Source organism: Necator americanus, chromosome II (assembly GCF_031761385.1).
Source record: "Necator americanus strain Aroian chromosome II, whole genome shotgun sequence".
In the NCBI taxonomy this organism is placed as follows: domain Eukaryota; kingdom Metazoa; phylum Nematoda; class Chromadorea; order Rhabditida; family Ancylostomatidae; genus Necator; species Necator americanus.
The window spans coordinates 6,391,930-6,519,250 of record NC_087372.1 but is presented as its reverse complement, the minus strand read 5'-3'; the positions used below and the strand labels follow the sequence as shown (position 1 = coordinate 6,519,250).

At 38.9% G+C, this 127,321-nt stretch overlaps 10 protein-coding genes across 18 annotated transcripts; 4 read left to right on the top strand and 6 right to left on the bottom strand.

The window, feature by feature from the left end:
• Nucleotides 1-286: 286 nt before the first annotated feature.
• On the top strand, nt 287-16,832 carry RB195_017008 (uncharacterized protein; the record flags this gene model as incomplete). Of its 4 annotated transcripts, XM_064183800.1 has the most annotated exons (16): nt 287-489; nt 5,183-5,337; nt 5,495-5,602; nt 5,706-5,821; nt 6,508-6,639; nt 6,706-6,812; nt 7,744-7,833; nt 9,739-9,847; nt 13,412-13,534; nt 15,157-15,237; nt 15,376-15,445; nt 15,562-15,610; nt 15,688-15,704; nt 15,756-15,805; nt 15,983-16,017; nt 16,433-16,832. In XM_064183800.1, the coding sequence occupies 16 exons, from the start codon at nt 287-289 to the stop codon at nt 16,830-16,832; spliced, it is 1,845 nt and encodes a 614-aa protein (XP_064039679.1). The 4 variants fall into 4 exon arrangements, with proteins under 4 accessions (XP_064039679.1, XP_064039681.1, XP_064039682.1 ...); XM_064183798.1 differs by lacking the exons at nt 287-489; nt 5,183-5,337; nt 5,495-5,602; ... (3 more) ...; nt 7,744-7,833; nt 15,562-15,610 and having other exon boundaries at nt 9,752-9,847; nt 15,639-15,704; XM_064183801.1 differs by lacking the exons at nt 9,739-9,847; nt 13,412-13,534; nt 15,157-15,237; ... (4 more) ...; nt 15,983-16,017; nt 16,433-16,832 and having other exon boundaries at nt 6,706-6,799; nt 7,744-7,913.
• Nucleotides 16,833-19,133: 2,301 nt separating this feature from the next.
• Nucleotides 19,134-27,076, top strand: RB195_017007 (uncharacterized protein; the record flags this gene model as incomplete). Of its 2 annotated transcripts, none has more annotated exons than XM_064183796.1 (7): nt 19,134-19,232; nt 23,392-23,520; nt 24,320-24,400; nt 24,546-24,930; nt 24,984-25,030; nt 25,170-25,204; nt 26,749-27,076. In XM_064183796.1, the coding sequence occupies 7 exons, from the start codon at nt 19,134-19,136 to the stop codon at nt 27,074-27,076; spliced, it is 1,104 nt and encodes a 367-aa protein (XP_064039677.1). The 2 variants fall into 2 exon arrangements, with proteins under 2 accessions (XP_064039677.1, XP_064039678.1); XM_064183797.1 differs by having other exon boundaries at nt 19,203-19,232.
• A 4,993-nt stretch (nt 27,077-32,069) lies between these two features.
• On the top strand, nt 32,070-37,942 carry RB195_017006 (uncharacterized protein; the record flags this gene model as incomplete). Of its 2 annotated transcripts, XM_064183795.1 has the most annotated exons (9): nt 32,070-32,198; nt 35,176-35,322; nt 35,725-35,802; nt 35,905-36,105; nt 36,162-36,231; nt 36,294-36,340; nt 37,134-37,159; nt 37,255-37,297; nt 37,373-37,942. In XM_064183795.1, the coding sequence occupies 9 exons, from the start codon at nt 32,070-32,072 to the stop codon at nt 37,940-37,942; spliced, it is 1,311 nt and encodes a 436-aa protein (XP_064039675.1). The 2 variants fall into 2 exon arrangements, with proteins under 2 accessions (XP_064039675.1, XP_064039676.1); XM_064183794.1 differs by having other exon boundaries at nt 37,255-37,942.
• A 4,780-nt stretch (nt 37,943-42,722) lies between these two features.
• RB195_017005 (uncharacterized protein) lies at nt 42,723-52,803 on the top strand (the record flags this gene model as incomplete). 2 transcript variants are annotated; one of them, XM_064183793.1, is made up of 9 exons in its annotated part: nt 42,723-42,830; nt 44,948-45,037; nt 48,377-48,454; nt 50,740-50,815; nt 50,886-51,727; nt 51,814-51,835; nt 51,893-51,939; nt 52,116-52,147; nt 52,308-52,803. In XM_064183793.1, 9 exons carry the CDS (start codon nt 42,723-42,725, stop codon nt 52,801-52,803), a joined length of 1,791 nt encoding a protein of 596 aa, XP_064039673.1. The 2 variants fall into 2 exon arrangements, with proteins under 2 accessions (XP_064039673.1, XP_064039674.1); XM_064183792.1 differs by having other exon boundaries at nt 50,740-51,835.
• Nucleotides 52,804-54,895: 2,092 nt separating this feature from the next.
• Nucleotides 54,896-85,445, bottom strand: RB195_017004 (uncharacterized protein; the record flags this gene model as incomplete). Its single annotated transcript, XM_064183791.1, has 15 exons — nt 54,896-55,014; nt 55,558-55,669; nt 55,775-55,869; nt 55,943-56,063; nt 56,144-56,266; nt 56,372-56,505; nt 56,660-56,773; nt 57,307-57,415; nt 57,577-57,674; nt 61,318-61,388; nt 61,453-61,552; nt 64,302-64,388; nt 66,953-67,023; nt 67,277-67,412; nt 85,385-85,445. The coding sequence occupies 15 exons, from the start codon at nt 85,443-85,445 to the stop codon at nt 54,896-54,898; spliced, it is 1,551 nt and encodes a 516-aa protein (XP_064039672.1).
• A 3,140-nt stretch (nt 85,446-88,585) lies between these two features.
• Nucleotides 88,586-94,637, bottom strand: RB195_017003 (uncharacterized protein; the record flags this gene model as incomplete). The annotated part of the gene is made up of 2 exons (XM_064183790.1): nt 88,586-88,749; nt 94,511-94,637. The coding sequence occupies 2 exons, from the start codon at nt 94,635-94,637 to the stop codon at nt 88,586-88,588; spliced, it is 291 nt and encodes a 96-aa protein (XP_064039671.1).
• A 242-nt stretch (nt 94,638-94,879) lies between these two features.
• On the bottom strand, nt 94,880-95,122 carry RB195_017002 (uncharacterized protein; the record flags this gene model as incomplete). Its single annotated transcript, XM_064183789.1, has 1 exon — nt 94,880-95,122. The coding sequence occupies one exon, from the start codon at nt 95,120-95,122 to the stop codon at nt 94,880-94,882; it is 243 nt and encodes an 80-aa protein (XP_064039670.1).
• Nucleotides 95,123-96,230: 1,108 nt separating this feature from the next.
• RB195_017001 (uncharacterized protein) lies at nt 96,231-104,603 on the bottom strand (the record flags this gene model as incomplete). The annotated part of the gene is made up of 23 exons (XM_064183788.1): nt 96,231-96,300; nt 97,236-97,510; nt 97,568-97,689; nt 97,911-98,028; nt 98,096-98,226; nt 98,920-99,052; nt 99,155-99,223; nt 99,278-99,371; nt 99,787-99,857; nt 99,926-99,997; nt 100,169-100,237; nt 100,297-100,362; nt 100,423-100,512; nt 101,269-101,350; nt 101,429-101,578; nt 102,057-102,136; nt 102,207-102,338; nt 102,407-102,513; nt 102,582-102,663; nt 102,712-102,909; nt 103,010-103,146; nt 103,200-103,362; nt 104,517-104,603. 23 exons carry the CDS (start codon nt 104,601-104,603, stop codon nt 96,231-96,233), a joined length of 2,598 nt encoding a protein of 865 aa, XP_064039669.1.
• Nucleotides 104,604-105,208: 605 nt separating this feature from the next.
• On the bottom strand, nt 105,209-116,816 carry RB195_017000 (uncharacterized protein; the record flags this gene model as incomplete). Of its 3 annotated transcripts, XM_064183787.1 has the most annotated exons (33): nt 105,209-105,493; nt 105,832-105,981; nt 106,344-106,429; nt 106,490-106,579; nt 106,660-106,740; nt 106,796-106,921; nt 107,059-107,125; nt 108,096-108,212; nt 108,276-108,402; nt 108,465-108,541; nt 108,623-108,625; nt 109,042-109,147; nt 109,261-109,381; nt 109,835-110,090; nt 110,206-110,305; nt 110,370-110,475; nt 110,791-110,920; nt 110,978-111,073; nt 111,141-111,296; nt 111,388-111,546; nt 111,920-112,043; nt 112,150-112,291; nt 112,354-112,407; nt 112,460-112,564; nt 112,927-113,092; nt 113,158-113,258; nt 113,312-113,482; nt 113,616-113,754; nt 114,223-114,378; nt 114,926-115,063; nt 115,592-115,729; nt 116,424-116,587; nt 116,738-116,816. In XM_064183787.1, 33 exons carry the CDS (start codon nt 116,814-116,816, stop codon nt 105,209-105,211), a joined length of 4,116 nt encoding a protein of 1,371 aa, XP_064039666.1. The 3 variants fall into 3 exon arrangements, with proteins under 3 accessions (XP_064039666.1, XP_064039668.1, XP_064039667.1); XM_064183785.1 differs by lacking the exons at nt 105,209-105,493; nt 105,832-105,981; nt 106,344-106,429; ... (6 more) ...; nt 108,465-108,541; nt 108,623-108,625 and having other exon boundaries at nt 109,030-109,147; XM_064183786.1 differs by lacking the exons at nt 108,623-108,625; nt 109,042-109,147; nt 109,261-109,381; ... (18 more) ...; nt 116,424-116,587; nt 116,738-116,816 and adding an exon at nt 108,727-108,756.
• Nucleotides 116,817-119,426: 2,610 nt separating this feature from the next.
• RB195_016999 (uncharacterized protein) lies at nt 119,427-119,791 on the bottom strand (the record flags this gene model as incomplete). Its single annotated transcript, XM_064183784.1, has 2 exons — nt 119,427-119,607; nt 119,715-119,791. 2 exons carry the CDS (start codon nt 119,789-119,791, stop codon nt 119,427-119,429), a joined length of 258 nt encoding a protein of 85 aa, XP_064039665.1.
• Nucleotides 119,792-127,321: the final 7,530 nt, after the last annotated feature.

Sequence of the window (127,321 nt, the reverse complement as noted above, 5' to 3'; positions counted from 1 at the left end):
CCGTCCAACTGTCACCCCACCCAAAAACCTTATGTGCCCCTATGTGCCTCATTCTCATAGTGTATCGGAAAAACTATATCATCTGGATCTTCACTAGGATTTTCACAAAATGTCCATGAAAAGATGAACGAATTTTACGGGAAATTCCTCAGAGAAATCTGTTGTTAATGCTTAGAAATGAGTTTCTATTATTACTGAGGGTGGACCTTCCTTGGAATTTTTTTTTCTATAAATTTCTAGATTTTTACTCTGTAATGCTGGAGATAACCTGTTGACCGTGTGTCCAATGATCGTTGATTTTATTCCAGAAATAGATCAAATCATGAACGATCAGAATTGTCAATACGATCAATTGTACGGAGGATACGCGAGCGCTGCTCAAGGATCACGGGTTCTATCGACAACAGGTACCACAGAAATCACCACGTTAACACCGTTCGCCGCTCCACAACCAACTACCGACTACGCTGTGGGTTACGATCTTTACAGGTATGTTTTTCTCTGAATAATTTTTGTATAAAATCATTTCTATGGAATATTCGGGAACATAGAAATCGTGTAATTCGACATTCCCGTTGTTTACGTTAATCCCGGCAAACTATCGACTTCGGCGAAGTTTGTCTGGAGGAAAAATTAAACATGACATAGCTAGAAATGCCCGCGTGTGCTCAATTTGAGGAGGCAGTGATTCTAGGAAAATACGCATCAAATTTTTCTCTTTTCTTTCTTCTTGCATAGCTAAAAAAGCATGCTTAACTGTTCGGAAAATTCTCGAAGAAATTTCTAATTCTCTCAAAAAAATTTTTAAAATTTAAATTTGAAAAAAAAATTAAAAATAAAAAAGGTAAAATAAAATAGAAGAATAAATAAGCGGATTGGTTTCTGAAAGTAACAGTGATTATTTCAAAAAAATTTAGCGCTCAAGTATTTTTTTTGGAAAAACTACAGCTAAACTATACAAATATGCGAACATAGGGAAGGAAAGGAAAATGTAGGATTGCTTAGGAAAGGACCAGAAGCAGTCAAGAGAAAATGATCGTGCTTTGCCAGTCAACAAAAATTTGGATGAGCCAGAACGTAGACAATATTAAGAAACATCTAAAACGACTAAGACTAAATTACAAAAGAAATTCTTTCAAAAAAAATCCACAAACTGGTTTCAGTGAGTCGACAAAAATGTACTCATGCGATGGTTATGACCTAGTAAAATTTGTTTTTAGGGTATATTTGTGAAAATTCTCCTCAGATGAATCACTGAGAACTAAATGGGTGCAAAGAGGCCTGACCAGATGAGTGATGAAATGTCAAGCGCAAGTGATTTCGCCGAATAAATGACGTAAAGTTGCCGGGAAAAAAGTGGCGGCGTATTTATTGATAGAAGATTCTGGAACGAAGTTTATGGTGGATAAGTTTACTGAGCAGAACCGTCATACGAATGAACAGGAGCGTGGAATAAGCACCTGATTGGGTCGCTAGAGCGCCAAGGGGCTTCTCAACTGCTGCTGCTGCTGCACCAGTTGCGCTACATGTGCCACCGCAGCTGACTTCGTCTAACGGCTGCGGCGGCACCACCACCGACCGAGAACGATCGGTCGGCGACAAATGACCGGCCAAATGTTAACCATAATATTTTTTCACCGCTAAAAATCGAGTCGAGCACAACAATTTCAATCCTCGGAAGCTGTGGATTTTCCTAAAATTTCCTCAGTTTTTTCTCGGTTTCACATGCGTGATCTGCTTCTCCAGCGTCAGAGGCGAAGAGGCAGACGTTACGTTAGTGGATGTTCTAAAGGTGAATTTAGCTAGATAGATTAATTTTGGATAAATTCTCCCCATCCGATAAATTCTTCCTCAACAGAGTGAATAAAATAAATTTCACTAGGAAACTAATCCCGCTGGAACGTTGCCATTTTCGTTCCATCGCTCAAAATGACTTCTTCCGATGGGCCTAAGCAGGATTAGGTTAGCCACTAATTTTTGCATTCGAGAAAGGAAGGATACGAAAAACTGTTTACTACATTGCGAGCATTGAAATTTTGCAATTTAGCAACCATAATATATTATTTTTAAAAAAAACTGTAGAAACTAGTGAAATTTTCATTTTTGAAAGTATTTTTGTTCGTATTTAACGAGAAACCGTTTCTTTGAGTATAACATTTACTAAGAATGTTATAAATTCTCAATATTTTCTCATTTTTATTTTTTATTATTTTATTATTATTACATTTAGACAGGAATCTCAACTAAAAGAACATGTAATGAATGGTACAATAGTCGTCAGCTCGAAATGTTTTGTAACATGAGGACGTGAAGCGTGAACGCGGTGGACGTGTGCACCGAGGTTCTTCCTACAGTATACGGCAAACCCCTCGGGACCACCTTTCCTTCTGCTTTTCTCCTGTTTCTCATTATTTTTCCGTGTAGTAGCGGTTGAATAGGATCACATAGTCCCTAAGAACTTCTCTTGCACAAGTTTCATCGTTTTTATTGCTCTTAGGATGCGTCTAAGATCTTTAACTGCACGGATTTGATTTCCATCCCAATTTTTACGCGTGATTTTTATTTTTTGAAATTAATTCCCAAGAAATCTCACTTCCACTAGTTCAAACGTTTCTTCTGATTCCGGGGCATCGATTCGAGAATTTGAGTTTCCATGGATGGATTTCTGAACTCAGTATGCTTTAGCAAAATACACGACTGAAAAAGAAGTCAATGATGGTTTTTTTCCTCGTTTTTATCCTCCCCAAATGCAAATACATTGGATCCAGGCTTAGATCTCATCTGACCAGCATCGAGAATAGCTGATGTTGATAATTCGAGTCTATAGATGTATCTGTGGGCTTTTCTTCTTGTTATCAGTGTTCTGAGGATTGTCGCAGACTAAAAATGTTTCCTGGTGGGAAACAGGAAGCGGTAGCGGTTCCCCGACTCTCAGTTGTCATCGATTGATTTTTCGAGTATTTATCACAAGTAATCCTACTATTCAACCGCTACCGATGAAGAAAAATGTAGAAACAGATTTCATTGTTGTTCTGTTTACACACATTTGCGGTACTGAACAACCACGCAAATCAACAGATTTCTTTCTGAATTAAGTTCTCGAAAAAATTAATGAAAAGAGCCACGGTGCACTTCTTTTTTCGTAATGCGATCGAAATTCGCAATATCTAACTACTCATGTAGCGTTCCGTTATGTTCCGACGTTCCAACGGAATTACAGTAGGCGCCTGAGCGGTAAGACCCGCGCTACATAGACTCTACCCTCACGCTCTAAGCCGCTTACTTGCCCCTCAGCAATTATACATCCACAATAATCCATATCTGTTGTTATTCTGAGAACGCCTTATTACAAAGAAAAGAAAATCCTTCAGTTTCTAAGAAAAAGTCCTCACTAACTTCAGGAAGTCAAGGTAAATAGAGTCGAATAATTTCTGATTCCAATTTAATCTTACTTTCAGCTAATAGAATTTTTGAGGTTTTTAATCTAAACGGAGGTCGTTTTCCACCTTTTCGTATCATCAAGGATTTTCCTAGCAGGGAAACATCGACGAGATATGTTTGGCTTCTCGTAGAAAGCTATTCAAAAAAAGCGTGTGTTGGTGTCTCAGGAGAAATATTACATTTGCTTGGATAAAAAGAAAACAGAATTCGATGTTATCGATTACGAAATTAAAACAAGAGCCAAGACTGCTAACACACTTAGTTAAGGCTAACGTTTCTTCGTCGTCGCCTCGGTCAGAGCCCGGAAAATCAGGTCACTGGTAACAAATCCTCTCAAATGCCTTATCCAGAACAAGCTACCGTGAGATACTACATCTAGAACTAAGAACCAAAGGAATCCAAATCGCTGTGCTTACCTAAGTAGCCACGTCGCCGTAGAACGTTAATAATCTTGGCTTTTGTTTCAAGTTGATAATCGACAAGTTGCAATCTTTATGCCAAAATCCAAGGAAGGTAGAATTTTTACGCTTCTGAATAATTCAAAATTCCTTGTAACCTCTCAAGCAGGCGTGTCGTGGTTATCTGAGCATAGAAAGCCCTGGAATATCGTATGGACGTCTTTTTAAATAAAATAATCGAATATTAGGAGACTGTAGTGCAGTCGCTAGAACGTTCCGCCGTGACTGCACGATCGATCGATCAATGGTTCGAGACCGCCTTGATGTCAGCAAAACTCTACATTACTCGATAAATTGTTGTCAGAGTTTGTTCCTAAATTTCGAATAATACTTGAAATTGGGCGCCTGGGGGGACCCAGTGAAGACTGTTCAACATCCTACATCATCATTTATCTTTACCTTAACTACGTAAGGGATTCTCGGATTCTTTAAAGGCATCACCTCACGAATCTGGAGTGGGACGGATTTCCGGTGAAGTATCCGTATACGGGATCGTAGATTATTGAGAGAAGGGTGATTCCGTCCATTTCTTCCTAATTGCCGTAGAAAACGGCCCGGAAGATACGGCTTCGATCGTTCCGTCGCATTATTTTCAACAAGGAGTTCGATTGGAGCGCGCCAGCCTTGTGCACGCGCGAATCTTCCGGAACGTTTTTTACGGCAATTAGGAAGAAATAGGCAAAATTACACTCCTCTCCATAATCTACTATCCCGTGTACAATTACTCCACCAGAAATCCGCACTACTTCAGATTCGTGGTATGCTGCCTTTAAATTCGACTGGCTCCTGACAACCAGATACCGTACTCTTCGGATAGATTTATGTATTTTCTTAGGTCGACCTCAGAAAACATCAATTAATTGCGCTTATCTTTCCGGAATTTAAAATATTTTGTGGACGAGCTGCACGGCTGTTTTCTGCTACCGAACGTATTACTGTAATGACATTGACAAGCGAGTTGATAGATGTGACTGCTCATGACCGAAGCAGCTGTTACCTAGTGAAAGCGACTCCGGCGATGAATATCCGTTAAGCTAGACGGTTCGATCGATCGATGCATCAGTGATCCTGTGAACTTGGCTCACACGTGGGCTTAATATCAGGAAAGAGGAAGAGGGGAAGTGGGAGTTTTTAGCAGCAAAAGAAAACTTCCCACTTCTACGAAATTCATATTTTTGTAAAGTTGAAGTAGATTATTTGCTTTACTCTTCTTTATATTTCTCTATTGTTGTTTGTTTTCCGTCTAAAACTCATTATTTAGCATTTTTTAGTGTTTAATTCAGATACAGTACGTATTATCCACCATATACCGGGCAAACAACAACATCGTCAACGTTCTATCCGGAGCTGACCACGTTTTCCGTGCCACGAACCGGCGATTTCACGAACAGCACCGAACAAAAAGATCCAACAACAGGAATTAAAATTGAGAAAGATGGTGAGGAGATCATCTGATGCATGCTTTTGTTAATTAATAAATTTTTATTTACTTATTAATTACGCTCAATGGCGTGCTAAGAAGATGTGACCAGAACGAATACAAACAGATACTGTAAATATATACTAAATCTAGGGACGCGTACGCATAATTCCAGGTACCGTGCCAATTTCGGATACACTTCTTCATGCCTCATCGACAATGTCCGGCGATGATGTCACAATGGAGACCACTGATCCAAATAATCCACCAAGGAGAAGCAAATGTACGGATATTTTAATAAAATTTTGCGGACAAAATTTATGAATTAATGGAATTTACGAAGCACATCCGACAGAAGTTCGTAGAACCGTACTAAATATTTTCAGTGGATCGCAGGAAAGCGGCTACGATGAGGGAACGACGACGATTACGTAAAGTGAATGAGGCATTTGAAATTGTTAAACAGAGGACATGTCCGAATCCGAATCAAAGGCTACCGAAGGTTAGTTGAGCTTTGAACGAGTGACGAAGATTACTGTAAGTTAGCGGTTTCTAGCAGATTCCTAGGAAAAACATTTCCACAAAATTACACAGACATAGCTCTCCGATTGGGTTTTTTTTTAGTCCCTTAGTTTAATTTCTTACAACTTTTTATCCACTCCCCACCTACGTAACCTACCGTGTTTTGTTCTTGATTCACTACTAGCTTAAAATTTATCGAACTTGAATTTTTCTAGTATAGAAGAGCTAATATTTATATTAAGGTTGTTTCCCATGGTTAATCCATGATAGATTATTTTTTTTCTATGCTTGAACACTAATCACTTTCCATAGAGGCAACAAAATGGTTAATTTCTCGTGTTTTTGTGGAACTTTTTTGAATTTGTAAGATTGAAGCACGAAAAAAAAATCGACGAATTGCTAGGGACGTTAGTGAATTACGTCTCTTTCTTCTGATACTTTAGCATATTGAGTGGATACCTCTGATGAAAATTAATTTTAATACATATCCGTAATTTCTACGCTGAAATCTTGTTACACCGATACGCTCACCCGTTTTTCTTCCGATAATTATAGGATTTGTGAGATTAAAAAAAAGCACAAATTAGAAACTTCATGTTTGGAAATGATGTCAAAAAGTTTGAAAATGAAACTGTAGAACTTCGTAGTTGAAAAATCTCTGTTTAGGTTGAAATTTTACGTTCCGCTATCGAATACATTACTAAATTAGAAACAATGTTACATGCAGAAGGAAAGATGACAAAAATTATGGCACAAAATCAGATGGCAATGCACGGTCACAGTGGTGGTGAATATCTGGTGAGGATTGTTTTCATAAATTCCACTTTATTTTCTATAAACGGGACTTAAAGTCGAATGCTTCAGCCATCTACGTCGGGACAATTTCCGGCAACATTTGATGGTTTTGAAGATGACGATGTATCTGATTCTGACGATGTCGACAGTCCACAGCCTACCGGTGAGGAAGCCAAGTTAGTATAGCAACTTGCTTACTATCTCTATGTATATTGAATTTACAACAAAAAAAAGAACTGATACCATCATTTTCCACGGTCCTTAACCTGTGAAACTGTAGAACTGTACAAATAAAGTGATGAAAGTTAGGAAAAATCATTTCTATATTTGAATACATCAAAAGGTTCCTTATGCAATAAAGGAAATTCTATGACCAACTTCTACTTTATTTATAATTTTTCGAGCATTATTGACATTATTTTTTACACATCTTTGTTCTGCGTTCTCGAATTATTCTTCCGTTTTTTGATGGTGAGAAGCGAACGAATAATTGAAGAAATCAGTATTAATCAGAATTCAATTTCATAAATAGCACTTTTTTAGTGGGCGGGACCACGCGCTTTTTCTATTGGTTGTTATTGAACCATTACAGTAATCATTGCATTTTCAAAGTATGCACCTACAAAGAGATGTTACATATCAAATAACCGCCATATTCAGGGCTAAAGGCATCACCCCACAAATCTGAGGTGGTGCAGATTTCAGGTGGAGTATTCGTATACGGGATGGGAGACTACGGAGAGGGAGGTGATTCCGTCCATTTCTTGCTAATTGCCGTAAAAAACGGCCCGGAAGACACGGCTTCATTCGTTTTGGCTCACCATTTTGTACAAGAGGTTCGATTGGAGCGCGCCAGTCTTATGCGGCGCCGCATCCTCCGGGCCGTTTTTTACGGCAATTAGCAAGAAATGGACGGAATCACCCCCCTCTCCGTAGTCTTCCATCCTGTATACGAATACTCCACCTGAAATCAGCAGCACCTCAGATTCGTGGGATGATGCCTTTAAGCATGAGCTTAGATAATATATGACGATAGATGATATATTTTAAAGAAATGATCATTTGCATTATTTCTTGTTTCATCCTCACAAAGTCACACTTCTGTAGCGGACGGTCGGAAGCGGACGTCGTTGGATCGTCTATCGCGCATAGTGGCAAACATTGCGGGCGAGGAAGGGGTCGTGGCCGTACCAACGGGTCAAACACAAGCCGAACAACACGCAAATGATCAGGTCGATAGTGGTGAAGCAGAAAAGAAGCTTGCTGTTCTGCTGTAGTATTTTCTTCGCAATATCATCCAAAGCATATGTTGTAACTACAGCTTTACGGTTTTTTAAATGTAACATGATAACGCTTACAGATGTGATTTGTCAGTGCCTTGCCCGTAATTTTTTTCACATATTTTCCTTCATCTTTTTTTCCCCTGAAAAATCTTTTTATTCATAGTCCATTTTTATGGAATTGTGATGCATGATATAACAATATGAAATGAGAATTTGTATTTTGTAATTCCTTTCATGAGTCAAAATTCATTGCTCAGCAAAAGCAATAAAACAGTATCTTCACTTAATATAATAAATCCTTAACTATCTAGCGATAGAATGTGTCGCCGCTGAATTGTAGAGACTTCCAGTCTACCATGATGAAATGCAGAAACTAAACGTCTTTCACCAATGCTGCAGATTTCTACCATATTTCGCAGCCAAAAAAACCTGTAGCAAATTAAAGCCGAATACATATGTAATTAATTAGTTAATGTGATTAAGTCGAATACATAATACATAGTCGTCGTAACTCATGTTCAACTAGGTTAACACGACGAGTGTGCCACGAAGGCGTGCAGTGTTGTTAGAAGGAGTCGAAGAACGCAGAAAACCTGCAATAACGATTGACAGGTATCTCGACGAGCAAAATGAACCTTAGGAAAGTACACGCTGCGTCCCCCTAATTGAATGCCTTCCACGCGCAAACCCACACATTTCACTATCTGTCAAATGTGTGGAGTCGTCGCCGTAAGCCTGGCGGCATTAGAAGTTACCCGTCTGAATCCATATAAATCCCAGTGAATCTCCAAATCCTCTCTTCTTGAAACCTCGGCATTTGGAAGTGTAGTTATGTTTGCATTTGTTCATTTATTGATGTTTGTATTGGTGAACATCCCGAACGACAGCATCAAGTGACAGTTAGTTCGCAATAGATTCTACGATAGGCAATGCGTGTCAGAATGTTGCGTGGTTTGTCCATTCGGTAAGGCCGGTGGTTGCACGAACATCGGAGTTATTTACCAAATAGAATGTCTCACGTGCAACGCCATTTATATTGGAGAAACTGGAAGGATGCTGAACGTGCGTATCAAGGAACATTTGGTTGGTAAAAGGCGAGGGAGTTCGATGACACTGCTAGGGCGCCACAAAAACGATAAGCATGATGGAAATGAGTTTGAAGTAAAATGTACAATATTAACGCACGAGAAAGAAATATCTGCTAGGAAGACATTGGAAGCGTACTGGATCTCCGTCAGGAATCCGTCCGTGAATAACAAAATTGAGTGCTTATCAATTGCCAATGACTTCTTGCCGTTCGTAACACTCTGTGAGCTACAAGATTGTCCCACATGCAGTTCCATAACGTTATCCATACATCAACAGTTAAGGACAGTGCACAGTGCGTAGATCTCATTCGCCTTGGTGACAATCTTTAAGAAGGCGGTGGTTGACCAACCCTGCTAGTCGGTGAACCTGGTCAGGTGTTTTCCTTTTGAAGGTCTTGCGTGGTGTACTTGGAACAATATCGAACCTTGGCGAGGAGAGAGGAGGACTTTGATGGGATATGCATGGTATCAAAGACCCCAAACCATTTTCAAGCCTTTGAAAAAGACGAGTTTTTCGAAACATCAGGCCAATAAAAAAGTTTCACCTAAACCTCGTCATAACAAGAAAACATAAATCCCAGTGATTTTTTTCATCGATGAATATTTCTATTTGTCTTTATGAATATTGTGATAACATTCGTCATATACGTATCCTTCAGCATGATACGGACTCCTCACATTTCGGTAAACATAAGAGTATAGGTCTACTCTTGTTTGTCTACTTGTCCCAGAAGGTTGTTGCTGATGCGACTACACATCTTCATATTGGCAGCTACCTATACTTGCGGCGTTTCATGGGTAGTAAAAGAAATGTGTCCAAAATTCCAACAACTGATAAGCGTGAGTGCTCTTGTGTTACCATCCATTATGTACCAACTAACGCCTTGAGTAACATCGTTGTGAGTTAATTTGCGGATTAAAATCCGCGTAATTTGCTAGTGTTTGTATGTAAGATGCGAGCAAGGGATTGTCGATTTCCACAATGAAATCTCAACATACGTAACTCTCCATGATCACAATCACTGATTAAAAAAATAGATGAGGGCATTCTAACTAGCATCGTTGTGTCAGGTCAAACTCAAAATTGGACGAAATTGCAGAAAAAATAGTATCAGGGCAAGGATTTTCTTTTTTTTTTTTTCTTATCAGTGTTTAATTGTCAACCAGCACATATTCCTTATCGTTGCGATTTGCTTCCATTTTTTATCTGAACAACAATGTTGAGCGGTGAGTACAGCAGAAATTTGCCGATATAAAGCGTTATTTTGGAGACTCACCTTACTCACTTTACTTCCCTTGAAAGACGTTGCTTGTCTCTGATTTTCTATGGTTAACGCGGAGTTCCGAGTGTTTTATCATGTGAGTAAGCAGCGTTATTCTAAGCATCGACAAAAAGTTCGCAGAGAATGACACTCTTTTTTTACAACGCGTCCAGATTATTGAAACAGGGTAAAAGTTGAAGGCAGATAAGGAATTAAAGAGGTGAGTTCGGAGGTGAATGTCCCTAGTCATCTTCACTACATTTTCGATGTTATAAGAGCTCTCCAAGCCGCTTCCGTGTTCTGGGACTGTCATATAATATTCGTGATCCGACTTAGACAGAAATAATGAGACTGCCGATTTTTTTCTGTTGGCCGAGCACTGACAGACCACCAATAGCTTGCTTCAGCAATCTTCTGATGCTCTGTCCATGTTACTTCTAATCCTTCTAGTGCTGCTTACTAATCGCTATTTTAACTCCGTCGTTCTTGTCAATGGCACAACAGGACCCACAACGCTGCTGCTAAGATTTTCATGTTCTCTTTTTCACGTTATGATTTCCATGTTCCTCCGGGCTTCTAACCTCCGGTCATTGATTCGAGAGGGGAGGGGGGAGAGGTGTTGAGCGACAACACACTTAAAGGCATCACTCCACGAATCTGAGGTGGTACGGATTTCAGGTGGAGTATTCGTATACGGGATGGGAGACAATGGAGAGGGGGGTGATTCCGTCAATTTCTTCCTAATTGCCGTAAAAAACGGCCCGGAAGATACGGCCTCAGGCGTTCTGGCGCACTATTTTCTACAAGGAGTTCGACTGGAGCACGCCAGCCTTGCGCGGCGCCGCATCTTCTGGGCCGTTTTTACGGCAATTAGGAAGAAATGGACGGAATCACCCTCTCTCCATAGTCTCCCATCCCGTATACGAATACTTCACCTAAAATCTTCACCACCTCATATTCGTGGGGTGATGCTTTTAAAAACAGCGTATCACGAACTTGATGTACTACAAGGGACCCCAAAGAAATCGTAGAGCCGGTTGTAGGTTACGAAATCTGGCATCGTTCCGCTCAACTTCACCTGATCGTTGTGAAAAACGACGTGGGAACGGCGTTTGTTCCTACGAGGTAAGTTAAGTAGGTCTGCTCGAATGCTAAACTGAACTCCCACTTGCCCCGAATGAAAAAATACATATGAGAGGGAAGGAAATTTTACACAAACGTACCGTGATATGAGAACAACAGATGCACAAAGTACACTGTGATGCTACGAACTAAGTGAGTCCAACATGACTTACATGACTCAAAGGCATCACCCCACGAATCTGATGTGGTGCAGATTTCAGGTGGAGTATTTGTACATGGGATATTAGATTATGGAGAGGGGTGTGATTCCGTCCATTTCTTTCTGATTGCCGTAAAAAACGACCCGGAAGATGCGGCGCGTGCACAAGGCTGGCGCGCTCCAATCGAACTCGTTGTAGGAAGTAGCGCGTCGGGAAGCTCGAAGCCGTATCTTCCAGGCCGTCTTCTACGGCAATTAGGAAGAAATGGACGGAATCACCATTTTCTCTATGATTTACGATCCCCTATACGAATACTTCACCTGAAATCCGTATCACCTCAGGTTCGTGGGGTGATGCCTTTAAAGGGAACATACCACGGATCATATGTGGTGAGGAAATCCGCGGGAAAAGCTAGAGATAGGATTGTATGTTGCGATCCGAGGATCTGGAGTGCCTCCGTTCATCCCTCCCTAACCATCGTAAAAAACAAAATTTTACGCTAAAAACAAAGTTTTTTTACGACGATTTCAGCTGCAACGCGCCACTCTTGTGCGCTCGGTGCACCTAAACTCGCGCCGTTACGGATTAATGAGGTTTCCTCACCAACCTGTTCAAGTAGAACCAATGAAGAGGACGCTGAGGGGATCAGAGCGTTTGCATAGAGCCCCGCTCTAACGTACCTCGTAGGAACTAAAGCGGTTCCCACGCAGATTTTTACGATGACTGGGGAGAGATCTAGGGACCACCTCAGATCCTCCAATCTACAAACTCGTTGGTCGCATCCAAAGGGTGTCGTCCTTGAACAAACCTTTGCCTAACCTAATCTACAGCAAGAGCTGAGACACAATCCGCCCATTCGTCATTGTTAAATATCCTGCGAAATTTGTCGTTTCATGACTGACTTCCCTATCAACACTAATTGATCCGAGATCCTCAAGTCGACAATGTCCGACAGTTTAGCGTAGCGAAAGAGAGTTGCTACCAAAGACTACACGCTCCCCCTCGGCATTGAACTCATTTGGTTGGGCTGGAGAGCACTGTTTTGCTGAGAGCGTATAATTACTTAAATGTCTGACTGCATTTAGTATAATCAGGGCCGCCACAGGCAGACAGCAGACGCGAGCGATCAATTATAATCGTACGCGTGGCCGCGAATCCAACATATTCACCCTAAACTTTAGAATTTGGGGTACATTCCAAAAAAGAACAAACATCACATAGGAGTGTTGTTTATCCAGCGTGCTGGTATAACGCTTACCGTAATTTTTGAATGGAGGGTGGCTCTTGGTTTAGTTCAAATTTCGGTTATAATTATAGCAATCCGAAGTCATTAGACGCATACTCAAAAAACCAATTCATTCTTAATGAGACGATTTGCAATTCTTATTCCGGATTTGAGTAAAAAGTGACTTCGAGAATTCTCTCTCACGCTGTTTTAAATTTTTCTTTTTTCCCTACTCCAAACATATATATCGTTCCGAAACTCTGCTCACACATACATACGAAAATCTCGATTTTGAAGAAGCCCGTAGCAGAGTTCTTGATTCTTATATGACCCATTGATTTCCTGTTTTTGCTGGATCCCATACATGTGACAGTCGGAACCGGGGCTCCTAACCTCTTCACTTCTAGACGGTTGGCTAAAGGATCGCCATCACTTGAGCTACACCCCACGAGCTAGAGCTCTTCAGCTGAGGAGGGATCGGCTCCTCCCTTTTGCACCTGATTTGGAGAATCGAAATGTCTTCGAACACAAGTCTAAAAATCGTATTCTTGAAAAAAAAAACAATCTCTGAGCTCGCGTCCTGACTGTTCGATTTTTTCACTCCTGTTTGGTCTTGTAACTATTCAATTCTTAGGATGTGAAGGTTCGAGGTTACTGCTTCAAGATACAACTTGTTTTTTCCGTGGAAGATATACCACTCTGTGGTTATGATATAAATGTTCATCAAGAGGAGTTCTTTGTTGCAAGGAATAAGCCCGTATGTTATTTTTCAACGATGTTTTGGAGAACATCATCGTACTGATAAGGATAAGGTTTTACCTCAGATTATGTATACTGTTCGCTACTATTTAAGCAGCCGTTTGCATGCACGTTTCCACTTTCTGAGTAAGACATGCTACCAACTTAAGGCGAACGGAGATGGAAACAGACACGCGGAGGAGTCATGAAGATGAAAAGCAAAGCGCCCAGTGGCCACGGCTATGAAACATTTACCTTTTGCGACATGCACACGAAGTCATTGCGCACCAATCCGACGCCGTGGGGCCCGTCGCAACCCATTTTGCACCTGGTGCCGATGCACCAGTCCGACGAGGGGTAGACCAGCAAAGGAGGGAGAAAGAAACACACACACACACACACACACACACACACACACACACACACACACACACACACACACACACACACACACACACACACACACACACACACACACACACACACACACACACACACACACACACACACACACACACACACACACACACACACACACACACACACACACACACACACACACACACACACACACACACACACACACACACACACACACACACACACACACACACACACACACACCACACACACACACACACACACACACACACACACACACACACACACACACACACACACACACACACACACACACACACACACACACACACACACACACACACACACACACACACACACACACACACACACACACACACACACACACACACACACACACACACACACACACACACACACACACACACACACACACACACACACACACACACACACACACACACACACACACACACACACACACACACACACACACACACACACACACACACACACACACACACACACACACACACACACACACACACACACACACACACACACACACACACACACACACACACACACACACACACACACACACACACACACACACACACACACACACACACACACACACACACACACACACACACACACACACACACACACACACACACACACACACACACACACACACACACACACACACACACACACACACACACACACACACACACACACACACACACACACACACACACACACACACACACACACACACACACACACACACACACACACACACACACACACACACACACACACACACACACACACACACACACACACACACACACACACACACACACACACACACACACACACACACACACACACACACACACACACACACACACACACACACACACACACACACACACACACACACACACACACACACACACACACACACACACACACACACACAGAGCTTCGATGACGAAGTAACCTTGAACCCCAATTGAAGACTGAATTTGCACTTGATGCACTTGAATCACTTGGTTGTTCCTCACGTATCCGTTCCTTGTATTTTTGTAGGTGTTTTATGTTTTCCTTGTTACAAACAGATAGAACCGAAAATCAAAAATTCCCGCGAGCATCGCTTTCAGATCGCGTTTTTAAAGAAGCAAAGTTATTGTAGAGTAAATTTGGTGTGCTTCTTATAAGCGCCAACATACTTGCAATTTTTTTTTACAGAATCGATGTTCACCTTACAAAGATAGAACGCTGTATTGCTTTTGCTCATCATACTTTGAAGATTGTGCACGTTATGTGTGGGTGGGTTATATTAGCAATTGCCGGCAACATTCATTACATTACTTGATATCTGCAAAAGTTTCATCACATAATCCTCAACAATGTTCCTATTCGAGATTTCCAAAAGTTTGATTTCATGCAAATGTATTTTGTCTGCAGTCGCTGCTACCATCGAAGTGGAGAAAGGGATGCCTATCTATCATATTTATTCACGAATTATACGAACGAGGTTTGCATGAATTGGGAACAAAGCCAACAAAAGCTCCCTCCAGATCTCCTACCATAACTACCAGAACGAAAACTAAAAAAAACTACCACCACTACCAAGACCTCTACCATTTCAAGCACAACGACAACCACAAAGAGCAGTACTTATTCCGCGTCCACTGGAATAGTAGAAGAAAACAGAAGTTCATCTGTAGAGGATACTTCTACTTCTACTGTGAAAAACACCACGTTCGCATATTTGAGCTCTACTAGTACAAAAGGTGACCGATAACAAAACTCTGTGTTGCTGTTTGTAAAACTGCTGTCTTCAGGAAGAACGAAGGGTCTCGGAAAAGGTATCATCGGCGAACTATCGTCCAAGGTATGGTGTGAACAACTGTACAATACATAACAAACTTATACGCGAGAGTGAGCAAACACAAAGAGGAAATTGCGTGTTAGAGTAAAAATGCTACATAACACGCTGGAAACATGAGTTACTGGACGAAAAAAAAATCTATTCTAACGTTTATTTTCCACCGTGTATGATCGTTTTTAGGAACGAGTTCTTCGAGACAAAAGAAAGAAACTTCTGTGAGTTTCTTTCTGCGATTTATTCATCACATATCATAACTTTGTATGAGAAATTTGTAATCTACGCAGCCCTGCAATAAACGTAGTTTCGTAGGTCTTTTAATAGTGTCGTGCAGAGAAGTGAATAGAGTGAGATGGGTCCCAACTCGTCAGATTGATGCGCCTGCGCCACAAAAAAGTAGGATTGGTTGGTTAGTAATAACGGGGTTATTCACTGTGTTGAAACATACATGAAGTTCACAAGTTCTCCAATTCAGTGAAAATCTACAAGGCGATGCGAACTAAGAGAACGTGAGGTCTAACCACGTTGGTGTGACCTGGGCGTTCAAAACTTTCGTTAAGAAATACATGACCTCTTCATTTCACTAAATTCCATTATATAGTTACGATCATATGTGAGTTGAACATCTTTCAGGAAGCATTCATCGTTACTGTTGCTAATACTATCGTCAATTATGGTTCTTGCGCTAGTGCTTCAGCTAATGGCTTTGAAAGAACTGAGAAAAAAAGTACTCTCACGCCACAGAAGCGGAGTTATAATGCCCGATAATAGAAGAGAAAAGAAATCGACTCGTAAAGGAAGAAAGAAAAATGTGATACATCACGATGAAGAAGAGAAAAACAAACAGAAGGACTCGACAACCGATAATGATGTGACGGATCTGTACGCAATTTCGCGGATTGGATTAATGTTACAGTCAAGGATAAAGTCTAAAGAGAAATCAAGGGAAGGGGAGACGTTCTCCAAAGATTCAAAAAATACTTCAGATAAAGCAAAAAAGAAAACTCGTGCTGCAAAAAGCGGTGATTCATAGCGCACATTTAATGATCTACTTAAAATTGATATACAAATCCCAAACGATGTTAACTTCGAATAGAATGCTTAATATGTGTTATGTATGGTTAAATGGAATGTAAAAACTTGTGAATATAAACGCTGCTTTTCTGATTCGTTGTTGATTTCATTGAGCACAGAAGTAATCTTCGACTTTACACTGATTCTGCTGAAAAAAATTGACATCGCAAAATATTCTGGATCAACTACATTCAATGGACCAATGTCCAAAACTAAATCTAGAAAAAGGCGGTTATAATATAACCAGTCTGAATGTCCGGCTAAAGCCGGATTTCAGACTTGCTGTGATTTTAGCTTTGCTCCCCTTCACTGTTCAATGGAAGTTAATAGTAGTAACAATTTCCTCAAAATCAGAATTCTCTTTTTCTAACAACGTTTTTTTCTTTCTTTTTTTTTTACTATAAATAAAGGCAAAAGATTTCATAGTCTTCTTTCTAACGCGCCAGCTCTACATTTTGAGAATATTCGAACTTTTGCTTCAAACACTCCTTCGGTTTCTATATAATATAGAAACAATTCTAAAGCATTACTCGAAGTATGGGTGTTCTTCCTGTTTTCCCCAACAGCTCTCAAAAATGATGTTTTAACATAAAATGAGCAACATAATCGTACTAATAAAGATATGTTCCACATCAGATCATGTAAGCTGTTGGATACTATTTAGGCAGCCGTTTGTGTGGGTGTTTCCACTTTTTGAAGAAGGCATGGCACCAAGTTGAGGCCCAAGTTGAGGCAAACTGCAAGGAAATAGATAAGTGGAGGATTCATAGAGGTGCAATGCAGTAGGTGCAGTGGTCATGAAAATAGAACGGTTGCAACGTGTAATTTACCTTTCGCGACATCTGCACAAAGTTATTGAGCACCGATCCGACGCCGTGGGACCCATCACATCCCATTTCAAAGCTATCTGGTGTTGGTGCACCAATTCGACGCCATTGGATCCGTCGCACCCGCTTCTATAGGTATCTGGCGCCGGTGGACCCGTTACACCACCTTCTATAGGTGTCTGTCGCTGGTGGACCCGTCACACCCCTTCTATACGCATCTGTCGCCGGTGGACCCGTCACACCCCTTCTATAGGCATCTGGCGCCGGTGGACCCGTCGCACCTCATTTTATAGGTATCTGGCGCCGGTGGACCCGTCGCACCCCCTTTTTGAATTTTGTGACTGACGAACACACACACACAGACACACGTGACCGAATAAGTCCGCTGTTATATATCATGATATAATATAATACATATATCATGATCATGATTATGATCATGATATATAATAACGGGCTTATTCTGTCACGTGTGTGTGTGTGTGTGTGTGTGTGTGTGTGTGTGTGTGTGTGTGTGTGTGTGTGTGTGTGTGTGTGTGTGTGTGTGTGTGTGTGTGTGTGTGTGTGTGTGTGTGTGTGTCAGCCACGAAATTCAAAAAGGGGGGTGCGACGGGTCCACCGGCGCCAGATACCTATAGAAGGGGGTGTTACTCTGAAGTGCGGCTTTAGCCCGACATTCAGACTGGTATGTAATAATGATAATGGGCTTTATAAGTACAAGTCATCCTAGTCCAGTCCAGCGTACCAGGCTTTCCTCCAGAATCAGAAGCCTATTTTCTGTTACTGTGTTTTGCATAAAGATTAAAAACCCATAGGCAGGTTGCAAGCCAATAGTCCCATGAGTTTTGGGAGAACGTTGCGATCTGCCGGACTGGACATGTGAGGCCTATTTGTTGGAGGCGTCTCCAAACCGCCTCCCTTACACGTTTCAGTTACTTCAATGAAAGCTTTTGGCCTGACCGACTGCACACCAGAAACAGAGAGAACACGTCCCCTAAATCTACCTGCATCTCAGGGCAGACACAAGGTCGCTTTTGATCTGCGATAAGCCCTCTATCTGTTTATAACGTCTTCATGTGTCACTTCTTTTGAGGAAGCTGAGACGAATATTATACAGCCGCTTCCATCTGCGTTCAAGAGCGTTAACAGATAGGTTTAGTTGAACGCCTTCGGCGGCGAATTCCTCAGTCTGGCTGGAGTTGCCGCTGCAATTAGACATATTCTTATTATTTATTAAAAGTTGTTTGTCTAGATCCATATGAAAATGCAGTGGTATTTTTTCTTTTATCAATAAGCTTTCATTGGATACAAATATTGTCAAAGCATTCGTCGCATACATATCATTCACCATGATACACATTGTTCACGTTTCGGTCAGCACAAGGGTATAGGTCTATTCTTGCTTTACTATTTCTACCAGAAGGTTGTGAGCAATGCGATTTTATATCTTCATCTTGGTAGCAACGAATATATGCGGTATCTCTTGGCTCGTAAGAGGAGACATGTGCCCAAAAACTGGAAGGAAGAAAGACGTGAGCGGTCTTGACTACCTGTCCATCATATACCATGAATCCTCTTAAGCAACATCGTTGCGGGTTAATTTGCGGATCTAAATCCAAATGATTTGCAAATGTTCTTGGGAGACAGATGCGTGAAAAGATTCTCACTGCGGAGTCCCACAATGAGATCCCAACATGCAGAACTTTCTATGGTCAAAACAATCTAGAAAATTGATTGAGACATTTTGAGGAATTGCTTTATTTAAAGCTCCAGCGAAGTTGCCCAGAAAAGCTCAGATTCTGTGCATATTGTTAGGTCTGGAAGATCCCGAATAATTTCGTTATGAGATCACACTGAAAAATATTTTAGCGTTTTGAAGAAAGTTTGACCTACAAAATATACGTATAACTTATTTTAATACCTCCTCGTTTTTTCTTAGAATTTATATGGGACAGGAATGGGAAAATACCACTTTCCACACCTTTGTCCTGTCTAAAAATTTGGAAAATGGCGAAATCCTGGAAATCAGAGCTAATAGAGAAAATCCTCGAGTACAACGTACTGGAAGGCGACTTGCTTAGCGTGACGTTGCTCCGAGTATTAGACTTTATTCAAAATCACATTACATTTTTACATTACATTTTACATTACATTTCTCCACGTTCGAACAAAAATCGGGATTTTAGCAAGTTTAGCACAAAGCTAAACAACGTCTCAAAAAACACTCATCTACTCTGATAGAGGGTCTGAGAAAAGCCCTATATGCAAAATCTCTCCTTTCAGGACCAACAAGTCCACTCAAAATTTGGAGAAAAAAGAGTCCAAAAAAAAAGTCGAATGTCTTTTTTTAGGAAATTAGTGATTTTTTAAAATTATACGAAGAATCCGAGTATTTACGCATAATTTGTCTTATGAAAACCAAAAAGATCCCCTTGGAGACATGAGATTTGAAGAAATAGGTAAGGGTGTAGTTCACGAACATGAGGGTAATTGTGCCTAACTCCCCTCGCTACTTTGACAACGATTCCTCAACGATGCACCTTATTTTGGGTGATAGAAGGTAGAGAACTCAACCATAATCCATCTGCAATCCAACTGTAACTCAAATACTCAGCAGAAGCAGCGTCACCCGAAGTCGTAGACGCTCTGTGGACTGCTCTCGTTCTATCTCCCTTGGTAAATTGTATAGTTGAAAATATTGGATCATACAAAGCTGCTTCACACACTGTTATCTGGGTTCACCTTGATTACCTTAACTCCCTTTGATTTTCGAAGTAGTCGAGCGGGCGCCAGTAATTCTTCCATTTATCCTTATCGCATGCCAGAATCGTCCAGTGGTTCCTCCTTTCGCGTGGGACACGAAGAGCATCATAATTTTCTTTGAAGGACTTCGTGAAGAAATCTGACCATCGGGTCGGCGGTCTTCCTGTGCGTTTAATATCGCGAGGAATCCAGTCGTCCACGGTTCTGATCCAACCGTTGTCGTTAAAGCGCATCACGTGTCCGGCCCACCTTATTTTACTTTCCTTGGCAAACGCGGCGGTGTCTCTAATCTTCGATCTCTGAGATAGGAGAGAACTTCGAATCCCGTCCCTCACTTGCGTGAAAAGGGATGCTCCTAGCATCACTCTCTCAATTGCGCGTTCAATGACGCTCACCGCGTTTTCTTCCTGCTTGCGAAATGCCCAAGTTTCCGAAACATAGGTCAAAGCAGTACGTACGGTGATGTTGAAGAGGCGAGGACGGAGCCAGGTGTTCTTGGTCTTCTTCACTACATTCTCGATGCTCTTATACGCTCCCCAACCCGCTCGTCTCCTCCTGTCCAGCTGGGGGGTCCGGTCGTTCATCATGTTCAATTCCCGACCCAGATAAACGTAGCTGGTGCATTCAGATATGTTAGTTCTGTTGAGCGTGAATGGGGCATCCGAGTCCCATCCGTTGCGCATGAACATCGTCTTTTCAGATTCAGCTGAAGACTGATGCATGCACATGTTTCGTCGAATATGGTCAGCATTCGTTCTGCTTGGCTGATGCTAGGTGTTATCAGTACGGTGTCATCAGCAAAGCGCAAAAGGTGTAGCTGCCGACCATCACCCTTTACTCCCATGTCGTACCATTCCAGCTTTCGTATTGCGTTCTTGAAGGTGGCTGTGAATATTTTAAGTGAGATTGTATCACCCTGTCGGACCCTCCTCTGTCCCTCTTCACGTCAATGATGATATTCATGTAGAATGGAGAAATTCCGGTCGTGAAGTTACTGCACAGCTCTCGAAGTGCCTTTATACACTGAGCAGGGACGCCTTGGTTGTCCAAGGCTTCCATGACCGCTTCCGTCTCAACTGAGTCAAAGACCTTTTTCAAGTAGATGGAGGAGAGACAGAGCGGCATCTTGTACTCTCGTGATACTCGGTGAGTTACGAAACAGTGTGAATACGTCGTCTCGTCTCAGTCAGTCTGATGACGTCGTACTTAATCTTCTTGGCTTGCATCATCAAATCTTCGACGGCCTCTCCCGATGCAAGCGTAAGTGCATTATAAGTACAGGTCAACCTAGTCCTTTTCCGTTTCGGTAGCCTATATGACTTTTGCAAACTCGTCTTTCCTGGCGCTACCGTACCAGACTTTCCTCCGGAATCAGGAGCCCCTTTTCTATTACTGTGTTTTGCATAAGGATTAAAAACCCATGGGTAGGTTGCAAGCCTTTAGTCCCATGAGTTTTTGGGTGGATATGTGGAGCTTATTTGTTGGAGGCGACTACGAACCACCTCCCTTGCACCTTCCAGTCACTTGTTTGCACGCAGGAGCGACGTGCGGAATACGAGGATGTCATGAGTCACTTCTGGCTCAGCAGAAACAGGGAGTCCATACCCTGAATCAACTCGCGTCTCTTTGCAAGTACAAGGTCGCTTTTGGTTTACGACTAGTCCTCTATTCGCCACCCGGAGACGCGCCACGTAGCCTCACAACAAACCGGCTGTGATCCCTCTAGTGAGTGAGATCCGTGGTTATCTTACTTAACTTAAACTTACCTGGCTGGGGGGATCTCGTGATCAAGAAGGCAGGACCCCCATGGTGAGGCCCATGCATTGCACATTAGCAGGGACTGACCTGTGTGCCAGCCTCGAGTTGAAGTCACCCAACAGCTAAATTTTTTGTTATCTTGGTTACTGAAGAAAACTGACTCTGTGTACGTTCACAAAACTAGACACCTGCTCCTACCTATTCACAGGAAGATCCCGTCGTCAGTTTGCTAGTCCGCTGCAACTGGCTGATATTATATTGATATTATCGCCTAATGATCACACTTCCAACACTGGAGTGTCGTTCTTGAGGTGTAAGAAGTTAAACAAAATGTACTCATTTACCGCTGGTCCATATCATGTGAAGCTCAGCTTCCCGCGCAGCCTCGCCGGCATGAATTAAGGCTGTTTCGCACACCTTTCTGGATCACGAAAAAGAACTCAGCATGACCAAGTTAAAATCGCAAACGTAAACGTACTCGAACTGTTTATTGACCCGAGTCTCCTTAGGTCCCTCGCTCAATTTAACTGATGTTATCAACTCATGTATGTCCGGTAGTCTACCGTGATGAAACAGAGAGTTGCTGCTAAAGTTTGCATGTCCCACCAATAGACGTGTATCTTATTAGCAATGCGTGTTATTGATTTGGGCGGTGCACTGAACGAACCTAATCTTTAGGTTCCATTTTTTTCTAGAATCTTTTGAAGGCAGGGTATCACGAAAATGACGATGTTGAGATTACTGTGGGCAAATTTTGAGTTTGTGGTGCAGATTACGAACACGAACGAATCTCCGCTCATTTTCCCCTGATCGTTCTGGAGCACGTCGTAGGAAACAAAGTACGTTCCTATGAGGTGCGCGAAAACGCTCCAACCTTGTGCACGCGCCATGTCCGCGAGAGACTGGTCGAATAAGGTTCTCTCACCAGCCTGTTCATGTAAGGCCAAAGAGTAGGCTGCTGAGGGAACCGGAACAAAGTAACCAAGAGTGGGGCATTGTGACGTAAGAGTGCACTAAACGTCAACGCAAAGAAAGAACAAATGAAAGAAACGCATGCACAGACGTACTATATTCGGTGTAAATCAAATGCACAAACTACACTGTGAAGGTTAACCATCAACGAGCTTGCGCCTAGACTTCCATCTGCTCCTGCAATTTTTCAGTTTTTAGGACGTATTGGTCAATGGCCACTGTTTCGAGCTTCATACTAATATTGGTTATCCTAATGTGCCACTCTGTACTTACAATCTAAGGAGCCATCCAGCGTCGTTCTTTGTTGCAAAGAATCAAGACTTCAACGTATGTTATTTTCTAGCAATGTTCTCCTTTTCGTTTTTAGACTAGAAATTGAATTAATTAACATCTTTGAGTTCCTAATATCGGCTAAATTTTTCACCTCTTTGGAAAATTAATGTTCCATCTCAAAGAAAATATTGGAAGTTAAAAAAATGCAACTTATCTACGCACAAAATAAACGCGGATTGGGTTTAGTTTGCTCATGACATTGCACCATTTCCTTTTCAGTAATCTTAGCTAAACGCATGGATTGCTTTAGAGGGTGAAATGAAGTCTTTCAAAGGCAGCGTACGCAGCAGTTACCAACGTTATGTCCGCTAGTATTCAGGATTGGGGACATAGCTTCCGTTTATCGAAGTGAAAACGCACATGGAGACATACACAAATGAAAAACGAACTGATCAGGACAGTAGTGATCAACGTGGTTGACGACACTACTGATTACACTCCAAGAGACTGAGTGAATTTTTGTGAGAAGTAGAAGTGAAATTACACGATAAGGCTATTCTTTGCACATTGTGCGATTTCGTTTCGTCAGTGCTATGTAGTTGAGTTGTTTGAGTGTAAAGAGTCGCTTCGACGGGTCAATTAATCATCAAGATTGTTTCTGGCACAACTATTCTTTATTTATTCGCGAGAAATGTTCCATATCTTGGCTTTAATTAGCGGATAGAATCCAAGATGAAGAATTTTTTCGAACGCTACTCTTAGACACCTCACCTTTTTAAAGAAGCATGCGGTTCTTGTTGAACTGCATTGATATGCGTCGTGCAAGCGTCAACCTGTTTGTAATTTTTTGCAGAATCGATGTACTCCTTATAAAAAGAAGAGTATAAATTGCTTCTGTTCATCATACATTGAACTTTGCAGCCGTTATGTGTGGGTACGTCATATTCGTCATAACAGAGATCATGCAGCGCGATACATGACTAACATCCAGATATCTAGAACATGTTTCACCAGATAATTCTCAACATTTTTCACACACAAGGCTTCCAAAGATTTATTTCTCAGCAAATTATTTGCAGGCGCAGCTACCATATTTCTGGATCAAGAATTGTCATCGTACTGATTTATTTAATAAAATGAAAGAACAGAAATGGGTTTACTCGACCTTCGGTCCTACTACGATATCAACTTCTACTATTCCCACCCGTTCTATGTCTACCGGAACGGCATCTAAAAAAACTCCTATTACTCTCAAAACTAAAAGTACCCGAACTACTAGAACTACTACCACCACTATCAAGCGTTCTACTAGTCCTGACACTATAACGATCGTGACAGCTGCAGAAAGGAGTACGTATTTGACGACTACTAAGAAAGTAAAAGAAAAAAGAACTGTATTCGTAAGCACAACATCTACAGCGGAAAGCTCCTCGTTTTCACAGTTGAACACTAGAAGTGTAAATGGTAACAGGTAGCCCCTAAAACACACCTTTGCGCTGTAAAACCGCTATCTTTAGGCGAGACAACGGATTTTCCAGATGTCGTTGACGAAATATCGCCCAAGGTATGGATTGACTACTTGCATACATAGCAAACTTATACATAAAAGGAACGAACAGAAAAGAAATAAAGTGATTACTAATGCTGCACGAAAAAAAAACGTAACTCAGCGTTTATTTTCCACTTGAAATAATCGCTTTAAGGAACGAATTCTTCGAGACCAAAGAAAGAAGATTCTGTGAGTTTTCTTCTTCTTTTTTTTCTGCGATTTGTTCGCATGTTATAATTTTGTATAAGAAGCCTGCCACGTGCACGTTAATGTGGTTTCGCATGTTTTTAGAAGATATAGCTGAAGTACTCATGACCAGTTGGTCGAGATGATCTCAATGACGATATCTTTCTCAGTGTTAAGGACCCATGGTTTGATTTTGCAGATAACTGCTACAAAAATCTTAAAGGCATCACCCCACGAATCTGAGGTGGTGCAGATTTCAGGTGGAGTATTCGTATATGGGATGGGAGACTACGGAGAGGGGGGTGATTCCGTCCATTTCTTCATAATTGCCGCAAAAAACGGCCCGGAAGATACGGCTTCATTCGTTTTGGCGCACCATTTTGTACAAGAGGTTCGATTGGAGCGCGCCAGTCTTGTGCGGCGCCGCATCTTCCGGGCCGTTTTTTACAGCAATTAGCAAGAAATGGACGGAATCACCTCCCTCTCCGTAGTCTCCCATCCCGTATACGAATACTCCACCTGAAATCTGCACCACCTCAGATTCGTGGGGTGATGCCTTTAAAGAACAAAGCATTCAGCAACTACGAATCCTTTTGAGATGCGCCAACGCGTTCCACGTAAAACTAACAGGCAATGTATCAAGAAGGGAATTTTGTCCTCACAGACAAGTTTACTACGAATTTACCAAATCCAGAGAGATAGACTCGGTTGGCTTACGTCGATTTCGATCCGTCGACCGTGTAGACACAGCGGAACCTCATACCAATGTAACACATCCACCACATGCGGCGATTGCACTTCCGAAGCGGATTGACGAACGCCAAACTCACTTTGAACGAAGACTTTATGCCATAAAAGTTAAACTACACAAGAAATTGGCTCTCTAAATTGCACGAAATTGTTAAAATTTCGCTCCAATCTAGAATATCTGAATTCTGGTGGTATATTATGACTGCACATTTGTAACTGTTTGCTCGGCTGGCGTGTCCACAAGTGGAGCCTGGTCGAGGCAGCAGCTAATTTTTCGAAAAAAAAAACAATGCAATGGGGAAAAAATTGCCATATTCGAGAAAAGAAATAGCATGTTAGTAAAGAAATAGGAGAAAGTTCATAGAGTGGGTGAGAACAAAATACAATTTGTAACATCTACACATTGTGTAGATATTGTCTTCATATTCTCTTAAACATATTTTCTCAACACCTATATACCTACGAAAGTGGATGGGAAAAGGAACTTTTCTAACACGTATCTCGACATTTTTTTTTGGAAAGAAACGATTTTTAGATTTCTCTTTGTAGGTGGTTTCTTCGTTTATATTTCTTCCAAACGTATTCATGATACACTCGTAAAGGGGATGATCTCTGTGTTAAAGTGCACACTTTCTTTTTCCGAAATTCAACAACTCGGTGCTAACGAGGAGATCAAATGGTTCAATGAATTGGCGTAAGCCAGGTGTTCACATGTTTAGGTTTAAAAACATTAACCTCTTCAGTTCGCTTATTTTCTATTATACTTTTGTGGTCATATGTATTTGAACATCTTTTAGAAATCATTCAACGCTGCTGCTGCTGATATTATCGTCAATTATGACTACTGTGCTAGTTGTACAGCTAGTAGTTTTGAGACAACTCAGAAGAAAATTACTGTCAGATCATAAAAGCGGAATTACAAAGTCCAGAAATAAACAAGAGAAGAAATCGCCTGGGAAAGGAAAAAAGAAAAATGTGATACATCACGATGAAGAAGAGAAAAATAAACAGAAGGACGCGACAGCCGACAATGATAATGTGACGGATTTGTACGCACTTTCTCGGATTGGATTACATCCAAAGACAAACTCTAAGGAAGGATCCACGGAAGGGAAAACTCGCTGAGGATTCGAAAAATAGTGCAGATGAAAGAAAAAAGAAAACCTCAACCAGCAAAAATAAGTTATTGATAGCGCACATTTAACGATCTACTATAAATTGATATACAGATCCTAAACGATGTTAACTTCAAATAGAATGATTAATGTGAGTAACGTATGGTTAAATGGTATGTAAAAACTTGTGAATATGAAAATTATTCTTCTGATTTGTCGTTGAGTTTATCTAACGTTTCGTTTTGCTTTCTCTTTACAGCTTTCTAATAACTTTTTCCAAGTGTCTCGATTCAACAGAAAAAGGCACATTAATTACTAAAAAAAAATTAGGGAAAGAAATTACGAAGCGGTGAAAAGAGAAAAACAACGCGAAATATTACGTCTTTTAATGCACGCAGAAGCAAACTGATCTCCTCGATAAATAATGGCGGGGAAAATGTAGTTAAGAGGGGAGGGAGGCAATCAACCGCACTCTTTATTTCTGGAAGCTCCACCTTCCTTTTTCTTTTAGTAGCTTTCAGCTTACATGTCAAAGGTCCTCTAGGAATAATACTTAGGTATTAGGGCCTCGATTGATTTAGTTGTTGACTTCCAGAAATAAGAACCCCCTCTCCTCCAACTACACTTTACCCAGAGATCGCAACTAGAAACTCGCCATGAACGAAAAAGTGGTGTCTCATAAACTGACCTGCATTCGGCCACTCAACTGCACACGGGAAATCTTGCCATCAAACAGAACCAAACGATAAATAATGCGCGTCGGTCCGGATCCAGAAGTAGTGACTAAAAGTTGAAAATTTGACACCATTCGCCACATATAACTGTGAGGTGTCTCAAAGAAAAAAAAAACAAGAAAAATACAAAAAAAAAAACATCGCAGCTTGTTGTTCGAGAAGCAGTGTCTACCACCAAGCTCAGTAGATTCTACATACAGACGTTGTTGAAAATCCTATAAAGTAAAAGCGGAGTTCAAACGCTTCTATAAACCCTTCTTTGATACGAAGAAAAACAAAGAAAAAATTCGATAGATTTGCCAAAAGTCGAGAAGGGACACGAAGAAAAAGATGGTCGCAACGGAAGCAGACCAACCACGATAATGTATACGAGAAGATCGATGGTACAGTCGGGTGAAAACGGCGGCTGCGCTCGAAGCGGCGCGGATGGGCTGGCAATTGGGATCGAGGTGGGACCATCACGAACTCCAACGATGGGTCCTCTCTTGATCCTGACCGCTACGCTGCGCCGCACCGCATTGAGCGCAGCCGTTTACGTAACTGTACCGCACCCGACTATACTGTAGTACTCAATTGGAGCGCACCAGCAGTGTGCACACGGCGCATCTTCCCGGCCGCATTTTTGGACAAGAACAAAAAAGAACGAGAATGCATAAACTCTGCTGATGATGCAAGTGCTCAGATTTTCGTATAGGCAAGTAAAGTAAGAGGAAGTTTCCAAATGAAATAACTTGAAAACTATGAAGGGGAAGTGTTAAGAACGGCTGCGCCATTCCCGAACCAAATGGCTGTGGAAAAGATGCACCTGCAAGCTGTAGAGTTTATTAGCGGACTGTGCAAGCGTAGTGGGGCCATTTTTAGGCTGACTTGAGAGTCTCTTCTAAAATCGCAACCTTCGAGGAAGTAAACTATAGTAGGGTCAAAACGACATGGAGCATGATACAGTTACGTAAGCAGCTGCGCTCGAAGCGGCGCACTAGAGAAAGCGGTTGTAATAGATATGGGATCATCGCGATGTGCAGCGAAGAATGGTGCTGGCAAGGGTGCATCCTCGATACTGACCGCACCGCCTGGAGCGCAGCCGCTTACGCAACTGCGCCGTGCTTCATGTCGTTTTGACCTTACTACAGATCCAGTGCATTTTTAATTTTGTAATAGACTAGCTCCGTAATTTTGTTTCACCTTCACATGGTCAGGCCCTGTAAAATCCTTCTTTTACAAACCAGTGCAGTCGATCCTAATGGGAATTGAAAATTAAACTGCAGAGAGTTCCGACCAATACCGGATTACAACCTTTTCCTACTTAGTAAGAACGCAGTAGCAATCGTCATCATCATGAACACAGTAACGAGCTTATTCTGTGGTGTGTATGTACGTGTGTATGTATATGTGTTTGTGTCACGAAGTTCCAAAAATGCGGTGCGACGGATCTCACGACGTCGACTTGGTGCCCGACTCCAGAAAGCGATAAAATGGGGTGGGACGAGCTCTAGAGGTGCCGAAATGGTATGGAGACGTCAATAACCGTTATAATGGGATGAGGATGTGACGCTATGGCGTCGCGAAGCAGTAGTAGAGCTCAAAAACGCGAAGTGAATTTGCGAAGAAGTAAACGAAACATTGTGCGCATGAAAGCTGCTGTGTTGCGTTTCATCCCTATGTACTCAACCAAGTGTCTATCACCACCGTACGTTTGCCCAATCGCTTTGGTAACATCCTTTCTTCGGAAATTGGAAACACGCATGCAAGAGGCTGCTCGAACAGTTCACATGATCTTACGTGGAACCTTATCTTTATCAGTACGATGATGACGTTCATGACTCTTCATTATTCTGCGCTAATTGTTGAGGAGAAAGAAAAGCAAAACTCTGAATTACGTTTCCGAATTTTTACGGTATTGAAAGAGTATGTATAAGTGTGAAATCAAGTTTGGATGCTTTCCAAATTTACTACCTACGCGTTTAGGTATTAGGTTGGTGCAAAAAAAAATGCAGGTTTTTCTGCCTAAAATCTGAATTAATATAACTCAGATCTAACAAAATTCATTCAATCAAAGTAATCTCCATTACAATTAACGCACTTTTGCCAACGAGAAACGAGCTTCTCAATGCCAATATCATAAAAGTCTGAGGTTCTGGAAGCGATGAACTCATCGAAGGCAGTTTCTGCATTGTCTTGGTTTCTGAGGTGTTTCTCCCACAAGAAGTTATCAAGGTACTTGAAGAAGTGAAAGTCAGCAGGCGAAAGGTCTGGTGAGTATGGTGGATGATCCAAAGTTTCATAGTTCAACTCATGCAGCTTTTGCCGTGTGATCAATGAGACGTGAGGTTGTCATGAAGTAGGATTGCTCCTTTTCTATCGATCAATGCCGAGCATATACTTCGCAGTTTCTGGTGCATTTCGTCGATTTGCTGGTAGTACTTTTCTGCTGTAATTGTTTCACCCGGGTTCAGAAAGGTATAGTGGATCATACCCGCTGCAGACCACCAAACCGTGATCATAATCTTCTTCTGGTGAGTTTTCGGCTTTGGGTGATATCGTGGAGTTTCTCTTTGGTCCAGCCACTGGGCAGATCGTCGCCTGTTATCATAAAGTACTCATTTCTCATCGCAAGTCACAATCCGTTCAAGAAATGGATCGTTTTCATTGCGCAAAAGATGTGCCGACGATATCTCAAAACGGCGATTTTTCTGACTTTCGGTCAATTCATGTGGAACCCACTTGTCAAGCTTCTAGGTCATACCAATTTGTTTGGATCGTGGATCAGCTTCGACTGTCACCTTCAATAAGCCGTTATCAAGTACTGGTGCACGGCCTATGTGGTTCGTCTTCGAGGCTGGTGTTGCCGGCACGAAACTTTTGGAACCAACGTTGTACTGTGCATTCGTTGATACTTCCCTGGCCCCATACTTCGTTGATATTTCGAGCGGTTTGAGTGGCAGTCCGGCCCAGTTTGAACTTATAAAAGTAAATTTGACGAAAATTGCGATTAGACATCTGAAAATGAAAACCAAATAATTTTTATAATAAACAACATGAATTAAGTTCCATATGCATATTTAGAAAACTCATATAATAAGCTTTCCAACAATGTATAATACCTCATAAAAAAGCCTTGGTTTATCAAAAAAAAATAGTGTTGAAACTAATAAAACAAAAAAAACCTGCATTTCTTTTGCATCAACCTAATATAAGACCATGAAATCATCACTTCAGTTCATTATCATTTCGTAAATGCTTAAATTCCTAAGACGAAAGAACGAAAGAAGAGTCGTTAGAAAAAATAAAAGTTCAATTTTTTTGGAAAATGTCACTACATTTAACTTCTATTGATCAGTGAACCGTGCACTAGAAAGGGTTGATTTCCGGCTTTAGGCGGATGTTCAGACTGGTTATGTAAATAACATCGTAGTATCAGTCTCACTCCTCAGGTTCGAGTTACTGCTATGGTCGGCTTTTGTCTTTGGAATGTAAAATTATATGGGCACTATTTGACTGCGGTGGCTATTCCCGACCATTCCCTTCTTAAAGGCATCACCCCCGAATCTAGGATGGCACGAGTTTTAGGTGAAAGGGGGGGGGGGGGGGGGCGCAAGGGTGACGCGGTGCAATAGAGGTCGTAAGAAATAGCGTTCCGGGGTCGTCCATTTACACTGATACAGAGTGAGATGAACGGAATCACTCTCGTCCCAATAATCAACGACCCCGTATAGGCGTAACCCACCTAACACCTAAAACACGTACCACCCCGGTTTTGGGGTGATGCCTTTATCTTTTTTGGGGTGATGAACATACAACGATTATAGATACATTACATACATGATAGATATGGTACAATCTTACCGCTTTCTCACACCGGTGCACTAGTTTGACACCGTGGAACAAATGTTACTTCGTGTCACTGTTCTCGGCGCCGACAGTAGTTATCATATCAACAATATGCTTATCATATTCCTTTTAAGCAACCATAAGAGTATGCGCACATTAATAAAATTTATATAATCAACAAAATGACATAGATGACAAATAAGCTCGCATCTGCGCCCTATCTCAAAGCGTCTGCGTTCTGCACAAAGCTAGAGAGTGTAACCATCATTTAATTCAGTGCTTTCCAGTTCGGTAAACTTCTGCTGCCGAAGCAGCGCGATGGTGTAATAAACCTCTTTTGAGTGTTTATCACTTGTTTGCGGTTTGCTTAATTGCGTAATGTCGTTGTTATTCGTCTCTCTAGTTTTGAAAGGTAGGTCTTATTTGATAGAAAAGCGAGGTATGCGTTTCCTGGTCCTCTTATTGCTGATTTTGCCACTTCTCGATGCATACATCGATATGAAGGTTAACTATCTTCATAACGATACAGTAGAGAGGTGCTTGCAAAACTTCGTGGAGCCTATGCCGGGGGTAAGTGTTTGGTTAAGGCTTGTTAATTTCAGCCAAATCAAGAGTATGGTTAATTTGTTCTCGAACAAAGATTTCTTTCGAGAAACGTAGATTTCCCACAAATCTTTCTATTCACATGTTAAAAACACTCAAAGTGGATAAGCGAAACAGGGGAAACATGGGAATAGTATTATCCAGTGGGCAGATGTTGCGCAGTCGCTTAGAGATCCGTTGTACGGTCGATGGTTCGGAACCCTCTTCATGCCAACCAAGCTCTTCATCCTTCAGAGGTACCAGACTTGTTCGGGAGGATAAATAATTGACTTGATCATCACTGCCTGCCCCCTCTCTCCCTGCAATTCATTGTACAGGCCAACACACGTTCCAAAAACCGCAACGATTACAAATTCCATAAAAACGCGTTCGAGCATCCCAAGTGGATTGATACGCCAGTGACTTCATCCTTTTACCCTTATTATCCAGTATTATTATTATTAGTATTCACCGTTCGACGCTGTTAGTTTACGTTACAAGATTCAACCGTTGTTACGCCTGAAGACCAGTGCAAGCGGGAGATAAAATCCTCCAACTTCAGATCGACTACTTTCTGATAAGGAACACAGTTCAGCCGTGAGTTCACGAATCTAGAACTGTTCGGAACATCGCATTGGACTTTGACCCCCAAATTCTTCTCAGCCTCAATAGACGGTTCCACAAGAGAAAAAGGGGACTTCTCCTTTCACCGAAAATTACAAGTGTAAAAGATGAAGAACGCAGAAGAAAATCCGCAAACGCGTGTCTATCAAAGCTGAATAGTCATGTGAGATTTTGCCCCCGCAGATGCAAAGATGAATAGTCATGTGGGAGCACAAACCAGGCAGACCCTCTGCGATGCATGCTTCTCCTCTTAGTGTATCCAGGGCGCAGCAAACGAAAGATTCCAGTTCTAGTGCCGAAGAAGTTCATCTTTGCATCTGCGAGGCAAAATCCACGTATAATTCTGTATGTGCCGCCCGCAACGCTGGCGATTTTAACTATAAAAAGGGTGCGGGACAAGAGGTACCCGTAAAAATCGGCTGACCGCTCCTGTCCCCCCTTCAGCACCGCGGTCCTCTGCGTAATTACGGCTGCCGCTCCACCAGCTAGATATCCTCCACGACCGCCTGAGATCACCTACACCCCGCCTCCCTGCTCTCTGATCAACGCCGCACGCGACGTTTGCGCCGCGACGAAGCGGTGGATAGTGCGAATTTTGAAGGGAGGGTTAGTGAAAAACGAATTGCCGCAGCGAATTCTGATGTACGGATATAGTAAACTAACCGCATGTTATTGAGAATAAAAGAGAAGTAGACCTTCTATCCAATGTAAATTTACATAAGTAAAAATTACCTCAAAAGATGCTACAGGGAAAAGAATAACATACATGTATTTTCACACATATCATAATTTAACACATTTCATGCCCTAAGTCTTCTATATAAACTAGCAATGCATAAGTATGTGTTTGTTACGATGCCATTCAACGAATTCGTGTTCAACTTTCAAATGTAGTAGCAATAATAACAGCAACTTTATGCGCTTATTACTTTGTATACATTTTTTATGCTCCTTTCTACATTTTACCCTTTCAAAATTTTGCATAGATATAATTTTTGCACATGTCAAGTATTTCAATACTTGCTTGTATGTTTTATACAGTTTTATATATTGAAACTTTGTATGGTTCTTCAAACTTTTTTCAACAGCGTTTTATCGCTTCATTTCTATCTACTCTCTGCATAAAATCAATATGACAGGTTAGGTGTATTGGTGGCGAACAGAGACCTTTGTATCTTTGAGATATACCTTTAGCTACAGTGTATGTCTGCGAGGCATTATTCGCTTCTCGTTAATCGATGGATGCCAGTTTTACCCAGCTAGATAGGCAAAAAGAAATCCTTAGAAAGCGGAAAAAGTAAAGAAGATAGCATAAAACCGATCAGTGGGACATTGTTTGAAACATCTCTTGCATTCAAATAGAAGAATGAGTGTTTTCCACCTAACGAGTCAAAACAGGATAATTTCGTTTTCACTCGCATTTCTAAATGGTCTATCACTTATACAAACCTATTTCATTCTTTCCTTCTTTTATATTAACTTACAAGCACACTTTATGTAAACCTTCGAACAACATCTAATACCAGGTACTTTCCTTTCCGTTCGATTTTAAAAGCACATCATAAGAGCTGTAGGCGCGGCGAAATGGGAGGGTGGCGTGGGCGGGGCGTCTTGAAGACATAGCAGAAGAGGAGCAATCAAGCTACTGTAGCGATTATGACGGTATCAGGAGACGCGCGGTGCAATTAACGACGCTCATTAGCCTCCTGGATACGCGGGGGCACATCATACGGGTACCTCTTGACCGTTTTCCCTAGAAAAAGCGTCCGAGGAGGAAGCTGTATCGCCAACTTCAAAAAGACCGCGAAGAAGAATGGGCGCTCAAAGCAAAGGACATTGAAAAGAAGAAGAAGAACAAGAAGCCGCGGAAAGCATACGCTCTACTAAAACAGTACAGCGGCAAAAAGAGAAGATGTTCACCACTTCTGTCACTGGAATGCAAGACCGAAAACGGATTAGTAATGTACCGGTTAAAAATTGTCAAGCAAAAAAGTTGATATGAAGTAAATGGAACGTTCAAAAAACCTTTATGGCTATGGTGTCTGTATGGTAGCTGCATCAAATCTGTGCGATATTTTTAAACTCCCAGACGAGTCTGATACTTATTTGTCCATCACGGAGGGATAAAAAGATTGATTGGGTTAGGACGGTTTGCAATCCTTGTTCATGTTAAAGCGGGACATCTTACCACTGCCATCCGACCGAAAATCTTACACAGCATAAGACTGCGAGTGGATTTGGGAGTGCTACAGAGCACTAAACATTTTCTGAAATCTCTAAGCATAGGTTAACTAACGTCACCAAACTGAAGCATTTTGTTGTAAGCGGTTAAATATTTTAGGCGGAATTGGAAGAAGTATATTGCTTCGGGTTTAGACACTTTTATGATTACTATATAGATGATGTTGGATTACTAATTGATTTTTGGTGTTTTTCAAATGCAACAATTTATACCATGTATGGAAATCTTACCGATGTGGACGATGGTGTAAGTGTAACTACGGGATACTTTGATGTTAGTCGTAATCACGTCTTGTATTTGTTATTGAGTTCTACAAAGAATAAAGGTAGTATCAACCGCTCTCCTATTTTGCTGTGTCATCAAAAATTCCGGTACTTTTTTTGTTTATAACAAATTCAATCTATACAAAAAAAAGCGAACACAATACAATTTACAAATGAGCCTAGTTAAATTAACAGAAAAACAAATGTCAGTTTCTTTTGTGATGCAGTAAGAGGGGAAAAAATACTCTGGAATCAGAATAACTTTAGTTCTTTCGAGACTCTCCTCATTACTATACAAAGATTTTTTTCGGCTGCATGGGATAAATTTTTTTTTCTAATTTTTCTATTTGAGACAAAAATGCCGTATAGCTGTGTAAATTTGCAGATACGTTGTCATGTAACTGAAGAAGGCTCGTCATGTATCTGCTCGTTGAACTTCACAGAATGCTTCAAAAGAGTCTGGGTAAGGATCCTCTCATTCGATATATTTTGATTTAAAAAATCACAGATTTTTAAAGTATTACGTGAGTTAAGTAAACAATAAACGATACAAGACTATGTACAGCACCTCTTCCCGAGCAGAGTCTATGAACTCTGCAAAGAAAATGAATGGAATACATTCCTTCAATATGCCGAAAATACTTGGAATGAAAAGAAACCGCTACCATATCCCGGAAGCACATCTCGAACAACGTATAGAGTTACGAATGCTACAACTGCAACTACTACCACTTCTACCACAAAAACTACAAATTTTAGTAGTACGGTACGGATATATTCACTATGTAGGAACAAATCGATATCGACAACTACGCATTGTAGGATACGAAGCCATTACCAACAACAACTATATCAACAACTAGCAGTTCGTTCACATTGCCCACTCCAACAGGTAAATGACAACATCGTTTGAGTGATTTTTTTTCAGTTGGAACAAAATTTAATTTACTTAAGAGAAATTCACCTTCAGTGGAGTGTTTCCTCAAATCAGTAAGAAAGAGGTGAGAAACTTTGAAAGTGAGATGTGAAACACATAACGATTTCAATTTCACCATCAGTTCTCGCTTGAGATCATAAATGTGATAGTCGGAGCTGGTGCTCTGATCCCCTTCACTTTTGAACGGTTGGGGAAGGGACCTTCTTCACTTTTAAACGGTTGGCGAAATTACCCCCTTCACTTTTGGGTGGTTGGCGAAAGCACTCCTTCACTTGAGCCGCACCCAATGAGCTAAACCCCCTTCACCTGGGGAGGGTCCGGTTTCTCCCTATCGCATCTATGCTTGAGATGACCATGCGTTTCCTAGATTCAAAGAGAAATCTCTTAAGAAAGGTTCCCTTACAAATGTTTAATCAAACAACAGTGTTTCAATTGAAATTCCTTTGAAGACGTCACCTCACGAATCTGACGGGTATGGATTTCCGAGGGCCAAAGACTGTAGGGGGAGGGGGAAGCAGATTACAAAAACAAGTGGGATCTCGGTCATCTCTCCCTGCATCACTATAAGCAGACGGCTTCGGAATGTGGTTCCTCACGACGTCCTCTTTTGCAACACCTCACCTTTGTGCCCCGCCCCCGCCTGCGATTCGTTGGAAATCCATTCGCATGCCCCAATGGGCAATTCATTTCATTTCACGAATAGCAGGCGCGGCACAAAGGTGGCGCGTTGCAACAGAGGACGTCGTAAGGAAGCGCATTCCGAAACCGTCTGTTTACGGTGATGGAGAGACGAGCGAGATTGCACCCGCTGATGCCTTTAAACTAACAAAAAGAAGAAAAAAAACGAATCTGTTTAGGTGGATAAACAAAGAAGAATGGCCCTGTGAGTTTTAATTGATTATCCATGTTTCTAGGGATTTTTTTCCTGAGTAGAATCTCTAGTTCAGTCAACTGTACAATTGATGCTGATCTTTGCAGAAAACACTCGACATTATATCTACTCATAGTCGTATTTTGCATGGTACTCTTGCTAATTCTTCTTCTAACGCTCATAAATGGAGTACGGAAGCGTTTACGTGTTCGAGCATTTACTCAGGACCAGCAAGGACGTCCAGTATCAGAAGGACAACTGCATGGAAAACGGGAAGCAAGAGAAGAAACATCAAAAAAAGACAGAGATGTTGAAAAAGGTGCTCAGGGGAAACATCCCGAAACAGAGAGTAAACTTGGAAGGGATACGATTAAATCAGCTGAGTCCATAACCGACCCTAAATCTGGAGAGAAAACCAACGGAACAAAATCTGCGGAGACAATTACAGGGAAATTCAAAACTGCTGAAAAAACTAATGGCGAATTTAAATCTGCTGAGGCAACTAATGGAAAAATTAAATCAGCTGAGAAAAGTGGGGAATCAAAATCTGCTGAGACAACTACTGGAAAATCTAAATCTGCTGAAAAAATTAACGGAGAATCTAAATCTGCTGAGAAAAGTTGGGAATCTAAATCTGTTGAGGCATTTACTGGAAAATCTAAATCTGCTGAGAAAGTTAGTGGGGAATCTAAATCTGCTGAAAAATCTAATGGGAAACACTCCCGTCCTCAGCTTAAAATAAGAGATTTGGTTAAGAAATTAACAACAAGGACTCCAGAAAGAGGATCAAAATAGCGATTTAAAGAAGAAAAATCCAACCGAGCATAAAATGGCAGTAATCCACGAACGAATCTTTGTTAATCATATGTTATATTTGTCTTACGCCTGTTTTTTCAATAAAATCTTTCTTTGTTTTCCATGAATTAGTGCACAAAGTTCAAACGAGTTCGAAATCTAACCTAGAAACATGAGGAATTTGCTAGTGTGTAATACCTCTAGTTATAACTATTGTAGGAAAAAGTTTCGACAAATACGATCAATTTTGTTCTTCTCCGCGCACCGAGAACTTTTTAGCTGAAGAATGTAAACAGTGTCGCAAATATTTTCTCCAGCCGTAATATATATGATTGCGAAGAGAAAATACGCGCGACTCGATGAGTAAGACGAAGACGAGAGCGGAAAATACAAATTAGCACCTTGTACGCTGATGTTAGCTGCACCTTTCAGACAAACTTCTTTTTGAGAAGTGTGGAAGTTGTTTCATTGCTCTTTTGTGTCCCTATAGTTTCCCATGCTCGACTATCATCAGTACCTCGGGAGACTAAGACGTTAATCCTCGAGATGTAAGCTTTGCCACTGTACAGCCCAGAAAGATTGAAGATTTCTTGACGTCAGCACAGGACAAGATCGCACATTGATAAGCGTTAGTGTAGGAATTCAGAGTTGAATATTTGCTATGTACTAGGATGATAAGAAAGTCTTGTTAGTTCTGTGTTTTTTCTTCATTATTTTTTATTCAGCATACAATGAGACTCAACCAACAATATAATCGCCATTGTTAACCACTACAGTGCTCCAACTAATGAGCAGAACAGCGGCCGCTTCTGACAGAAACGAGGAAGTTGGGAGTCCAAGAAGTCGGCGACCCCTACCAATGTCTTCCAACTTGGTGAAAGTTTTCTTAGCAAAGAAAGCCTTAGAGGTATCACCCCACGAATCTGGTGTGGTATGGATTCCCGATGGTCAAGGACTATACGAGGTCGTAGATTGCAGAAACGGATGGGATCCCTCTAATTTCTTCCTAGTCGCCGTAAAAAACGACCCGGAAGATATGGCGCGGGCACAAGGGTGGCGGGCTCCAATAAAATTTGTCGTAGAAAACTGTGTCCCGGAACGCTCGAAATTCTATTCGAGGGCTTTTGTGCCCGCCGCATCTTCTGGGCCGTTTTTACGGCGATTAGGAGCAAATGAGCGGGATCCCACCCGTTTATGCAATCTATGACCCCGTACAGTCCTTGGCCATCCGAAATCCATACCACTCAGATTCGTGGGATGATGGCCTTAAGGTTACAGGTGATAATCAGAGGAGGCATTGAATAAGGAGAACGTGGTACTGCGTCCCAGCACAGCCTTTCCTATTCTTGATGTGTCTCCTTAAAGGCATCATCGCGGTACGGATTTCAGGTGGAGTATTCGTATACGGGATCGTAGATTATGGAGAGAAGGGTGATTCTGTCCATTTCTTCTTAATTGCCGTAAAAAAACGGCTCGGAAGATACGGCTTCGAGCGCTTCGGTGCACTATTTTCTACAACGAGTTCGATTGGAGCGCACCAGCCTTGTGCACGCGCAGCATCTTCCGGGCCGTTTTTTACGGCAATTAGGAAGAGATGGACGGGATCACTCCCCTTTCCATAATCTACTGTCCCGTATAAGAATACTCCACATGAAATCCGTACCACCTCAGATTCGTGGGGTGATGCCTACAGCTACAAGAGGTCTCGCGTATAATGAAGGAGATGCATTGAAACATGTCTTAGCCGGTTTTCTCGAACAGGTTCAGCGATTTTCCTAAGTGGGGTAAATGGCAGCGGTGACCATGTGTCCTTGCGGCAACAGCTCATCGTACAGCATTCTTTTCGAGTCTCATAAGCAGGAGAAAAGGACCACGGTATTGTGTATTCTCTTGTGAAGCAAACGAACCGGCGGTGAAGATTCCTGGTGATACCGGCGCGCTTTTGTGAAATTGAGATCGTGTTCAAAGTTAGAAGCATCACCCCGCAAATCTGACGTGGTATAGATTTCCGATAAACAAACTCTATCCAACTCTTCTTTTCTATCAACCTAGTACACAGCAGCACTTTTTACTTAACAAAAAAATTTCTATTTTCTAAATACAGACATTGAAAGGCGCCATTTTGCTTGCAGGCATAGGTATGTGAGGAACTCATTGATCGAGTTTTCTTGTGTAGCTGAGTTCGAAGAGCCGTCTGCGCACCGTCAATTCATCACAATCGAAGTGCCGAACGGTTCCACTAAGGGCTCCTTTTTGATCACAGTCGGAGGAGTTCCCCGAAGCATTTCTTCAAGGTCATCGTTTAAACGCGATGAAATCGGCGAAAACATTGTTCGATGAGCGAGAGGAAACTTGCTAACGTTAAAGTTATGTTATTTATTCATTTATTTATTTATTCGCATACACAGATAGTGCACCAAAAAGAAAAAAAAAACACATTTTTCTATGTCAGGATAGTTAAAAAAAAAACTCGGCAAGCTCATTGTCAGTGGGGCCTGAGGCAGTCCTTTTCGTGGCGGAAACGCATCAACATGTCGTTCTCCTACTTCAGAAAGTGAAGAGTCCTCTCATGACATCTACTCCCTCAATCCAGAACGCTCAACATTAACGGCTTGTTTAACATATCTGGATACGAACAACTTAGCCCCCTGCACGTTGCAATATAGAGCGAATCTGACGAGAGACCTTGAACGAAGAGGGTTCACTAACTTTCGTGATCCTCAAACGGCTAACCACCACAATCTGGACGAGCTAGAAGATGCGGAAGTCGATAAGATGAGGTTATTTGGAGATAATATAGAGAAGAGGTGACATGACGGAACATTTTAAAAAAGTGATCAAATCATAAGATATTAGTATCCTTGTTAATGAATGAGCTTCTATGAGCGAGTTAGGCTTCATGGGTCAGAAGGATGCGAGGACTGGCCATGCAGTTAGCTGAAAAAAGAATAGATTTATGAGAAGGAGGGCAATGAAAAGAGGGATATAGTAAACAATTAAGAACTAACTAATGGTGGGAATCTATGAGCGGTCCGTATACTGAGCAAATGACACCAGACATCTGAAAGCTGCTAGAATAAGAGATGCATGCTGTTAGAAATCAGTATTCAAACACCTGCGTATGTCAATTTTCTTCACACTCATCTTGAATATTCTACTGTGTTCGGCTTTAAGAACATCACGAGGTAAGAGTTCCAACCATCTTGCAGTTCTATAGAAGAAATTGTTGAACATAAGCGAAAAGTTTTTATGCTGAATTTTTGCGTAATGTAAGTTGAAACTGCCAGTTCTTTCACTAGAAGGTCTAAAGTACCAATATTTGCTGGGCGTTAACTTGGTTTCGTTTCTGAGGACTCGAAAACAAAAGATCAAGTCGGAGTATATACGTCTGTTCTTCAAGCTCTTCCTACATAATTTTCTAAGACGATCGTTGTAGCTAGTCACCGCTAGATTTGCTGACATTCTTCTGAACAACATACAGGTAAAAGTATCTTGCACCTTTTCGAGCTTCGCTATGTGCTTCTTTTTTGAGGGGCTCCAAATATGAGAGCCATATTCAAGATGAGGTAAGACGAACGATTTGCATAGGCGAGTGAGAATAGTTGAATTACTGGTGTGGGCAATCCGAAAAAGCCGAAAAAGGAAAGAGTATGCTTTTCGTACAACATGATCAATGTGTTCAGAGAAGTTGAGGTTATCATCGACAAAAATTCCTAAGTCTCTTACAGATTTACATGTGTTAAGAGTTACTCCATTCATACTATACTCAGCCACATCCCCTTTACCTAAATGCATGACCAGAGACTTGTCATAGTTAATGTGCAAATACCATTTAGAAGCCTAGTCAGACATCCTAGTTAGTGACGTTTGAAGTGAAGTACGTACTTCATGGTAGTTCTCATCATCATAGATGCCGTAAATCTTAATGTCATCAGCGTACATTTGGACTTTCACAAGTGGAGAAATTCTGAGCACACTTGGTAGGTCGACTGTGTAGATAAGAAATAAGAGAGAGGACAGGACTCCACCTTGTGGAACTCCACTCGTACAAGGGAATTTGGCTGAGTATCTATGGCCAACCTTGACTGTTATACTTCTCATGTTCAGATAAGAGATCATCCAATCCAAAATATGGCCCCGTATTCTAAAGTAATGGAGTTTAGCAATTAGTTTCGAGTGGCATACTTTATCGAAAGCTTTTGACAGGTCAATGTATGCTACATCTATCGATTTACCTTGGTTCAGAGCTAGAGACCAGTCAAAAACACTATCAATTAAGTTAGTACATGTCGAAGCGCCTGCAATAAACCCATGTTGTTCAGTGGGAATAAGATGAAACTTTTTTAGCCAAGATAATAGTTTATCCCTGATTATTTTTTCCACTACTTTCACCGGCGTTGGTAGTAAGCTAATAGGACGGTAATTGCTCAGTAAATTTGTACCTGCACACTTTGGAATGGCTGTGACAATGGCGTTTTTCCAGACTTGTGGGACTTCACCTAATGATAATGAGATGTTAAAGATGTGAGCTAGAGGAGGAGATAAAGTAGCAGCGCACTCCTTATATACAATAGGTGGGATTCCATCATACGTTTCACTAACCGACGGCTTAAGAGATTCTAGGTGTTTGTAAATATCAGTAGGGTGGAAAAACAAGTTATTGATGTGATCCATGCCATATACGGTTGATAATTGGTGGAAAGATATATGAATGGCTCGGTAGTTCGCATTTCCATTTCATGCAATTCGGTGATCGTAGTTGGTTCGAAGTTGTGGATGAATGTGGCAATTCCTATTCAGTATTTCAATTGTGCTGGGCTTTCTTGGGCCTGCACTTCAGGACGTAGACAAGTGCAAAGAATTGGAGTCCAGTGCTTTTGGTACCCATGTGAGTCAATTTTCACATATTGAGAGCCCGTGAATTCATATCTGTGCCCAGCATTGCTCAACTAGAAATTTACCATTCTCATTCTCGCACTTAAAGGACGAAAGCAAAGGATAATATGCTTGACGTTGATCAATCCCTTTTGAATGCGCCAGCGCACTCCACTTCGCTCAGATTTGTCGAGATTTATGAATGGAGCATCAGCGATGATCTACTGAGGGCAAACGTTCCATGAATTCAGTGTTGCTGTCCACCAGACAGATTCAGCACCGATTCACTGATAAGAGGCCTTTTGAACGAAGATGAACTATCGAATGTCCTACCGTCGCAGTACCCAATTACAATGTTTTCACAAAATTTGCACTAACTAAGCGAATGAATATGTCTAAATGCTGCTTTTAACATCTTCTGCGCATATTTCGCTATATTTCGCTGGCATTTGCACAAGTACTTGAATATTTCACAACCTAAGAGCTTCTACTGAGTTCAATCCTTATTGACGACCGGTTAACTTTGTTACTAGTTGGAAATGTTGATGTTTTCTTTGTAATGTATCGTCTACTGATACAAGACACAACTGGCGGTCAAATTTAGAAGATTTATTGTGACAAAATCGGTCGATGAAGCTGTTAATTCCATACCTACAGACTTGCAAGGTTCCACAGCTCGTAATTAGATCTGCAGTTGTGTTAAGATGAAGTGTTGCGTGTCTGTGCACAATTAGAATGTACGTAATTGCAGAATCACTCATCTGCTTCATTGCATTTTACTATATAGTTATATTAAAGGTTGTAGAGGACATAATGTAGAATATGAGGAGGATAGAGATGATAATATGAAGAGATGATGACTCGGTGAAGTTGCAGAACACAAACCTTTCGAAATATTGTGATGATTACGGATGTCTTTTGACTGACACACATGATCTGAAGTAAAATTGCGCATGTTTTTTCATGAGCACGTTTGAGCACTGTCGGTTCGAAGATTTCAAACGTGTATGGTGCAATTTGAAAATCGGACTAAAAGACGTATCAAACTCGTGTGATGACGTTTTTCTGGAATTTCTTCATATTTACTAATAACGAAGGCACTCTAAAAGTTTATTGTTACCTGCGCGTGGTGGTTCTTGTTTGTACAGTGCAATCAGATTCCTTAGTATAGTCAAAATGAATGATCTGAAGCTCGATGCAGTTACATGGTCGGATGCCCTTCAAGCGGGGCGGTTGGGCGCGGCAGTTAGGGACAATAGACCGCAATGGTAGTATTCGTCTCTCCAGTACGAGTAAAACCAGTGATGCATGCTTTCGACGCAGCTGTTTGGGCGACTAGACGGAGCTTCAGGTCGTTTTGACTTGGCTACTCACTTTGTAGGCACTGTTATCTCTCACCATTCTCCGTTATTTTTCTGTCTACCCATTCCGGAGACAGAGTCAAGGGGCTGACAGTGCAAAGATGCACATGACACATTCGAATAATGTTCGCTCCGCGAGAATGTTAGGCATCTATGATATTATCTAGGTAGGCTACTCAATATTGGTTACACCATCAAATACTCAGAGACTAAGACTACTAACATTACTCTGCGGTGCACTTAAAGGTAGCATACCATCTGACGTGGTACGGATTTTCGATGGAAAGCTTCTATACGAGGTCGTAGATCGCGGAAAACCATGCGGTTCCCCTCATCTCTCCGTGATCGCCGTAAGAACCAGGATGGGAATCGCAATAGTTCCAACGAGATGCGCAAGAACACACCTCTATGCACATGTTCTGTTCCCTTCAGCAGTCTATTCATTAGTTTAACTTCAATAGGCTGTGAGGAGACTTTATTAATTGTCGAAGGCTCGCTCGTTGATGCGATGCGTGCACAAGGTGGCGCGTTGCAATGTAAGACGTCGTAAAAAAAAGTTGCTTTTTTTTACAGCAACTGAGGAGATATCCCGGTTTTCCGCAATCTACAACCCTGTATGGAAGCTTTACATGAAAAATCCATACCGCGTCAAACTCTTGGCATGCTGCCGTTAACACTAGAACAAATTTGCTCATCCGTTGCTCGAACAGTGGCTTCTTCACCTTCTGTCACTGTTTTTCAACCTCTCTGCACATTAAACGCTTTTCAGAGAGACGGTTATTGCTTAGAATTACAACATCATGCCTGCTCTCTCAATATAACAGGACCTTTCAAATCTTCCATTTATTTCCCAACAAGAGTGAGTTTACTTATTTTTGGGACACTTAAAAATCTAATTAGTGCCGCGTGCAGAAATATAATTGCAACCTGTATGCAGTGGCCCTGCTTTCACTAACGTAATCAGACATTCGACTGTACGCATTGGAAGAGTACTAGCTATATAAGCTGTACAGTTACGTGGCCCAAAATTTTCATGTGTTGCAAAAAGTTGCTATCATTCAGCACATCTCCAAATCCCACAACCTGAAAGTCAGCTACATGAAGAGAACATGGAATATTTAGCAGCAACTACTCGTTTTGCCACGTTGAGCTGCCGAACATTTTCGAGTGAACTCCTAAAAACTGCCATGTCTACGCTTCTACAATGTTTCTGGGCGGTTTGCTGCGTTACAAGAAACACACATCAGAGAGCGACCAGTCATCAGTAACGGTGGCCACACTATAGTCGGGTCAAAACGACATGAATCACGAGTGTAGTTGCCGTGCATTTGTGTGCGCGCTCGAAACGGTGCGGTGGAGCCACCAGTGGAACTGAGGTGGAGACCGTCGCAAACTGCAGCGATGGGTGGTACCAGCAAGGATTTTACTATGTTTCTAGCCGCTACACTCACCGAAATGTCTCGAGAGAAACCGCATAAGCAATTGCCTACGTGCTTCATATTGTTTTGACCCTACTCTATCCACTGCGGCGATGCCGATGGCACGAAGATAGGAGGCTGCGCCGCAGCTGTGAAGAACGACTATAACAACCTGGTGGAGGAATTTGGATTAATGTCATCTAGATGCGTCTTTGCACGACTGCAGGATCGCAGGTATGTACACTCTGCTTGGTAGGTGAACATGGACCTACAGGAACCGCTAAGAACAACAATAAGAATGCCTTCTTTGATGAACTCAATGCCTTGTTGACTAGAATACTTAGCCAGCAGGTGGTCAATGTCGGAATCGACGCAAAGGCGAAAATAAAACTTGAACAGCTAAGGAAAATAGTGTTATCCAGTGGGGCACGTGCCATGTAATAGTAAATCGCCTGGTTGACTTATGCAAACAGACGGGCCTCATCATCGCTTCCACATTGAAGAAGAATCATCGACACCACCTGCTTACGTGGCAAGAGTTGCTCCTTCCGATGTCTGAAGAACAGTACAACCATGAAATGAGAACTTTCGAACTTTAGATGGACTACGCTCTGAGGAGCAACATTACTCAGTCAAAAATCCGAATGGATATCCGAACACTTCCTGATGATATTTCAGAGTCGCGAGGGCAAATATCTAGAGGTGTTTGGTACGTCGCATTTGAATCTACCCACCGTCGAGTTCTGCTCCCCCTCAAGATAAGGGAGAGGAACGAGAATACAAGAGAAACCATGGAGCTCTTCTTCAGCCGAAAATTGACATGACAGGTCTGAAAGACGAGTGTGGGAGGTGATCCCACCAAACCACGTCTATTCATGTTGGAGTACGGATCAGGAAGGAACTTTGAGATGATTCTTTCCTTCTTCCAGTTTTAGTGCTGAAGAAGCTTCGCTTTATATGCGCGGAGGCAAAATCCACATATAATTCTGTATGTGGAGCCAGCAGCACTAGGGATTTTGACAAAAAAAAAGAGCACGAGAAGGAAATGGCATTGTCAGCTCGAACGTGATCGTGTGAACGAATAGACGTGAGGAGCGGATAAGTTTGAAGAGGCAGAGGAGGAAAAAAAACCCAGGGAAAGCCTTTTCATTCCTACAAAAGCGGCAAGACGAAAACATGTTCACCAGTCCTCAACAATATGAGTGGAGTGGGCGTCGGTGAAGCAATCCTTCCAATTTGGAGAGATCACTTGAACATAGCGCTGAACCTAGAAGCGCCATTAACTCCTGAATTCGAGCACATTCATAGACGGACATATGTGGTTAACGAGGAACCACCGACCAAATCGGATTTTCTGTTACTTTCTTTATCTAAAAGGTGGAAAATGGAAAGTTTGGTGGAAATGCTGTAATTGGCGCAGAAATACTAAAATCTCCTCCGTCTAGGATTCACGAGATGACGAAGAGCATCCGTTCGATTAAGGTTGACGAAAGGATACCTATCTCGTGGAGATGCACTATCATTGTTTCCCTCCAGAAGAAGGATCCTAGGAACTATCAAAGAATCAAATTGCCGTGTATTATGTATGTATCAATTATGTATAACCTTTTGGGGCAGATTATCCTAGATCAGCTTACTAAAAGTCGGTAACAAATAACGTGCGACGAGCAAGTGTGCTTTCGTTCTGTTTCGTCCCGTTCAATTTCCCCATCGATGGCATCATGCGAGGAACGAAGAGTCGATAGTGTCCTGCTGAGATAATCTTAGCACCATCAAAGTGTCCTTTGACTGAATTCAGGCTTGCCGACGATGTTATTACACATATTCGTGAAGGCCAGTACAAAACTTTAACATGCTGTTAACTTTGTGCCGGATCTAGCTGCAGTCCATGGGCTATATCTACGCCCTGATAACTGTGGATATGGGTCTCTTCGAGACTCCCAATGGGAATAAGGACCGATCGAAAGCTACGAAAATGATATTCAGCAAGGATGCGGTAAGGGCACTCCTGCATTCAAGTCATTAATGGAATCCTTGTGGTCGATCTCCACGCCAAAGAAGTCAAGCTGCGAGTCTACTTCCTCGCAATTGGCCCTATCATGATGTATGTATCCAACAGTTGAGCAGCACCGTCTACGGTGAAGGAGAGGGTTGACTGCATTGAAAGAAAGCTCTTAAGAAGCTTCTGGACTGAAGTGGTGAAAGAGAATCTGAGGACAGTGGATAGAGAGTTCAGACGAGACGTAAAGTTCCGCAAGAAATGAAACAGCGATGAATGGATTGATTCTGTGCAAGCACTCACAGAAGATTGAGAAGATTGGACAGAGCTATGTTCAAAAACGACGCACCTCGGCGACTATGCGGGCGATCGCGTCCGGCGATAATATCAGCACGCAGATTAAGTCAAGTCAAGTCGTTGTAAGAGTCTGGTAAGGAGGCCTCATTAAGCGCCGCACAGGGGTGATGCACTTGCAACTGTTTTCGTAAGAAAGATCTCCGGCTTCTACGTCGCTTTTTTGAACGACGATTGGGGGAGGATGAGAGGAGCCACTAGTTTCCGTAATCTACAATCCGAAATCTATGGTTTTCTGTGGCTTCCGTATAACGTCCCTTTCGTGATACTCTCCCTTCAATTTTTGGCATCGCTTTCATCTAAACCGAACCCAAAACTATACCGCTTAGAAAATCTGAAATTTTTGAAAGTTTTACTTAAAAGGTTTTCCTGTCAGTTCAATAATGATCACTGAATAAAATGATAATTTAAATCCCTTTTCTTTCAGGGAACATGTAAACGAAATGCCGAAGATAAACTATTATGTTTTTGTATGGAAAGAACTCAATGTACTAATCTTATACTGGTGAGCATTTTATATTGCGAAACAAAATAACGTTAACAACAATAATGTCCAATGTGTAGCAAACTCTGTCTTTCAAAACTGGGTGAAACCACTACATATGGTATTTAACGGTGAGGTGTGCTAGAAATGAGGTAGAAGTGTCCATTACTATAAGCTCAAATGAAACCGGCGAGGAAAAGTAATGGATTCAAATCATAAAGACATCTCAACAAAGTACCTGCTTTGGATTTTAGAGTTGACTGTATTTTGCTTTAATTATGTTTTTTTTGTAATCGATTCACCTCCTTCATAACTCGCACATCGGTTCGTTTGTGAAAATCCAGCTTCGTTTTCCACAAAGAAATTCTCTTCACAAAGTCAGTAAAAGTCAAACAAGAAGTTCTTCGAATTCCTGAAGGTCTGCATGTATCTCTGGGCCAAACTTTTCCGGATATTCTAGCAGGAGGCAGGAGCTACGGGATTTTTGAAGCTTACACTGTGGAATGTTGCGCCAAAATAAATGAGCGATATCTAGGTAGGGAGCACCTTTTGAATTGGAAGTCTCGTCGTCCGGCCGGCGGCAGCTACCGACATCAGTGACGTTTCTGACAGGTTGACATCGCTGTTGGTTTCTAGCTTTTTCGCTTCAGCTTCATGCCCAACATAGCTTAAAGGGGATGTTCCTCACCAAAGATTTGTTGTGCTGCTTTTGAAACTCACGAGAAAGTGGCGAGACCCAACACCTGCAATGATACAGTCTAACTCTGACGTGTATTTATAGCATCCAAGCGAAATCTACGCGAAAAAAAGAAGCGAGTGCGACGGACCGCGGTCCAAGCCGCTGTAAGAAAACGCACGCCTTCATCTCCCTTCGACTCCGGCGAGAGTTTTAAAGAAAAAAAAACGTTTAGCACAAGACCCATTAAGTTCTCGCAGAAGTCAGTTTTAGTGCTTCTGCACAAACACAGCCTATAACGATAGAAACCGCGTACACGAACTGTCCGCGTCCAACCTTGCAGGAAAAAAAGCATAGCTTTCTCCTTCTCTCTCCAAGAGATGGTCGACTTTCTCCAGACGTTTATAATTATGTTGAAAGGTAGGTCATGCGCAAAAATCTTGCGAGGAAGAGACAGTGGGGCCCGATAAGAACTTACGACAAACTTGACCCATCCAAAACGGGGAAGCTATGGATGGCCACTAATCGCGCAGCCTGCTTATAGCCTCGACCCCCTATCTGCGAGAATTGGCTGTTCAAGACCTTAGTAGCTTCCTGGATTGAAGAAACTTAGAGATTGAGGACAAGATCAGAAAGATACTCGGCGATTTTTTCAAGTCCCACCCCAGTTCTTCTAAGAGATGAAAATCGCCGTTGCCTGAGCATTGGTGTAAATGGTGTTGTCTATACCTATAGTACGTATGTGACCTCGAAACAGTTTTTAAAATGTTTCTAAACAGCTGATCTCCTGATTTCCATCTGCAAAGAATTGTGAACATCATGAACAAAGAATAGACCGCTAGCACTTGATTAAAAGGAGAATATATTGATGACTCCTATGCAATCTGTGAGAAATGAAGATTGAAGTTGCTGAGATCTCTGCGTTGTAGAAGAATTCATTGCCTGACTGATATCCCTAATAGTACGCAAAAACGTAAACTGCTAAGTGACTACTTATATGCCGTTATTTATCCTTAGCCTTATCCGTTATCTATCCCCATGCACCTGCTACGTTTATCTGGGTCGGGAATTGAACATGATGAAGGACCTGACTCCCGAGCTGGACAGGAGGAGGCGAGCGGCATCGAGGATGTAGTGAAGAAGGCCAGGAACATCCGGCTCCGTGCTCACCTCTTCAACACCACCGTACTTCCTGCTTTGACCTATGCTTCGGAAAAATGGGCATTTCGCAAGCAGGAAGAAAAGGCAGTGGGCGTCATTGAACGCGCAATTGAGAGAGAGATGCTAGGAGTATCCCGTTTCACCCAAGTGAGGAATGGGACTCGCAGATCTCTCTTATGTCAGCGATCGAAGATTAGAGACGCCGCCGCGTTTGCCAAGGAAAGTAAAATAAGGTGGGCCCGACACGTAATGCGCTTTAACGACAACCGTTGGACCGTGAGCGACTGGAAGAATTGCTGGCGCCCGCTATACCAGTTCGAAGATCAACGGGAGTCAAGGTGATCAAGGTGATCTATCCTTAAAAACGATGATCACATTCGAAATTTTGTTTTAAAAGCGAAAACCTTGCAGAGGTGAAAAAAACATAAGATAAAATCGAATTCATCGCTGAATTTAAAATCATTCTAAGGTAAATCTGCTGAGGTCGCTACCGTCTGCTGAAAATCATAAACGTTGCCGGCAGGAAGTTACTAGAGCTGTTGATGGTGCATGGAAGAGAGTAACAAAAACTACGACTGTATCTACAACCACTAGCACTCCTACTACTACAACTAGAACAAAAACTACCACTACCACTCCTACCACCACCACAACTACTACTCCTACTCCTACTACTAGTACTAGTACTACAACAACAACAACTACCACTACTACAACTACAACAACCAGAAGAACTACTACCCGTACAACCACTACTACAACTACAACAACAACAACCCCTACAACAAGAACGACAACAACTACCCCCACCACCACCACCAGGACTACCACTACTCCTACAACCACCAGAAGAACTACTACCCGTACCACCACTACTACTACCACTACTCCTAGAACCACCAGAAGAACTACTACCCGTCCCACCACTACTACTACCACAACTCCTAGAACCACCAGAAGAACTACTACCCGTCCCATCACTACTACTACCACTACTCCTAGAACCACCAGAAGAACTACTACCCGTCCCACCACTACTACTACCACAACTCCTAGAACCACCAGAAGAACTACTACCCGTCCCACCACTACTACTACCACTACTCCTAGAACCACCAGAAGAACTACTACCCGTCCCACCACTGCTATTACCACAACTCCTAGAACCACCAGAAGAACTACTACCCGTCCCACCACTACTACTACCACTACTCCTAGAACCACCAGAAGAACTACTACCCGTCCCACCACTATCACTACCACTACTCCTAGAACCACCAGAAGATCTACCCGTACTGCCACTACTACTACCACCACTCCTAAAACCACTACTATTCCTACAACTAAAACAACAACTACAACTACTACTCCTACAACCATTACTACAACTACAACCACTCCTTCAACCACAACTGCTATCCCCAAAACAAGAACCAAATCAACAACAACATTTACTAGTACTACTACTACTACTAGAAAACCTATCGCTACCCCTATTCCTCCCTTAATAACTACTAGAAAAACAACATCAACAGTCTCGAAGGCTTCAGAAGAAGTGACAACAGGTAACGAGAATTGATTGAATTGCTTTCAGTATGTGATAGGTTAGAAAAGATTTGCAGACACAAGTAAAACTCCCAGAACAATACCAGTTCTTGAGTCAAAAGAGGTGAGCCTTGTTTAGGAGTAATTCACTTTTCTATAAGTGCAGAGCGCAGAATACACTGCAGAGGTAACAAAGATATTTATCATACGCGTGCGAAATTTGTCAGTTAGTTATATTGTTTTGTTATTATACTTGTAAAAATCAATACAAACTCCAAAAAGTACTGAGTACTGTTTAAGGTAATCATTCAACGACAACGCAAAAAACTTTTGTGAGTACATCTTTCTGTTCAATTAGGTGAAGTAAAAATAGATTTTTCTTTTGATTACGTTCTTCAAGACGGTAATAGACTCTTAAACTTATCAATCTCCAAAAAGAGGTCAATACGTATTTTGCAAACGTACGCACATATATAATTGGTAAGTTTTCAGGAAAGGAGTGACGTTCCAGATGTTCCTTGTATCTTTTATAATGACTATTGTGTTATTTCTTCAATTGGTCGTCATTAATCGAATGCGTTCTTATCTACGTCAACGTTGCCGTCGTCCACCTTCCAATATGTATTCTTCTGAAATTAAAGAGAGAAATTTGTTAAGAAGAGATCCAAAATCCTCCAAATTTAAATATAACAAACAAATGTGGAAAAGAACATCGAAGGATTTATCAGGGAAGAGGAGAAATCTAGAGAATAAAATGAAATATCGCCTTAAACAAGAAGTTGGTGAAAAGCAATTAATGGGAAAATATGGTAGTTCAGAATCGGATCAAAACGTCAAAATATTCCGAATTGAGCCAATCGGAACGGGAACGAGCACAAAAGACTCGCCAGAGTCTAGTCCAGTAAAAGCGGTATCAATCGCTCAGAAACCGATCTATCTACAGATCAAGGATTCGAGTGATATTGGTCGTTACAAGCGCAATATATGATCTCTAAAATAAGACATTATTACGATTTGCTTATTACGAAATTAATGTGGTATTGCAATTTCTAACATTTATTGTATATATGTGAAAATTAATATAAAAAATTAGAAACAAATGTTTTGTGGTGTACATTTTTCTCAGTTCTTAAATCGTACTTGTTGTGATTATTTCTTCTCACCTTCATTCATTAGAGGAGCAAAATAAAAAAAAGGTGATCACCTCAGCTCATTGAGAAACAATTGTAGTTGTAGCTTCTAGTTTTTTTTTTCTCGGCGAAAAATGGCTGACAACATTCTGTGGGAGTTCACAGCTCTTTCCCAGCGCCTAAGAACCAGTAACTTACAGTAACCGCTTACATTTACCTAAACCTATGGGTAAAGTTGAAACCACTTTCTTAATCCCAAAGGAGTTTCTGGGTTGGACGACTTGTTTCGCTCCTCCAATTTCAAGTTATGGGATTCTGAAGAAAATTCCTTGCTTGGGAAGAAAATCAGTGTGACGAAAAATTTGAAAAAGACAAAAAGCAAAAATACAGAGAAAAGATGGCTAAACTAAACGTAGGAGGTAAACCTATAGACTGACTTCCTTGCTAGTTTCAGTGGATCTTGATCATCCTTGATCATTGATTATTTTTCTAACAATGTTCGCGGATCAGATTTTCATCTGAGCCAATATTTGAATTTTCCTTAATGCTTCCAACTTTCTTAAATAATACGATGCTCCTCCATGAATATTTCCTCTAAAAAAATATTGTGCGGTTGAAAATAAATGAAGATCAATGTACAGCAATATATAGAAAAGAATGTGGCCTGCCGGTTTTGATCTACCGATTGTGCCTCATCTTCCAACAGTTCTGTTCAAAACTCATTCGAAAGAGATCATGCATATAAAAAGGTTTTTAACTTTCTATTCATGGAAGATATCCGCGAAAGTTAAGGGATCAAATTGCGCTGGTCCTACCAAAATAAGATAAACAATACCACAGGTCTAGTTTTTTGAAAAGGAATTTTAACCAGAAATTCTGTTCAAAAACGAACAGGTTGTGGTGATGTAATGAGGAGTCAAAAGTGAGGAAAAACATTTCCGCTCTTTTTTCTTCTCTGATATAGTAAAATTGTGGAGAAGGCATGCAGATCATCCACAGAAGGCTTCTCAACCTTTTCTCGAACTACAATATTGCAAATCAACGATTTTTTTTTGCATGGAAGCCTACAAAACCGGATCCTAAACCTATATGTTTCCTCTGGATTACGTTTCTGTGTCCATTTCCCTTGGTTTGATCTGTGAAACAAATCAATAATGAGCGTTTATCTTTAGGCACAAAAATCTCGACTAGTAGAAGCAAATATTCCAATCAATGCAATCAATATATCGAAGAAAATGGAAAATCATAGGTCCCGTCACGGTCAACCACAAGTGTGCAAGTCCTTTTCTAAAACATAATTGAAGGAGCTAGGATAGATTTCACTGGGGAAGCACAATATAAAGCAGAAATAAATTTGAAATGATTCATATTGATTCGATCGATAGTCGATGATTTTCTCCGTTTTTGCCACTTCGTCTTGAATTGGAGCAAGTTTTCGGAAATTTTCAAGGTAAAAGAAGTTTCAGGAATGGCTCCAGAAGAAGAGGTAAATAGAATCACTCGTAAAAAAATACAATGGCAAAACCTTGAGCGTATTCGAGCGCACATCGACCAGACAAATCAGTAGGGAACATTTCTCGCAACGACACAACACGGCTGGCAGGCCGATCTATGAGATCATAACGATTTAAGTGCTCATTTCACTAACATCAGTAGAAGCTGCACTATGTTCCAGTACAACATAGTTAGTAAATATTCAAAAATTTAAAATTAGAGCAGTTATCACCGAGATATTAACAAGGACGTAATTTGCCTATGGTAGAGGTGAGAATAAGAAGAAAAAAAAGCTCAGCGCAAAAATGCCATCTGGTACCAGAGAAATACAATCAAAATTCAATACTCGAAATTAGAAAAGTGGCTAAACGTAGTGAAAACACAAACGACAACACATCCTTAAATTTCCTACAATCACATAACAATGAGAAAAAACAAATACAATCAACAGATATGTTAAGAAAGCATAATCAGCACCAGTAAGCTTGCAATCAAACTCGATGAGATTTCGTGGATTTGTGGTGAACTCTTTGAGGAGTAGAGAAAGCCAGCAAGGAGTGAAGATTCACATCTTTCTGAAAAAAAAGGAATATTTTCCTCTTTTTTTCCCATTCATATGTTTCTTTCTTCTTCTAAATCATTTCATTCAGCTTGTATGCTAGAAAAATTCATTCGGCACCAAATTTTTTCAATTGGATGGCCGAGATACGCCTTCGATTAAACGAAAACAGAGGCGGGAGAAAGTGTGTGCGAAGCAGAGAGAGTTTGCGCGTTGCAACACGGACGCGTCGCGGCTGCATGGATGAAAATGTTTGGTGTCAACTGTAGGACTATTTACAAAAAATACAAATACAAATACATATACAAATGAACACACCTATGTTTACTAGGTGGCAGAAATAAAATAGTAAGTAACGACAGATGTTACAATAAATGCGAGCATTATCGTGCTCAAATCTAGCCCATTACCGTGCGGCAATGTTATGAAAGAAATGGGCGGGGCATATTGCAGATCTCGGCACAGATATATCAATGCTATGTTTTTATTATTATTACGTGATAGCCCAAAAAATCAACAATTATTTATATTTTTTGTGGAGGAGTTAATCTCAACAAACCTGTGTTCGACACATTCAACACAAACGACGGTAACGAAGCTGTGGTGGAATGAGGATCACACGAAACGTGATCAAATATCGTCAGTGAGATATCGTTAGATGTATGGATCTTCTGAAAAGTATTTTCCTTGACGTACAATCGAAAATAGCAAGTTCGAAAAGGTACTCCAGTAAAAAGTAAAAGTAAAAAAAAATGAAAGGGAATAAGTGGACCTACCAAACATTGTAGTTGAGTAGAAAGCTCGTCTCTAACCACTAAATAATGATCATCTCCATGCTCAAAATGAGCAGCACATGAATATACGTCAGCCTCTGAACGGACCTCCGTTACTCATAGAACGTCTACCTCGAATTTTTTGAAATTTTCAATTATTCCCCCTCTCACCTTTCTGTATGGGGTTACATTCCGTTGAGATCTGTAATTCATCTGGTTTCTGACAACCTAAGTAAAGCATTGGATGTTGACATTTCGGTGACAAATATCGTCCACGAAGAGGACATTCTTCCTAGAAACAAAAGGATTTGAGAGAAAATTTGTCTCCGGGAAGCTTCTAGCAGCATAAGAGCAGCACAACAACAGCAATACCTGTGCACCGTGTAATACCAGCGTATCTCGTGTCTCGACAGTCATTTCGCTACAATCCTCGTACTCATTATGGCTGATTTGTCCAAAACTAAGCTGAACCATACGTTCTCCACGTCGATGAAACTAAACACACAATATGAAAAAAAAAGGAAATCGCTTAAGATCCAGAAAAAAAAAACCTTTCGCTAGATATTTCATTTGATCCTAACTTCTGGAGAAAAAACCCACCTGGACACATTGATAACCGGTTTGGCAACCTCGTTTCACATGTGCGCGAATAGCCACAAAATTTTCGAGACGTCTACTTTCCAAACACGTCCAGACTGAGTCGTTCTTAGCCTTGTACGATGAGATCCAGTGACCTGGAAGCGGAAAGACATCTAATTATTGGTAATTAATGACAGATAGCTATAAGGCATTAAGGCAGGTAGGTGTTTTGCGGCGGTGCTAACTCAATAATTGGAAATTTTTATGGAACATTAACATAGGATGAAAAATCAACGAGGAAACACTCACCATTCTGGATTACATTCCTACGACCTGTCACTATCGACTCCCATGTTTGCCGTATTCGTCCCATTGTGGCATGTAGATATTCAGGAAAGTCACATTGTGGATGAATTTTATGGTCTTAAATAAATAAATAAATAATATTAAATAATAACCTTCGGCTAAGCAGAATAAAAAATAAATAAATAAAAGGATGAATAAATATAAATAAATGAAAAATTGCGAGCTTCTAACCGCTCGTTTATAGTCAAAGACGAATACGTTCAAACGAGTGCACCTTCGATTGGGAAAGGCAGAGAGAAGAGAGATTATGCACTAAGTGGAGACATGATTTACTGCAGACGCGTCGCGGTCACGCGGCTACACATATTTGACGCCGACTATACACGTACACTATTGTGAATCCGAAAGAGTAGGTCAGCAGTTAATTGAAGATAGCGTAAACGGGGTTTTTTTTTGCGAGTGCGTGAAATTTTCGCTGGCAAATTCCCATGCAATTACATCGTGCATCAAGCATATGCCAAAAATCCTGCCCAGATCCAATTTATTGCAACAAAGTACGTCGCTATTTAAAAATTATTACGGTTAAAACTGCGTTGTATTGCAATGTATTTTATTTACTATATACATTTTTTGCTGTTTTTTTTATTTACCTTGTTTGTAATGTAACGTGGTCGTGGCGGCACCAATATGTGTCAACTCTTGACAACTGGCATCAGCAGATATTCCTATTCGGCCCGAAGTTCCCGTTTGATCCATTATCTGTAGAAATAATTTCCATTGTACAAATAATTATCATCAGCCAAGGAAATCCATTCTAAACTGGATATTACAGCCTTAATTATGTGTGGTACATAATTATTTTATTTAAATTCCTTAACACCTATTTACTGTGAGATTATTTATATTTTTTGAACACTCACAAAGCATCTGTATGATTCACCACGACGATTTCCAACCCGAGCGGCGAAGAACGTATGACCGAGGGTGTGCCATGATGCGATACATTCCACTTCGGATACTGTAACGAAAGAATATTGTTGGTGTATTTACATAAACTTATATTCACGTGTATTATGTATTGAAGATATCGTTTTATCTTTTCTGCAAGTTTTGCCTGATTAATAAACTGGTTGTTGAATGTTGTTCGGCTAGTAGCGATGTTTCCAAAGGAGCGACGCGATTATTAAAATGTTCGTTGCTGCTTATTGACTTCCTCAATAAATTCCAGAAAGCTGTAAACAAGTTGTTGTTAGAAATTGTATTGTTCTTGAATATTGTTTGGCTAGTGGCGATATCTTTGCAGGCATCACTCCACGAATCTGAGGTGGTACGGATTTCAGGTGGAGTATTCGTATACGGGATGAGAGACTACGGAGAGGGGAATGATTCCGTCCATTTCTTCCTAATTGCCGTGAAAAAATGGCCCGGAAGATACGACTTCAGGCGTTTTGGCGCACTATTTTCTACGGGGAGTTCGACTGGAGCGCACCAGCCTTGTGCGGCGCCGCATCTTCCGGGCCATTTTTTACGGCAATTGAGAAGAAATTGACGGAATCTCCCCCCTCTCCATAGTTTCCCATCCCGTATACGAATACTCCATCTGAAATCTGCACCACCTCAGATTCGTGGGGTGATGCCTTTAACGGTGTCAATATCATTTAAGTCCTTATTGGGCCTATTTTATATCATATTTTGATCATATTTGTGAGTATGCCCATCCCTTTTGAACATATTTCCCCAGACCCCAAAATCTATTTAAATCGAGTACGTGGCTGAGTGGGTGCGTGCGTGTGTATGTGTGTGCAATGGCGGGCACGGAGCTGTACGAGTGGGTGCAAATTGAGTGGTGCTGACCTAATTCGGATGGAATGGCCATCCGCTATCTCTAACTCGACGGACTACGCCACTCAAATTCGATGACCAATTATATTGGTGGGACGACAGGAACGCAGCTGACTTACTCTGGAAATTCACAGCTGACCTCAGTCCAGCTGTAAATTTCCAGGAAACCCCTTGAGTTTTTAAGAAACTAGAAAAAAAAACTACCCATTTCTTTTTAGCTGGACCCTAATCTCCTACGGTAGAAATTGGCTCTATTATACGACTCGGAAAATATTCACTAATTCCCATCGAATTACTACTCAAAAATCGAATGGGCTGTATAGTGGGTCCCCCGGAAACCCACGCCCTCCTGCAAATTTTCTCTTTAACCCTAACCTAAAATCGTATCGTATTAATCTCAGTCATCTATATGATGTATGTCAGCTGTAATCCTAAATCTTAGTCATAGATCTGAGGCGATGTATCAGAATTTGAGTGAAGCCCCCAAGCCGAACACTGACGAACAGCAATCCCCTTAGGCCGATCGACACATCCCCCCGCCGTCCGTCTCCCAATTAGATCATGACCCTGATAAAGCCGACTTCACCAATTCGTCGTAGTCAGTCTGAAGACATCTGAGCAAACTCAGACCAAGGATTATAGACGGTTTTTCTATGGTGCAAATTTTATGCAAAAAATAATTTAAAAAAAGAAAAAAGAAAGAAAAAAAACCGCTAGAACCACTTCAGATGTAACGAAATATCTACTATTTTAAAAGTGGTTTCCACTGCAAAAACGTTCTCACCATAGAAAATTTAATTTTTTAAGTATTATCGGTGAGAATTTTAATGGGAAAAGGTGAGCCTATGCAAAACTAAACAGTTAATCTATAGCTACAGTGTCCAGGAAATTTCATATTTTTAACTAAAAGAAAAATAGCAAGCGAGAAGATGCTACCTAGGATAATACGGGTTGAAAATTCGAAACATTTCCTTTTCATGGGATTTTTTTTTCCGAGTGTTCCTGAATTGCTCTAGTTTCATAGGAGTTACTTTTGTTATCAGCTATTATTTTAGTAAAAATCACTGAAAATAAACTTTTTTCACGTATACGTTAGGAGAAGATAAGGGGAAGATGGATAAAAGATAATAGATCCGAAAAATGAGCTCCTACTGATCTATTTTCCTCATTTATTTCCATTTGAGCTTACAATAATTAGGTTACAGTAATAGCTCATGATCTACTGTAATTACGCACATACGTCTACCACCATCCATCCGTCGGAACGACATCTGCTTAGATTCTCTGTGTATTCCCTGTGATTCCCTTGATAGCTCCATAGTAGGTGAATTAGCCGATTGCAATAGATCACGAGCTCCGACTCCAAGTGGTGGCTGCTCGAGCACTAATTGGGATTCGTAGCACTTACAATGACAAATGTCCCCTCGAGCTATAGAGCTGGACGAACACAGCATACATACACACACACACATACGCGCCAACGAACAAACTGAATCCCGATGTTAAGAAGATGAAGTATTGCGTGCCTGTGCACAATTAGAATGTACGTAATTGCAGAATCATTCATCTGCTTCATTGCACTTTACTATATAGTTATACTAAAGGTTGTAGAGGACATAATTTAGAATATGAGGAGGATAGAGATGATAATATGAAGAGATGATGACTCGGTGAAGTTCCCTCGAGAATAGCTCTCAACGAGCTCTAATAGTGCATTTTTATATTTAGTATTCTATAAATAATATACGTTGAAACACGTGATTATGGTATATTTTATATTTTATATTTACTACTATTTACTTTCATATTTGCTTTATATTTACTATTTTTATATTTATTTAGGCGATAAAGAAAAAGCGGCGCACAAGTATGTATTGTGTGTATATGTCTTTGGGTTTTCTTATCATAACAATGTTTGAGGATGCAAAAATTCGGAAATTTCAGGAAATAAAGTCCTTTAATAGGCATCGTGTTTATACCGTACTAAGGTCTTCGAACGAAAAAATCTGCTCTGAAAAATGAAAAATGCAGGAAAACGACTGTGTTATCGGTCAAAATAGAAGTTTTTCAGCGCTTTTAGCGACGCAGATATCGCTGAAATTCGCAGATGTTGGGATTTTTCTCTTTTTTTTTTGGATTTTTCTTGAAATTTCGACAGGAGAAGAAAAGAAATAGAAGCATTAGACAGTGGTTAAACTTTTTTTTAAAATAATAATAATAATAATAAACAGACCCATTTGCGCTAGTACTACAGTGAATCACCGTCCTACGGATACTGTAAGCGATTAGGAGACAGGAATATGAATCACAAGGAATTTCTGATCATTGTAGAATAATAAAAAAGTAAAAAGTAAAACAAAGTAGAGGACAGACACCAACGTTCCGAGACATTAATCAAATAACGACACTTGCGGCGCTATTCTAGCGAATAGCGAATTCTGGAACGCTTTCAGTAACGTCAAGTGGACGAAAAATGTCTACCACGTGTAAAATAATTTTTTTTTCAATGCAGAAAAAAGTTGGTTATAATGCAGCACATTATGAACACTTCACTGAACTAGAATTAACACCTCATCAGAGCTCGTGTCGCTACTAGCCGAATTTTTCCTTTTTTTTTAAATTTTTAGCCCCTCTATGGACATCAGTGATGTTTCGACCCTTACTTCGCCCCAAACATGTATTCATTAGAGCATAAAGTGCACAAATATAAAGAGAAGGTCACAAATGAATGTGGAAAGCGATCAATAACTGAAAAACAAACATTAAATCCTTCTTTTCTATGGAAAGAAATATTTCCGGATTTGAAAAAAAAAAACTACCTGAAGCCTCTTTGGTAGGATTTTCCGGACATGCTTGGTAGCGAAACGAAAGCCGTGCCCATTCGGAACATCTACAACAGATCAAGAGCAGGTATTTCTGAGAGGGCAACTAATCGATACGCATAGTTTTCGTACCTGGTTATGGATGAGATACGACTACTACATGCTCCTCCGCTAGTATGATAGGTGAAGTTGAGTGGAGCTTCGATAGGACATTGTACGGTTGAGGCATCTTCTGTAAAAAGTAGTATCGTTCGTGGATTTGCACTCATTCACGAATGATATCTCTCACTTCTCACATTGATTGATTGTTTTGACCATGTGGTTCGTCAATATGTATGTAAATAAATGCAATGTAAATAAATAAATAAATAAACAAATAAATAAATATAAGGAAAGGTAAGGAACTAAAGTTTTCTAACCTCTCCTAATGAACTAAAACACTCTGTTTTACATGATTTTCAACTAAAATAAACTTGTAAGAATTCAGCAAAATACGTAGAATTAGTTTCCACAATCTTTTTTTTATTACTATTGCTACTATTATTTTTTATTACTTTATTACATTTTCATCGAATTAGGTGACCTTCACGATCGATCAGTGTCTCCACCCTACTTTCTCTGTGAATAAAAGGACTTTTTTTTTTGAAAAATGGAATTTTCCTTAAAGAAAGTACGCCTGGCCTGGATTTTTTTAAACTTTTCCTAATGAGAACTCCTGTTCGCTAATTCTGTTGCGTTTGGCATTAGTAAACAATTTCTGATGAGAGAAAGATCGAAAGCTGCATGGATCATTATTCGACATCTCTTTGCATGCCTATTTTTACTGTGATTTGATTTTTTTGTTAGTTATACGATTTTTTTGAGATTTAGAGTTAAGACTATCTATTATATGTAGTTATATTCGCTTCTTTCCGTACCTACATCTTTAAGAGAATCTCTACTGATTCGGTGTGATTGTTGCCAGAATATTTTTCAATCATTTTTTAAAAAATTTTAAACGTGTATGTAGTAAATAAATTTAAAAAAAAACTAGGTGGATTACTTGCAGAACACGCGTAGTTGCGACGGTTATTGCGCGATTCTACGTTATGAGTACGTATCCAGAAATTTTTTGTTTATTCATTTATTCACGTACACCACTAGTGCACCATAAAAGAAAAGAAAAAAAAGGAACACACTTTGTTTGAGTCAAAGTATTTTGAAAAAATCAGTCAAAACATTTAAAAAAAGATTTGATAAACTGTAAAAGAAATGACTAGTGCAATTTCTAACCGTTTTCCCTCTTCATATTCTTGGATCGAAATCGCGCTTCGCACAAAAATGAGGTTTCACGAGGCGCTTGAGAGCTAAATCTCGTGAATCCCCAAGGATTCCACACAGCGCTATATTTTTCCTATTATCCGAACATCTCCTCGGATGCATCTGCGCACAGCTACTTAAGCATGTGAAACGGTTTCGCATTTCAAATGATCGTCTCGTCGTCGTCGTTTAATGGCGGTCGACGTAGCGGCGCGGCACGTCGTCGTCAATGTTGACGACGACGAGGCGGACGGAACGTCTTTTTTCCCTCCTGAACGCAATCCGTCGTCTCTATTAACGCGGTTTTTTCCAGAATGGTCCGACCAGTTAATCGTTTGAAGAAGAGCAATTCAATGGTGGACAAAGGTCACGGTAACTGAACGACACTTAACGGATTCAATGTCAATATCTTGAAAAATACTGTATATGCGAATTAAAGGACTTAGGAGAGATAGGGGAGGAGACGAAATACGGTAGGAACATATCCACACTAAAGATAAGAAGAAAAACAAAACAAAGAACTTCCAAAGAAGAATGATAGGAGAATTCAAGCAAAAATCATCAGCAATTGGAATTTTAGATTTCAAATTCTATCATTAGATTTTAGTTTGCACTAATTGCTTGTCCTGAACGGATTATCAGGATCGATCTACATACGGTATCCTGAATGCCACCATTATTATCCTGTACTTTAAAATGTAGAATTTATCAAAATTTCGCGATGTCTTCAGTAGAAACTGGTCAGTCATAGAAGTGAATTATCAGAAAGCATAAGGAAATTAGGAGGGAAACGTTACGAAAACCTGGTGAAATCACCATCTAATAAAGTCCATATTAATATTTATTAGGGTGCCCATAGGTTTCTTTCCTACTTTTTTTTATTTTTTTATTTTTTCATTCAACAAAAAAGATATTCCAATCAACAGTACGGAGAGCAGAATAATCGATTATCTTCATCCATCGATGTGATAGATTGACTTTCTTAGCTTTCCCTTATCTCTCTTCTCTTTTTCGTTTTATTTTCTTTCTTTTTTCTCTTTCCTCTTCTAACTTTGCTTGATATTTTTGGCCTAGAACTCAAGCCGCAGTAAGTTAAAGTGCGGACGGAAATTGGAAGAAAGGTATGGGACTGCTTAATACATTCAAAGCTAAATAGAAGCTTTGGAATAATTAGAATATGTAATTAAGCAAGAAAGAAAATAAAAACTAAAAAAATAAAAATTGAAAACAAAAAATGAAAATAGTCTAAAATAACAATTCCTGTCAACGTCCCGGGAACAGTGATACAGGAGTTCGAATTAGAGGAGTAATAATCTCTAAGTAACAAAATTTATGGGACCGAATGAAAAATCAGGAGGTAAAGACAACTGATCGATGTTTGACTTAAAATTTCCAATTAGAGCTTTATGTTAGACGAAAGAAGAGGTCATACGAAAAGAGAGTATCGAACATCTACGAAGTACAACCGAAAAAAGGAAAAAGAAGGAAAATTCTAGAAATTTTCGAAAGAATCTCACTTTCAAAGGGAAAATTGGTGTAAAACTCATTAGTATGCGAATGAATTATAGCGGCGTCAATGACTAAAGTGGACATGGTCCCACCCAGGAATTTTTTATTAATTCAGTTAGGAATTCCACTAGTTTTTAAAGAAAAAAAACTTAAGAAATAAAAGTCAAACTTACTCCTGAATAAAGTATGCATTGTGGTATCACCGCTAAAATGATATCGACATCGTTCCAACGTCATACTTGAGTCGAAAATGCATTGAGCTGAAAAAAAAACTCATTTTAGAGCTCATAGTAATTTATCGTAGTGATATCATGAATCATTCCACAAAAAAATCTGCATAAAAGAATTCCGGTGGGAAGTTTTTTGGATTGGTAGCCGCTGTGGTAAAACATAGATCCATGGTTACATTTAATTTTAAGAACTGCGGCTTCCACAATAACAAGAAAGAGGAATTTGTGGAATTTCTATTCTGTGGTTTAGGTCTGGCCCTTTTCGTCGAGGATCCCACTGGTATTTTTCGGATTTAAGCAATTATTTCCCTCTCATTTCTTCTCCTATATTTATACTCGATTTTAATCTCGTTGCTATTTCCCTCCTCTCCCCACCCGTACATAGAAGTAATCGAAGTTTATTATTATTTATCATTAATTAATTATTTATTAATAATTATTTGTCACCCAAGTAATTACTTTCCATTACTGATGACTATAGCCGTTTTTTTCAGAGCAACTATAAGACCACAACTTTATGAGCACAATAACCTTTTATTCTGGATATTTCATCCTAGATATTGTTGTTTACTGGAATCCTCCTCGAACATCCATTCCTCCCCCCCCCCCCCACCGGCCCCAAACTATCGTTTTGTGCTGCAATTTTCAGCTGTGTGCACAAATTAGTGGCGGTTTTTATGACGCTGTTCCAAGGGTAGCCGGGTCTGGCGACGCTCCATCCACACTAATGCACCCTATAGGAGGACAAGGGGAAAAATGGGTGAAAGCGCGGAAAAACCCCAGCCACACAAAGGAGTCGATGTGATCTTAATAGACCTCCTGCGGTTAGCGACGACGTATGGTTCACTTGTCAGGATTAGAGCACGTCAGTCACCGCATGGCCTTGACGTCGGCGGAAAAAAAAGTGCTTTATGTTCTGCTGGATTTTATTTTTCACATTTTGAATAAGCAAACCCCAAGTGGGTAAAAATTCCACTTAACACTAATTAAAGTAGTATTCCAAGGATTTTATAAGTTCTTCCAGCTTTATGACAAGTTTTTCCTCTTTTAGCATTCATTACATACAGTAGCGATAATTTAAAATAGTTGATATATGTGGAGGAGGAGAGAGAGAGGGGGATCCGAGAGGGACAGTTGCCTCCAGTTCCCGATACTGTATAATTATAGACCATAACAATGATGCGTTCAACTTAATGGAACCGTTTAAGTGACATTTTTCGAAATGGAACCGTTTAAGTGACATTTTTCGACCATACTCTCCAGATTCCAATCAATATAAGAACCTATGAAAATTTTTTCGGTCCTTTCTACCTTTCTTTCTTTCAAATAAAACTTCTTTCAGCTTCTAATTTTTTTTCAAACGATTCTATCACTCTTTTTCCTCTGATTTGTCAAATAACAACAAAATATTACTTTTTTGCAACTCCGAAATACTTGTCTTACTTTCTTTTTTTTCTCATTATGTGTTAATTTTTAGGAAAAAATTTTGCTGTTTTTTTTTGTTCTGACTCAGACAAAGTGTGTTTTCGTTTTTTTTCTTTTTCTTGTTTGCTATTAGTGACCAAAATAAAATAAAAATAAAACAAGTAATAAGGTGATAAATAATAAATAATAAATAATAAATAATAAATAATAAAATAAAAGTATGCACATATTCCCTCAGAATCTCTTTTCTTTCAGCCCCCTCACCAACAATAAACTAATCTTCGCCTGCCAAGGTCCCATTTCGTTGTCATCTCATCACAGCGCATAAATATTCTCTTCATTCTACCCTATTCATGGTTTTTCACCCATACCATCTATGGTTTTACCATCAAACCCCATCCGATTCCGCTAAAGTATCCACAATATCCGCTGAAATATCCTCGATAGTTTTCTGCCGTATATCTTCGCCTTCCTTGGGGACATCCGCAGTCCGCAGCAGTGATGCCAATCCGAAGGGTCATAGCTGCTCGCAAGAAATCCTCTCTATTCCACAAAATTGTACGTATCCCCTGGAGATCGGCGGCCTCTGCGTCCGATGTCTGACGGCGCTCCACCGACCGGGATGTGATTGATGTGACGACCAGATCATGCTCAGAAAACGTGCATCGAAACAGGCGCTTATTTTCCACGCATCGCGCGTTCACCGCGCTCAAATTGTCGTTTGTGGCGCGGAGCCCGGCCGCGAGCGGGCAAAGCGCGCTCCATTTCCACGTCCCATAAGGAAACGTCCACCCGCCCGACGACAGGTGCTTCTCATTGCATGCTTTCATGAAAATTTCATGGTTCTTTTTCTTCATGTGGGGCGGAGTTCGATGTGATGTTTTAACGGTCCAGGTATGACAGATTGTTGATGAGCGATTAATAGTGATTTAAAAAGGTCGGCGCTTCGGCGCCATCAGGAAAAAAAAAGAAAAAAAAAAGAAAATTATTGGAGTATTTGATTTGGAGAAAATAGGTCCAAACCAAAAGGAAACTACTAGATCAAGAAAAAAAAATCACGAATATTCCACTTATTTCAAATTCCGAAATTTCGAAAGAGATAATTTATAACCTTTTGAAAAAAACTTACTGGTTTCAATTTTTAAGCTTCTAAAAAAGGAAAAACTTACTGGTTTTATACTGGAGGACATTTTCATGAACTGGAAACACAATCAGACATCGAAAACATTCGCCTCGATCCCTTAATATGACTATTTATTATTTGGGAACTGACTATTGCTGACTTTTACTATAATTATGCATGAATACGATTATGCGAGAACTGGTCCCCGTTAAGAATATGGACTCTGTCCCGTTCATGAATACGTCTATAAAAAAAAACAATTCCCTTAAAGGGAATTTTATGGTTCATAATGAATTATAGGCTTCAAAGAATGAATTTCGACACATTTTGTAGTCACCAGTCCAGTAACAGTATCACTAACAGTACTTACGTCGAACTGCTCAACAGGTATTGATCGTTGTTCTTCGATCGACATGATCCTAATGAGCCCAGGGAATGTTGTGTGATGTTCAGCTCACGATCACCTTTGATCCAGACACCAGACCATGGAAGACGGCAAGCGGCTCCTGAACACCACATAGGTCTTTCGAGAAAATTCGATGTAGATGAGAAAATTAAATAATTACATCTTTAATTAACAAATTATGTACCTCTTTAATGAAAAAAATGGATTAGTAACTATGTATATATCTTTTCACTGTAGAAAAATGAGGAAATTCAAATAAAAATGAAGTGAAGATTGAAAATTGAAAGATTCTCATATTGATTAGATTCATCAGAACAAGAAAAAAAAATAGGAAGAGATTGTTTTCTTCAGAAAAAAGCACCAAGGAAATGAGGATTCCGGGAGCAGAAGTGTCGAAGACGGAGATATCAGAAATGGCTGAGTTTGAAAAAATTTCGAATTTTTACATGAGTGGAGAAAATCTACGCAGTATTATATTTACTCTCCCTACCCTTCTATGAATTTATTTTATAGCCCTAAAATGTCCACAAAAAAGATGCAACACGTACATTTGATACCAAAAAACCTGGATATGACAACCAATTCGCAACATTTCATCAAAATCCTGAGGGGAAAAAATGCAAAAACGCAAAAGGATTACGGTACCATCTTAATTCCCTGGATATAAGTCAGTGGGGATATTTCTGTGTAAAGTACATAATAGTTTTTGTCGAAGGAACATGATGTTTCGGACAAATCATGCAAACGTTAATTTTGACGGACGGCGGGGATACTGTAATTAATTAATTCCTCCTCAACCTTGAGTCTTCATTCATTATTATGCATTTTTATCCTATTTATTATGCATTACATCTGCAAATTTCTATTTCAGCAGAAAGAGGTCTTGTGGAGTTCGCTACACAGGATAACAACTTTACCACCACAGGTCAGCTTTATTTAACCCTTCCTGAATCAGGTTCCTAAGCAAAATCATAGTTGGAAGCTCGTGGGAAAGATTTGTTAGTCAGGAATGTGCAAGTAAATCCGTTCCAATTCAAGCTTGCACAAATAATCAAGGAATTAGAGAATGGCGCAAAATTTTCGGGAAGGCAGGGAAAATTTTGTGAAGGTCCCCTTAAAGAGCAAGTTTTTCTGTTCTCATGGAGCGCTGAAGCTTAATGCTCATCAAAAATAGAAATTTTAGCGAAAAAACGCGCTGTGTACTGTATATCCCCAGGGTATAAGTCATTTTCGCAGTTCCTCTCTTAAGTACAAGCATAAATTTCAATTCTCTCCCGTTAGAACCTCGGAAGAGAACGTAATTTTCGCAGCAAAACTGGCATGTGTTGATAAATTGGATGTCGTTGTGCTTATCGGCGGGAAATTACTGCCGATGTTCCGAAGACGGACGCTCGCCAGTGGTTTCTGGATAGTTTTGAGGCCAATTTCTACCACAGAGAAGGGAAAAGTAAACCACAGGACTTGAGCAGCTCTGGCACATGCAATGACGGATCTTTATTAAGAGGTATGGAAAAAATGAAAAATGAATGAGTTTGTGATAGTTTTGGTAAGCAATTGTATCTAGGACTAATTCAAAAGGAGGAAAAAGAGGAAAAGAGAGAAGAGTAGGAAAAAGAAAGTTGGTTTTGTTGATTCCCACCTCTATGCTCAACTTTACCGTAGTCGAAGTTGTTATAAAATTAAATTGTTTAAGAAATAAGGAAAAAATTCGGTACACAACCATATGACTGCAATCCTACTCCATTACTGCCCAGAAAATCGCTGCGATTCCCTTCGTTGCAGTTTTTTTTTTTCGTCAGATTTGTTTTTAGAACCAAAGAAAATGGAAAAGCGAAAAGCCTCCACATTTCCTGCAAATTTCTCAGTCCCCCTCTTCTCAGTCCCCTGCCGAACTCGTCGTCCAAGTAAAATCGCATCCCGAAAGACCGCATCATCGCGCCTCCCTCTCCGCTCCTCACCCCGGATTTCGCTGCTATATGCAATCGCAGTCTCGCGTATGTTTCGAAATGGTGTCACCTAATGAGTAATCGATATCGCAGTGCATTTCAACGATGTTATTTAGAAGTTTGCAGTTTGCGAACAAGCCCAATTTGCGTGAAGAAGAGCCCGTTGTCCTCGGTCCTCGGTGATACCGGCGAGAATTATGGATATAGTACAGTTGATTTGTAGCTGAGCGGGAACTGCTCCGGGAATTTATTAGCACGCTACCTTACCCAAGAATATCGGAAAATTCCCGGGAACATCGTTGTAGCAATATTTTGCTAACAAAATAAAATTCGATTTGGCAGAGGTTTGTATCCTCGTAGTGCCCATCTTGTCCCAAAGATTCGTAACTCAAGAATGAAATTAGCGGATCTTTTAGGGATTTCTTTTTTTCGGGATGAAATTAGCTGGATTAATGAAAACTTATAAATCTTGTTGGAGGACCCCTTCAGAGAGCGGATAAAATTTTCTTTGAACCAGTTTAAATTCTAAATCTTTAAAATTCAAATCAACTAAAAAAATGAAAAAAAATCTAAAATTTGAAAGTTAATTTTTCCTTTTTTTTGTTATCACAGCGAAACGTGGCGTTTTTTTTTTCAAAGTTCGTTTTTGTCGGTTTTGTCCACGATTTTTGTGCAATAAAATTTCCTACGAATATATTTAAAAATAAAATTTGTATGAGCTTCTTAGGCACAGCGCAATCTAAAATTCCCAGGGATCACTTTAAAATTACGAAAAAAAATGAAATAGGAGCATTAGAAGCATCTCGCGGATAGCATCGTGTTCGTATATTCGATATGTTCAATGAATAGGAGCAAGCTTTGTTGAATATTTCGAATATTCGAATATGAAGACATCTCATCACTATATCTCCAATTTGAGCAATTACAGATCCGTGGATAGGTGAACTCGAATTTTTTTCTACTTAGTAGAAGAAATAGAATAGGAGTCAAATTACAGTAAATTTCTATTAATTAAATAGATAGATAATTATTTCCACCATGGATCTTATTGAATTTATCAATTGCTATTTAAAAGTATTTAATAAAAAATAAAAAACTAATATTGTATAATAATTAATAATAAAAAAAATTAATTAATAATAAAAAATTGGAAATATTAATAAATTAAAAATAACATAATAATAATAATAATAATAATAAAAGTCATTGTATAGGCCAACACGCGTTTCAAAACCTCAACGATTGCGAATTCCAGTAAAACGCTGTAGCGCATCCCAACTGGATTGATATGCCAGTGACTTTATCCTTTTTTTAATTAAAAATAATCCCTTTTCAATTGAAAAAATATGGAAGGCAGTACTATTACTATCCGTCTTTTTTCCCGAATATTTGCTGTTCACATGTTACATCGGGAAAAAATTGTCGTATCGTATGCATAGCTTCGTTGGAAATTTCTCGAGTGAAACTTGAAACTGGCTACTTTTTCGTAAGGAACCGTTCTTAATCTTTCCTGTACCCGGCCCTATCCAGACTTTTTCATCCTAGTGGCTACAGGTGGTTGGTCAGGCGATGCTCTATGACATCTCCAGGATACTATGCAGGATGATGATGGTGTACGGAGGTGGTGCGCCTCTGAAATTCTATTGGAAAGCACTAGAGCGCAGAAAAAAATCCAATCAAGCAAAAGGAACGAACGTGTGGTGTGTGTTCTTTCTTCATGCGTACCTACCACAATAACAATTCAACATTTATCACATCCTGACGTGTCGCGCCCCCGTCAACAAACATATAGGTCCCAGAACATAAATAACATGGAAAATTTCGCCGAAAAAAAAACCATTTCTTTCCGCCTACATGCCTATAAGCCGATGGCCCGTTCTCGTCGCGAATCCATCGCGCAATGCGTTCAACGCTTAATTATCGTCCGAACGTTCGTTCTTTTTTTCCGCCACCCACCCGTTCTGATGCTCTGAGACGCTGTTGCTGTTTTATAAAGCGATTATCCTGAAGCTGAAAAGGGCAAATTCTTAAGACTGCCAATTAAGTAGGATACGGTAAACGCGGACATGGTGGACATAAAGCTAATTTCCAAGCTGTTGTAGCTCTGACGAGCGCATTTGCGGAATAACCCCACATTCCGTAATTGAAGGTCTTCCCAGCGTAATTCGTTTGAATTGCCCTTTTACAACAAAATTAAGCGCTTCAAAAATGAGCAGCTTGTATTCGGGGTGAGCACGTTTCGATATGGGGAACATTAATTAAGTATCAGTAAGGTAGAAGAAAAAATTACCAGACAATCTAATCAATTAAACAATCAGTCAATCAATCAATTACTAAATTATTTTTAATCAATTGCTGAAATTTTAGCAGAATAAAAAATTATTAACAACGATTAAAATTATTAATTTAAACTAAACAATTAAAAATTGCTTGTAGTTACTATTTATTTACTTAATTAGCGTTTTTTTTTTCATTTTTATTGTTATAATCGATGATTAGTTATTATTTTATTATTATTAACTCGTTTATTTTTTCACACAGCAAAATAATAATAACTAGATAAGGAAATAAGTTTTTAGGTTGAGGAAATTACTAGAAATACAAAAATATTTACTACTGCAATAAGGATTTAAGTGAAAACGGAAATGAGAGAAGCAGGCGCGTATAAGTATGTAAATGGAACAAAAAACATCCTCTTGAATCTTTTATCTGCTTTTTTGGATTTTTTTCTAAATTCATTTCTGCAATGCTGTGGAGGAAATTTTTTTCTTCCGCAATCCTGGCATCTGTCACAAGTAAGATTTGTGCTAGTTGACCGCACTACAAAAGTCTGCCACTCACAATAATCTCTACTGTGTTTTTGTTATTTCCTCCGTTCTACGTTCTTCTCGAACGAGTTGTTTCGGGAACTGTGACGAGTACAGTTCAGACAGTTCAGTTATGAAACCTGTTTGTTCTCGTCTCATTTTGGATTTCCGGCATTTTCCATTGAATGGGAAAAAACCATCGGAATCATCATATTGGAATTTCTATTCGAATTCTTACCGTAGCCGTTAAATTAAGTTATTTATTTCGTCACCATGAGACGGGCTTTGCGAGCTTTTTTTTGTGGATTGCATCTTTTCGAACTGCACTAAGGTTTACATGAGATGAGGGTACGGTAGAATCTCAGTAATTTGAAAGAAGTCCCATTGAGTAGGCTTAGGCTTTCAGAGCCACAATTCACGTCGCTCAACCGTTATTGTTTGATTGATTGGTGTTGTGCAATTTCGCGTCAAATACATCCCATTTGATTCGTTTACGAGTTGAGAAGAATTGGCATTTGGCCAACTGCATTCTCCAGAGTACTATGGTTGTGTTCTTTTCTTTGTGTAAAATTGCGTCAATTTAAGGCGATTGCACTAAAGTTCCAGGCGTAAGCGAGCGAAATTGACTCGTTCTCCATCCCTCAACTTAACGGGAAGTTAGTTTTTCTCTGTCCTTCATTGGAAATTCTTGGATATTTTCCATAGAAAAACTTCAATTTCTCTTTTTTTTCAGTTCCAAAAAAATCGCATAAAAAGAGCAATTAGGCACACGTTCATCAAAAGAGCACCTCCTCGGGGGATGGGCAAGGCACAAATTAAAACCTGGCAAAGGGGGGGAATTTTCCGGATACAGAAGGCAAGTGAAAAAAAAATCCATAGGGCAGCTGTTTGACTCCACCATTCATCCAGAAAATCCACTTTTTCTCCCAGTTTTTTTTTCTGTAGGAATTGCAGAAAATATTTTTTTTCAGGAACAAACCCTCCTTTTCTCCACTGTGCTAGCCCGGAACTTCTCGCTATCCACTTCGCTCCCTCCCGCGAACCTCCAACCTCTCCCTCTGCCTTCTTCGATCACAAGCAAATTTGTGCATGTAACTCAAGCAGCCTCATTCAGCATTTGCTCACAACGGATAGGGGTGGAGGGAAGGCGGAGCGGCAATGAAATTGGACCAATTTCTTTATTTGTCCCCGTCACAGCAGCCGCATAGTCGTCGTCGCCGGCGTTGTTCGTTCGCGCCGCCCGCCAAACGATCCCACAAAGTCGTTCTCGTCTCACCCGCGGCCCTTTCTCTCCCCGTATAGCTTGTGCTACTGCTGCTGCTATTCATACATTTCACGCTCAATTGCCCCCCTACAGACGTTGCATTCATAGTAGTACACTAATCCTTGAGATGACTGACCAACTGGCGCAAAAGATTCGAACAAACATCAAACCAAATGCATCCTTCGCACGGTTACATTGGAGTATCTCAAAATTTGATCCAAAAATGAAAAAAAATTGGCGAGAAAATGAGAAATGCAGCTAAAAACTTGAGGTTTTTTTCCTAAACATTTTCATATGATGGTTTGAGCTGGTTTGAACTTTTTTGAATGAATGCAACAAAAAATCTAATAATATTTTTTCATGACATAATTAAGGATAAGATAATCAGGTCGTGAAACTACTTTAAGGTCACTTAGGACGTTCCTGAAAAATTAAAGTCCAAAAAAAAGCAAAAAAAAATAGAGTAAAATAGCAACGAGGAAGTACAACTGAAAACAGAAGAGGAGAAGGGGAGAGAGCAGGAAAGGAAGAGAGAGGAAGAAAAAGAGCTAGGAGAAGAAAAAAGAAAACTCTAAAGAAGACAAAAAAAAAGATACGCGGAGTTGAGCGAACATGGGCCTGATTAGATCCACAGTATTGTTACTTAATTATTAATTCAATCATTTATTTATTTATTTATTTAGTTTATTTATTTGTTTATTTGTTTACTAGTGTGCTTAATGTGCTCCAAAGAATTGGATAAAACAAGGAAATCATACCAAAGAGCAAAACAAAAAAGGATTTTTCAGACGAAAATCTACTAACAACGAAAGTAAACAGAAAATAATCCTCGTGTTCGTTGGAATCCACGTTTTTGAGTGAAAAATTGGGCATTACTAAACCATAACGAATATTTCTATAATGCTCAAAAATTTCTTCATGGAATCATGGCGAACCTAAGCATTTGAGGTTGATTTTTTCTATTGAAAAAAGGAAAAGGCTGGACTAAGTCGGTTGAATTAGTTTAAAAAAAATAAAAAAAAATAATGATAGATACATGGGCCGGAACCTACACAATTCTATGTCATTAAGTGAAAATTAATATCCATAAATTTCTAGTCTTCATCAATTTAAGGCTCCAATAACCTCCAACAATTAGGATAATTGCTGATGATCTTCAATAGTTCGGATACACATCGTCTCTAGACTAATTATCCAAATTATCCAAAGCAAAATAGAGGCGCAGTCCCACATCAGCACCTATGAAATGAAATATGGGAAAATTCCCAAGAAATCCTCGAAAAAAAAATCATTTCGGCACTATTTGCAACCATATTTCGTTTATTTCCTCAGGATATTTCAAGAATAAATTATTCTGAAACACAACGTAAGACGGATTCTCGGAAATGTGTAATTCTTAGGGAATTGAGGAATATTTCAAACGAACCCTCAGTGTAAAGGTGATTAGGTCACATCATCATTTTCTATTTTAAAAAATAATCAGCGTAATGGGAATCAGCTAAATTTCCTTCTGTGAATAAAGTGTAAAATAATTTTTTCAATCAGCTGCAGCTCATCCCTATATCGCCGATGAACACTACTGGCACCATCGTCAGCATACCAATCCGCTTAAGGACTTGAAAATTTGCATGCACTCCTGAGTGCCGCTACGTTGGGCCCCTCATTAGCTCAACGGTTACGGATTTTGAGAAAATTCTAAGGATATTGAAATCCTGAATATTTTTGAAAAAAAAATTCGCATAGGATCATCCAATAGAAGAGGTGGCAAATTCAAAAAAATCGAAAATGGGGGTTGAGTGGTAAATTCAAAAAATAAATGAATAAAAAGAGAATACAAGGATCGAACAACATTGGACGCATATATTTTCTCTTTATTTTCACAAATGCACTTAAAAAAAAGAAAATAAAAAAGTGCACTAAAAAAGAAACCATATCTCTCCTGAATCAAGATAAAAACAAGAAATTCCGCCCTTAAATTTCTTGGCAATAATAATTATTTGACATATTGGTGACGAGTTCTTAAAAATTCGATCTTTTCTATCTTTGAAGGTAAAGAGTCCTATCGACAGAATTTCGGAAATAAATCAAAATTCCGCTCATTGAAACCTAAAGGGTTTCCATGAAAGTTTTTCCGGAAATATTAAGAAAAAATTAAATTCAATAAACTAACAATTCTATCTCTGAACCATGCCGTATGGTGCGTTAGAAAAACGTCGATAAATTTTCCATCCCAGTACTCCGAAAATCCGCAATTTACTTAATCAAATCCCAAATATTCACCCATAATTCAATTCGTAGAGACGTCGAATAGTCGAATACTATTCAAATTGTTCTTGAATGTATGTTACATGTACATATGTTCTTCAAATATGTGCTGTACATATAGATTTGTTATATTTTTGTATGTTAATTATTTATACATGACTATGTATTTATTTATTTATATATTACATTTATGACAAAATATCGGTAGGGTTTCATGATTTCTTCAAAATCCATAATTTGAAATATATTAGAAAATAATTGTAGGTTAAATTAAAATAATCACATAAAATCATCATGATAAGGCCAGATTTATCAATTATTGGTTTTTTTTATCGATTAATCCAGAAATAATTCCTATATGGAATAAGCAAATAGTGGTCATATGGTGAAAACTCATATGGTGCAGTCAAAACCTAAAAAAACCTCTCAGCTTTGAAAAATTGCAAAAATTCGACAATGAAAAAATGAAAACTTCTCTAATTTTCGTAGAAAAATCAACGCTAAAGCGAAATATTGATTTATGGACGCATAAAAACGCGCTGCACGCGCGTCATTTAAAGCTATTTCATTGTATACGGCAGCAATTTCCCCCAACAACTGCAAAATGTTGTCGCAGGAGAAAAAAAAAATGGAAAAATATCCCCCGCTATCATCCGCTCGTTCTATGCTGCCATAGCCCTCTATCTCGGATAATCCCGCAAAAATTCTATGAGCGAAAAGAAAAGTGCGAAGAGATATCGGGCCACGGATTATATGCACCACGCCGAGGACAGGATTAGTGCGGTGAATCCGTAGGTGCCGGATCGTAGCAGAAGGTCAGAACAATACACAACGATCGGATCAATCAACCAATCAATCAACCGATCGATCAATCAGAAGATCAGACCATGAATGAGCTGTGGTGTTCAGTGATTAGCTCTATGGTGTCAAGGCTGGTGAGGTCAACGGCGCAGAAGGTCAACTCATATTTCCCTCGAATTATATATTTTTTTATATTCCATTATTTTTTAAATCATTTTTTTACCATTATACTTTTCCGAGTTATTAGGAGCTGTCTATATAAAAATGTAGTGAGAAAAATTTGTGGATGTGGGATACTGTAATAGAATTAGCGTCAAACGTACATTTCCACAAAAATTGTAGCCTTCATCAAAACCGATAATCTACTTCCAGAAGCCTACAATTTCCGTTGAAAGGATACAAAAACACCTATAAAGCTCCATTCTTCTTTGAAATCACGAGCTACTAGAATAATTAATGTATTATTGTACTGAATGTGAGGCAAAGTTTATTGTAAAAACTTTGAAACGATCGTGCATTAGGAAAATTTTAATGAAATTCAATTAAATTTCAATCACAAAAAGGATTAGGCGGGAATTTGAACCCCGTACAGGCATTATTTGAAGATAATGTGTTTAGACGCAGCGATCTGAACTCGTATGAAAAAATAGTGGCTTTAAAAATTAAATTGATTCATAAACTCTTAACTGTCAGATCCAATTAAACCCCGTGAATAATCAATACTCAAATTTTCAACGGGGACCACCACGAATTCTGCATCTAAAGGCATGCAAAATTCAATTTGAAATATTTTGCAGACTAACAGAAAGAGAAATTCTAGAAATTGCTGGGAGCAAAAAAAGTACAAAGGACTTTTAGAGATTTTTTTCCTGTTAAAATGAGTTATAAAGAGAGTTAGACTTGAAATAATAGCGAAAAAGAAAATAAAAAGGAAGTTTTACAAAAATAGTAAGACTTCTCCTCCTCAAGAACGCTGTAAGTATTGTACTACTTTTTTTATTTTTTTTATTTTTTAAAAATTTTTGGAAGTAGAAAAGTGTGGAAAAAGACACAGGAGAAACGGAATAAAAGAAGCGAAAAAAGAGGAAAAGGAAATAATGAGTAAAATCACCTCTAACCCTCCATTTATTCGTTTTTGTTGACAAAATCCTACAAATTAGAGAGATGTACAGGATGTCAAATCGAGGAAATAGGGAAAAAGGAAAATATTGAGGAAATCCTTAGAGGAAAGCAGAAATTCGTATCACTTCATTTCCACGTTGTTTTTCCCCCTGTCGTACAATGAGGGAATCACTCAAAAAAAAACCAAACAAGAAAGATAGATAACATATCTTAAAAAGAGGAGATAGTGGAAAAGTCTTTTCTTCCAGCCTTTTTTTCTCCGAAAAAAAACGAAAAAAGAAAAAACGAAACAAATAAAGACACAATAGAAGCAAAGCAATTATTCCGCTCTATTTCCAGGAAATTACAGGATTTATAGTGTTTTTTCTCTTCACTTTCTTCACTGAATTTTCCTGGGCTTTTTTTTCTCGTCTTCCCTCCTTCATTCACATGGTGCTGGAAATGTGTTGAAATTCAATTCGTCGTTGATTCTCACGTATTGCTCTTCTTTATGCATTAGTGCACTTGTTATCTTGTTAGTTTTTTGCGTGTTTGTTTGATTTCTTCCCGTTCGGAGGACGCGTCCATGGTCGTCGGAGTGGGGCGGTGAAGCCCGTTTAGGAAGTGGTGGCCAAGGAACTTTTCGCAAATGTGATTCGGACCCAGTGCTCAATATCCAGAAACTGGAACTCTCCCCGCGTCAGAAAGCCACTTTAATAGAGTTCTCCCGACGAAAAAAATGGCTTTTTTTTTTCGCGGATTGCGGAGCTAACGTAGAGTGTGGAGAAAACAACCGCATCGCGCATGCTGGAAACTTTCCAGAAACCCACGAGATAAGTGGAAGACCCTCGTGACCTCCCCGAAGATCTTCTGAGAAGGAGAAAGATACCCTTTTAGAATTTCTCTGTCCTCCTCCTCCTCCTCCTCCTAGTGATGAGGGGAAATGACGAGGAGTGAAATTGCGAGTCGTTTCACAAGGGACACACATACGTATGCATATCATAGGCAACATGTTGACGCGATGCACTTTTCCAGTGGGGACCTCACCACCTCTTTTTTCCCCGTAAATGCTAGTATTAATAGGGGATTACTACGGTGGCACAATTGCTGCACAGAACTCATTTAGACTCAACATTCTCCATCCACTACATTCTAAAATGGATGGCGACGTCTCTGAGTGAATTATGATGAGTTTTTTTTTCTTTCCTCCTGCTCTTACCGCTGTTTCGCTACAGCAAGCACCGAGCCTCATTTTACTTGATTAAAATTCCATCCAGGACTCTCTCTCTCTCCGCACCCATTAACCATCTGAAGCGGAAACTTGAAGAATAATTAGTGTGTGAGGGCTAAAACCTTGATTAATCATACAATTTCTTCAAATATTACGATGATGGATGAGGGCAATTTTTTTTCACCCAGAATTTATTCGAAAGGTCGACTTATAGGGGAAAAACCTCTTTATTGCTGATTAATTTAATTTTTGAGTTTTTTTTTTCTCGCAATGAAAAATTATTGGGCAGAGAGGTTGAAAAAAATACAATGTCGTGTCAAATAAATTATATTTTCGAGAGTTTTTGAATTGTATTTTTGTATTGTTTGTAGTACTGTAGTGTACTGTACTGAATTTCTCTCTCTGGACGTTTTTCTTCGCAATCTGAATAGTCAAGCAAAAATAAAACATGAAATAGAGCAGAACGAATAAATAAAATGATTCGAATAATAAACATTGTTCATAAAAAAATTTCGAAGCATGTGGAAGGGAAAGGAAAAGAAAACTTTTTAGAAGGTGAATAAATTTCCCAAATAATGAATAGGTATCGTTGAGGAGAGGGGAAACACTTGTAATGGCTCATAATTTTCTGAAAAATCTAAAAAGGGGAAGGGTTTCTTGATTTGAAACTTTTGACTTTTGGCTTTTGACTAGTAAACAAATAGGGTAAATAAACAAATAAGATGGTATATTGTCAAATGTCAAAAATCCACTAATTGTCCAGAAAAGATGGTAGTTATTGTTTTCTATTCATCTTATGAGAAAATATTAATAAATGAGATGATAAGAATAAAATAGCTACACCAGCAACGAAGAAAATGTCAAGCGATAATTTTCGAAAGAAAAAAAAAATTCAAAATTACCTCCTCATGCGAATTTTACAGGCTGTATCTGAAAAAAAGTTGTGGAATACTTGTTGAGATCCTCTCAAAAATTCCTTTCTCATAAAAAAAAATTTTAATTCCTCATTAAAACGTTTAAGTAAACATTCTGGTATTTTCCCTATCTCGCACACTAATATTCACAATAATAACATAACATAACTACGTTTGCTTTAAAAAAGTGAACACACTAAAATTTAATTCTAATTTTTGTTTCAATTCTACATTCAACGAATATTTGGAGGTGTTATTGCATACTAAAAACGAATATTAATAAACATGCTTTTCATCTTAAAGAGTTTTTTTTTCACTTTCTAAAAAAAAAGCGAGCAGCTTGAGGAAAATACTCTCTGCTTGACGGGGGCAAAAGAATCCCGTAATAGCTTTCGAACGAACTTTTCATCGCCCCTCCTATTTTCTCTTTCGAGTCTCCAACGAGAACAATAAGGACAACATGTCGATGTATGTAGTGCTTAATGGTTGCGTGTTTATGGCATAATAGATGGATTGATGGTGGTGGAGTTTTTTTTTTTTTTCTTCCTTCCCGACTCCCATAAATAATGTGAAAATCCAGTCGACTGGCAATAGAGGAGAAGGGAAATTTCCGGAATAACAATGAATAGAGAGGAAATGCATAAGAACAACATCTTGTGCATATTGTGTACTTTTGTTGTTTTCTTATTTCATGAATCTGAAGAAATAAGCAAATAAAACAAAAAGAAACAAAAAATAAATAAATAAATAATAAAAATAATAAATAGCAATAATAAATGAATAAAGAAATAAAAATAAACATAATGAGTAGAAATACAAATACATAATAATAATGTAATAAACAAAATAAATAAAAATACGAACCAAAAATTAGGGAAAAATATGCTATACAATATAATATGTATAATAATAATATATGAATATGCTTGGTTTTTCGAAGCAAAAATAGTCATATTACTATATTATTATGAGTATTAGTATTATTTTCATTATTTCACCATTATTTATTGTTATAGTGAGTGTTGGAATTATTTTTTAAATTTTTTTTTATTTTTATTACTTTTATTTTATATTATTATTTTTTTATTATACTTATTTACCTTATTTTATGACTAAACGTACAACGATATGTCATTATTTTCCCTCACTATCTTTATTTATATTATTATTTTATTATACTATATTATTCTTATTATTCTATTCTTATTATTCTTCTATTTTTTATTTTATTCCATTTTTTAATTTTATTTTTTCTGTCTTATTCTTATTATTCTTCTATTTTACTATGCTATATTATTATTTATATTATACCACTATATTTTATTATTATATATTAAATTAATTCACTTTATTTTTCTTTATTATTTCATTTTATTGTTTCATTAAATGTGTTTTTTCTTACAGTTTTCATACGGGGTCTACTTCCAAAGCCAAAACATCTATGAATTTTAATGTTTTGGCTATTTTAGCTTTCCCCCCTCTACAATGCCTACCTTCTTGTCTTCCACAACATATTAATGATAGGTTTCAGTTCCCACTTTTTTTTTCGAAATTTCCAATTTCAGAGGAAATTCCAAATTCATTCACGCATGTTAAAGAAACTAACTATTCATTCTTTGCGGAACCAGTTAACATCCGAGGCTTCCGACCACCATCGCCAACACCACCACCACCACCGTTCTTTCCCCTTCGCCGAACAAAAACAACGCGTCAGAAAGTGAGAATAGGCCGGGCGTGAATTCGTGCATTATTGATAAGGTCAGGCTACGGAATGGAATCGAATCGAATGGAATGGAATGGAACGCGGTCGAAGTGAGAATATGCGAGACGAGAAAAATGATGAGACGAATCGAATGACATCCGCTCATATGTAATTAACTTTATTAGTGTATGATGATATTAATTAGTAGAAGAAAAAGAACGAAGAAAAGGAAACACGGCTACCGTACCTCCCGAACAATAGGGATGCAAAACAAGAGAAATTATCATACGAACTGGATCTGCGAATGCAAAAGAAATAACACAGAAATTAAATTAAATTAATTAAATGAAAAGTCCTTCAGATATATGAGGTGATTCAAATTATAATTTTTTTTAATCAAACAAGAACCACCAGGAGCAGAACCACTTTGAGCAGAACCTTGTAGTTAAGGCCTAGTTAAGCTTTTAGGTAAAATATAGATGCAAAAACATACATTATATGGAAACTTGTGAAATTCACGTGAGTAAACACGGGATTCTTTCTAAAAAAAAAACCTTTCCATAATCAAACATTAAAGATTACAACAGGGACATTTGCAATGAATTTTCAATTTATGTCATTTTAAGAATTTCTAAAAAAAAATTTCGTACCCGAGCAAAAGAAGTCCATTTTTCAAAAAAAAAAAAGTTTTCGATAAATAAAAATATGATGTGGCGGAAGTGAAGCAGTTTCACTGAGTGGGTGTGGCCTCACTACAACCCCGATTAAAATTCGGTTCGAAGAAGAATTTCGTTTAAATATTTCCCAGATATTCGATCGAAAATTGTTTTTTTTGACGAATATTCTCTAAACATATTTTTTTAAAAGAATGTTCGCAAAAAAAAAAAGCAAATAAAGTTCTTTTTAGAAAACTAAACACAGTAGACTAAATAAATAATAAATAAATAAATTTGAAATACACCTAAATCTCCTGATGTTCTCTGTTTCAAAAATTGCTCAGCGCAAACTTTTATTTCAAAAATCAACGGAAAATTTCGTTTGAAGGTAGTAATTAAAGTGTATTGGACGAAATTCGGCCTTCATACATCTATGGCACTTTCATAATTTTTTTTTAAATTTCCCTCCTCTTAAGTACTGAGTATTCAAAATGTAGAAATGAGAAAAAATAGTCGAGGAACTATGTATGGGCACAAAGTCGTTTTTTTTTTCAAAAACAACAAAAAAGAATTGGTTTGTTATTTGTTAGTGCGGGTTCCTTCACAATTCATTCTTGTCATCCGGCTGTGTGTCAAAATAAACGAAATGATTGAAGAAAATCTTCTGAAGTACAGCAAAGTACCGTACACCGTGTTCTGCTGAACTCATCTCATTTTGTAGCTAAGTACAGCAATTCTGGAATTTCACATTAAGGAAAATTGGGCAGGGCAGTCGAGCACCGCTGGAATTTGTCAGAGAAGCTCAAAAGAAAACTCAACTTGCAGATTTAGCAAGATTCAAAAGCTCCGAAAAGTATGAAAATTCTTCAAAAAACTTATTTTTGAAGGGTTCTTAACGTGAAATGCGCTGAAATGTGGATGAACAATAAAAGCGAGTAATATCCATCAATTATGACTAGTTTTGAAGCTCTAGCATCAACTTTTTTCAAACAAAAAATCCAGAATGTTCGAAAAGAACAACTCCAATTGTCTAGTTATTTCAAGGAAATGGGTATTCTCAATGGATGGCAATTTTTCCTGCATGACTTAATAGGCACTATGATTACCACTAATGGCTATGTATTATACAACATTTCTAAAACAATTTACGACAAAAAATGCTTCTAGAAAATTGCAGAAACTTTCAGAAAACATCGGGAAGAAGTCTTTGAAGCAACGATTAATGCTCGTATATTTATATATATATATATATATATATATCAACTTTTTATAAATCATAAAATCATTCTTCATAAATCTGATACAAGAAACAAAAGAAAGAAAAGGAAAAAGGGGAGAAAAGAAAAAAAAAACATAAAGTTTGTTTCGAAAAAAAAGTGTAACATTGTAACAAAGTACATTTTAGTTCATATAGAGATAGAAAAGTGTGAAAAAAATGGGAAAAAAGAAAAGTGAAGAAAAGCGGGAAAAAAAAATTAAATAGCGGAAAAGTTTTAGTGCAGTTATTTTGTTGTAAATTCATTTTGCAATAATTCATAAATTAAACTTTTTTTTATTCAATTTTAAAATTTTCACCGTCGCTCTCAACTTCAAAGTGATCATACGAATTTCCAAACAATTAAATTTTTGTTTATTTATTTACTGTATAATCAGTTCGTTCATTGAAAAACAGACAGATAAACAGGCAGCAGACAAATGTACAGAAAGGTCGACAAGTCAGTCGCCTATTGAGTTGGGAACGCCTGGTATCCAAGAATATTCCTTAGATGCATAGGTCCGGAGATCCCTATTCATTTTAAAAATTAAAGTAGGAAAAAAATCCTAGAGCTCAATTTCCTTCGATTCACATTTTCTTTGGAATCGTTGCACTTTTAGGGGGTTTCCCCCATAGTATCGAGTTACATAGTGTACTTTGCACCTATCGCAGACCTTCCTATATTTGCTGTATCATTCTCAAGTGTTTTCGCCGATAGATCCAGACAATTTTCAGGATTTGGAGAGGTGAGCGCGTATCTGGAGCTTGTTTAAAGGGAGACATACGAATTTTTCAGGTTCTACAGAAGTTTATTGTGAACGGACGGGACTTTGAAAGTATAGAAGAATCACGAAAATAGAATTGTTTTCCAGGAATTAGTAAAAAATTTCATTAAGGGAATTTTTTTTGGAAATATTAAAGGAAGTTCATTCCAAAATTACTTTCGCTTGAGCTAGCTACACATTGGATTTTTTCTGGTAATCGGGACATCGGTTCCATGTATATGTAAAAATTACAGCCATTGAAAATCACTGAGTTCTCTATTCAGAAAAGAAACGTGAATGGAACTTTGTCGAACTAGTAATTATACCTAGTATATGTATAAATACATCAATCTTACACAGAATACACAATTCCTGGCACCAATTACCGTATTTAGCTACTCTTTCGTAGAAATTCTAAAGAAAAACAAAGAAAAACATTGTTAAAATTAGCAAATAAAACAAATCAAAGCATTTGAAATCTCGCCAGCCCCGCCAAAACAAAAAAAGAAAGAAGACGTTAAAATCCACCTATCATAACCAATCATTTAATTTATGATTAAAATCTAATTGTACACACCAAAATCCAGAAGTCTCAGAGTTCTTTTGTTTTCTAAACTTTTTTAAAAACCTTTTTTTCTACTCCTAATTTTTTAATTTCCTAATTTTCTGTTCTCTAATCAGGAAATTTGCTGAAAATCAGCTCTTTCAAGAAATCTATTGGATATTTTTTCGTGTACGTATGATATGTGATTTCATCTTGACTGTCCTCACTTTTGGTGACTGGAGGGACTTCTACTAGTATTCTTCTACTTTCTTCTAGTAGGCTTGAATTATCTAAAAAATAATTATTTTTCTTAAATTGTCTAAAATTTCATTTTGAGCGAAGCATAATACATAAGCCATAATAAATAAATCGAAAAAATTATAAATAAAACATAATAAATGATAAAATAGCCTTTGAGCTATAAATTAGATGTAAAAGATTTCACACACCATAGAATCTTCTCTAATAAAGTAAAGCAATACTAGAAAAGTAAAGTAAAGTAAGGCAAAGTAAAGTGACTAAAAATTTAAAGCTAATCGACAAAAACCGTCGTTGTGGCCTTGAAAACAAGGTATTTTCCTTTCGAAGAAGCCATGACAAACAGGATTAATAAAGCCAGTTATGGAAGTGTGTGTGGATACGAACGGATGTGGATAGATGTACACTAGAGCAGAGAGTAGAACTCGTCGAGGAGGAAAATAGTAACGGGATGAGTAAAATGCTTAGATGCGCCGTGGTGAAGGAAATGTTAGAAGGCATCATGAAGGAAAAGGAAAAAATCAAATAAATCACAAAAAAGAATATTCCCGAGAGCGCACTTACCGTCCGTAAAACCAGAAATTGAAGCGAATGCGTAGAAAAAGACGAAAGTTGCCGAGTTCATTGATTTCACTACATTGATAAGGCGTCGTCGACACACAAACACACGCGCACGGACACCGGGAAGACGGGACACACAGTGTGTGAATTCACACAGCGAACAACCGACGATGACAAACGGGGCGGAGCCGGCGAGGAGGCGACGATGCCAGCGACGAAGGGAGGGGTGGACTGGTGTTCGAATCGCACGCAAAGCAATTTGGGGTCGGGAGGGGAGGTGGGGAGGAGGGAGGAATCGTGATGGGCGGGGCCAGGAGGTACACAAAAACGACGCCGGGGCTCTGACCGTTTTACTGGTCTGCGATGAGATAACAATTGTCCGGAAAATTTTAAATTTTTCGGGGCACCTAACCGCTCGGATTTTTCTTTTGGAAATTCGGAATTTCTTTGTTTCCAGGCATTTTTCAACATTTCCGTCCACAATCTCCATCGGATGAGAGATGCGTTAGTTTCACAATTCAGGATCGAAAATCCGAAAAATATCGGAATAGAAAAATCGAAAATCCGAGAATCGAAAAAAAAAGCAAGAGTAGCACAGGAATAAAAGTATTTCTAACGATTTGTTTTTTTTGCCTTCAATGCCAAAATGGATACACCTCAGGAATATTCCAGAAAAACGCAGAATTTCCAAAAAATTGTACGTGAACACTGTAACTGACCGGTTATCGACGGGAATTTGTGTGTTTTCCACCGCGGACACGGTTTGGTTTTTTTTAGGAGAGGTAATATGTTGCGTTATAGGATCTGTCTCATGAGATCCTCATCCGAGTGATCTGATGAGTGCGAAAAGAATTACTAATGATGAATATTTTTTCCCAAGGTTTCCTACCTAATGTCTTGGAATTTTTAGCAGTAAAAAACGTTAACAACTAAGAAGATCCAGTATTTTCCTCTGATTCTTGATATCTGCTTGAATCCAATCTCCATCGATTATAGTTTCGTTCGGAAAATAAAAGTTGAATTTTTGGCACTGGATAATTGAATTTTGGATGAAAACGATAATTAAGTATTTTCAAGTGGAATGTTTGTTAAGGGTTGAAAATAATAAACAATAAATCAATAATAATAATAGTAATGGTAATAGCAATAATAATATTAATAAAGAACATTTGTCAATCAAGTGAATCGGCTCCTAACTCCTTGGATTTTAATAGTAATTTACTGAATTTTCCTTTTTCCTTGGATTTCTAAGGAGAAAAATCCACTAAATGAAAAGGAAACGTAGAACGAAATACTATTTCCGTAGTATATGTATCTCTTCAAGAGATTCTGATCTGTTGTTGATGGGCTATATACAGTGAGCTCTTAACTGGAAAATTACTAAGGATTTTTATTTATTTGTTTATTTATTTATTTATTCAAATACATCGACGGTTCAGAAAAAAAGGGACAAAAAAAAGAAAGGATCTTGTCTGGAACCTCTACAATGATCTGTTACAAAAAGAAACGTACTTGCTTCTAATTACTTTATATCTAAGTAGAGTTTAGCCCCCGGCAGTAGATTATTTTTTTTATTTTCGTTCTATTTCTTCTCAGTCACTTTCCATGTGAATTTTGTCTTAATGTTAAACACTTTTTCGAGGTCTGCGTTCTTTTTTTTTGTGCGGACGATATTGTTTTTCATCTTATTTGTCGTAAAAATCTTCCAGCACAAGGAACGTTTACCTCTATGACATTGGAAGGTGGTAGCGATAATATTATTCATCCCATGAACCAGTCATAAAAGTAATTTTATGGATAAGTTCTCAAAGATTTTTCTTTTCGCTAAAGATAAACACCATTTAAATTCCTTTCATCTTCAAATCGTGAGAATCGACCTGCAATTACTCCATTTCTAGGAGGAGATTAGTCTTCAGGAGTAAGTTATTAAATATTTACTATTATATATTACTACATTTATATTACTATATTATTAATATCATTTTTAACACTACTATTACTATTACTGTTATTTTTACTATTTACTTACTATTTACTACTATTATTACTTGCTAATATTAAAAAAGGATAAAGTCACTGGCGTCTCAATCCACTTGGGATGCGCCAGCGCGTTTTACTGGAATTCGTAATCGTTGAGGTTTTGAAACGCGTGTTGACCTATACAATGACTTATTAATATTACTATTATTATTTTATTATCTTTATTTTCGTTTTATTCTTCCTAGTACGGGCGAATGTGGCGAAGTCGGTTAGAGGTCCGTTGTAGCCACACGGTCGATGGTTCGAAACCGCCCTAGTGCAAACCAAGCCTTTCATCCCTCTGGGGTCGATAAATCGGTACCGGACCTGTCTGGGAGGATAAAAACACTGGCCCCCGCAAGTCATTATGTGGGCCAACACGCGTTCCAAAAACCTCAACGATTACGAATTCCAGTAAAACGCGTTGGCGCATCCCAGGTGGATTGAGACGCCAATGACTTTATGCTTTATCCTTTTGATTCCTCCTTGCCATTCTTTCATCACACTTTCTTCACCTGTTCCCAACACTTCTGGAAAGATCCGTACAGATCTCGTGCTATCAGCTGACTTCGCTGTCGTATCTGATTTGTTTACGCATAAAGTGATCCCTGATGTTGGTAAACACGGTAGGTGTTCGAGACATAAGTGTTCAAATAGGCTCGCCACATCACGCTACGCGCTCACCGAAACCGTCTGACCATCGGTCGGGTGGAGGTTGATAGCAAATGCATGGCGCCCTCGGCGATCGCCTATGAGTCGGTCGAATTCGGCGCAGGAACATCTGTTTAGCGGAAGGTGACACAAATATTCCTTGTAGTTGGTTCTTTTTTTTTTGCTCTGTCCAGATCGGAAAAACTAGTTGTAAACTCATAAATTTAAAGGCAAGTCCTACCAAAACTAAAATTTCTACTAAAATTTCTACATAGCTGACAAGCAAAATTATTCATTCACGGTTTTAGTCAATAAATTCTTAACTTAAACCTAAAAATCTTAATATATGCATTAAAAAAAGAGTACATAGCTGACAAGAGAAATTATTCACGGTTATATTATACGGTTTTACTCATGAATGCTTAACTCAAAGCTCAAAAAAAAATAAGTAATACATGAATAGAAGAAGGAAGTGTAAGGACGATCCCAGAATATCAAGGAAAAAAAAACTGTTAGAACCTATTTTTATTGTTATTAGAATGCTAACGAGCTGTAATGCAGGTAAACAGAAAATGAAAATTTGTGATTGTTTAGTTCCGAAAAAAATATAATAAAATACCATAAAACAATAAAATAAAATTTAAAAAAATAGTTCTTCACATTGGATTCGGACTTTGATTTGGAAGTGGATAGCGCTTCTGAAATAAAATGTTATTTCTAAGCTAAAAACCCTTTTTCTATTAAACAGTCCTACCGCAATTTCCAAGGAAAGTAGGGAATTTTACTTCAAAATCTAATTTAAAAAATTATTTGTTGTAATACATTGGAACTAATACGATGTGCACTCTTAGGGAACATTGAAAGCATTTAGTACTTATTTTACATCAAGTATTTAGTATTTATTTACGCTTAATGCGTTGAAATTATTAATTTAAGCATTTATTTAGTATTTTAGTATTTATTTTAGTAGTATTTCCCCAAAATCCACTTATTCTACAAGGAACTAGCTACCCTAATAGTAGTGTGCATTTATCGGCTATGATCGCTTCAACATATTAGTTTAGTATTTATTTTACATTAAGTATTTAGGACTGGCGGGTGTGGCGCAGTCGGTTAGAGGTCCTTTGTAGCCACACGGTCGAGGGTTCGAAACCGCCCTAGTGCAAACCAAGCCTTTCATCCCTCCGGGGTCGATAAATTGGCACCAGACTTGTCTGAGAGGATAAAAACACTGACTTGATGATCAGCCGGCCCCTGCAAGTCATTGTATAGGCCAACACGCGTTCCAGAACCTCAGCGATTACGAATTCCAGTAAAACGCGTTGGCGCATCCCGAGTGGATTGATACGCCAGTGACTTTATCCTTTTTTATTTAGGACTTATTTACACTTAATGCGTTGAAATTATTAATTTAAACATTTATTTAGTATTTTAGTATTTATTTTAGTAGCATTTCCCCAAAATCCACTTATTCTACTAAGAACTAGCTACCCTAATAGTAGTGTGCATTTACCGGCTATGATCACTTCAAATATCATCTGACAGAACCAGAAAATCATGAATGAATGGGGACGGGGGGAAAAATGAAATTGTTCAGGTAACCATCGTACGAATTCATGTAATAATATCCCTGTGCACCTCATTTATACTCCTACTTCTACGCGCAGTTTACTTATTTGTTTATTTATTTGTATTTACCCATAGTTGTGTCATAAACAAGAACAAGAAAAATCAGAGAACTTCGCCTTAGTTTAACGAAGCAAAATTGGTCTTTTGCAAATTCCTATTATTGGTTAACAGGTAATTCTTTTTTTTTTTTGCTACAAAATCTTTGTAATGTGTACAGCCTGCGCTCACTTTTATATCATTATTTATTGGTATTTATTGGTATTTATTGGCATTTATTTATTATAATGTAAGTAATTTATGTACAAAGCACAATTTATGTAGAAAACACACTCACTTTTATACCATCATTTATTAGTATTTATTGGTATTTATCGGTATTTATTTATTTTTACTTTCATATTTTTTTAATATTTTTTTAAAATTTTATATTAAAAGGCAGATAGAACTGATCTCATCACTAAATTTTCCCTTAAATTTTTACGTAGGGTTTTTAAGAAGGCTGGCCCTTCACAGCATACTTTCTGGTGGGTTGGCAGATCATTTTGAGTACATACTGTATATAAGCTACCCTATTGTAATGGTACTGTAACGTAATCGGTCCTTGACACTCCTTTCGTTCGAATTTTTAGGAAGAGATGTGCTTATAGTTTTTCAAATACAACTCTACTCCTTATATGTACAGGTGATGAAGACCACAACTATAATTTGTAGTGGACGCTTCACACAGGGAGCGGGTACTGTTATTTTCCGGAAAAATCATCAACGAAAATATACTTTGACCGAATTCTTTCATCATTTCTTTCTACTGCAACATTATACAAGTTATATTTCAAATTTACTTAAAAAAAATACAGTAATAACCCTGAGAAAAATCATCAGCAAAAAAACATTCCAGGATCTTCTTTTGTTGTTGTTTATTTTTCTCTTGTGCTATTAAGAGCTCTCGCTAATTGCTTCACGAAAGTAATTTTTGCTGGTATTTTAATTAATTTGTATCTTTTTTTCAAAGATTTTTCGAATCTAGAAATTGTCGAATCGAATGAAAAAAAACCCAAAAACATACAATTGGTTATTGTAAACGATGAAATAATGTTTACTTGGCAATTGGCCAATCTGATGTAGGAAAAGAGGAAAAAGTTATCGCTAATCAGCAGCATTTCAAAGCAATTTTTTTTTGGTTGCACAAAAAAAGAACATATCGACAGCAGGCAAGAATCTCTGCGCTTTTTTTTCGTTTGGAAAAATTGCGCTATTAACTGCGCTGGTAGAGTGGCAGTGCAAAAATAATTATTGCCTTAGTTTTTCTGGATATGATCAAGTAGTCATTCTGAAAAATCTCTTTTATTTTAGTAGAATCAAGCTCTTTTTCTTTTAATAGAAATATGGAACATTGCAAACTTCTCTGCAATTTTCTACGCAGCCCAACTTCTTGTGGGGTTCCGAATGACTGGAAAAAAAGTAGAGGATTAGTGGATATTTTTGAAGTTCCACGCTATAACCATACGGATAACTACTAATCCACTCGGAGATGATCATAGCGATTTTCAAGATTCACTAAGATATTCACCACTTTAATATTTTATATACTTCATACTATTTTTATATACTATAGTAAATTATTTATTATCTCTAAGATTTTCATCGAAGCAACCTGCTCCGTTTCAAGAAGAGACCATCTGGACTGAGCCCACCCCCTAAATTATCCTGGAAAGTTCGATTATAGACTTAATATAGTAGGCAAAAAAAATTGAGATGAGCTATTATGCATATTACACTTATATTTATACTCTATTATTTATTATGTTACTATATTACATTATTATATTATAGTACCATATAATATTATCTTTATTTTTGCTTAGCTAACCACACAGTATTACGGACCATCGGCAAAAAAGCACCAATCCACATTCACATGGGAAAGTTCCTGAATTTAGAGGGATTTTCCCACACGTCCACAGTAGACTTTTTATTGAAGCAGGAGCAAAAAAAACGTGGCTACGATTTCAACGAACGTACACTTCATCATTCCTCACTGATTGAGATTCCCTGCTGTGTTCCATGGTGAAGAAATCAGGACCGGTTCCCCTCCGCCCCGTAACTCGTTGTCACATTTTGTTACCAGTAAGTGAAGGTGATTTTTACTCGTATACGTAATCGCACGCTAAGTAAGTATTTCCTGGAAAATTCAGGAAATTCCTAGACTCTCATGATAGCCCCAAATTAAGCGCCTTGTGAAAAGAATGCTCATCCGGATGAATCCGGATGGATGTGGAGTAGGGGATTGAGGGTTTTCTGGAAGAAATGGGTCCAATTTTCACAATTCTACCCAAACCGGGCAGAAAAAATGCAATCTGTAGAGATGCGGGTTCGCCTAAGGCAAAGTAGGCCTAGGCAAGCTCATGGATCGGATAAAATTTCAATTTACCAAAAAAAAGTTTCATTTTTTTCCCCTCCAATAGAAGGAGAAATGAGAACGTCAGAAAGTGGACGGATCGATTCGTGGACATGTGACATGAAACCTCCCAGATGACTATAAAGAACAAGAAGTGTCACAAAGGGCATGTGACATTCGGATGCGACATACATACATTTGCCGTCAAAGCGTTTTTTTTTTCGTACGTGTTGTCGAGCACCGTGAAAGGTTGACGTACTACTCGTTTCGATCACGTTTTCAACGGCAACTACGTACGTACGAGTTCACGGTTTTTCTGTCGGTAATCCAAATGACGCCATAAATTCCATCATATACGGGGTTCTTACGTCGAATTGATTGATAGAATTGATTAATTTCTTTAAATTATGTACAGTAGTTAGTTTTGAGCGATAGAGATAGAGGGAGGGCAAAAGAGAGAAATATAAACCAATCAAATTTATAAAAAAAACAACATGTAAATAAATATGTAAATAATTCTATTAGTGTACGATGTTAGTAGAAAAGATACTTAATTCGAAAAAAAAAATTCAAAAAAAAAACAAAGGCTATCGTACTCTTAACAAACAAATAATTGACGTTGTTCCATGACATTCATGGATATTTTGTCTAATAGTTTGTTTACCGCCGATTACGTCAACTATGTTAATTTTGTTTACGTTTCAATTAAAAAAAACCTAATGATCACTTAAAACATGAGATGAGATTAATTATTTCAATAAATTTTTATACACCATTAAACTGTTTAAGAAATATTTAAATAGTGAACTTATGAATCACTGATACAGATTTTTCCTATTTATTATTAGAAAAAGTACTGAATAGTCTTTAAAAAATATTTAAAGAGTGAAATAATTGCACGGTAATCGGGAATTTTTTTTTTGCTTTTTCTACCAATCATCCATAAGAAATTATGCACAAAGTATGTCGATCTGGCTACCAAGTGGTGTCGTTATTCTTCCACCTTTTTTCCTTTCTTTTTTTCCTTTGAACTCAGCATAAATATTTTAAAACCATCAAGAATTCGTACAACAAAAATCGTTTAAAACAACGTACTCTTTGGAAGCCATAGATCCGGAAGTGATGAGGTAATCAGCCATTGCTAATGTATCACAAAAGTATGTACGTAGCCCCGCATTCCATTTCCACATTTATACATCCGGATGCGTTTGAATTTTAAATGAAAAACTTTCAAATATGCATTCTTGAAATGATTTTTTTTTGTTTCAAAAATATCTACTATTAATAATAGACAGCGAATAGTGTGAAAATAATAAATTTTTCATAAGAGAGAATATAAATTAGAGTTAATAGATGAGTACCGTATTCGATTGAATCTAAGCTTCTTCTTTTTTCGAATCTAAAACAGCCAAGTTTATTAATATTAACTATTTCTTGCCTTTTGTTTTTCATTATAAATGACGAAGAAATCCCTGGTCGTATTCGGAAAATTCCATTCTTTTCTAGATGATGGAATCCGGATTTATTCAGTCGTTTGAAAAAAAAACCTTAATAAATAAAAAAAGAACCTATGTAGAGAGTAAATCTTTTGTAACTGCGGCAGCGTGTTGTACATGTTTTGAAAATTGTCGTAAACCGTAAGTGGTATTGTAAATCAACATAAAATTGGTGTAATAAATAAATACATGCCGTTCGCAGCTTTCAGCCGACGTCGTTTACTTGATTTTCAAGAAAAAATTTACGAAGAAAAATTGTGAAAATGTGACTGCGGGTACAAGGAATATATATTTTTGTTTTTTTTTTTTGTTTTTATATTTTTCCCCTCCAAACTTATTCGTCTCACAAAAATGATGAAAATAAAAAAAAATATTTTTAAAAAAATGAAATCAGTTTCAGCTCGTGCCAGCATATAACAGGTATTAAATTTTGCGCGTTATCCAAGTTTTTACTTTGTTCTACAGAAATTAGTTCTAGTAGATACTTCTTTCGTATCGTAAAGCAAGTCAAGCAAGGAAATTATGTTTGAAATGAGTTATTTACGTTAAAATCAAAAGAACCATAAATTTGAATTGAATTTCAATTTTCGAAGTCGATTTTCGTTACATTCTTAGAGTATCGACCAAAAATTGAGGAACAAAACTAACAAAAAAGAAATCTCGTCTTATTTCGTTAAGAGAATTCTAAGAACAGGGAAATGTACATAAAATGTGGACATTTCAAATTTTAACGAGTAACTTTATCTCAGGTCTGGTACCAATTTATCGACCCCGGAGAGGTGAAGGGCTTGGTGAGCACTAGGGCGGATTAGAACCTCCGGTCGATCGTGCAGGAAGCGGAATCTCTAACCGCTACACTAGGAGCAGCCGGACTATAATCAGGTTATGGGGGTCTAGCTCGTGGGGTGCAGCTCAAGCGCTGAAGATCTGTTCGCCAACCGTCCAAAAGTGAAGCGGTCCTTTCGTTAACAGTCCTCCGAAAGCGAACGGGGTCCATTTCCAAATTAAAACCGAAAGTGAAGGTGGTCGGAGCACCGGGCCCGAGTATCACGTCTATGGGCAGCATCTTCAATGGCCGGATTGAAATTTAGAAGTAAATAATTTAAAAAAAAACCCATTGCGGTTAAGGAGGCACTAACCGGATCCGGTGAACCTTATCCACTCGTTGTCTGCTATATACATATGCTCACCAATGAATACGAATAGCCGAAAAAAAAGAGAAGGTTTTTGGGTTCTGCACGGAATATTTGTTTACCAATGTATGGAATCGAAATCAAATCGCCAAGGATTTGTAAAGTTACTCAACTTCTATGCGTCTGACATCGACGAGTACATGGATACCGATGATTTATTACTTGGTTTGGATACACAACAACAAGCACAATATTCATAAGTATTATCCTTATTGCCTGGTTGAATGCTTGACATTCTTCTATCTTGGAAAACAACTGAAAACTTAGGAAAATACCAATTAGTAGCTATAACAATTCTACAGAGGTAGAAGAAAGCAATATACATACAGAACCGATTAACAATGTATGACACCAGCATAACGCACAACGGTAAAGCAAACTCTTAAAACTGAATTAAAACCGGAACTGAAAGGGACGAAAAAATGGGAAAAAAAACGTTACTCTACTAAGATTTCGTCTATTATTTGAACTGAAGGGAAAACAATTGAAGTAAATGGGACCTAAAACAGCAATAGATCAAATCATCTGATACCACTGATACAAAGATTTTATCACTGCAACTTCTTTTTTTTTTCGAAAGAAGCTCCCGGCGTTGTTTAGCTACTTCCATGTAAGTTATTCATCTGAGGGAAGAAAGAGAGAGGAAGGAAAAGAAGACAAAATAGAAGAGAAATAAAAAAACAGAGAAGGGAGATGAAAAGAAAAGAAAAGAAAAGAAAATGAATTGCGACGGACGCGTCATACAAAATGAAGGAGGAGGCTGTACGCAAGAAAAATGTTTGGAAGCTAAAATTTCAACTTCTAACACGATCGATAATAATCATTATGATTATGATCAACGTGTGCATTAGAGGCGCCGTATCAGGTAATTGACGACGTTCGGAACTCACCACGAATCGATCAGGGTAAGAGTGTAGATCACGAGTATGAGCGCGATCACGCTGATCCCAATGCTGTTTCTCGGTCCAATCTCTGGATTACTAGGCGGGATTTAGCGTAATCACGCCGTGATTTACACTATTGCTCCTGTATCTATTCGTGGTGAGACCCAAACATCGTCAACATCGTGGTACGCTGCCTTTAAGACGGAAAAAGAAAGAGAACGACCAATCTGAATGATATTTACAGCTAAAGCTAGAGAAGAAAAGAGAAAAAAAAACATGAAGTGAGAGAAAAATACTGATTGGTATTTTCAGAGTCAAGCAAAATCTAGGATAACTTGTACAACGGAAGGGCTACAGTCAGTCCCAGTTCGTTCACACCTGCTCACGACGACCAAATGACTCTTGTGGAAAAACTAACTTTCGGCATTCAACTTTCCATTAAACCTACACATGCTGATTCAGGCTTCAAAAATGTGCATCATAATAAACGCTCTAAGATGATATCGCACCGATTGCTGTTGTTTGGTTCAAGGATCTACTACTAAAAAATATTTCAAAGAATCTCCAGCACATACCGTCAAATCAATTCTTTGGCGGATGCCAAAATTCCGCTTTATGTTCCTTGTTCTTTCTGTAGCATTCGGCTCCATATCTGAAAAAAACAAAAATGAATTGTCGTCATCATCACATTCCACTACTAATCTTATAATGGAGGGTGTGAAAGATTATGCTTCTGTTCTGGAACTGGATGAGCACCATTGCGTATACCCAAATATCCTTGGACAGACTTAGGATGGACCAAAGAAATAATATACAAAACAACTGTTCGTCTGATCCGTTTTACTGCTGAAATGCTTAAAAAGAGGAAAAAGTAGGCAATAGATTGGTTGAACAGCAAATTTGTCGGATAAGTAGTGTTCTTACATGAAAGCCAGTGTTGTAGCTATGTGAGATACTCAAAAAGCAAGTAGGCTCTGCCTCAGGATTTTGGGAAAAAAACTAGATTGTATGGAAATTGTGCGAGATACTCGAAAACCACCACTTGCCTTAGGATTTTTAGAAAAAAATTCAGAGTCTGCGGGAAGCAAAATTTACAAATGATGGTTTACAACTGATTAACACAATGGCAAAATTGGGAACATCGGAAAACCTAAAAATGTCGAAGCAATTCGAGATGTTCATATTTTAAAGGATTCTGGGTTCCTTCAAACTCGAACTCGAGGTGATCGTATCTGACCCCGTGCGATCGATAAGGTAAAAACGCATGGGACAAAGCAGGGATGTGGGTAATGTATGAGGAATTCGTATAGATGGTGCTCCTTTAAAAAACGGATTATCAAAGAATCATTCAACGTTTTATATCTGCATTTGGAATCAGAGTATATCAGAAATACACTAACATCTCGAACTGTGGACGGCAATTACCGTCGAGGTAGTTTTGGCTCACGTTTATGACCAAACAAATAATAATACAAATACAATAGAAATAATAATAAAAAGGTGGGTGCTCAGAAGCCTTTCATTGGTAATAAAATTAGTCCAGACCATCAAAATGACGTTTTTTTTTTAAGCTAAGTGTGAACTCACTTGCATGGTGTTTTTCCTGGTGGACATTTAGCGTCACTACTATCCTCATCCTCTTCTGTTTTCTTCGTTTTCTTTGGTTCATTCTTCTCTACCTCGTCTTCAGCGCTTCGTTTTCTTCCATTTGTGCTCGAACCTTCACCGCTGGTACCTGCGGTGTCTTCTTCGATGAGTTTCTCTATATCACCGTGATCCATGCCTTCTTTCACGTATAGAGGAGTCTCGTCTTCAGCAGTGTGATCGATATCGGTCTTCATCTTCGAACAATCATAGAGATTCTACAATAAAAAATACAAGGTTGATATATGAGTATGAAGAACGAATGGTAGATTTACCTTCAACTCGGCCAACGTAGTCGCGGTTTCCCAATTCTTATCCTTTCTAACGCGAGTCACACGAGGGAAACGAATAGAAATACCTCCAGCGGTATGGTTTTCTGACTTGGAGAACTCGGCACCTTTAAACAAATTTCAGGAAAAATCAATTTACAAGTTGTTTTGTTGAGAAAAAACCAAAGTAAAACCTGCATTGCATTTACTAATAAAATATGTTTAAAAAAAAACTAACAAACAAAGTAGAATATGGATTTTTCTAATAAAATGATTACAATTACTGGTAATAAAAGCAGGAATAGCAATCCATAATCAATGTAATAAGGAATTAAGAGTGATATCTCACCTGTAATCTCCCAAACAGGTGCCTCTTTCGGGTCCTTCACAATAAAATCTGGTACAAGACTACGTGAACACTTTAGCCACTTAGGGAGGGAATCATAATCACGATCGATCCGAGTCATCTTCAATAAAAGAGGACATTTTGTAAACTGAACAACGTGATTCTCGACAAAAATTCCGAAATAACACCTTATCTTTCAGATCCTTATTGATTTTATCAAGAGCATCATCAGTATGTCCATTACCACATTTTGTGACGGTGCGATATGAATCCGTGTCCTTGTCGTAAACACCCATCAGAAACACCGACATCATGCCTCCTAAGAGATTTAGAATTGTTCCTATTTTCCACTGTATTTCCTTTAATACTAATTCCACAATCCTAGAAGCGATTAAGTTCATGCTATTAACGGTTCAGGTTTTTAGAATCAAGAGGAATTGTGGTTTTTGTTGTATTAACATATATTATATATCATCCCAATAGTTTAAATCGACAAAAACACGATTTCTAAGCGGAAAATCCACAGCTTTAGCGAGTAATACGAGCGGTTATTGATTAGTCTATCAACGAGAAATTAATTGTGATGAGATCGTCGGGTGGTTTCAACTTCTCCCGTACAGAATTGTGCCGTGTGCGGGAGTGAGGGAGGGCTGATTTCCACTTATTTTCGCCATTATCCACGTAAACTACCACTAACCGGCATAATTACGTTCACAATGATGATAAATGAGGATAAGACAGTCCACTTTGGACCTAAACGCTTTCGAAAAAACCAAGGAATACGTGATGAATGGAAGTTTCATAAAAAATAGCAAAGATTAGGCGATGAAGCCAATTTCCACGAACTAGGACCTCCTGGTTTTTTTTCAGAACCTCCATTTTTTCGGGCATAGAGAAGAATCAATATTTCCCTTTTTTGAATTGCGTAATAAAGCGTTTTTGGTTATGATTTCGTATTAAAAAAACGATTTTGATCCGCAGATTTAAAAAATGGAGCAATTTCCAAAGATACCTTTACAACCCGTCCCAAAGTAGGCGCCCAACACAATCAGATCTGCAGTATCCGCCATTCGACCCTCTTCTAGATAGTCTTTCTTCACTTTAAGCCAATGTCGTTTCCCCGGCTCATAGACTGATCTAGTGTCCTGGACAGAAAATGGAATAGTGAAGAAAAAACCTTGTAGAAATTTTCAAAACACAGCTATCAATGGGGATAGAATCAAGTTTGTGGAGAATTAATTTGTCACCTTCAGAACGAGTCCTTCCAAACCTTCGTCTATGGCTTTCCATATCATTGTCTTCAATGTGGCATGATCCTTAAAAGACGACGTTTGGTATCAGAAACAGACAAAATTATATAGTACACTCACCCCATAACGAATTAGCTGGTAGTTCGACATCATGACACGATTTTCTACCTCAGTCATCTTAGATTCGAGTAGCATCTTCCTCTCCGTTAGAGTCCTAGAAATTTCGAACAGCTCTATAGTCGGATCAAAACGACATGAAGCGCGGTGCAGTTGCGTAAGCGATTGCGCTCGAAGCGGTGGAGATGACGGTTGGAATCGAGTAGGGACCAGCGGACTGCAGCAATGAACGGTGGTGGCAGGGGTCCTCCTCACCCGATCCGCCTCTAGCGCAACCACCTACGCAACTTCATGCCGTTCTGACCCTACTACGATACTGTATAAATGCAGAAGAGTGTTAGTATCAACAAAAGAACAATAACGGTCTAAAAATATATTCTGCTTTGAACGAAAAAATGCAGAGAAGTACAGCCAAAAATCAATTTTCATCGGTGAAAGGATGAACTCTTGAGATGAGTTCCCAGAAACGGGTGTCTAAATATGTTGAGAGACTCTACTTGACAAAAACTCGCCTGCTCATCAAATCTTCGTCGTTATATCGAAGTATGTCGAATACAAATATGCAGACGGATGCATCTTTGAACTATAATCATAAGATTATTCGATAGTCGCAACATATGATCTGTTCTTGCGAGAACAAACTGTACCAACTTGTTCCTTCTTATGCACACCCAATGTACCGAAAGGCAACGGTTTTCCAGTGGAATTATCAACAAGAAGAACCTTAAATAGTACAGGTAAAGAATCAAATGTTGTTTGAAATAATTTCGAGAGACCGTATTAAGACGCCGTCTTAACTATACAAACCATACTTATCATAAATTAACCATATCAATACCGTATGATTCACAAATCTTGAAATGGACAAAGAAATCCAAACAAAAAATCACTTACCTCGGCGTCAATGATTAAGTCCAACCCAGCTGGGAACGCCTGTGGTATAAATTTCTCAAGGTGCGAAATCTACAAAGAAAAAACCACAATTACAGCCACAGCCATGTGAAATACTCTCAGTGCTTTACCTTATGATGTTGTACAGGTTTAAGACTTCGCGAATAATAGGAGTAGGATGCGCCAATTTTATGAACCTACAAGATAGTTTCGGACTATTCACCGAAAACATTCCATCGTCACACTTTCACGCGTACCTGAACTCGTTCACCGTCGTATTTGATCTCTGCAAACATTCCGTTAACACATCTTTTCATCGCCTGTTCAACTGACTTGCACGGTTCAGCCTATAGTAAACAGTAGTAGTATAACAACAGACATCAGCACCTGCGTAGGAACTTTCCTCCAAGAGGGAGTAATTCGAGATGAAGGTCACAACCTTTCAAAGTCAGTCTAAGAAAAAACGAAGATAGGGATGAATTAGGATTAAAATATCCCGAAAATGAGGTCATGAATTAATTTGGATAATTCTCGAAGATGTTATTATTTTTGCTTTCAATGCCATCTTTTCTAAGCAGAAAGTGGGTGATCACAGTAGTGTGTAGTATGGAAGAGGAATAAAATAGTCAGCGCTGTAAAGATACTACCTTCTATATCAAAAAAGTATTCATACACAATGTACATATCATACTAGTTAAGCCAAAAAGTTCATTTTCAGTCTTAAATTTCTAACTAAATTTGTTTTGTTTAGTTAAAACACAAGATCAATAGTCCTAACACTACCATCATTGTCATCAACATTTTCCATTTACTGGGCAAATGCCTAAATCTCGGTACTTTAAGAAAAGCAAAGCTGACTAGAGAAAAAAACCCGGAGGCTATTTCTGAAACAATCATAGCTCTCAAAGCTTTTCCGTATAAAAAGGAAGAAAGCGAAAATTAGTACATATTAAACAAAGACTTAAATGTGTCAAAATATGAAAATGTAGAAAACTAACTGGAGCCATGGTAAAGAGGAAAAAAAACCACGTCCACATCAAGGACATTGGTTTTCTTCCCTAATTTTCTGCTATCAACGTTTAAATGTTTTGCAAATAACTTACAAGCATCGGTAGAACTGGAGTCCCAATTCGAATACCAACCTCCATTGTAATCGCAATATCACCAAGCTGGCCTTTTTTGCATCTGAAGCATCAAGTACAGTAAGAACGCCTAGAAATCTGGAAAAGATATAGGTATAAGTGTTTCCCGTTAATGACAAACCTATCGATTATTTCGGCAAGGTCACGGCAATTCTGGAAAGCTTCATATGCAGACGAGTTTAGGCCATCCAAGATATGTTTTACGCCTGCATTAATCCTGAGATCCTTCATCACCAGCCGAATCAGATACTGTAGTTCTAGTGGGGATAACCTACAACACAACTTTTCACTAGAACTGAGTTTAATAACCTTGTTTTAAGTTCTTATTCCCACGATAACGGTTTGGTTCTATTAACTAGGCCTAAAACATCGAAAAGATCAAATGAGATATGAATTAACTCTAAACGTAAAACTTCTCATATGAGAGGCACATAGGAAAAAACCACCGAAAATTTGGTCAAACCAAAAAAAAAATGAAAACGTCCTGAAGAGAAAGTTGGAACCACTATTTATGGAAGAAGAGAAGCACGGAAGCCTAAATAGCGAAAATAACTCAGCTTACCATTCAGGACAATGTCCACCTATTAGAGGATAATGGTAGAAGGATTTTACGATCCTTAATCAGGAAAAACAGCCCACAGAAAGCGACAAGAACATGGAGATCACACTTGTCGCTCTTGGAAAGTGTGATATATGGACTCAACCTCAACCTTGATCCCTAAACACGCTAAGGAAAGAACAGGGCATACCTTTTAGCGGCAAATTTCAAATGTGAAATTTGTTCGTCATCCTTAGTGAATTCAGTTAGCTTGTTAAGCCAGCGATCAACCTAAAGTATATTACGATACAAAAAGACATAAGTAGGAAAACATCAAGGAAAAAACTCTAAAAACACCGACTTTTTCAATGCTCCAGTTCCCTTTAGTTACTCTGCTCAAGTTATTATTCTCCATTGCATCTCGAATGGTTTTAGAAACATCTCCACTATTTTTGTATTCGTTCAAGAGATCCTCAACTGGGAGATCAAAGATCTGACATTAAACAGGATTAATCGCAAAGGTCTTTAATTGCACAATTTGTAGTATGTTGTATGACGAACCGATGCAAAATGTTTTATAATTTGCTTCTCTTTTAAGTTGTAGACCCTTTGATCTACACCTGGTAAAAGAAGTCGAACCAATGTAAGTAAATCACCATCGTAGTCATCTAAACAAACAAAACAAACAGAAGCTCTTCGAATCGTTGCCATTCCAAAATATGATATGAAAACTGACCTCTTGAAATGAACATTTTTACTGCTGCCGATTTATCTGTATACTTAGACATTGTGGCGATAACGTCGCATAATTTCGCGAACTGAACAATCATTTGCACTTTTTTTTGTAGAGAAAGGAAAAAAACTACCTTGTTGAATGAGTTGTATTTCGATTCCTCATTGGGCTCTTCAGATGTTTTAGAGCCTTCTTTACCTCCTTTATTTTTGACGTCATCCTTCCCTTTCACTTTTTTGCTACTTTCTGGTTTGTCCTTATCTTTAGACTTTTTCTGTTTTGGTGTAGATTCAGCATCTTTACCGTTTGCTTTCTTTGAAGACGGTGGTGTCTAGAACTTTTGTCTTAAATGAAAGATACGGATTCACAGATATGTGTATATCCAGGTAAAATTTTCACAAATATACATCTGAAAGATAGCAACGTCTCACCTTTGCAGGAGAGTCAGAATCGCCGGTTTTCTTTTTCGGTGTCGCTTTTACTTCTCCTTTTTTCGCACGAAGGTCAGCTAACTCATCAATAAACTTCAAAATAACATCTTTGTCCTCGTCTTTCAAGTCATCCCATCCTATAATCGGGAGAGTAAGGCGAAGGCACTATGGATATGAAAGCAACGATCACCTTCAATGTCATCGGTTCCTTCGATAACCTTTGTGTTAGCTCGAGCTTTAAAAAACATTTCAAACAGACAATGAGCATGGTAGTATTGTTTCATGTCTGGTGGAGGACCTCCGTCCGCTTTCTGCACGAACGGATTCGGAATGATCTTAGCGAGGCGCATCTCCTAAGAACATGTAAGGAACTGTACTACATTCGGAAGTAACATATAAAGATCTTACTGGTTTCATCCCGAAGATTCGTCCGCAGAAATCACGAAATAGTGTTCCGAGTAAATAACTCAGTTGATTCACGTTACTAGTTATCTGTTTAAGGATCAGTTTAGGCGGATTTTCGGAATTCTGTATCGCATGGATGGTTCATGAATATCCTATTATACTGCTTAACTTAGTACTGAAGAAATGCTACTGAGATATAATATGACTCAATGAATTCCAGAATAGTCAGAGGCAGACCGTATCAAGCGAATTCTAGCAGTGAATCTAACGAAAAATTTTACTACAATCATCGGAAAGGCACATCCGTAAATTGGAGAAACACTACAACTTCCTGCCAATTCTTTTCACCAGTCAAAAGTCCATGAGCTAAAGAACGCCACAAAAAAAATACAAAAGATGCAGGCTTCGTCCGAAGCCATTTCCAGGATTCCAGTCCACGAAAGTTCCGACTTCGGAAAGGAGTAACAAATGAGTCTTGCTGGAACCTTTTTCAGATTTCAGAAAAGTAGACAGTAGTTCAACAACTCTTCCTAACTAATAGAATAAATGGTACTGTTGTCTTGCCTTGCCAGAATACGACCTTCTGTGCGCGCTTAGGACGCCTACAGATAATTATAGGATTCCTCAGCGTTCCTACATACTACTGCTGGAATGAATGCATGGTTCTATGAAGAAAGCTAAGGAAATGGCGGTGGTTTTTGTCAAATAAATCCACTCAAAAGCAAAATACCCGTAAAAGTCGATATGTTATTTTGAAGGCAAGGATCGCAACTAGGTGGTTAATGACGCAACAACAAACAGAAATAGATGAAAGTTACAGTTTTCTGCCTCAAACAACAGGTGTCAGATGTTTGTTTCATTCAACAATAAACTCCGCTATTAAACATAACCCCATGATGTGTCCTTTTTGTTCGGAGGCAATAATTTGTCCTTTTTGTCCAGTTAAAAAAGGACCCAAATGTGCGAATATCTTTGCACAGTAACAACGACAGTTATTTCTTACCATTTTTGGCAGAAGAGGTCATTTAAGGTGAACTAAAGGAGTGATTTACTGATATTGTTGCATTTTTCTCTCTGACCGAGGAAACTCTCAAAAACCTACCCCTTTGGGGAGTTGAAGTTTGCATTTCTTACATCCAGCAACTCTCTTTGCATAATCCACCGCAAAACGTGTAGTGGATGTTGCCATTTGTTTTAGTAACTAAATGGGCGTGAAACACTTCGACATATCCAAAAGCATTAAGAAACAGCGACAGCGTATTTGAAAAATATGTATAATCCGGCAACAGATGGTACAGTATCACGCTGCCTCAATATCCAACTACCATCATCTGAAAGCCGTATTTCTCGGTGAGATAAACACGAAATGCACACACTCAAAATGGTAACCACAATTCATTTGTGTCAGTTTTTGTCACATAAAACTGTGAATTCATTTTGTGAAAGGTTACTCGTAGTGGGCGATTTGGCAACAAACTAAAACTAGACACGTATCTGACAATATCTAAACAAAATTCGAAAATACAAAGCCGATAATGCCAAAATTCACCGGTTTGTAAGTGGACCTATAGCAAAGTAAACATCATAATACATTTGAAATGTGATTCAAGCTCAGTAATCCGAGAAAAGTGCATGAAAGAGATGTTAGGGTACCAAGTTCCTAGTAAAAGGAAAGCACTGAAGTTAGTACATTCATAAAAATTAATTACTAAAAAGTCAGTAATCGGAATCTAAGTCAGTAAATATAGCTGAATTGATGCGGCACTTCACGGATCGTTGATTGACCGAAGGAGACTAAAGTCCGAGGAAAGTCCTAATTAATGTTTCGGAGGCATGACCGGGTGTAATCTTTCCAAGACGAACATCCTCTTCTAGAGCAGGAGCCAATGGTGCGATTTTTGGATGCTTTTGGAACACGTTTAGCAGTTCTTCTCTGACATGATCCCACATCCATGTTGTCATTTGATTAGTACGTCGTTCTTCTAGATCTCCAGATTCCATGATCGTCTTCCAATATTCGAACATACAATCGCAAACGGCTTTGATTGATTTGGGATCCATCACAGATGAGCGCAAGACCTAAGGAATAAAGTTGAAGGGACGAAATCTTTAACAAGAATCAATAGCCATAGTAGGTCGAAAGGGGGATGAAGCACGAAACTGTTGAGTAAGCGACTGCGCACAAAACGGTGCGGTGAAAGCGGTGAGCGGTAAGGATCGGAGGAGCACCATCGCTACCACCATTCTTCGTTACATTACAGTTGGCGACGGTCTCACCTCGATTCTCCCACCACTTTCTCCACCGCGTCGCTTCGAGCGCAGTCACTTACGTACCTCCATCGCACTTCATGTTGTTTCGACCCGACTATATGATAATTCATGAACAAATATAAATGAGTCAGCTACAAAAAACACACCTTCGGGTTCCAAGCGTTAATTCTTGGGCGCATATATCTCAATGCAGATATATATTCCGATTGCGTAAGTCTTGCCTTAGCTTTCAAATCGCCATCATCCTTCGTAATAACAAGTAAATCGCTTAGTTCCATGATTCCACGCTTCACTCCCTAACATGAAAAAAATCAATTGGAGCAAAATCATAGTTCAATTGCATATTCATAACATAAATATGAAAATAAGCTAGTTATTTGAGTAAAAATGTGAAAACATTGACTAAAGGTCTTCACATCAAAGCCGAAACTATCAGAATCTGTAACGAAATTTGAAGACTCGTGCACTATTCGTACAACTGTACCATTGAATCATGAGAAATAACATAGAAAAGAGTTAAATCCAGATTTTGCGTACGAAAACAACTTCTAGAGGGAAGAAACGACAAAGTTTTTCAAAAATGGATACGGCTCAGTGTTCCAGTTATAGTTACCCAAGTACTGGTACACATTTTCAGTCAATAAAGAACTAGACGAACCTGCAATTCATCTCCGTGAGCAGGGGATAGAAGGAGGCAAAACATGTCACACATATCAGCAACGGAAACTTCAGATTGGCCAACTCCTTAAACGGATACTTCAAATCCAAGCAGTCAGCAGTCAGTCAAAAATCCAAATATCTCACCGACAGTTTCAATTATAACCACCTCATAACCTGCTCCTTCACAAAGAATGATTGCTTCATGAATTCCTCTAGTTACGCCTCCAAGCGACCCTAAATTTTAGAAAAATTGAAGTCACTATTCTTTGTCATAATACCATAACAATACAACACTAGTTGTCCTCATTTCTTACCACTCGTAGGTGACTGCCTTATATATGCCTTCGGATTTCTCGACAACTCTTGCATCCTAGTTAGATCACCAAGCACAGAGCCTAAACACAGGAAGAATGAGCTGGAGATTGACAAACAAAAAAAAACCGCAATTACCTCCAGTGACGGCACTCGAGGGATCAATCGTAAGCACCGCAACTTTCATTCCACGCCCGTCAATGAGTTCTTTTCCCATTGCTTCAATGAAGGTTGACTTTCCAACACCAGGACTTCCAGAAATTCCTTTAAAAGATCGAAAATCGAAGACGGGAAGAGAAAGAAACGAATATGTATCCATTCTATCCAAGTTGATACTTTCAAAAAATTGTAATGATCATCACGTCATAGCTAATATCAGAGAAGAAGTCAAAAATACAAACCGATACGGAAGATCATCGACTCCTTTCCTTTTTCCTCGTAACGTTTTCGTTCCGCAGCAAGCACCGTCTAAACAAGGCGAACATAGCACTACACGTAAACATCGAACACACGTGAGTAGAAATTCTTCCTTCTTTAAAAATCTGTGTGATCGCAGACTGGGTTGCGCACTGCACGGTTATTGCGGCACAGGAAAAGAGAACGTCACGATCATGCATGCTACTTCCGTTATGGGAATAAGGATAAAAGATAAAGGATAAAGGACAAAGTGTCTGGAGTTAATCAGTCCGCTTGGGATGCGCCACCACGTTCACTTCAATTCAGAATAGTTTGAGATTTACGAACGTGCAACTGGCCTATAATATGAATTGCTGGGGGTACGCGATGTTAAAGTGAGTGTTTTTTTTCCTCCCAGATAAGTCGTGCCAATCGACCCCGGAGAGATGAAAGGCTTAATTTACACTAAGGCAGATTCGAACCATTGACCGTGCAGACAGCAAAACCCCTTACCGACTGCGCTGCGCCCGACCCCAAGAAGAATAGCTGGAATAGCAGAGTGAGAGGTGCAGACCTTAGAAAATTTAGAACCCGAATCTAATGTGTTTGTCTTTGAAAGGATAAATACGATGGGAATGGAACCATAAGCATTTTCTTTCTACGACCTTGCAGCTTCATATCATCTGCGTGATTTTCTGACAGGAACTCGAAGTATATAATCTTTTTTTAATTTGGATAAACATTACCAGTGCTAGAACGGGTGGATATAAATTTCCATTGTTTTCAAAGCAGTTATCCGCGCGGACAGGTCTTTATTGGATAGCAATTTATCAAAACCAGGCTAATTTATAAGCCAGAGTTTGTTTATCAAGCTAGATAAATCACTTTGGATTTGAGCCCGTAAGATTACTTGGTTTCAACACTGCTTTTAATATTAATACTAATACTGTAATTGAGTAAAGGTAATCATAGGTAAAGGACAACTGCAATGTGTCGAATGCAAAAGTCCAATGTAGTTAACACATCATTAAATTCAACCCACATGTAGAAGTAAGTTCCCTTGAGCACGTTTTCGGGGATGTCTGGATTCCACAAGAGTAATAGCGGAGGCTAACGCTGCTCTACTTCCAGATAAAAGCTGATCCCGCAATCGAACAACCTATAAAATAGTACATGTGCTGAATATGCATCAATTAAGAAAAAAATAGAAACGTTAACGTACCAATGGGTCATCTTCTGTAACTGTATCATCCCAATGGTATTTTGCGTATTCTTCTATCATAGCCTCGAATGGTTTTGTCTTTTTTACCCCGTACACTGCTGGTATACGATGTGCTGCCGTCACTTTGCTTTAATTATGAAAATAGTTCTGAAGTATGCCAAGAAATCCACCAACAAAAAAAAAACTGACCTCCGTTCTGCCAAGACAATCAACGATCTTAGCGATGAGTATTGATTACTCAATCGCGGTATTACGCGGCCGAACATCTGAAATTTTGGCGCTTCTATCAAATCAATTTACAAATTTTTTTCATCTACCAAACATGAAACATGAGCGGAAAAACCGACCAGCTATCAAGTCATTAGTAGTAGAAATGTGCGTAATATTTATATTTACATTATTAAACAGTATCTAAGAAAACAACTGAATTTGTACAAACATGACAACCTACAGAGTATTTATCATAGAATGTAATGCGCATTTAACCGTGTAATCTTGGTGTAAAGCGGTCGTCACACTACAGTTAAAAAAAAGTTCTCTTTGAAAAATACAAGAAACATTCGCTAACAGAAAAAAGCTCAATCTCATCAGATACGGCAATGAATGCTCTTGATTTCTCGTTGATTTTCGGGGAAAAACCAACAAAATTCAACAAGAGCGATGAATTCCAAAATATCTGCTAAATATTATAGAAAATAAGCACTAGTATTGACAAATTTATCTAGTTGTAGAGATACTGTACGACTTAATCCTCCTAACAAGCAACGTCATGAGACAATGCGATCCCTTTGGTGTTCATTAGAAGTCGATCCCAATCTATATTTCGTTTAATCACTTCCTCTTCCATCCATTTGCGATAGTTATTCTTGAACCTGAACAAAAGAGACATTTTTGCAAATCAAATTGAAAGAAGCAAAAAAGAAAAAGAGACCTAATGAAAAAAAAAACTAGAAACCAAAACCGATTAAAAAAAATAAGGAGATACCTTTTTCCAAGTTCTGGTTCCTTGCCGAGGACTGAATGGAAGCAATTGTCCACAGGCTCATACTCGCGAAGATTAACCCTGTTCAGGTAGTCGTCACCAGGCATTGGAGCATCGCTAACCTCTGAACAGTGAATTTTAAGGAGTTCGATAGAGAAGGGGAAACCAAATAAGACAAACACATTAAAGTTGTAGCTTGTAAAAGCTTCTAGCCCAACTATTTCCCTCCAAAATAGAATGAAACGATAGCGAGAGGGAGAGAGAAAAAAAAAACTAGAACCTCTGCAGTCAGACAACGCGTCATTGCAATAGAAGGCGTTAAATCTTAGAATTAAGGACGTCATGTATGTCAGATGAAGGGATTTGGCTTTAGAATTAAGGAAAGTGAAACGAAGAAAAACCTAATTTTTAGTAATCTGAGAGTGCCTTATAGTTCATTAAAAAAAAAACTGGAGAGAACTTTTTTTTTGCAACAATCTTCAATCTTTTCATTTGCGACATCTAGGATTCATCTTTTGCGCATTTTAGAAAATGAAAACAACATGAAAAACTCCAATAAACACGAAACTATACCCACCTATTGCGAGCTGTGGATGTAATTTCGAGTACCGCCGACTGTGAAACCGCTCAACAGCAGCCTTCAGCTCACTCTCCTCACTGTGATAATCATATGATTTTCGCATTTCATTCGCAAACGCCCAATCATCGGTCATACGATGTCGAACTTTGTTGTAGATTGCGGACATTATATCCATGTTACTTTTCCTCCATTGTCGACCGAGGTATCGAGATTGCATTTTCAAAGCTTTCAGTACAAAAAATTGGAACAGACCCTGAACACGCAAGGTATTGAGGACTCTGGTCAGTTAGAAGAAAAAGTGTTATCGTATTTTTATCAAGAAATTAATGAAGAGATTAGAGAGATAGAAGATCAGAGAAATTACAAACCAGGCGGATTTTCAACGATCGTTTCAGAATCGGGGCAGATTTGAAGACCATTAACATCATCACTCGAGATTGTTTACCCTTGACTAGTTTGTTGAGCACCCTAAACATTGTTTAGGATATGGAAAGGATCTGTATAGATGATGTAAGTATCAGATGGATGGTACCTGATAAGATTAATAGATGAGAACATATTTCTCCACATATAATACATGCCCCTTCGCTCTAGTTCGCCGCTTTCAACATTTTCCGAATTCAAAACAGGCCATTCATCTTAAAACAACGTATTTCACGTCTTTTCGCTACTAAAGGCAAATCGGCAAAAGATGCACGATTTCAAATAATAGACGACAGAAAAAAAACTAGAGGCGATAGAGATATTGTCTTCATAGAGAGACAGAGAATGAACAGTTCACGTTTAGAAAAAAAAAAGAACGCGTGCTGCCTACTGTAAACACTATTATCGATTATTTGTTAAGCAATCAGCAATTAAAAAAAGATAACACAGAGAGCTGTAACCAAAAGAAAAGAAACACTTCTAAGCAATCTCTAGGCGCTATTGCAGAGCAACCGCCGTAAAAGTCTAACCTCGATTTCTCACGTAATGCAACGGTGCCTGGGGGTAGTTGTACGCATGAATTTCGTATCTGGACTGCACATACCGTGTCATATTTTGATCAAGAAATTTCAGAAGCAATGGAATCCCATTGCCGTAAACCTGTAGTGAAGGATTCATGAAAAGTGAACGAAGCAAGAGAGAGAAGAAACTTATTACAATGTGTTGACATAAGTACTCGAACTGGTAAATATGATTTAGGCGAAGGTGTTTCATAAGCAGAAGAAGAATCGAGGATGTTGCTTTGACCATTATCTAAAAATTATCAGGGAAACGTTAAAAAGCATCTAGAGAGACACAGAAGGTACACGACAGGACCAACCTCCTTGTGCCTATTAATATCGATTGCAAGTCGCACGCTCTCTTCGAGTGGACTACTTGTTGAATGATCCAAACTAATCGAATTTGACAAAATATCACTACCATCAGTTTCAGGAGTTAATACATCAACCAGAATGTTTAACGCATCGTTCTTGGCCTGTATTGGATGAATTTTAGCGAGGAAAGGGGACAAAACAATCAACCGAAGCGTGATAAAATATCCACTAAGCAGGAACGTGCTAACGTACCTTATTTGAAGGAGCCGCTGCAAGTAAGACTTTCAAGAGAGCAACCACATATTGGCAAAGATTCGGAAGAAGAAGTCGGTAGAGTTCTTCGACGATGTTAAGCTCAATTTCTTCTTTCTTTGAGAAAAGATAGCGATTGTAGTCCTCATCTTGAGCTGACTAAATGTAACGATTTGATGCTCATCTCAGTGATAAAAGAAAAAGGTTAAGACCAATGTAGAAATTGCTCAGAAGCAGAAAGTCAATCTAAAGAATTTTCTGGAGATCATTCGAAAAACGGTCCACTTGATGAAACAATGCCACCCGCACCGTACAGGCGCCCTATCTTTCGTCGTTTAATCGAATTTCATCGCTTAGTCGAAGACAGAATGTTGTTAGATAGAGGAAGAAAAAAGATGAAAGAAAAAAAAACTGAGAGAGTCGAATAGCTACCCGCTGAAAACCTCGAAAGACAGGTGACAGGGAAAAAATAATAAAAAAAGTGGACGGAGAAAAGGAGACAGAAAAAAAATGCAATTATCCAACCACTCGCCTGCAGTTCTCCAATTGATGTGTAAAGATGTTTTCGAAGCGTTTCTACACTTCTATGAATAGGAATGGGCAACGCAAACATTGTATCCACATCACCGGGCAACTGGTAGGAGAAGAATTTCTGTCTGAATAAGGAGGACATTGTGCAATATTTACGTTAAAAATTACCTGTCATTCTACATGACAATACAATTCCAGAACATTCCTGAATTTCCCAACATATGTACATACCTTTCCTGTTGTAGAAACGCTTCAATTTCTTGCTTCGATACTTTGCTTTTCCAAGGTAAACTTCTTTTGGGTGGTTCTGGAGGCATAGGTGAACCAGGTCGTGGTGTTCGGTCACCGCTGCTCACTTGTCTTAGTTCCGAGACTTAAGAAAGACAAGAATGGTTCAAATATAAATGAGCGGAATAAAAGAGATATGTCTTTCACCTCTTCTTGTTGGAACATCCGTGTCACTAGGGAAATCTTCACCAGTAAGAGCTCCTAGAACTATTTTATCAGGTTGTTAATATTTAATGTTACTTGGTTAAAATACCTATATCAATTTCGTCGTCTTTAGCTTCTTCACTTCCGGCATATGCAAGTTGTCGAGCCATAACGCGACCAATGGGAACAATGCGTCTAGCGGCTACTCTTGCACCTTAAATTAAATATAAATTAATCCATATTTTATCTAAACTGAACACATAAACAATCCTCAATTATATCAACTCTTTAATAATCATTGGTTAGCTGTCTAAATCGTTGGAAAAAAGAAAAAGCGACGAATAAGAGATGAGCGGATGAAAATTTAAAGATGTCCATTGTGCTGCCTTCTAAGAAAATAACTGTTATCACCAATAATTTCAAAAGCAACTGCATATACAGTGAAATTTGGAAGAACATAAGTCTGTCTCAATCTAATTTTCTTAAAGTACAGAAGCACAACAAATGAACGGGCAGATGGGGAGAAAAGCACCAATTCCAAAAAAATAAATAAATAAATAGAGCATTAACGCCTACCACTCTCATTGTCGTTTATTACTGTGGCAAGCAACGATGAAGCAACAGCGATAGTGTTTTCCATAACTGGAAGTCCCAAAGCAGACCGTTTACTTGCTTTCAGAGCATCCAGATGCTGCCATCCACCAAGCGTAGCAAGTAAAATTTTCCAAATAAGAAGCAAGATCTGAACCTCAGAAATATTGATGTGAATGAAAAAATAAAATGAAAAAAAAAACAAGGAAGATGAACCTTCTTTATAGGATAATGAGGTGAAGATCCTGTATAAAACGGTGGCAACATTTCAAATAGCACCAAGAGCAGTGGTTGACCAACGTGATCGATGGGTTCACCTGAATTTAATAAGATCCAGAATAGTAAGTGTTAGGAAATAAAAAAAGCATACTTAATTCAGATAGAAATGCGGCTCTTCTTCCGGACAGACCCGAATCCTCAGGGGACAACTTTTCCGTCATGTCTTGATTGCGGATCAGCTCTACCATATGATAAAGTGCAGATATCACCGTTCTCATAGCTTCGTTATCTGCCATGGTTGCAGCGCGCCGATTTCGACGATCTGGGATAAAAATTTTGTTAATTAAACGATAAAAAGTTCTGCTTAAAGCATAAAACTTATATAATTAACTTAACTAATTAATAAAGAAAACAAGTGGAGAATAAAAGAAATGGTAATAAAGACATAGAGATACCACTTTCAGCCAGATCTGCACTACTAGGACAACGGCTTCCTCGTGAACTGGCCTTCGATTCTCGACCGGCATCCAAGGCTGCGCCAAATCCACTATCGAAAGGTTCACATATCTCTGCCATAAGCAGTGTGCAGAGAGCCTACAGGAATAACCTCATTTTATGTAAAGGTTAAGAAGATCTGAGAACTAACACAAATATAATGTCAAAGTGAGGAAATCCAAAGAAAAGGTAGAATTCCTCTACCTTTATTTGAACTTGGATTTTACCCTATTTGCTTTGTATTTGTTATTGTTATATTATATTTGTTTACATAGTAAAATTTTAGTCCCAATAGAGTAAAATATAGGTTTATTGAATATTAGTTTATAGAGGTTACCACAGGAGTTTTTTTTTCGAACTTTCTGAGTTGATGATGACTTGTGAACAAATTTTTGGAGATGACTAGACCAGCTATTCCAAGGACAATCAAATGAGAAATCTTTGGCAGCAAAAATACAGAGAACTTTTACTCCACCAAAATTTCAAGGGAATAGAAATCTGTTTGGTGTTGATGTTGAAGTATAAGAAAAAAGGAAGCTGAACATGATAAAATAAGCTAAAGAATACCTGAAATGCTCCAGCTTTGTACGCGAGATGAGCGTTGAGGAACGCATTGACCAGGCAGTCTCCTTCGTGTTCTCCTGTTCCTTTATCGAGCGTAGCAGTTCGAAGAGGTACTCCTGCTTCCACTTCTTCTTCATCGCTGAAGTCCAGAAAAGCGCCCTAGAAGAAAAGGAATATGAATAAAATGAAAGTTCTCGTGCACTGATAGCGCAAGACCAGAATCAATAACATGACAGCTGACAAAAAAAAGCTAGACATTCGATACATTCGATAGCGGAGTGAAACGAAAAAAAGAAAAACACGCAGGAGGGTGTCACGATTGTTTCTTGCAACGAAAGAAGAAAATATGATAAGGAACAACTAACAAAGAATACGTAGAAATAAAAAAAAGCACAGAAACAGCAGAAAAAATTAGTACTCCGCGCTCAACGAGATGGTCAACAGCTGGCGAGACAAATAATGTAGGCGACGCATCGAATGACATGTTCTCTGATCATGAAGCCAAAATAACAATGTTAGGGGGTAAATCGATAAATGGTTGAGGATTCTGTTGATTGAAAAAAAAAATAAAAGCACTGTCTAGACTGAGTCTCAATAACACGTCTCGGACGTCGTAACTCACAAAAATTCATAAAAACAGAGAAAACAACAAATGAAGAAAAAAGATAGATAAGTGTAAGAAAAAAAAAAAGAACAAGCACTATACCTGCAAGATGTACAGCATAATACGAGCACTCGCCAGTCTCACATCAGGCTCAGCGCTTTCCATTCTTGCGCAAAGATCTTGCATTATAAACATTCTCTTAGGCAATGATAAAGAAGAGAAATGAAACGGTGGAAGGACCTGTAACATAGCATGTACTGTTCTCTGGGATTTCGGCTTGAAGCAAAGATGAGCGAGAAGGCTAAGTAGAGGGAAAAAACGAAGAATAAAGGTCCCAGAAGGTGAAAAAGAAAGAATTTTCTTAAGATTTCTTCCAAATGAGCGGTGATGGGAAAGAATTCTGTTTTTCAACCTTTTCCAATTTTCATCAATGCTCATAATCTCTTAGAAGGTTTTTTTTTCTCTGATGCAGTAGATATGCTAGTCCTCAGATGTGAGATCATGGTTGTTAAAACGGAACCTTTCGCAGCGGCTACTCATCCGTCATCGCTAACTAAAAGCTAGAGAATAGCCATAGAAAATACCGTACAAGAAAGAAACAATGAAAAGTACCAAACTAGAGGATTAGAAAGGAAGTGAACGAATCTCGTAACGCAAACGCATCCATACACAAATTGGTATAAACTTAATTAAGCTAATTATGGTATTAGTATGATAATTAATATGGCATTAAGAATTAAGATTAAGATGAAATTGTTGCACAATTACCTCATTATTGTCAGCATAAACTTTCCAGCACTGAATATTACTGGCAAAATCATCGAGCTCAGAATAAGTGTAAAGTTCAGCCAGCTCATTCAGAAGAGTATCACAGTCCGTGTAGTCGAACTCCATATCACAATCGTTCTGAAAACTAGTAAGTAATTAAGCACGAAGTAAAAAATTAAGGATAAACATAAGAAATAAGAATTTTGGAGTGAATACAGTATCCGATAGAGCAACGGAAGCTAAATCTAGTACTTTTATGCGTTAAGCACATTTTTAACACCATCATTTTCCCATAAATCTGAAAGAAATTCGAGAGTTCTACGATAAAAATGAGTTTTTATCTTTAAAAAAATCTATTAAGGTTGATTTCGTGCATATATAATATCAGATATTAAGGGAATTATTTAAGAAAGATATAATTCCAAAATGGAGAAAGTAGCTCAGAGGGAAATTTGAAAATAAACGATAGAAAAAATACCAAAATGCTTCCTGTCATACGCAAAATAGTGAAGACGTTTAACCCTCCATGATAAGAGATTACAAAAAGCAAGAAATTCATGATGAAATTTCGTGTCTCTTTCAAGGCACACCAACAACAAACACAGAATGTGTAGGAATTTAATCAGAATGACAAGACGGCGCTGTTTTTCTTTTTTGTTGGAAAAGACCCATGGTAAAGATAGCTGAACGAGGACGATATGTATATTGAGCGTGAAACAGCGACGAAAACCTAGATATTATTCTATGATTGCTTAAAATAGCCGTACGGTATGTAAGAAAATATCGAACACTTCCAGAAGAGGCTATAAAATCAATTATATTGAAAGCATACCATATCAACACTTTCCGCACGGTTTATGTTGACATCGGTGGTGGTGGTTCCATGCGAATCCTTAAGTTGTTTCAATTTTACCAAAAGAGCCGACCTTCGTTGAGCGAGAGAAGACTCGCTGTACTCAACTTCTTCCGTCTGAGTGCTCTTCTTCTCGCCGTATACTAAATAAATCACGAAGAATTGGAAGAAGGGAAAGTTTCGAGAAAAAGAGAAGAACCCAGGAAAGCTTCGTTCTCAGCAAAATTTCTCGAATTTACAGAAGCTTGATTTCGTTGTATACACTGATAAAAACGTAATAACTATAACCTCACCATCCTCAGCAAAATTTGGTCGCACATTCCTCTTCAGTCCATCAAGATCCGTATCTCTATCGTTTGAGGAATCACCCATATCCTGAAGTGGTACTGCTACAGTAAAAAAAATGAGAAAAATAAAGGAATCGGACGAAATTGAAAGATTAAAAGGGAGGAAAAACACTTGAAAGTAAAGGAAGTCACGGATAATCCGTAGTTGACGTGAGCACACCATCTCCCCGACTACTGTATGCCAATAACGCAGATTACGCTAGTTCAGGTTATTCTATTCATGTTTATATGTTTCTGCATTAGAAATAAAGAAATTGTGGGTAAATTTAAAAGAATAACAAAGTGACAATTCAGAAGGACAAATGATAAGAGAGAACTTCGATTGTTGTCCATTTCATTCGTTTCTTTTCTCTCTTTCACTACCTTCAGTGAACTTGCAGGATTCCTATGCGCATTTTTTTTTTGGACTTCATACTGTCCTAAAATTTTAATTCTTATGGTTTATTATGTCGCAAGAGGACGAGTCATTGCTATACAGTGAAATTTCCGTTCAAAAGTTCTTAAGGCTTAGAAAATCTGGTATAGTAGAGTCAGAACGACCTGTTATTCGGCACAGTTGCGTAAGCGGCTGCGAAACGGTGCGGCGGAGCGTAGTGGTTAGGATTGACGAGGGACCCCAGCTAGGACCATTTACCGCTGCAGTTCACGACGATGATCCCACCACGATCCCAACTGCTACTCCCCACAGCACCGCTTCGAATGCAGCCGCTTACGCAACTGCACCAAAAGCGCAACACGATACCTGCCGGCTCAGAGGAGGCAGAGATCGAGGTGGGACCGTAGGAAACTGCAGCGATGAGTGGTGCTCGCAACAACTCGATCACTCGATCCTAACTATTGCTCGCTACCGCACCGCTTCGACCGCAATCTCTTGCGCAACTGGACCAACTGCATCATGTCGCTTTCACCCGACTATACTTATCTTACATCAACGTGAATTCAGCGTTTCTCATGGTCTTTTTCGTAACTGTAAACAACTCCAATTTCTTCCCACTTCATGCACCATCACCAAATTTCCAGGGAAAAATTTCCCTGCGTACGGAATACTCCGTATATGCGACAATTCGACAGTATTTCGAGGAATGTTTCTCTGAAATCCAACTTTTTTTCTGGAGTTTTGCAATCAATGTCAAGAGAACATGGCCGGCAACCGCAATATTACAGAACTAGTCTCCACTACATGTAGGAACCATGGCGGAAATTGCAGTTGTTGAAAAACGCCTTCAATATTACTCCATGCACCATCGGACACATGACATGCACGTATGAACATAAACGCAATAAAATACGTTTCATCAGGTCAACCACCGCCCTCACCAGGATTTAGTTTTCAGTCTGGGATTCTGGTCTCGGCTCAGTTTTCAGCTACATCGTAATACTAATCTCAACATTTCTTTCTGAATCCTTGTTAGCCGAGGCGGAATTCGTGGCCACCTCCAGGCCAAAACACACCAACTCCGCACATTAAAGGCATCACCCCACGAATCTGAGGTGGTGCAGATTTCAGGTGGAGTATTCGTATACAGGATAGGAGACTACGGAGAAGAGGGTGAGTCCGTCCATTTCTTCCTAATTGCCGTAAAAAACGGCCCGGAAGATACGGCTTCGGGCGTTCTGGCGCATCATTTTCTGCAAGGAGTTCGACTGGAGCGCGCCAGCCTTGTGCGGCGCGCTCCAGTCGAACTCCTTCCGGGCCGTCTTTAACGGCAACTAGGAAGAGATGAATGGAATCACACCCCTCTCCATCTCCATAATCTACTATCCCGTACAAATACTCCACCTGAAATCCGCACCACCTCAGATTCGCAGTATGCTGTCTTTAAAGGCAGCGTATCGGGAAATTGGTGGAGTTGAAGTCTCTGTAGGACTTCATGGGATTGAGTTCGGGCTCCATATTTCAAGTACTGGTGTGCTCACGGTTAAATCCCTTTGATCGTCCTGGCAGATGGCACGAGGCACGGAATTAGCCCTCACGAACTACTTTAGGAAGCGTAGTCCACGTACAACGAGCAACCGGTCGGCAATCGATGAGGTTGCTTCAACAGCATATTCAAATGAAACTAATGAATAGGCTATTAAAGGAACAGGAACGCGTGCAAGAGGTGGCACGTTCTAACGTGCCTCGTAGGAACTAATGCGGTTCTCACGTCGACAGAGAAGACAGAGGAATGAGAATTTAGGAGGAATGAGCATGACCACGCTCATATTCGTAATTCACAACCAAGACTCTATATTGCAGCACAGAGACCCCAACATCGCAAGCTTAGGGATCTGATGTCCTTGAAGTCGCCTCGACTCCCGGGGGACACCAAACTAAATAATTAAAATCACCATGTTTGTTTTCTTAAGTATTTCACAACACAACATTTCACAAATTAAATGAAATTGTTTATCTGAACATACTTAAACGAAGTTATACGAAGCGGAACATCAAAAATGGGAAGGGAACACATCAGCGTTCAGTATTACAATTCAAAATTGTCGATATAAAAATTGAGATTGTAAGCTATTGTGAGAATGACTGTAAGTGATACTATAACTGCTATATAACTGAACAAAACACAAAACTATAGATATTTTTCGGCACGAAACCGAATAACTATACAAAATACTTCCTTCCTTCCAGAACCTTCCATTACACAATTGCACAGCTCTGTTTCATTTCTTCCTTCCTTGCTTCTTTTTCGTATGCTTTCAGGACCTGTCGGAGTTTTACTGCCACCAGCATTTCGCGCTCGAATACTCTCCATTCTAAACAGGCGAGGTAGAGGATCGTAATGATCTCCATGGATGATATCAATGCGAATAACCAGAACCTGAAAAAGCAATATAATTGCTTACATTAAAGGATCCGAAGCGAAATCTGAATCTGAATCCGAAATCTGAAGCGAAGCGAAAAAAATACAATTTAAAAACTACTCACCAATACAACGATAAACTACAACCACATATCGCATCACGGAGCACGCCAACAGACACATAAAGTGGTTTGTCGTCCATCGCGTTGTTTTACCGTTTTACGCTTCTGGATTTCTCTGGAAATGTATTTAGTGATCAAATTTATTCTAGATATAACCATTCTCAAAGAGGAAATAAACCAATTTGGATCACCCGTCTTCCAGGTGACGTGAAAGCTACAGCGAAAGAGAGAGAAAGAGAGAAGGAAAGAAGGGGAAAGGAAGGCAGGAAAAGGGAGTGCAAAAGAGGGAAATCCACGGAAAGCACCAGAAAGAGAGCCAGAGAGAGATAGACGGAGAGGGTCGGAGTGTTAGGAGAGGGGCGAGAGAGAGAGAGAGGGAGAGAGGGACAGAGCCAGAGACTCCGAGGATGAGAAATAGAGATCGAGAGATATATGCACATCTAGGTATATAAAGATATATATATATATATATACGTAGATGCTTAGATATAAACATAGAGAAGAAGTCCCAGAGAGAGAGAGAGAAAGAAAGAAAGAAAGAAAGAAAGAAAGAAAGAAAGAAAGAAAGAGGGAGAGAGAGCCAGAGAGAGGGTCAGGAAAGACGGAGCCAGGGAGATTCAGAGTGTCAGAAGAGAGGGAGAGCTAGAAAGCGTTCCAGACAAGAAATGAACCGAAGGCAGAGCCAGGGAGTTTCAGGAAAGAGGGACCCAGAGGGAGAGCTATGGAAGGCCACAGATGGAGAATCCCAGGAAGTGAGAGCCAGGAAAGGAGAGGACCAGAAGCAAAGCCAATAAGAGCAAGAGAGAGTCACGGAAAGAAAGAGGCAGAGAGAGAGTGAGAGGGAGAGGGGGAACCACGGTGAGAGACCCATACAGCGCCAGAGTGAGCCAGAGGGAACCATGGAGAGAGTACCATAAGGACAGCATGGTACCATAGCCAAAGAAAGAAAACTCGAGCTACAAAAAGGAACGACAAACGATAATCCAGGAGTCAATTTATATCCGTACAAAGAAGGGTTTGGCTTAGTTTCGTAACCTGAGGACACGGTCATGCGCCGGGATAGGTCCTAACGCGGCCCTAAGGATGACACGGTAGAGAGGGGCACCCGAATGCTAACCTTCTCATATCCTCAGGTTACTCATGGTGAAATATGATGCACACGTGTAGAACATTAAAAGCTGAGACATGTAAGAGAAAGGAGAAAAGAAAAGAGGAATAATGAAGGGAGAAACCAGCTGTATGTTATGTAAAGGAATGTATGGATGCATTAGGATCAGAACGAGAGGTATTTAGTGAAAGGTACAGGAGAATAAACAAAAATCAAGCATTTATTCAAGATGGGGTACTGTAGTTCATATAGGATTTTCTAAAATTTATTTATTGCTGCAAACTGGACGAGGAGTACATGGCTACGGAATTCTTGCACGCTTTTGAGAAGGTATGGGGATTAGGATCCATCTGGAAGAGTTACTTTTCGGTCCCAACATCACTGGTGAAGGTGAAAGAATTGTTCCAAGAAAGAAGAAAACACAAATGCATCCATGTTGGAAATTTCTCTTTCAAAAAAAAACTCGTGAAAATACAAAGTAAATAAAATAATAAATAAAATAATAAATACGATAAAAATGAATGATAATAGTAAATGTAATTGTTGAATAGAAAACTGAAAAAACTGAAACTTTTACGACGAAAGTATTCAGCGAAAAGATAAACCGTACTTTCAAATAAGGTCTGCGATGTAATTTTGTAGTTTTGGTACCGAAACAATTTAAAAAAAATGAATTATAGGAAAATATAGGGATAACAGGGAATATACAAAACAAAGAGAAGGGATTTTAGAAAGAACAAAATTTAAACTTGTAGGAAAATGTGAAAAAGAAACGGCACGAATTACATACTTTTTGGGCTTTGAGCTAGACTTCCTCTTATAGAGCGAGCCAATTCTTACAAAGATATTGAATTTTTTAATTTTGTGGCGACACCCGTTGCGATTACAATTACAGTAGAATACAGTACAATTAGAATACAGTAGTAAATGTGCCGACACCCGTTGCACTTATAATCACCGTAGAATACAATATAATTAGAATACAGTAATTATTAATGTAGTAATTGCTACATTGCTATTTGTAACTGAGTCCATTTCGATGAAAATAACCGGAAGAATCTTGAAAGTACTAGTTTTAGTAATTCTTCGCCTATCTGTTTACTATATCACTACCTAGCTCATGCTCGTAGTAAATATGTATTAATTATCTACCGGTTAGAAGCTTCTGACTTGCTTTAAGGAGTATTCCGCGTAATCCGCGCGATGATCTCGAACATAAACATTTTTAATTGTTTTTCCAATGTCTTTATTTTATTTTCTATTTATATTTTTTTCTTCTTTTTTAAAAATATTTTCTTTGGATTAATCCCCTCCTTTATCGATACGTGAACATCTGAAAAAAATATCGGAAATAAACCATAAGAGTGGAGATGTGCTTTTTTTTACAGCGATTTGCTGTTGCTGAATTAAAACTATGAACCTTTCCGTGTATCAGAATGATGAGTGCTGTTTTATTGGCAAAAAAAAAGTTATCCGATATAAAATTACCTTTCTAAGAAAATTGGAAATGTTAAAGAAGGACGAGAACAAAAGAAACTCCAACAGGAACAGTTCTTTTTCTATCTTACTATCCCTTGGATTTCTATTTCTGGAAGCAATAGACGAAGAAAATATGCAGTTTAGAACGCGAAACGGTACGAGTTGTAGCATGGTGCTATACATATAAATATCGCAGAAATTTGCAGAAAATGCTTGAGAAGAAAAATTTGAGAAATTGCTGAATATCCATCCACTTTTACATGGTAAATGATAGAAAAAAGGGTTTCTTTAAGATAAAACTAGGATATTATTCTGAAATCCACTAACTATTTGGTCATCCAATGCGCTCAACCCATAGTATGTAAAGACAGGCAAAGGTCAGATGTAGAAGCATCAGCCCACGAATCTGAGGTGGTACGGATTTCTGGTTCCGAGGCGCTATTTTCTACGAGTTCGATTGGAGCGCGCCAGCCTTGCGCACGCGCCGCATCTTCCGGACCGTTTTTTACGGCAATTAGGAAAAAATGGACGGAATCACCTCCTTCTCCATAATCTACGATCCCGTATACGAATACTCTGAAATCAGCACCACCTCAGATTCGTGGGGTGATGCTTTTAAGCGCTGAAATGAAGAACATTAGAAAAAATGTAAATGGTGAAACGAAAAACAAAAAGCATAAATTAATTAGTAGTGTCATGTATGAATTTTAAAAATTATGAATTATTTTTGTGTTTTGTATTTGAAAAAAAGATGAATCCATGTGAGGCTTTAATCAAAAATCACTACAAAAAAACAGTGAGCGCTAAAAATTGACATAAAAATCGTAATATGGGAACATTAGAAAAAAATATAAAGGATAAAAAAGGATAAAGTCACTCGCTTATCAATCCACTTGGGATGCGCCAACGCGTTTTACCGGAAATCGTAATCGTTGAGTTTCTGGAACGCTTGTTGGCCTATACAATGACTTGCGGGGGCCAGCCGCCGATCAAGTCAGTGTTTTTATCCTCCCAGACAAGTCTGGTACCAATTTATCGACCCCGGAGGGATGAAAGGCTTGGTGAGCACTAGGGCGGATTCGAACCCTCGACGGTGTGGCTACAACGGACCTCTAACCGACTGCGCCACACCCGACCGAAAAAATATAGTGAAATGAAAAACAAGAGCACAAATCGAATTCTACTAACATGAATAGTTCTTTTATGTCTTTCATTTGAAAAAAAGTTGAATTTCTGTGAATCATTAATCAAAAACAATGAAAAAAAATATTTTTATTATTTTTTTATTACATTTTTATTTAAAAACGTGAAGAATGTCGTAGGAATACTATGAGTATAATTATTTTTCCACTAAAAAATGGTTTCACACTGATTCTAAGCGGTCAAATTGTTATGGAAACTCATGGATAAAGGGCGGAACGCTTGGATTCTCTTAGTGATCTTTAAGTATCCTGGATTAACATGAAGCTATTAATTCTGGTAAAATTGGCGGAAGTGAATCGTGAAGAAAAAGAAACAAACAAACTTGTATTTTAATTAAAAAAAACACCACACATGTTAGAACTACCGTAGCATTATCCGTTACTACATAATTCATCTTCCCTATGTGATCCCTCCATTTCCCGGTATTTCTTGCGATAATCTCCTCCAGGAGCGACAAAAGTAATTTGTTTAATTTGAACACATTTTGTGATGACCTTCACATCAATGTTTCTCGTACTTAGTTTCACAAATCGCATCTATTGAACTTTTTGGAAGTAAAAGAACGTCCTTGAGATGTTACGTACAGACCAATGGGCTCGAAATCGTAGCTAATCGTTAGAAATTTCAAATTATTAAAAAATAAGCGATAAATCGTAATGAACTATAAATACATGCCTCTTTATAAAAAGGAAATAAACTTTTCTCCAGAAGTTAAAAGAAAAAAACCGTCTCAAAGTTTACTTGAGCTATTCTCAGCTCACCATGACAAGTAAACAAACAAATGAAAAATCGACATTCTTAATAAAATGAATGCATGCCTTCTAATAAGAGGGAGATAAACTCTTCTCACGTACCAAACAGACCAAGAAACAAAAATCGCCCCAAAATGCACTTGTGCTATTTTTAGCTCACCATGACAAATAAACAAAAAAAAATAAAAACTAAAAAAAAATTAAAGCGAATGGAGGCTAGTTGAAGATGAGTAATTTTTTTAATAAAACACTAATGGTCTTGATTTTTTTGGGCTGTGACGGAGACGAAAACGCCGAAACGTTAGATGTTAACAAATATCAGAACCAATTTTGGCTACAGCTTCATGAAAATTTGATAAAAGTTGAATAACTTTCATTTTACTCCTAGAGTTTCCTTTGAATCTAATTGAATTTGAGAATTAGAATTTTTCTTTGATTTTTTATTGAATATAAAGCACAGATGTAATATTTGTTTTTTATTTCTGTCTATCCCAGTGTTCGAAATGTCCGACTTTCAATGAACCTCGCCATCATAAGGATGTCGTATTGATTTTAATCGAGCTGAACACGAGGCTCTTATTAACTAATTTTATTGGTTAACGTTTTCTCCCAATTGCCTACTTTAGACCCTGAAATTGAAGATTCAATTCACCGTTTGTAGTGGACCTGAGGAGGGAAGGGAATCGTTGAGTTTGGTTCGAAAAATTCTTGTTTTTGGTGGGTTATGAAATTCAAACGTCACCCCACGAATCTAAGGTGGTACGGATTTCGAGTGGAGTATTCGTATACAGGATTATGATTATAGATTGATAGATTTAGGAGAGGAGGCTGATTCCGTTCATTTCTTCCTAACTGCCGTAAAAAACGGTCCGGAAGATACGGCTTCGAGCGTTCCGGTGCGCTATTTTCCACAACGGGTTCGATTGGAGCGCGCCAGCCGTGCCGTAAAAAAACAGTCTGGAAGATGCACGCGCCGCATCTTCCAGACTGTTTTTTTTACGGCAATTAGGAAGAAGTGGACAGAACCACCCCCTCTCCATAATCTACTATCCCGTATACGAATACTCCACCGGAAATTCGTACCATTTCAGATTCGTGGGGTGATGCTTTTAAACAATGTGGTACTGAAGTACACGAGGACCACGAGCATGACAACTTGAGTCCACCTCCCCCACCCCACCACCACCGATAAGATACATTTATGCTTTCCTTAAGTCTCTGAAATGGTCACTGTCATTAGGCGACGTCTGAGGAGAGCAGACTCAGAAAGCTCCGTTTCGGTCGTTGGAATACCACCGAATAATTTGAAGCGTCAGCTAGTTCGGAACCATTTCGATGGTACCATCTGTACAACATCGAACTGTATTATTTGTTCCATAGAGATTTCAGGAGACTGCTTGAGATCCGGTGTAATCTACCTGATTTCTTGCACCAGCTGTGGCGTTGGTGAAATGGCTGCTATATGCTCACATCAAAGAATCGAAACAGTAGGTTATGGGAACGGACACCTTCGGGCCCTCATGGAACACAAAAATACGAGGAACGGACCCTTTGAAACCTTTTAAAATCAAGATCCAAATTCTCGCGCACAAAACTAAAACGTTGGCTCGAAAATTGTTGGAGGGATTTTGGATCCAAGCCAAAAAGCCCTGAAATGAACCGAAAAGGCGAATGTCTCTCGATAAAGTGCGAACTAGCACCATATCTCGGATGTGTCTTCTGATCCCAATCAGACATCCGAACCATTCGGTCTCGTGATCGATCAGTCAGCGGTCCCTGCTAGGCTTCTCCCATCCAAAGTGAGCAGTCGCTACGTCAGTGGTTAAAAAAGCAGGCTTAGGGTTTGTCTGATTAGATGTAGAAAGGATTTGGTTGCTGAGATTCTGGAGTGAATCGCCGATTTCAGGCTCTAAAAATGGCGATTTTCCTGGAACGACAGCGAAAACGAAAATAAATTCAATTTACAATAACATCTTGCGCAGATCAGTAAAAATTAATTCGATATCCCGGTATTCTTCCACCCCCGTATCTACGAGATCCCTTAGCAGAATAGCGGCTTCTCCACCGATTACTGTCCTAACTGTTTTGGGCGTCTTCCCCGGATATTGAGTGGTTCTCTCTCGATCCGGCTTCTTATTTTCACTCGTGCTAGTTTCTCTCTCTCTCTCTCTCTTCCTAGCTGCTATACTAGTCGAGATACGAGAAAGTTTTCTCGTTCTGTTCTACTTCTTGTTGGCGTAGGCGTCAAAGATCGCAAAAAAGAGAGAGAGATAGAGAGAGAGAGAGAAAATGAGAATATTCTTCAAAAAAAAGTCCAAATTTTCGTTAAAGTTTGCGTTTGGGAAGCAAGAAAGAAAGGATTTTCAACCGATTCATCAGCGATTTTTAGTTTTAATTGATTTAAAGGCATCACGTGCACAGGGCTGCCGCGCTCCAATCGAACTCCTTGTAGAAAATAGTGCGCCGGAACGCTCGAAGCCGTATCTTCCAGGCCATTTTCTACGGCAATTAAGAAGAAATGAATGGAATCAAACTTCTCTCAATAATCTACGATCCCGTATACGAATACTCCACCGGAAATCCGTACCACTCCAGATTCGCGGGGTGATGCCTTTAATTTTATTCAGTCAGTCCCCCACAGGCAGTTCGGATCGACCGTGTGTGTGTGTGTTCGATAAAACGGAAGCACAGCACATTTCGAGTACCACCACACAACACAACACACACGTAATTGCATTAGAGGACTGAACGCAAGAAAACCTTAAACTTTTTATAAAGTTAGAAATGGCCTTTCAAATCTGTGCTGCCAAACGTTTCCTCTAATGCTTTCTGACAACAAAGTGCGATTTTGAGTAATGTTTTGATTTCGTCAATATTCCAGAAGAATGGTTGAAGTAAAATGTTCACCTGTGTTTTGCATTTCCCCTTGTTTACCCTTTCCAAAACTTTTTATTATTGATGATTTTTATTTAATAAATCTGTGCAATACGAATCGACTATGAACAACAACAACGTGAAGGTCATGTTTCGAAATTTTTTTTTGACCCAGAAAAATATTTTTGAGGGTC